We start from the raw sequence: 143,573 nt of genomic DNA on the forward strand, positions 1-143,573 counted from the left end.
CGCTTGATGATCCTAATATTATTAAAGCATTAACTTTGAATATATTGACTTCTGGTTATGATATGGATGACGATAGTAGACCTTTTACTCTTATTTACTGAATTTTTTATAGATTGCTTGATTCCTAGCTAACTCCTCGGTCTAGAGGACGTGATCCTGCTGGAAAAACTATGTTGATTCAATGTTCCACCCCTGATGCTAAAATCCAAGTCCCTAAAATGATTCAATGGCAAGATATTACTCTTTCCAAAGAATGGACTTTGGAACAAGTGGCACCTCCTGTTAAACCTGTTTTTAATGAACTTGATCTTACTAGAATTGCACAATATACTGATGGAACTGTTAAAATATTTTTTGATGATACCAAATGTTTTCCTACTAACAAACCTTAAAGAATCAATGAAGGAAGAAAGTCCTTTGCTGGATCTGAAAGCTTTGTTAAAAGAAATACTGATGTTGATGAGTTTTTAAAAAAGAATTTTGAACCACTTGATTTAAAGTTAAAAGGAGTTGCTAGCAACAATTCCCAGGTTAGCAATACTTATTATTCAACTAAACCTGAGTTTCTCTCAAAAGATGATCAAGACGAAGAAGAAGATGCAAAATCTGAGGCTCCTTCTGGATCTGATTTTCCACCTATTGAACCTCCTCCTCCTTTTAAACATCTGCGTGTGATAAATTTGATGGATATGGATTGTGAAACTCCTGCTTTTCAAATTGATATGGTTGCTTTAAGTAATGAATTATTTTCTAAAGCAAACCGTGATAAAAGAAAGTATTACCAAAGTACTTTTGCTCAGTCTGAAAAAGACAGAATCAAAAGGAAATGGAGAGAAAAAATGAATTTATTAAAACAACATATTTTGTTTTTTGACTATCTTGAGAATTATTATGTTTCAAGAAATGAGGTTCATACCAATTACTTGAACGTAATAAAAAAAATCTGTTTTTGTTAAATATGATAAAACTATTGTTAAATCCAGTCATCCACCCCTTGAAACTGTTTTGATTACCTGCAAAAATGATAAAGAAAGCACTGAGGTGAAAGCCTCCTCTTTCAAAATTGCTGATGATAAAACTCCTGTTTTTGCCATTATTGAACACAACAATTTTACTAATGAATCTTTGCATATTATTGGTCAACAACTTGACCGTATTGAAGAAAAAATTGTTGAAAAACCTGTTGTTTCAAAGCCTGAAAAGCCTTTGATTGATTTACCTAGTCAATGAAAAAATATTGATTTTAAAACTTCTTAAAGTAAGAATTTTGATTTAGTTAATTCCCAAGGATTAACTGTTGAAAAGATTGAAAAAATGCTTGCTGATTTAAAAGTTAAAACCGAGCAAACTTCTACTTCTAGAAGCGCTGCTTGTGCTATTTTAAGAAATGAGAAAGAAATTGTTTCTGATGAAGACACAAATTCTGACTCATTACCTTCTGATTCTTTAAAAGATGCTTTTGATGATGGTTTAAGTTTACCTGAAATTAAAAGATTTGTTGGAAAACCCAATCCTACTTCTTTTACAAAAAACTGGTATTCTAAACCTACTCCTCCTGATTTACAGTTTGAAGAAAGATCTTCTTCAAACTCAATTTTTTGTTTCTGCTGATAAACTTTATGAATGGAATATTGATGGTTTGTCTGAACAAGAAATTATTAACAAAATGGCTCACATGTCTATGGTTAGCATTGCATACATAAACAATCATGACAATCTTGATCATCCTGATATTGTTGATTTGCTTGCTTCTGGTTTTACTGGTTCCCTTCGAGGCTGGTGGGATTCACATCTCACAGAAGAATCCAGAGACTCTATTAAACATGCTATTAAAAGAGATATTGATGGTATGCCCATTTTTGATAAAAATATTAACCGTGGTGTTCCTGATGGTGTCAATAATTTGGTTTACACCATTCTTAAACATTTTGTTGGTACTCCATCTAATATTTCGTCTCGAATTTCTGACTATTTGAATAATTTGAGATGTCCTACTATGTCTGATTACAGATGGTACCAAGATGTATTTACTTCTAGATTCATGCTTAGAAAAGACTCTACGAAGCCTTATTGGAAAGAGAGGTTTATTGACGGACTACCTCCTATCTTTGCTCATAAGGTAAAAAATGAATTAATTGGTAAAAATGATTCTAGTGATTTTGATAATTTAACTTATGGTGATATTTTCAGCACTATTAAAAAACTTGGAATTAATATGTGCAATGGTGAAAAATGGTTAAAACAACAGTTAAAAGATAAAAAGAAAGCTAAATATGAAATGAGTAATTTCTGTGAACAATATGGTTTACCTCCTATTGCCCCTTCCAGGCAAAAAGGAAAAAGTAAACATGATAAAGTTTACAAAAGTTATTCCCATAAAAAGCATAAAAGATACAGGACCCACTTTGTTAAACCCAATGATTTTTATGCTAAAAACAAATCTACTTTTCGAAAACATGATAAACAGAGATCAGGTAAAGGTAAATGCTTTAACTGTGGCAAATTTGGTCATTTCAGTAAAGATTGTAACCAAAAGCCTGGTAAGTTAAAAAATAAGTTGAACATGTTAAACATTAATAATAATGAACAAAATGAACTATTTCAAATCCTTGAATCTGCTGCTTCAACTGATGCCTTCGAAGAGGATTTTTCCTCCTCATCTGATTCTGATTATCACTCCCGTAGTGATGTTTCTAAATCCCCTAATATTAAACTTGGCTGTAGAGATTCTTGTTATAACATGATTAAATCTGTCAAAATGTTAACCAAAAGTAAAGAGAATGATGATCTATTATTAACAATGATAAGTAAAATTGAAGACCCTAATTTACAGAAAGATTACCTTGACAAGTTTTTGAAAAACTTAACAAAAGAAAATAAGGTTAGAAGACCTAATTCTACGATAAGTTTTGAAGAAATTCTGAAAAGATTTAATAAAAATAAATCAAAAAATGTAACTGTTAATGATCTTCAACATGAAATAAAAACTGTTAAACAAGAGATAATTCAATTAAAAAATGATGTTAAAACTATTAAACATGATAATGATCATCTTAGACAAGAATTGTTAATTCTAAAGATTGATAAAACTATGGATAAACACCAATCTGATGATGATGAGCAAAAAGACGGAGATGAATCTGATCAACAAGCTTCTCCTTCTGGTAATATTTCTGATCGTACCTTGATTAATTTGATTGATAATCAATTGTCTCTTGTTAAACATATGCTGCCAAAATGGTACACTAAAGTCAAAATTGTTGTTGCTCATGATTATGCTTTTGATGTTGTTGCTATGATTGATTCTGGTGCCGATGTTAATTGTATTCAAGAAGGATTGATCCCTTCTAAATATTTTGAAAAATCTATTGAGAGGTTAGTCGCTGCTAATGGAACTAAAATGAAAATCAAGTATGAATTAAACAATGCTCATGTTTGCCATGATAATGTTTACTTCAAGATCCCCTCTGTACTTGTTGAAAACATGACTGCTAAAGTGATTCTTGGTTTGCCCTTTATTAATTCTTTGTATCTTTTCCTTACTGAAGATGATGGAATTACTACTGATCCTTTTGGACAGAAAGTAAAATTCAAATTTTGTCCAAAGCATGAAACTCGTGATGCTTTTAATCTGATCCATGCTAAAGTTAAACACCTTAACTTCCTTCAACAAGAAGTTAGGTAAAAGAAAATTGTTGAACAACTTTCTGATAAACTACTTCAATCCAAAATTATTAATTTCCAGAAAATATTAATGAGTGATGTTTGTTCTGAAATTCCTAATGCTTTTTGGCACAAAAAGAAACATATTGTTAATTTACCTTATGCTAAAGATTTTAATGAAAAGAATATTCCTACTAAAGCTCGTCCTATTCAAATGAATGCTGAAACTGTTGAATTTTATAAGAGTGAGATCAATGATTTGCTCAAGAAAAAACTTATTAGAAACAACAAGTCTCCTTGGTCTTGTGCTGCTTTCTATGTTCAGAAAAATGCTGAGCTTGAGAGAGGTACCCCTCACCTTGTGATTAACTACAAACCTTTGAACAAAGTCTTAGAGTGGATCAGGTACCCTATCCCCAATAAAAATGATCTTGTTCATAGGCTGAGTGATGCTGTCATATTCTCCAAATTTGATATGAAATCTGGATTTTGGCAAGTGCAGATTAGCGAGAAGGACAGGTATAAAACTGCTTTCACCACACCTTTTGGCCACTATGAGTGGAATGTTATGCCCTTTGGTCTAAAAAATGCTCCTAGCGAATTCCAAAACATTATGAATGATATCTTCAATTCTTTCAGCCATTTCACTATTGTCTACATTGATGATGTTTTGATCTTCTCCAAATCAATTAGTGAACACTGGAAACATTTGTACTCGTTTCTGGACACTATCAAAAGAAATGGTCTTGTTGTCTCTGCTAAGAAAATCAAACTATTTCAAACCAGAGTCAGATTCCTCGGATATGATATTTTCGAAGGACAGATCCGTCCTATTGATAGAGCCATTCAATTTGCTGATAAATTTCCTGATGAAATTATTGATAAAACTCAACTTCAAAGATTTCTTGGGTCCTTAAATTATGTTGCTGATTTTTACAAAAATCTGAGAAAACAATGTAAACCACTCTTTGATCGGTTACAAAGTAATCCTCCTCCTTGGACTGATATTCATACTTCTCTTGTTAAATAGATCAAATCCCATGTTAAAACTTTGCCCTGTCTTGGTATCCCAACTGTTAATGCCTTCAAAATTATTGAAACTGACGCCTTAGACATTGGTTATGGAGGCACTCTAAAACAAAGAGTTTCACCTGATTCTTCTGAGCAAATCGTTCACTTCTACTCTGGTGTCTGGAATGCGGCACAATTAAACTATAGCACTATAAAGAAAGAAATTTTAGCTATAGTACTATGCATTTCAAAATTCCAAAGTGATTTGTTAAACCAAAAATTTTTATTAAGAATTGATTGTAAAAGTGCTAAATACGTTATTGAAAAAGATGTTGAAAATATTGCTTCCAAACATATTTTTGCAAGATGGCAAGCTATTTTAAGTGTTTTTGATTTTGATATTGAATATATTAAAGGTTCTCAAAACTCTATTCCTGATTTTCTTACCCGTGAATTCCTGCAGTACCACAATGGCAAGTAGAGGATCCAAAGATAAAAGTCCTGCGGCCACACACGACCAAATTGTTAAATGAGAACCCGTCTCCCCAGGAGACATTGCTAACCGTTTTACCACATTAGGATCAATCCCTAAGCCTAATTATTCCTCTGTCTTGGTTTTTGCCTATGACCCTTATGCTTTAACCCCTGTTAACCAGCCTGTCCGAACTGTTTACCCAAGAAAACCCAATGCCTCCCAATATGTTAAAAAACAATACTCCCAAAACCTGTTTTTTGTTGAACCAAACCAGGCAGCAATTAAGAACCCTCTTCAGATTGCAAAAAGCTATTTTCCTCCTCTATGTCACTGGGTTCCCGAACATGGTGCTAAAAAGTTAGAATTTTATTCTGACATTTTACGCCAAGAAAATGCTACTGTTATTAAAACTATTTTTGATTTAGATGATAAAACCAAAATCATTTACCACAGTGTTTACCTAAAAAATATTCTACTGAAGCCAGTTGGGGACATTCCCCTACCTCTACTAAAAAACTCCCTACACACTCTGTTCCATATTCATACCATGATTATATTGACGCTCGGTTCAAATTTATGCTTCACCAAAATGAAACAATGACTCATTCATGGTTTATTAACTTTGATAAAGAGTTTGACAACAATGTTGATTTGCCTCTTTGGTTCATTTGTTGGTGGAATCAATTTGGTTCTGATATTGAGATCTTTCCCAAACCTCTTATTGACTGTTACAATTTTTGGAAGCAGGGTTTTAAGGTAAATGCTCATAATGCCAAATTTTCTACCATTCTCCACTTTGTTAAACGTTTCAGGGTCCCTTGGATTCTAAAGTGGCAATATGAGAAAGAATGTGATATTCATACTAGACATTGGTATGTTAAATGATGGGACAAGTTTGGATATGTTTCACAAATATTGGACAATGTTTACCGGAGACCACCTCCCAAGCATCTAATCTCTAGTGCCCAGTCTACTTCCAAGGCTCCCTCTACTTCACAGGCCTCGGATATTGATAATTTGAGTAAAGATGATTTATATGCCCTTCTCAAGAAAAAAATTAAAGAAGAGAAGGAGGCTGAGAACAGAAATTTTGAAGAAGAAGGATCTGTTGCCGAAAGCCCTGTTGCTGAAAGCCCTTGCTACCCTTACCCTCAACCTTATCCGAAAGATTGGTTTGGACATGATGAAGAATATGATGAAAATACTCCTGACCTAGGAGCTTGATTTGTCTAGCCTACACAAAGGCTACTGATGTTACAATATTCACTCGAGAGTAAAAGTATTTACTGAAGCTACCATGATTATATTGTTGACCACTTTTGGCACTACCAGCCAGACTACTTTCGGTCTCAAAAGCCGACTTGATTCCTTCCGGATATTAGGCTTCTAATGCCCTTCATGGGTCCTGATATGAATAGTAAAATGTCACTATTCACTTTGTACTATTCACTACTTTATATATATATATATATAAGTTCAAGTTACATTTCGTGTAACTCTTTGGAGTTACACCTTTTTTAAACCGTTGAATTTAAGTAGATCCAACAGTTAAAAAAAGATTCACATTATTACAAATATTCTTATTAGGATCTCATTAATTGCCCTCATTTATTACATTCTAAACCTATCTCTTTCTTTCTTTTTTTTTTTTCTTTTTTTTTTTTTATTTTTTTTATACAAGATAGAATTTCTACTCTAGCCTAATCTAAGTGTATATGTGTATGAAACTCTCTTTTGAAGACTTAAACCCCGGCTATTGCCCCCCACACCCCACAAACATTTATACTTGTAGAGTAACCACCATACCAAGGGTGCGCAGTGGTTAAACCTATCTCTAAACTCAAAAACGTTTGATGTTTGACTCTCTCTCTCTCTCTCTACGTTTCTCTCTTTGTCTCCTCCACCATTGCCCCTCCTCCATTGTTCCACCTCTACATGTTGCCAGCAAAAGAAGGAAAAAAAAAAAAAAAAAAAAAAAAACTAAGCCGAATACTTTATGAATAAGATATACAATCAAATAAGGAAATACCTTAAATGAAAAACTACTCAATTCGAATACAATTAAATTTCCCATCTTTGAGAGGAATTTAATCCTTTCAGCATTTCAGGAATGATAGCCGGAACCACATAAGTACTTAACTTCTAACAGATCCGAAGCATTCAATGAAATAGATATTGCCACATTGCTAATATTGCCATAATATTTTTTTTTTATGTTTTGAGAAGCAAAATTCAAAAATAGGAGAATCAACCAGGACTTCTACCATATTGTCACATGACGACAATCCCAATGATTTAAGATGATGATGATAACTTGAAAGCTTTATTCTTTTCAGCATATAACAAGAAGTTATCTCTAAGGTCTCAAGGACTGGAAGTCCAGAAAGATGGCCATGAAGCCACTTTTTCTGTTAAGTTTGGCATGTCTAGATTTAGCTTTTTCAGATTTTTTAAAGGAAGCAAGTTGAGCTCGGATATATGCTTCTCCGTTAACAAAGATAATGAAGATTTGATTCTTCCAATTCAAACCTCTCAAGGTCATTGTTGTGAACCTTAATTTCCATGAGTTTAGGAAGACTGAAGCTCCGTTTGGGTAAGCTACGTCCACGTCTGCCTTTTTTTTTTTTTTTTTATTTTAAGTCCAACGCTTGGTTCTATGAACAGTGCATCAAGGCAAATGCACAGTAAATTCATTAATGAACAGTAATCAAAAAATTTTTTTTTTATTGTTTTCAGTTTTCAACAAAATAATGGTGGAGACTTGAACCTCCCCCCTTCCTCCCACACCCTAAAAGCACTTAATACTTGTAGAGTAACTATCGCGCCAAGGGTGCGCGGTAGTGAGAAAGTTAATATATAAAGATTGATAAATATTGTCAAGATAATAGCAACAATCTTTTGTGTTAGTAAAGTAATTTCAATAACATTGCTCAAAGAACCAAAACTATTAAACATGGAATTACTACCATAATTTTTTTTCTATAAGATAATAAATGATAAATGACTATTGGGTTGTCTATTTTTCTATTGGGTGCTGATCCAGGTATTATTTTCAAAAATCTCACTACTAATTTTGGGTCACGTGAGAAGCATGAGAAAGTTAAGTCAAGTTCAACAAAAAAAGAAAAATACGTGGACCCGTTTGGCAAGATCAGACACGGGGTAATAATCAAAAGAACACAAAAAACATAGGAGGCAAACTGATTTTTTCACAGGTTGGTGATCTTTTTGAATTATCTTGCAAGAAGAAGCAGGTTTTGAGGGATGATGAAGTATTATCTTTTCCATTGGTGAAGGCTGGTAACCAGCCCTGTCAAGAATCATAAAGTTCTTAGTTTGTAACTGTTGTGGGTTTAGGAACCTATGTACAGGGAAAGAGCTTGGAGATATTATCCGGGTAAAAGATCCCTCTATTGTATTTATAGCCGAAACACGGACAAATGAAGCTAGGCTAGATAGAGTTTTACATAACATTGATTTTAATCACAAATGAGTGGTTCCTAGAGAAGGCCATGGAGGTGGGCTTGCTTTGATTGGAAGTCTTTGGTAAATTTTACCATTGAGGATTCGTGTAGGTACTTTATTGATACTTGTATTGATAAGAATTCTGATTATGCTTGGCATTTCACTGGTTTTTATGGGGAACCAGAGACTTTTTAGATGGATAGAGGCTTGAGATAGTCTTCGAAGGTTGAAGCGTGGTTCAGATATTCCATGGTTGTGTGCTGGGGATTTTAATGAGCTTATAAGAGGAGAAGAAAAATTGGGGGGAGCACTATGCAATTGTTGTGAAATTTTAAAGTACTCGCAAGTGTACGAACCGTACCAAAGTATAGTTTGACAAGAATGAGATCGAATTCATAGGGACTTGAATGAACGTAGGAAAATCAATTAAACCTGAACCAAATTGATCCTAATCAAGTTTAATAAAAATTGATTGTTTGCAATTAAATATACTAAGCAAATAATTAAACTAAGCAAAAATATAATATAAAGCAGTAAAGAGATGTAAACAATCTAGAGAAATGAATTAAGGATTTGGAATCCACTTATTTAATTTCATTCTCCTACAAAAGATAAATTCACGCAATAAAATTCAATAAAGCACAAAATTGATTATTCAGCATTATTCCAAAACCAAATATAAAATGCATGAATTAACTCAAAATAAGTATGATAATATACTTTCTAATAATAATATAAATGTGCAAAATTAAGCTAGGCTTTAATGAACTTGTAAGACGAGAAGAAAAATTGGGGGGAGCACAACACAATCACCAACAAATGTAGTTCTCTAGGGATACCATAGATGAATGTGGATTTATGGACCTAGGCTTTATCAAGCCAAGATTTACATGGAACAAACATTTTGAGAATGGGCATTCTATTTGGGAGAGTCTTGATAAGGGATTGGCTGCAAATAATTGGTTTCTTAAATTTCTAGGTACATGAGTTCATCATCTTTATTGTGACTCATCATATCATTCTCCCTTATTAATTAATATTTCAGGCCTTGATTCTTTGCCAAGGAAAAAAAATCTTTTGATTTGAAGAAATGTGGTTATCTGATTCTAGTTGTGCTGAGCTAGTTTAAGCTTCATGGAATTCGGGCCTACATGATTTGGGGCATAATGCTATTTTAAAAAGAGTGGAGAAATGTGGAAAATATCTTTCATGGTGGAATCAAAATGTTTTTGGGAACGTTAGAAAAGAGTTGGAGAAGAAAAAAAAATCTTTTGATCCAAGCCGAGAGAGAAGCCTTGATCAGTGGATCGAATTGCAAGATCAAAGAGTTGAAGACTGAGGTTAATATCCTCCTTGACAGAGAAGACCAATTGTGGAGCCAAAGATGTCAGGTGCGTTGGTTGAAGTACGGAGACATTAACACAAAATTATTTCATAGCAGGACTACCAAACGACAAAGGAAAAATATGATTGGAGGTATTTTTTATGAATCTATATCCTAGCAAGATCAACCTGAAGAAATTGTTGCATTCCTTTTGAACTACTATCAAGATCTTTTTTCAATAGTCCATCCGAAATCTTCAAATGCTATGCTCACCTATGTCTCCCATGTGATTTCCGAAGATATGAACAATATGTTGACAGGGAATTTTTTAGAGTGTGAAGTGGTCACAACCTTGAAGCAAATGGCACCACTAAAAGCCCCGGGACCCGATGGGATGCCTCTACTTTTTTATCAACATTTTTGGCAGGTAGTTGATCATGTAATTCTGTCATCTCTTGGCTTAACTTAGGTACTCTCCTCCATCCTATTAACCGCACTTTCATTACTCTCATTCCTGAAATCATAAATCCTGAATTATGAATATTGTCCTATTAGCTTGTGTAATGTTCTTTACAAAGTGTTCTCCAAAGTACTTGCCAATAGGTTGAAAAAAATCCTGCCAAATATTACTACAGAACATCAATTAGCCTATGCGAAAAATCGCCTTATTTTTGATAATATCCTCATTGCCTTTGAGACTCTTCATTGCATGCAATCACATAATTCAGGTGATACTGGGCATATGGCTCTAAAATTGGACATGAGCAAGGCTTATGATTAGGTGGAATGAGGTTTTTTGGAAGATCATAAGTGACAGATGGGGTTCAATTAGAAGTGGATATGGTTGATTATGGTTTGTGTTAAAACTGTTTCCTACCTATCCTTGTCAATGGTGAGCCAAAAGGGTTGATCCATCCTACCAGAGGGATCCAATAAGGGGACCTATTGTCTCCTTTCCTCTTCTTCCTTTGTACGAAAGGATTACATGGCCATATTTATAATGTTGCAAGTATGGATAACATCAAAGACTTTTCTTTGGGTAGGAGAGGCCCGAAACTAACCCATCTGTTATTTGCAAATAATAGTCTTTTATTTACCACTGATGAATGTGAAATTTTTTTTGAATATCTTGGAGATCTATGAGCGTGCTTCTAGCCAAAAGGTGAGCAAGAACAAGTACCTCGGCCTACCATCTTTGATTGGAAGGGGGAAAAAGAGAGTTTAATTACATCAAAGAAAGAAGATGGAGGAAATTACAAGGTTGTGAAGGGAAATTATTATCATAAGCTAGTCGTAAAGTTTTGATAAAATCAGTTATCCAAGCCATTCCAACTTTCATTATGGGATGCTTCAAATTACCCATTGGCTTGTGTAATGATATTGAGACTTTGATTAGAAAATTTTGGTGGGGAGAATATGGAGATAGTAGGAAGATTCATAGGCTTTGGAGGGATAAGTTGACAAAATCCAAGTCGGTAGCTGGTAGGGGGAATGTGTTTCCAAGATTTGGTAATATTTAATGATTCTTTATTGGTAAAACAAACTTGGAGATTGTTACACAACATGACTCTTTTGCAAAGTCTTCAAAGCATACTTTTTCCCTAATGGTTCTATTATGGAGGCTAAAGACTAATGGTTGGGATCATATGCATGGCGAAGTACTCTTGAAGGAAGGGATGTTATTCAAAGAGGTGCTCGCTGGTGGACTGAGAATGGAAAAAATGTAAAAATATGGCAGCTTCAGTGGCTTCCCAAGAAGCACCCTCCACTAGTTTGTTCTCCTATAGTTGCATCCTTGGAAGAAGCCACAATTGATCTTCTTATTGATGATACAACTAGGTAATGGAACAATGGCGTCATTGATGGGATATATGCACCAGAGGAAGTTGAGTTAGCCTCCATCTTCTCAAAAACCCTAACTCTTTTCCAAAACTCACACACAGCCCCTTAGCACATTTTTTACAAATTAAAAACCTCTCTTTAGTTAGTTCTAAGGCAGAAACTATTTTCCAAAATTGATTTCTCAAAACCTATTTCAATTAAAGTTTGTTCTTGAGTTGTGATTACCGAAATTATTGTGTTCTTTTGATTATTCTTGTCCTATCAATCTAATCTTTGAGTTGTAAGCACTGAGGGGTCGGTTAAACAAACTCTAAACTCATAATCTAAAGCAAGGTGAGTGTTCTTTCCATGAACTCTTCCTTTGTTTAGTAGGATTCACATGAGTTTCTTAACATAATTTTTATATTCGTTATATTTGTTTGTTTGATGTTCATGATTATGTTTGATATGTTTTAATCTGATTTTAGATTGTTTATAATATGTTTTAGTTGTTCTTTTTTTATTATTTTAGTTCTATGTAAAGTTTGACATGTTAATTGAGTTAACGTTAGCTTAATATAATTGTTTGTTTTGTTTCATGTTTATTTGTTTATATTGATGTTTGTTTTGTTTGCTTCATGTTAGTTTAAGCATTTAGGGCTCTAATATGCTTGTTTGATTTCTGTTTTAATATCTTTGAATGATTAAATCTATAAAAATGTAATTTTTTCAAATTTGTGCTAAAGGATGCGTACGAATCTTTGAGTATGCGTACGTATCCCAAACCTAGATTAGGGAAAAATCTTGTTTTTATTTATTTTAACCATTTTTAACATGTTATTTGATTCTTTTTTACTCTATTTTAGGTTAATTATTAATGTTGAATTATTTTCCATATTTGTTTTAATATTTTTTCCATGTTTAGTCTATTTGATATTCTTTCCTTGTGTGTTTTATTTAATTGTCAACTTACCGTGTTTATCTTTTTGCCATATTTAGTTTATTTAGTATATTTTCCTTGTATGTTTATATTTAATGGTCAACTTTCCATGTTTAATTTATTTTGTTTGATTATGTTTTATTTGTTTCATTTTATATTGTGATCTTTAATATGTTGTGTGTTTTATTTCCTTAAGTACGTGATGTATATTTAGGTTAAGGATTAATACTCTCTTAATAAACTCTTTAATTAGATATGGCCTAACAGCACATAAAGAAGGTCGGGCCTCAAGCCGGGCAATCTTGGGTGCCTAACACCTTTCTAAGTCATACCAAAACTTCGAATCCATAATCTGGTACATGGATCCATGTATGTAAGTGATTGGCCCAAAATGCCCAATATGGTTCCTAGACCTAAATTAGGTGGTGACTCCACTTTTCACCACCACGGTCCACTCGTCCAGGGCTTACTTGCACCCACATATCAAAAATGGTACTCCATGCTTTTTGGTCATGCCGAGAAGTTGATGCTGTTTGGTCCAATGTAGAGCTTTGGGGTTTGTGGTCAAGCATACAATTTGGAGAGTTCAAAGAGCTGGTAGCTTGGATTCTTTAGAAAAAAATAGCCCATAATATTTTGCAATGACCATATGGTCAATCTGGAACCAACGCAACCAGGTCAGATTACAACATCCCAGCCACGCTCTCTTTCTCATACCTCAGGTGTCCACCACCAAAGCCCACACTGATTATTCCTCGAGTTTGCTAGCGCCCCTTACCCCCTTATCTATTAAAATAAATTTCGACGAAGCAGTTTTTTACTAGGAAAATAAAGCTGGTGCTAGTATTGCCATTCGAAATAGAGAAGGCTTCTTGTTGGCGTCTCAATCCCGGCAACTAAATCAGGCTTACCGTCCAAGTGCTATTAAAGCTATAGTTGCGCTTAGAAGTCTTCAGTTAGCGATGAAACTCGGCTTTGCTTATGCTATCTTGGAGAGGGATTCTCTAACACTAATGTCATCTCTGCAAAATGAAAGTGAAATAATGTCACCTGATGGTCAGCTAATTGAAGATTTTCGTCGTTGTTCTAGTTCTTTTCATCAATTACGTTACTCTCATACTAAGAGAGAAGGTAATAAGGTTGTTCATTGTCTTGCTCGATATGCTTTAAATATCTCTGAATTTGTTGTGTGGGTGGAGTATATTCCACCACTAATTTCTTTTGTACTTCAGGCTAATTTAGCCAATTCTATTTAATAAAAGCTAAGCGGTCTTCTTTCTAAAAAAAATCTCTAACATTATTTTCACTGTTTGATCACTAAAATTTTGTTTGCTGTCACATAGGCCACACTTTTTAGCAAGTGTTCCTACTATATATATATTCGTCTACTTGGATGCTTTTCTTGACAATTCTACAATCAACAATGCATTACTCTTGCAGTATAATTTATAGTTTATTGCATTTATTATTAACACATCATAATTTATAATTCAAGATCTTTCTCTCTTCCTTCTTGCTAGGATGTGTTTGACAACTATTATCATATTGTACACCACAATATGAATTTGATATGCAATTAAATTTCTTTTGTTTAGGCTTGGTGCGCCACAGACAAGCCTGCTTTCTCCTACCCTTTTATGCTATAGTTTTGGTTGAATTTTGGTTTGGGTTAATTCTTTTTTTTTTTTGGAAATAGGAATTTGAATTTATATCAAAACACAATCTACATGGCTATGAATTTGAATAGGCCTACCAACTTTATGATTAATAAATTATTATAAAGCTTATCTTTTATTCTTTTGGTTTCATTTTAAAGATAACATTATAATTTTGTGATAAGTTTTTATTCTTATGATAATCTTGTCATTACTTAAGAGATGAGAAATTTGAATAAATAAATTTAAAACTTATAAAGCTTAGTTGTATATTAGGTAAAGATAATGCACTATAGTAGAAGTTAAAAAAAATATAGTTTGCCTTAAAAAAATATTAATCAAACATAAAAAAATAATAATAATAGTATGATATGTTTGTAGGCTTCCAAAAAAAAAAAAAGAAGAAGAAGCATAACTTACAAATACATTAGAGAGATATTAGGCAAAAATATAAATTTGCATTCTTTTCTGTTAAGTTTTAGACCCCTAAAAAACACAATATGTTTAACCTAATTTATTAGCCAAGTTGTTAATAAGGTTAATTATTCAGATCTAGGTAAAACATTCATCACAATCAACATGCACAGTAGAAATCTAAAAGACACATAATGTGATGACCCGAAAAAACCAATGAAACAATTCGTTTCAAGGAAAAAAATTTGGGGGGAACTATCCCAAAAGAACAATCCACTATATCAAATTGAGATTTATAGCCAAGAATACCAATTCGTAGTAAATCGTACACAATTACCAAATTGGGCTCTGAACTCCTCAAACTTCTTTGATCTAGATCTGTTCTCACATGAACCACCTATTGATGCCTTGATCTTCAATATACTTGATAGCTAAAGGCTTGACTGTAACTTTACTCCACTAGTACTAGCAATTTAGATTAGATCTCTGGTAGGTGATTGAAAGAGTTAGAAAGTACAAAATCTCACAAATTTCAAAGGAGTAACTCTCAAGACTTGAAAAACGTGTATTGGGGTTTCTTTTTATACCTAGTAGTGTTAGACTCAAACTCTAAACGTTTCGCAAGTTGTTGGGCTAGATTCGTAGTTCGATCAATCAAAGCTCTCTCTCATAATAGATGTATTGGGGTTTTTCAGTTAAACAAGTTTTGGTTCTCGGTTTGCCAACATACAACATATTTAAAACCTAAACATTTATGACTAAATATTTAGAACCTAACATTTTCCTAATAGGGGAAATTTTCTCCCATATGTTTTCTCTCCATTTCGAATAGCAAAAATGTTTTAGGCTTGTGATGAAAATACTCCACCTCTCTTTCTTTGGGTCGAGTTTTCTTCTTTAGCTTTCAAATAAAGAAAAATAGTAAACTCCCTAATATTTCCTATTCTTTCATTTTTCTTTTTATCCTCAAGTTATGCTAGTATGGATCAAGATGAACTAGAAAACTTTAAAACTTATTATATTCTCTGTGGACATAATTTACCATTGTTCCAAAAGATGAGAATGTTATGGCTTGAATCAAAACTGAACTTGAGAGCCCACAGCAGTCTCGCACTATGGTTGTGGTATCTATTATGAGAAATCCTATTATGAGATTGCCTTGATAAGTGCAACATGATTGACGTTGGGTTTTTAGGGCCTCAGTTCACCTGGATGAATAAAAGAGAAATCTAAGCTTTGATCCAAGAAAGGATAGATAGGTTCTTTGTCAATCATAGATGGTGTGTATTGTACCCCAAGGCAAAAGTCAACCACCTCACTAGATGCCACTCGAATCATTGTCTAGTGCTAATGGAGTTGTTGTCGAGAATAAATGGTGCCAGAAAGAGACCTTTCAAGTTCCAAACTTGCTAGTTATCAAACTTCAACTTTTCAAAGATTGTTTCTCAGGCGTGGAGACAATTGCCTAGACTAGAAGAAGCGATAAATTTTTTTTTTTCTTAAGACGGTACTGAATGGAACAGAACTCAATTTGGAAATGTGTTTACTCGAAAGAAGAATATAATGGCAAGATTGAATGAAATTCAACAAGCTATCTCTATCAAGCCATCTAGATTTTTGCTAAACCTTGAGAATGAGCTATTAAGGGATTTGGATGTAGTGCTAAACCAAGAGGAGGAGATATGGGTTCTAAAGTCCCGAGTTAATTGGATGATGCAAGGGGACTGGAACACTTCCTTCTATCATGTGTCAACACTAGTCAGGAGAAAGAGAAACTTGATCACGGCAATTAAAAACAATGCAGAGGATTGGATAAATGAGGAAAATGAGGTCAAGGAGCATATTAGGAAATAGTTTAGTGACATTTTCACGATTACTCTTGTCAGTGCATCAAGAGCCATTCCCATGAGCTCTTAGTGGCAGCTTAGACTCTCGGATGAGGAGAGAGACAGTATCAGTGGAGTAGCAACCGAAGAGGAGGTGAAATCAACTTTGCAGTTGTTCGGGACATATTTTTATGTAATTGGCATATCCTTTGACAAAACGCACTTTACTTGTATTTGGGTAAATCTAAGTAGGGTCAAGATGATTAGTACAAGTGGTTAAATTGAAGACATGAAGATTACTCAAGAACTACTCAAGAAAAGTGCAAACTGCAGGTCTCAATACCTCCTCGACAGAAGCTTGATCTGTCAAGATTCATTAAAGCTCGACAGATGTCCCGATCAATCGAGCTTACGAGTTTCATATTATAGCCAGCAACGTTTTTACTCTAAAAGGCTATTTGTTTATATAATTCTTATTGGACTAGGAAAACCCAAGGTTTGTGTAAATCTATTTAGAAAAGGAGAGCCCATTAAAGCTTCTATTTAAAAGGAAGTGGAAAAAGAAAAACCTAACCCTATAGAGCTTCGAAGATTTTCTTTTTGAAACCCTAGCCTTCTCCTACAGAAGAAAGAGTTCTTGCTGCGTTTCTTGTACACCTTTGGGTTTTGTGACCAAGCAAAGTCTCTTGCACCAACATTGAAGATCTTATTGGTGTGTCTATGTGAAGCTGCTGAAAATTAAAGGGTTGCTGTGGAGTTAGTCACGTACTGGAATTCGTGCAAAGGAGTAAGTCGCGAACTGGGATCCGCGCAATTGATTAGTCATGTGCTTGGGAGCCGTGCATTGAAAGGAGAAATTGTCACTACAGAACAAGTCCAATTGAGTATTGGGGTAAGGATTCAACTGTAGGTTGGTAAGGTACTTAGGATTCCTTTTACTTGTAACCGCTTGTTGTGATAATAGTGAAATTTTGGGAGTGGTGACCTTAAATTTACCCGGTGGGGTCTTTGCCGTGTAGGTTTTTCCTATTTGTAAACAAATCACCGTGTCAATTTGTTTTTCGCTACACTTTGGTGATTTGTTTGTGCTACCACACATTTGCATGTTAATTTGATTAATTAATAACTTGGCTAATTAATCAACTTAATTCATCACAAGGGGTCAATACGTTTTTGGCCTATCAGTAGTCTTTAAAGGTCTCTAAGGCTCTAGGGCTAGATGGCCTTCATGCGAAATTCTTCCAAAGATTTGGTTGACAGTGGGAAGGTCCTTAATAGAAGAAGTGCAAAGAGTTTTTGCTGAAAGGAAGATTCTAGAGTCTTTGAACAGAACTCATATAGCTTTGATTCCAAAGATTCAAGGCCCTAAGATATTGAGTAATTATAGGCCCATAAGTCTGTGTAACACGGTGTATAAGGTTGTGACTATTCCTGGAAAAAAAAAAAAAAAAAAGGTTGTGACTAAAATCATTGTGGACAGGTTAAGACCTTTTTGAGGACAACTGATTCTGCCCCTCCAAACAGCCTTTGTGCCAGGTAGAAAAAGGATAGATAATGCCATTATAGCTCAGGAGATAATCCATTTCCTAGGGAAGAAAAAAGGAAAAGTGGGGTATATGGCATTTAAAATTGATTTAGAGAAGGCCTATGACAAGATAAAGTGGAGTTTTATAAGGGAAATGCTCATTAGAGCGAATCTGCTAGTGGATCTTATTGACATAACTAAGAGCTACATCTCCACAGTGTCGACATCTATTTTTGTTAATGGGGAAGCCCTTGACCCAATCTTTCCTTCCAAAGGAATAAGGTAGGAGGACCTGTTGTCCCCATATTTGTTTATCTTGTGCATGGATTTTCTCAGTCAACTTATTGAAGATAAGTGTAATGCAAAGCTATGGCAGCCAGTAAAGGCTTCCCAAAGTGGACCTTCTTTTTCTCATCTCCTCTTTGCAAATGTCTTCGTGTTATTTGCGAAAGTGGATTATATTAATTGCTCCATCATCAAGGATGTCTTAGATGAGTTTTGCATCCTATCAAGCCAAATAGTAAGTGAAGCTAAGTCGAGAGTTTATTTTTCTCCCAATGTGGATTGGGATATCAAGAGTCTCTGTGTGATATTTTAGGTATTGCTTCAACCCTGTTCATTACAAAATATCTCGTCATTCCTCTTAAATAACCAGGAACATCATCTCAAGAATATAACTTCATATTGGATAGAGTAAAGCAAAAGTTAGTGGGCTGGAAAGGTAACATGCTCTCCCTAGCTAGCAGAATAGTGCTCATCCAAGCCTCTTCGGCAACAATCCCAGCCTATGTGATGTAGTGTGCCCAGTTACCTACCAAATTTTGAATGGTATTGATTAGGTTAACTGAAACTTCCTTTGGGGGTCTTCAGAGTCAGCCAAGAAAATACATTGGGTGGAATGACAAAAAGTTACCAAACCTAAGGAGGATGGGGGACTCGAATTGCAATCAGTGAGGGGGAGGAATTTAGCTCTTTTGGACAAACTAAATTGGAGGTTTCACACTGAAAAGGAGACTCCTTGGGCTCAAGTTCTATGGCGAAATGCAAACAAGCTTCCATGCTCTCCTATATAGAAGGCAATGAAAAAAAGAGTGGAAACTTTTGACAGAGGCAGTAGATGGTTGGTTGGCAAGGAGAGAAACTTAAAGGTTTGTTCTAGCTTTTGCAATTGGACAAACAAAGGGTCACTCCATCAACTGACTCAGGGGCCGTTGCCATTGGAAGCAAGTCAACTGGAAATTAAGGATTTTTGTCGAGAAGCTAGATGGGATTGGAGTTAAATACCCTTCAATCTGCCTTTAGAAATTAAAATGTTAATCCAGGCTACCCCAGTCTCACTGACAAGCAGAGGAAGAGATATTTTAGCTTGGTTTGAATCTCCAAATGGCAGTTTTAATCTCAAGAGTGCCTACATTCTGGCTTTGGGATTTGAGACAATGACTCAATTTTCAAGAAGCTGGATTTGGAAGGCAGACATTTTCCCTTGGATCAAAACTTTTTTGTGGATGTGTGTTCACAATAGCATTAGAGTTAAAACTTGTCTTGTAAGAAGAGGGGTAGTGGAGGAGGATAGGTGTCCCACTTGTCTCAGGGAGCCGGAGACCATAATCCATGCCCTTTGAGATTGCTTTCGTACCAGGCATATGTGGAGGTAGTTGGGTGTTATGGTGGAGGATCGAGATTTTTGGGAGAAAAATTTGCAAGATTGGTTGATTTATAATGGTAGTTTGGGAAGGAGGCACATCCCTTCAGATCTGTAATGGAAAGTTGTGTTTCCATTTGCAGTTTGGCTCATGTGGAAGAGTAGGAATCAAACGATCTTTAGAGGGAAGAACACAAACCCCAAGTTGGCATCTGAGATTCTGAGTCAAGGAATGGACTATGTGTTAGGATATGTGTCCTTAAATCCTATTGTATGATGCTATGTATGATATTATGTATGACATTATGTATGACTTAATATTGTGATTAATAGAGTTGTTTTATTATTATCTAAAATAATGGTAACATGAATATTTGGACATTATCGTGTAGTCCATGAGATGCATAGTATGTGATTTAGTCACAGAAGATATAAATCACAAGTTCTTTGTAAACTCAGAATTTATAGTTCGTAGTCAGTGATGAATTTGGACATTTCATTTGCGAAGACTATAACGTATTAACTAAGATGATTTGTCTTGATCATGGAAGTGGAGACTTCTAGTTGATTGTTGATATGTTTTATGAGTTAAGACATATTGAACTGGACTACTCTGAGATTTATTATTCTCCTAATGACTGTCAAATGAATAATAAATCTCACGACTTTTATTTGCATGAACTCTTAATCCTGAGAGAATAATGGACCTGATTATGAGGTGTAGGTTGCTTTGATATATCAGGATTGAAATCTAAAGTAACGGTCAATACCTCAGTATGTTGGGCAACCACATTTAGTGTTGATGGAACATATATTCTTAAGATGGAATTCATAATCTCTTAACGGAGATATAAAATATTCCCTTAAGATAAGTTTAATAGGTTTAGTTATTAAGAGTGTTAGGCCTAACCACTTTGGTAAGAAATTACTAAAGTATATATTTATGAAATTGGATTTCATAAATATATAATGAATAACTTTAAAGGATTAAACCGGGTACTCAAGGATAAGATGTAGTAATTTACAAGGTGGCAGTCTACGCTTATGACTTTGTGTTACTTCGAATATTTTATGAAGGGGTTGCATGTACAATAAATTCTTGAGATATAATTTATTAATAAGGCCTAGAGTGCAATTATATTTATATAATGGTATTAAATATAATTAATAGTAACTTTGGACTTGTCAAAAGTTGACGGAAAAGCCCAAAGCCCATTGGAGCTAGTGTCTTATTGGTCTCTTTTGGTCCCACTTCAAGCCACACACTAAAGCCCAATTGGAAAGGCCCAATAGGCCAACCCAATTAGATAATTAGTTAGTTATAAAGAGAGAAACATACAGAATTTTTTTTTTTTAAAGTAAAAAAATAAGAAACGGTGTGTATGTGAGTGGGTGACACATTTTCATTCTCCCCTTGAAAACTGATTGAGAGACCACACATCTTGGGCGTAAAGTAGAATTGGAGTGAAGATTAAAAGTGTTCCTAAGTGCTTCTAATCTTTGTTTTGAATTTATTTACACCAAGGTACGCTATTTTGTTCTTAAATTCTGAAATTTACATAGTGCATGTTATCAATCATGAATGAAATAGATCCTTGTTTGTTGTTTCCGTTGTGTGTTTTGTATGAGATACGAAACCAGTTTTGTATGAGATACGAAACCAGTTTTGTATGAGATACGAAACCAGTTTTTTCCTTCAATTGGTATCAGAGCCAGGTTTTCATATCATGATTGTATAGCGTGTGATTGGATTTTAGAATTTAAGAAAACCGTTATCATTGTCTTTCAATTTTCTGCATCAAGTTATGGTGCTGTGTCATGAGTTTTAATATTCATGAATTTTGATATGAAAAAAGTTGAATCCGTATGAAATCCTTTTCATGCTTTGATATATAAGGATTCAATGCACTATATCCATGTTATTGCATCAAGTCAATAACTACCTTTTGCGTGTGTTAACTGTTTGCACCGCTCGGCATTAATAAATCATTTAATAGTTTTGGCTTGATGGCCATATTGAATATGCGGATTCTTTATGGCCAAGAATGAACATCATTTCGATATAGCCATTGACTTTTGAATGTAACCATACTGTGCGTGGATGAAGTTTTACACCTCTTGGATGTTGATTGCATCACTTGGAATTTGTTGCACGGCTTGACTTCAATGCATGGCTTGGTTTGTAATTACATGTTAATTTCCTTGGATGCATACATGAGTTGATATGCTAAGGATTTTAATAATCTGAAGGTTATATATATATATATATATATATATATATATATATATATATATATATATATATATATATATATATATATAATGTAATAATTATATATTACATATTTTAATTTGTATATTATATTATATATAATATAATATGGATTTTTATATGTAATAAAGATTTTTATTACGTTATATATATTTATATATGTTAATGCTAGTTTAATGAAATTTATTCCTAATGAGATTAGGATTATGTTTTCAAAGTGTTTAGCATTATTATGGTTCTTCATCTTAAAAACATTTAATTTAAAATATTTAGTGGGAGAGAAATACAAGAGTTGGATCTCACGGCCTCCATTATTGGTTCATAGTAGTGTGAAATATATACTTTGTCTTTACCTCGAGCTTAGCATTCCATGCGGAGAGTATTCATTTCATGGTCCTACAAGATTGAATTTCCTGGTTTATAGTGGTTTGATAAATACCTTGTCTTAACTTCGAGCTTTGCATTCCATGCGGAGGGTGTTTTATCATGGTACTACAAAATAAGCCTGTTAAAGGGATGAAATGTGGTTACACATGATTCTAGACAATGGTATACACTAGACTAAGTATTATAGTATCATTTATGCTGAGTTCTTACTATTATTATTTAGAGGCTAAATGTAAGACATATTATTAATATTTTGATAAGAGTTATCATGATAGCACTAATAATGAGAATAGTTCTCAATAAATCATAGTATTTTATATTCACTCTATGCTGAGGGATATTAAATATGAGATTGGGTTGTCGTTGCATATATTATTTTATGGTTTTATTAAGGTTCCATATTATATGCTTATATGCTAAATTGATAATGCCCAGTTTACTTATTATATTCATGTTTATTATTTTCAGATTTTATCATGGCATCATTTAGCTCACTTGTTTCTATTCTTAACCAAAACAAACTGACTGAATCCAACTATGTTGATTGAAAAAGAAATTTTGACATTGTTCTTACTGCTGAAGAGCACAAATATGTGCTTACTCAACCATGTCCTAGCTTTCCTTCATTAAATGCTCATCTTGAGGAAAAACAGCGATATGATCGTTGGCAGAAATCTAATGAGATGGCCAAGTGCTATATCCTAGCATCTATCTCAAATGTTCTACAACATCAAATGCAGGATGTAGAACTTGCTTCGGACATAATGCATAGTCTGAAGGAGATGTTTGGTGAGCAAGGCCGTTCTGCAAGGCAAGAAACCATGAGGCAAATTTATAATACCAAAATGGCTGCAAGAAGTTCAGTGAGAGAGCATTGTCTTAGGATGGTTGCAAATCTGAACATATTAGAAGTTTTAGTTGCCGACATTAATTGAGAATCCTAAGTGGATATGATACTCCAGTCACTACCAGAATCATTCAAGGAATTCAGACTCAATTATAATATGAACAAAAAGATTTTATTCTTTGTCTAAATTAATGAATGAGTTAGTGGCGGCGGAAGGCATCCTTGGTACTTCTAGGGTTGAAGACATCCTTGGTACTTCTAGTGTTGAAGCCAATGTTGGCGAAGCTTCTACTTCTCAACCTAAGTCGAAAGGCAAGGGTAAGAAGAAGAAGAAGAAGAAGGACTTCATTAAGAAATATGGTAAACAAATTGCCTTAGGGGTTGTCGACAAAGGAAAGAAAAATAAAGGAAAATGTTTCCATTGTGGTGAGAAAGGACATTGGAAAAGGAATTGTCCAATATTCAAGGCTTCTAAGAATAAGGGTATGAAAAGTTCATTTCTTCTAGAAATATGTTTGGTACAGAATCCAACAGATTCCTGGTGTGTGGATTCAGGTTGTACTAATCATATCTGCAATTCTTTGCAGGGGTTCCAGGAGACCAGAAAGTTAAATGAGGGAGAACTATTTCTTACTTTGGCTGATGGGAGCAAGATTCTGGTTGTAGCTATTAGATTGTTTAATTTATGTTTTAAGTCTAGAGTTTTAATATTGGAAGACTATTTGTATGTACCTAATGTTCGTAGAAATATAATTTCTGCAACTTACTTAGGTAAATATGGATATTGTGTTATCCTGAAAGACAATGTTGTAATAAAGAAGGATAAAGTGTTTATTTGTTCTGGCAATATTGTGGATGGTCTTTATATTTTAACTCCTGATAAGCATAAATTATACAATTTTGAATTAGATAGTAGCTCTCATGTAAAATCATTAAAGAGAAAATTTCCTTCTACTAGTGATGCATATTTATGGCACTTGCATTTAGATCATATTAATTCAAGTAGAATTCAAAAACTAATCAAAGATGGACTTTTACAGCCCATGGACTTTGATGGTTTTCCAGTTTGCGAACCTTGTTTGAAAGGTAAGATGACATTTTAATGCAAAGGGTAGAAGAGCCCAAGATTTGCTAGAACTAGTACATTAAGATATATGTGGTCCAATGTCAATCCAAGCAAGAGGTGGCTATGAGTATTTCATTACTTTCACTAATGATTACTCTAGATTTGGTTATGTGTACCTAATGAAATGGAAGTCCGAAACCTTCGAAAAGTTCAAAGAGTTTAGTGCTGAAGTTGAGAATCAATTGGGTTAACACATAAAGGTCATTCAATCTGATCGAGGTGGCGAATACCTTCTTGGTGATTTCAAGGATTACTTGACTAAAAATGGGATTATATCCCAATTGACTGCACCTGGAACTCCACAACAAAATGGTGTAGCAGAAAGAAGGAATAAGACTCTTTTAGATATGGTTAGGTCCATGTTGAGTTATTTGACTCTACCAATTTCTTTTTGGGGATATACCTTAAATACTGCAATATATCTTCTGAATTTAGTACCTTCGAAATCTATTCCTAAAACACCTATAGAGTTGTGGAATGGGCGTAAGCCTAGTATGAGACATCTCCACATTTGGGGTTGTCCAGCACATATGTTGAAAGGAAAGTCTGACAAGCTACAATCTAAAATAAAAGTGGTATTTTTTGTAGGGTATCCAAAAGGAACAGTTGGAGGTTTATTCTATGGTCATAAGGATAATAAAGTGTTTGTTAGCACAAATGCCAAATTCTTGGAAAATGACTATATGAATAATTTTACTCCTAGAAGTAGAGTTGTCTTGGCTGAAATGAATGAACCTGTAGTTAAACAACCAATGGATGAAACTAGGGATAATGTGACTGTATTAGATACACCATAAGATACTACTCATGAGATGTCTAGTACATAAGTGCCTCGTCGTAGTGGGAGAATTGTTCGGTCTCCTATAAAATTCATAGGTTTGGGAGAAACTTATGAGGCTATCTCAGAAGAGGTTGAATAAGATCTTTACACTTATGATGAAGCAATGAATGATATAGATGCACATCATTGGGTCCAAGCTATAAAATCTGAATTGGATTCTATGAATTCCAATTATGCATGGGATCTTATAAAGGCGCCTAACGGTATTAAACCTGTTGGTTGCAAATGGATTTACAAGAGGAAGAGAGGGATAGATGGAAAGGTTGAAACCTTTAAAGCAAGACTAGTGGCGAAAAGGTATACACAAAAAGAAGGAATTGATTATGATGAAACTTTTTCGTCAATAGCCATACTTAAATCTATCAAAATTCTCTTATCCATTGCTGATCATTATGATTATGATATTTGACAAATGGATGTCAAGACTGCATTTCTTAATGATAATCTTGAAGAAGAAATATACATGTTGCAACCAGAAAGTTTCATAGCAAAGAACTAAGAGCATGTGGTATGCAAGTTGAATAGGTCCATTTATGGACTTAAACAAGCATCTAGGTCATGGAACATCAGATTTGATCAAGCAATCAAGTCATTTAGTTTTAAACAAAATCTTGATGAACCATTTGTGTACAAAAGATATCGAGACAAAATAGTAATGTTCCTGGTGCTTTATGTTGATGATATTCTACTCATTGGAAATGATGTAGGGGTAATGTCATTGATTAAAGTTTGGTTGTCAAGTCGATTTGATATGAAGGACTTGGGTGAGGCTAACTTTATTCTGGGGATCAAGTTTTGGCAAGATCGCAAGAATAAGATGTTAGGCTTATCACAAGCTGGATATATAGATAAGGTCCTAGAACGGTTTAGCATGCAAAACTCCAAGAAATGATTACTTCCTTTTAGACATAGAGTTCCTTTGTCTGATGACCAAAGGCCTAAGACTCAAGAGGAAGAAAATGATTATGATAATTATGATGAAAGGGTATACAAAAAAAGAAGGAATTGATTATGATGAAACTTTTTTGCCAGTAGCCATGCTTAAATCTATCAAAATTCTCTTATCCATTGCTGCTCATTATAATTATGAGATTTGACAAATGGATGTCAAGACTGCATTTCTTAATGATAATCTTGAAGAAGAAATATACATGTTGCAACCAGAAGGTTTCATAGCAAAAAACCAAGAGCATGTAGTATGCAAGTTGAATAGGTCCATTTATGGACTTAAACAAGCATCTAAGTCATGGAACATCAGATTTGATCAAGCAATCAAGTCATTTAGTTTTGAACAAAATCTTGATGAACCATGTGTGTACAAAAGACATCGAGACAAAGTAGTAATGTTCCTAGTGCTTTATATTGATGATATTCTACTCATTGGAAATGATGTAGGGGTAATGTCATCAATTAAAGTTTGGTTGTCAAGTCAATTTGATATGAAAGACTTGGGTGAGACTAACTTTATTTTGGGGATCAAGCTTTGGCGAGATCGCAAGAATAAGATGTTAGGCTTATCACAAGCTGGATATATAGATAAGGTCCTAGAACGGTTTAGCATGCAAAACTCCAAGAAATGATTACTTCCTTTTAGACATAGAGTTCCTTTGTCTGATGACCAAAGGCCTAAGACTCAAGAGGAAGTAAATATGATGAGACAAGTTCCTTATGTTTCTGCAGTAGGAAGTCTCATGTATGCCATGCTTTGTACTAGACTAGATATCTGTTATTCAGTTGGCATGGTCAGCCGATATCAATCAAATCCAGGACCAAAACATTAGCAAGCTGTAAAGCATATTCTTAAGTATTTACGAAGAACAAAAGATTATATGCTTGTTTACCATAGTGAGGATTTAATTCTCATTGGCTATACAGATTCAGACTTTTAGTCAAATCTAAATTTCAGAAAATCTACTTCAGGATGTGTTTTACCTTGGGAGGTGGAGCCATAAGTTGGAGGAGTGTTAAGCAATCTTGTATTGCGGACTTCACCATGGAAGCAAAATATGTTGCTGCTTGTGAAGCAGCAAAGGAAGCTGTTTGGCTCAAGAAATTCCTTTATGATCTTGGTGTTATGAGAATGAAGTAAGTTCCCATCACATTGTTTTGCAACAATAGTGGAGCGGTTGCATAATCCAAAGATCCAAGGAATCATAAGAAAGGAAAGCACATTGAGAAAAAGTATCATATCATTCGAGACATTGTTGCTCGTGGAGATGTTGTGGTAGTAAAGATTGAAAGTACAAATAATCTAACAGATCCCTTTACCAAAGTCTTTCCTTAAAGGACTTTCGAGTCACATTTGGTAGCAATGGGAGTTAGATTAGTGCACAATAGTCTTTAGGGCAAGTGGGAGATTGTTAGGATATGTGCCCTTAAATCCTATTGTATGATGCTATGTATGATATTATGTATGACATTATGTATGACTTAATATTGTGATTAATAGAGTTGTTTTATTATTATCTAAAATAATGGTAACATGAATATTTGGACATTATCATGTAGTCCATAAGATGCATAGTATGTGATTTATGTGATTTAATCATAGAAGATATAAATCACAAGTTCTTTGTAAACTCAGAATTTATAGTTTGTAGTTGGTGATGAAATTGGGCATTTCATCTGCGAAGACTATAACGTATCATCTAAGATGATTTGTCTTGATCATGGAAGTGGAGACTTCTAGTTGATATGTTGATATGTTTTAAGAGTTAAGACATATTGAAGTGGACCGTTGTGAGATTTATTATTCTCCTAACGACTGTCAAATGATTAATAAATATCACGACTTCTATTTGCATGAACTCTTAATCCTGAAAGAATAATGGATCTGATCATGAGATGTAGGTTGCTTTGATATATCAGGAGTGAGATCTAAAGTAACAGTCAAAATCTCAGTATGTTGGGCAGTCGCATTTAGTGTTGATGAAACATATATTCTTAAGATGAAATTCATAATCTCTTAATGGAGATATAAAATATTCATTTGAGATAAGTTTAATGGGTTTGGTTATTCAGAGTGTTAGACCTAACCACTTTTGTAAGAAATTACTAAAGTATATATTTATGAAATTGGATTTCATAGATATATAATGAATAACTTTAAAGGATTAAACTGGGTACTCAAGGATAAGATGTAGTAATTTACAAGGTGGCAGTTTACGTTTACGATTTTGTGTTACTACGAATATTTTATGAAGGGGTTGCATGTACAATAAAGTCTTGGGATATAATTTATTAATAAGGCCTAGAGTGCAATTATATTTATATAGTGATATTAAATATAATTAATGGTAACTTTGGACTTGTCAAGAGTTGACGGAAAAGCTCAAGACCCATTAGAGCTAGTGTCTTATTGGTCCCTTTTGGTCTCACTCCAAGCCACACACTAAAGCCCAATTGGAAAGGCCCAATAGGCCAACCCAATTAGATAATCAGTTAGTTATAAAGGGAGTAACATACATAATTTTTTTTAAAAAAAGTAAAAAAATAAGAAACGGTGTGTATGTGAGTGGGTGACACATTTTTATTCTCCCCTTGAAAACTAATTGAGAGGCCACACATCTTGGGCATATAGTAGAATTGGAGTGAAGATTAAAAGTGTTTCCAAGTGCTTTTAATTTTTGTTTTGAATTTCTTCACACCAAGGTATGCTATTTTGTTCTTAAATTCACATAGTGCACGTTATCAATCATGAATGAAATAGATCCTTATTTGTTACTTCCACCGTGTGTTTTGTATGAGATACGAAACCAGTTTTTCCCTTCACTATGCTCACTATGTGTTCATATTTGAGAGCTCCTTTCCATAAAAGCATCAAGAGAATCAGGTGGGAAAAGCCACCAAAGGGGTAGATGAAGCTGAACACAAATGGATCTTCCATTGATAATCCAAGCTCAGCGAGCTGTGGGGGTGTTGTAAGAGATGAAAATGGCAGATGGATAGTTGTTTCACGAGAAGCATTGGGATCTCTAGCAGCTTTGTAGCTGAGTTTTGGGGGCTCAGAGATGGCTTGATGCTGTGCTACAACTTGAACATTTCATCGCTAGTAGTGGAAATGGATGCAAAAGCTGTAGTGGATGTTTTTGATAACTCTGAGTATGTGAATAACGTTATTTCTCCCATTTTGGATGATTGCAAGCACTTGGCAGCTCGCTTCCATAGGATCCAGTTCAAGAACTATTACTGGCAAGCCAATTAGTTTGCGGACAGCCTCACTAGGATAAGCACTACTCAACATCTAGATCAAACTTATTTTAATAGTCCACCTGTGGACATTATTTCTGCTTTTTAGAATGACTTGAATGGCATGTATTTTAACAAGTATGTCCTAAACCTATTGTAGTTTCTTAGTTTTTTAATGCATCGTCTTTTACCAAAAAAAATATATGTACATATTATGTCTACAACATTTTTACAATATCTTCACAACATTTTTTATATAACAGGTTGTTACGGGTTATTATTGATGAGGTAGAAAAATAATTTCAATGGTAGGTTTAAATTAGAACTAATAACAACTAACCGCCTATAATTTATTATGAAAATGTTGTAGACGTACCACTTCTCATCTATTATAAGTGCATTATTAGCTGTGATTTTGTACAAAAAGCCTTTCCAGCACCACAATCAAATTGGGCCCTTGGTGGGATAAATCTGGACTTGAGAGCCCATAGCAGTCTCACCAAGTTTATTGGCACTATGGCATCTATTACTTGTGACTTTATACAAAGGCCTGGTCATAACAATTGTTTGATCGCTCAAACTCAATGGTTATTTTTCAAAATAACACCCAATATTCACACCTTTTGAGAGTGAGAACAAATAATAGTAACAATAATAATAATCGAAAATTTTCCCTTAATTGAGTTAATTGTGTAAAATTCTCTAATCAGGTGGTAGGCCATTTTTTATTATAATTTTAAAATAGAAGAAAATATTACTGCTTAGGAAAAATACATTATACAACAAGATCAATAAGATGCTTGGAGCAAGAGAGAAAAACTTCTCTAACCAGGAAAATATTTTTTGCAAACAAAGCAAGATTATAATACCAGATTCTCAGGCCTCTGAAACACAAGATGAGTGGTAGGCCATGTTTGATTGTATTGTATATTGTAATATTGGTTGTACAAAAGTTAAAGAAATACATGTGTTTTGTGTGGTTTATAAATTAATGCGTACTTATATTTTTTTTTTATTAAAAAAATGGAAAGATTAATGCTTACTGGCTGAACTTGACTGACACCCTAAAAATGACAATAAAAAACAAAATAAAAAAAGTAAAAATAGGTTCCACTGGTAAATTTGTATGAGTATGATTAAGATATACTTCAAAGGCCATCTCCACGTCTGTCACCCACCAATCATTGGGTTGTAATTTATAGATATAAAATATAATTACGTTAGAATGTCTTATCAAGATTCAAGAGTGACTTGAACAAGTAGATTCTATTTAGCTCAACTGATAAAATTTTTAATGGTTGAATAAGAGATTTGGGCTTCAATTCCCATCTACACTTAAAATTGATTAATGTCTTGGTCTGATGATAAAGAACAATCATCAAGAGAGAATGTCATAAGTTATGAAACTCTTAAAAAAAAAAAAAGTGACTCGGACTAAACAATTTTAGTTTCAATGAAAAAGTTTATTTATGCTTGTTAATTCAGTAAATAGAGTAATTGACTATACTAAATAATTCGGACTCAAACATAATAAATGTACTCATGAATAATTATAATCTTTAACAATAAAAGGTAGCAAAATATAATTTTTATAAGTTCATAAATGAAAATAATTACATATAACTAAATCGATAATATAATTTTAACAATAATTTTGCTATTCATTATTAGCATAGATTTGTGGAAGAATAAAAAAAATGTAGTGTTAGTGTTTATTATATTTGGGAAATAAATAAGTAAATCAAGTATATCATAAACAAAATCAACAATGTTCAAAAAGAAAATAAACTAAACTTGAACGTATAATTTAGTTTTGTGATAAGCTCAAGTTCTAGCTTTGTTTAAAATAAAATTAAATAAATAAGCTTTAACTTTTAATGCTCTTGCCTTTGAGATATAATAGCGTTAGCAGCGCTGCTTTAAAGAAAAAATGAAAGCAATTATTTCATTTCATCTAGTCATCTTCCATTTGAATGGTGTATGTACCAAATCAACACATACTCATAACCCAAAATAAAAGATGGACTTGACTGCACCATATGCTTCCATGTAACATGTTACTGGGCTAAGTTGAGACGTGTAGAGAATATAGCCAAGTTATCAATTGTAGGAATTCTCTACTCTTTTCTGTAGGGCCTTGTTTTTTATGTAATCATGGCAAGTTGAGAAGCTAGTAGTAGAAAGCCATAGCATACATGGACATCCAACATAAACTCATTCGAGGCTAGCTAGCAGGCTTTCAGTCATTTCAATGATCTCTACTTGATAAAAAATCATTATCAAACCACAATACTAGTTTCCTTATAACTAGCGTCACCTTTCACAGCATATTCCCTCCTATTCTATCCCACCTCTCCATTTTCATAGTGATGTCAAATTATCAAGAACTTAACCCATTTAAGCAAGTGGGATACGACTTTTTTCAATACTAACAATGTCTTGAGCAAAAGTAAATTGCAAGCGTAGTACTTTCTGATTTTGATGTAAATTTTCATTATCTTCAGACATGACATTGGCTAATCAGCTGCACTTAGTCTGTGAGCTCATGAAGACAAACCGTGGTGGAAAGATATAATTGTTCAAACTAAACCCAAAATCGAAACCCTAAACCTAAAATCAAAACCCTAAACCTAAAATCGAAACCCTACAATCACAAAATCGAAACCCTAAACCTAAAATCGAAACCCTAGAATCACAAAATCGAAACCCTAAACCTAAAATCAATACCCTAAACCAAAAATTGAAACCCAAAAACAAAAATGGAAACCCTAAAACATAAATCAAAAAAGCCCAATTTAAAATACTTACTGTTAGTTGGCCCTCTCAGTGTCTTGAGTGAGATTGAGAGTTCGAGAGAGAGAGGGAGAGACTTAGGGCAGCGCCGGTGTGTACGATCGATGGTGGAGATTCGGTTTTTTTAGGGGTTTTTTTTTTTTTTTTTTTTCAGGGTAAGGCTTTTTGCCGCCGCATCGAACTTCGGTGCGGGTGAGGGTGGAGGCGGTGCCGCAGCGCTTGGTTTGGAGGTCAGTGACGATGCTTTGATGAACGACGGCGCAGGCGGTGTCGGGTGGGGCGGATTGAGTTCGAGTTGGGTCTTGAGGAATCGTGTTCGAAGGGCTTTAGACAGAGCATCAATGTAGTTTGGGTAAGGAGATTTTTTCTAAACTATTTATAGTAGGGATTGTGGCCGCGTTTTTTAAAACGCAGCTTCAGGACGCGGCTGGAGAAAGAAAAAACGCAGCTATAGACTTGGGCTTGGGCTGCGTCCAACCCACGCGGCCATAATATAGGTGTTGTGGGTGCGTTTCTCAGAAACGCGGCCCAAGTCAGGTCTTAGGCCGCGTTTTTACAAACGCGGCTGAAAAAAACGCGGCCTAAGACCCGCGTGTTTTGTAGTGAGCTAGTGATGCAAAATACTTTTTATCCATTTTAGATTTTACTCTAGCACTAAATCCAAAATAAGACACCCACATTTGGTGAAAGGTTCTCTTTCTTTATCCTTTACTATCACCAAAATGTACAAAACTAGTTTCTCTTTTTTCTTTATTTGTTTTTTTGCTAGTGTATATAAAATATAATATTATTTTAATAAGATGAATTGCAAAATAAAGAATGGGATGTGAGGTGTATTATTAAAATGGTGATGTTAAATAGATAACCAAACAATACATCATAACATAAGTTAATTTTTCATTCTCTTATGCGCTCTCTTTGCTTTCCCTTGCCCTCTATTTTACTAAACATATTAATATAGTGTTAAGCATTTGGTAAAGTGAATTTCCATTCAACCCACACAACTTTAAATCCACCTCGTTTGGAAAGTGAAAAATGCTAAAACTAATAGTGAGATCAAAAGACAAAAGAATCATATTCAAATGGATTAAAGTCAAACAATATAGTTAAGAAAATCAAACTTAATGGACAAAATAAAAACTATGTCAAAATTAGAGGGTGTAATTCATAATTTAATAATAACCCTTAAAAAAAGAGCAATATAAAAATTGCTCCTAAGGTTTTAGCTAATGTCATGTACAACCAAATCTTTTCAAAATTATCCAATTTTCTTTCAATGCACAAACTTACTTAATACTGTTTGAAAATTCTCCTACTCTTTTTGCACATAGTTTTATTTCTTGTTGCTATTTATATACCATTAACTATCCAAAGATTTCCTCATGCATATAACTGCCATAATACAATCATTGTGAGACCTGCATAATCAACGCATGTTATTAGAAGAAAATAGAGGCCTTATTAAGAAAATCAAGAATCTTTTAAATGATATTAAACATTCTTTTTTTTTTTTTTTTTTGAGAAAAAATAAAGTGTAGAGGCCTTATTGAGAGGATCAAGAATCTTTTAAATGATATTAAGCATCTTTTTTTTTTTGGGCTGAGAAAGAAAAAGTGTAGAGGGGCCTCTATTTTCTTCTAATAACTTGTACTTGGGGAAGCAAATTCGATATTAAAAATAAAAAAATAAAAAACTTAGTGTAGTACATGATAATATGATATTAAGTTATTAAACCCACTAAGGTAGGAGGCTTTGACATTTTAACACCGTGCATGAACAGTAGCAGAGAGAGAGAGAGAGATATGAAGGGCTTAGGAGTAACAACAGCCATGGTGGCAGTCCAGTTCCTTGAGGTGGGCTTGAACACTATGCTAAAAGCAGCCATGAGTAAAGGGATGAGTAACTTTGTTTTTGTGGTTTACTCAAATGGCCTCGCCATCTTCGTTCTTCTTCTAGCTTCCTTCATCTTTTACAGGTTTTCATATTCATCTGCTCCAACTGTTCAATTCAACAACTACCTTGCCATACTTTCTACATAACAGCTTTTTTTTCTCATCACTTTGATTAATTTGCAGAAAAAGACGTCTTCCTCTACTGACAGTTTCATTAGTTTGTAGAATCTTTCTTCTTGGCCTGCTAAGGTTCTTTTCTTGTTTAATTCAGATTATAGTGATAAGATATAAATGGGTTTCCATTTTTGTTTCTGGTACTATAAATGGGTTTCTAATATATTTGCGTGTACAAGCTTACACTTATCTATAGTTTATCATGATTTTTGGTGGGTTTTATAGTTGCTGTGTGCAGAGCTTCATGTTTACCGGTATAGGGTACAGCTCTCCAACTTTGGCCTCAGCAATGGTTGATCTGACTCCAGCTTTTACTTTCATACTTGCCATCATCTCCAGGTGGGTCTCCTCCTCTCTGTTTAAAGTGCTCAATGACTAAAAAGCCACGCTCACCAGTGGCATTTACCAGTTAGAATATGCTACGTGAATGTGCTGGTTCATTTCCGTTATTAACCCAAAAAATGGGGGATACTTTTGTTTTTAGCATTAATAGATTTAGATACTTTCCCACAATTTTATATCTCATATGTGAAGGTGAATATTACTGGCTTTTGCCTGGTATTTTTCACCTCCAAAAAATTTTGGAAGACCCACAAAAAATCTTATGTCTCAATAAAATTGTACCACTTTATCCTGTATCAATTATAGTATGTCATATGTCTAATTAAAAAAGAAAAAAAAAAGAGAGACATGTCACATACCATGATTGGAGGATTATAGAACAATACACACATTAATTGGAACAAAGATTTTTATTTGACAAGTTGATACCAAGGTCAAAACTTTCCTTTGGATTTCCAATATGAATATTTAGGATTCTAAAATATACTCTTCTAAAGTTAATTATTGGTGTTTACAATTAGTGTTGAGATAGATGGTTTATATATATATATATATAAAAGTAAAAATAAGGAAGTGTAGTAACTTTCATATAACAGCGGTAATCCCACAAGTTAGTAAAGAAAAGGAGAAGTCATATAGGAATGGTAATCTCTCTAGGATCTATGTGAATAAGTGCGATAGAATAGTTTTTGATACTGCGTGAGAGTTGAAAGATAAAACTTTATGCTGTTGCAACTTGTAAGTTAATGTAAAAACACTACTGGTAACTGGATGTCCTGGGTAGTGTGTGTTAAGTTTGAAAGTTAGAGTTGAAATTTGTAATCCATATTATTGATGGTGATCTTGTTTGAACCTAAGTAATTTGGCCCCCAGACATTAAACTTTGTCATGTGGTGCTTGCTATTGTTAATCTTGCTTTCACATATGTTGATATAGAGATTAGTTTGATATTTACAGGACTTACGTTGAAGGTTCTGTTACAGTATATAATGATGTGGAATGAAAAGGTATGAGAATAGCTACCATAAAAATTAAGGTGTTTGATGAGTACTAGTCAAGACACCTGCCTAAGACGCTTATGAAGTAGAGATTTGTTAAGTCCTGCCTATGAGGAGTAATATTTCCAACATAAGATTGAAATCCCACATTGGTGTAAGAAGAAAATTAAAAAGATAAATCCATATTAATAAAAGGTGATAGTATAGTTTTTTATTGTGTCAGAATTGGAAGACAGCTTAATCATGTGTTTATGCTAGTTGTTCTTAAGATTGAGAGTTAAATTTGAGAATTTGCAATTTATATTATTGATAATGGATTTGTTGCAGACAAGGGCAATTTGGTTGAATCAAGTTAAACCTTGTGTTTTTGCGGTTCTTACTGTTGTTTAGTTTTGAGTGTTTTCCACAATATTTAGTATTGAGAATTGAATATAGAAAACATCACCGATATGTAGGCACAGGTAAACTCACTTTAACATGGAGATCAAAAGGCTGATATGGAGAATAACCTCTGTTCACTAAGATATATTACCATAGATGACGAACTAAAACGTTAAAACTCTTTCAAAAGGTGTGAATAACAAAGCTTGAATGAAATGGTTGTTGTAGGATGGAAAAGCTGGACTTGAGAACCCAAAGTAGTCTCGCTAAGTGTATTGGCACCGTGGTATCCATTATAGGTGCATTAATTGTGACTCTGTACAAAGGCCTGCCTATCATAAATGCTTTATCATCCAATGGTCAACCCAATGAGGTTCTTCTGTCACTGCAATCAAATTGGGTTCTTGGAGGCTTTCTCCTTGCCATTGGTAGCTTATGTCTTTCAATATTGTTTATTGTCCAGGTAAAATTGGTTTAAACATTCTAGTCCCCTCTTACTGTACTTGTTGCAGACATAATATCTCAGAAAATTGACTCAATTTTTTTTTTTAATCCTTTTTTTTCAAATGTACATATCTAGACCTGGATTATTAGGGAGTATCCTGCAGAGTTGATTGTAACACTTATTGCTTGCATTTTTACAACCATCCAATCTGCCTTGGTGGCTCTAGTTGCAGAGAATGACCCAAAAGTTTGGAGACTAAGGTCTAATATGGAGTTGATAGCTATAGGCTATTCGGTAAGCATGATGAAGGCAACGGGCTTTATTTTAGGATTGTCATTCTGTCACATAGATCCCAAAATTTTGGGACTAAGACTTGATAGTTGTTGTATCTTGACACTCATTATAGCTTGCCCTTTGGTTTTCCAATAACTTGTTTGTAGGCCATTTTCGTGGTAGCTGCACGAAGTGTTGTTGCTACATGGGCATGTCGCAAGAAGGGTCCTGTCTTTGTTGCATTATTTAGCCCTCTAGGGATGGTCATTGCACTTGTAATGGGTGTTACTTTTCTTGGGAATACTCTCTATCTTGGAAGGTATAATTCGTATATCTCAATATAATAATTCTGTGAAGCTATGCTACTGTCCTGGAATATTAAGGACTACTATGATTATGATTCAATTTTATTGCGGTGCAGTTTGATAGGAGCAACTGTAATAGCTCTCGGGTTTTATGCTGTGATATGGGGACAAGCACAAGAAGAGAAGACCATTGCAAACGGAGGAATTTGTAGCTTTGAGTCATCTTCTGCTAAAGTACCTCTTTTGGAAAACAAAGGCTTGGATATCTAGGGCACTTGCGCAAGAAATTAAAAACCAACTATAGCTTTGGTTTGATGCTTTTTCACTAAAGTTGTTGAAGTGTGGTGAAAGATACAATCGACAACCATGTATATATATTTATCTATAATGGAAAGTTTAAAACGAAATTTGATGAATTTCTTAAAATATCAAGAGCTTTGATTAGGGGTGTGCAAAAAACCGACGAACCGAACAAACCGCTTCAAACTGACTGAACCGATGCAAAATTTCGGTTCAATTTCGGTTTCGATTCGGTTTCGGTTTCATTATATAAAAAACCAAAAATGTCGGTTCTGTTTTCTGTGGCAAATTCTAATACATCGAACCAACCGAACCGAACCGAAATATATTAAATAATAATTTGTACAAATTATTTCAACAAAGTTCCAGGTATCCTAGCGGCAAGGACACACGTTTGTCTCCAATCAGCCCAGGTTTGACCCTTAGTAATAGCCTTTTTATTTTTCCTCTCCTTATTACCAAAACTACATCGTTTTGGGGTTTGCTTTATAACCCTATTAATCCTATTTTCAGCATTTGCCTCTCACTTTCTTCAACAACAGCCGCTCTTTTCCCCTTTCCTTCTCCAGTCATTCTCTTCCTCCCCATCTCTCTCTTTCTATCATTCAGATCGAATAGAACCCGACCAATGAAATCATCCTTGACAAGATCCTTATCTTTCACAGTAACTTCAAGCGCCGAAGACTGAAGCCGATCTTTCGAGAAAGCGAACACCTAGTTCCACTCGAGATTTGACTTCTTCTCAAAATGCCGAGTTGTACCTTTGTCGTTCCACTGCCGCCGCCTCCAAAAGAATTGGCCTCTGTCGCCACCTCCCCACGCCGGCTTGATCTTTTCATTCTCAGTTTGACATTTCTCAATAACCCTCTCTTTTTTGTATTTTGGGTTTTGTTTAGTACTGAATCAATGCTATTTTCTGTGAATTTGTGATTGTGATTTTGAGTTGTTATTTTCTTATTGAAAAATCGATAACCCCATATGATGTTGAGTTGTTTTTTTCTTTTTGTGACTGTGAATCTGTGATGTTGACTGAAACAGAAACACCAACCGAAAAACCGACCGAAACCGAAACAAATTGAAACCGACGGTGTTTCGACTATTTCGGTCGGTTTCAGTTGACAAATTTGGAAACCGAAAATTTCAGTTTCGGTTGACAAATTAAAAAAAAAAAAAAACCGACCGAAACCGAACCAAAACACCCCTAGCTTTGATAGTCTTTTGAGACGCCTGAAATGGCCTCCACAGCTTTATAAGTCGATTTAATAAATGCTTTTGGTAATGCCTTGTTTTGGAATGAGTTACCAATTTATAAATTTTGTCATAGTTCTTAACAAGTCTCAATTTCAGCCATATTTGGAAAGAGTATAACTTTACTGCTGGGAAAAGTAAAGAGTAATTATTGGTTAATATATCACAAATAAACAACATTAATGAAGTGAATCAACCTTATCTCACCAAATATGAGTTCAACAAAGTATTCAATTTCATATTTGATTGGTGCCTTCAATTCTGGTAGATGAAATGTCTTGTTCCTACCAAAGCCCAGAATGAGAAATGATTTCAATAAGACAAAGAAGTTAGGTTCATTGGAAGTGGGGCACTACAATGTGACATTGAAAACACAAAGATATTTATAACTTTCGGCTTTTTATGTATTAATGCAACATAAGCCGGACTGTTTTCCCTCACATGTCACCGGCACAACAGAAAAATAAAAGAAAAATACAAAAGCACATCCCACAAATTATCATAGCATATTACTATATATGTTAAAATTATTGCTTGACTTTTTTCTTCAACCTTGTTTCCTCTTATGGCTTCTGAACTTTTAAAAAACATTGATAATTGGATTTTTTTTTTTTTTTTTTTTATAAACGAAGCTTAATATATAAAAAAAATAAATATATTAGGGAAGGTCATATAAAAAAGAAAAAAATCAAATAAAGAAGGATCAAAGGCAAAGGCAATGTGGGAATTCTATCTTTTATCTCCAAAAAAAAAAAAAAAGGCTAGGTGGGAGGCTTCAAAAAAAAAAAAAAGTGAAAAAGACATTCTTTTCCTAATAGGGGAAATTTGCATTAGAGAGATATGAGGCAAAAATGTAAATTTGCATTCTTTTCCTAATAGGGGAAATTTTCTCCCATATGTTTTCTCTCCATTTTGAAGAGCAAAAATTTTGTAAGCTAGTCATGAAAATATTCCACCTCTCTTTCTTTGGGCTGAGTTTTCTTCTCTAACTATCAAATAGAGAAAAATAGTAAACTCCCCAATATTTCCTATTCTTTCATTTTTCTTTTCATCATCAGGTTATACTAGGATGGGTCAAGATGAATTAGTAAAAATATCTCTGTTTGGATACAGCTGAAAACTAAAAATACTGTAGCAAAATAATTTTTAAATGTATGAATAGTGCCATGAGACCTATTTTTTAATGAAAAAGTTGCTGAAATGTGAAGTTTGTAAGTTCCGTAAATAGTGCACGAGACCCACTGATGTGCTGAAAAGTGGCTGAAAAGTTAAATAGTGAAATTTGTCTCCTAAAACACGTGCCAAAAAAAAAACGCAAAACTCAAAACGCGATAATTCCTATCTAAATGCTCACTAAAACTCATTATATTATCTGTAGATATAATTCACCATCGTTCCAAAAGATGAGAATGCTAAGGCTTGAATCAAATCTGGACTTGAGAGACCAGAACAGTCTCTCGCCAAATGTTTTGGCATAATAGGTGTGGTGTTTACTATAGGTGCATTATGGATTGTGGATTTATACAAAGGCCTTTCCAATACCACAATCAAATTGGGCCCTTGGTGGGATAAATCTGGACTTGAGAGCCCATAACAGTCTCGCCTAGTTTATTGGCACTACGGTATCTATTATAGGTCCATTACTTATGACTTTATACGAAGGCCTGCTCATTACAATTGTTTGGTCACTCAAACTCAATGCTTATTTTTCAAAATAACACCCAATATCCACTCATTTTGAGAGTGAGAACAAATAATAATAATAATAATAATAACAACAGAAAATTGTCTGTTAATTGTGTTTAAGCATTAAATTTTTTTTTCTACAATCTACAATTATTTCATCAATTTGGTTGCCGAAATTATAAACCTCTCAAAACTTACTACATTGTAATGCATTGTATGGAAGTCTGCATTATAAATTTGCTATGTTTGGTGAATTTTCCTTCTTTTTTTCTTTTTTTTTTTGAGAGGTGAATTTTCCTCTATGTTAACATTGCGGGGACTCATAACAATGGAAAGAGATTTGGTTGTGTAAAATTCTCTAATCAGGTGGTAGACCATTTCTTCTCAAAACAAAAACAAAAAAAGGTGGTAGGCCATTTTTTATTATTATTATTTTAAAATAGAAGAAAATACTACTTAGGAAAGATATATTATACAACAAGAGCAAGAGGATGCTTGCAGCAAGGGAGAAAAAACTTCTGACATGTATTATACAACAAGACCAGGAAAATGTCTTTTGCAAACGAAGCAAGATCATAGTACCAGAATCTCAGGCCTGTGAAACACAAGATGAGAGGTAGGCATTGTTTGATTGGATATATTCATTATATTGTGTAAAATTGGTTGTACAAAAATTAAAGAAACACATGTGTTTTGTGTGGTTACTGGTTACTTATTTTTTTATTAAAAAAAATTGGAAAGATTAATGCTTACTTGGCAGAACGTGACTGATGATACCCTAAAAAGGACAATAAAAAAAAATAAAAAAGATTCCACGGATAAATCTGAATGATTAATATATGCTTTAATGCCATTTCCACGTCTTCACCCACCGATCGTTGGGTTATATATATATAGACATTCATATAATCTCTTATCAAGAGTGACTCCAAATGAACCAAGTAATTTTCAATTCAAAGAAAAAGCTTATTTTTGTATGCTAATTTAGTAAATAGAGTAATTGACTACTAAATAAGTCAAACTCAAATATAATAATATATACTAGTCTCATCACACATGCTTCGCGCATGTGATGAGGCTTTTTTTTTAGAGCAAAAGAAAATCCCTGTGTTTTTATTATATATATATAATTTCTATTTTGAAAATCTAATATATAAGTGGATAAAATAATTTGAAAATCAATAAAGAAAGTGACCATATTTTTTAGGTAATGTTTTAGTAGGAGTTAGAGTTGTATTTTTACCGGATTGTTCTTTACTTTTATCTCTACTTAAACATAGAGATGTAGGGACATTTTAAAACCATAAAAATGAGAAATCCAAATAAGGGAAGCCCCTTAAGTAGTAGAATAGATACTCATGAATAATTATAATTTTTAATAATAAAAGGTTAATAAATATAGTTTTTATATAAGCTCATAAGTGAAAATAATTACATACTAGACTCATTACACGTATTTCGCTTGTGCAATAATGCTCTTTTTTATTTATTTTGTTTAGTATTATAATGTTTAAAAGTGATATATAAATAACTGTGTGTATTTTTTTTTAAATGAGGTAATGTAACGTAGAATAATGTTTAAAATAAGATAGAGAACCATAAGAAATTTAAACCGAATGGGACATTTGAATTTCTTAATTGAGATAAGAATTGTCATAAGTAAAAAAATTTGAGATTTGAAAAAAAAAAATGATATACGTTAGTGTGGATGGGTGAGGATATGTGATAACTGTATAGAATTTAGATAACAATTTTGGAATGTTTTAAAGAATTTTTTTTTTTAAAAAAAAACCATAGAAATTTTAGGATAAAGATATTTGAAGTTTTTTTTTTTTTTTTGAGAATGAGATAATTGAAGTATTTGAATTCAAATAGATAACAAATATAGATAGGAATCAGACATTTGAATATAAATAGGTGGTAAGAATAACGTTTTTTTTTTTTCCTTTTGTACATGAAATAGTATTACTGTTTTAACATTTTTTGTTTTTTTGTCCAAAAAAAATTAAACTAAAAGGTATGTTATTTCAAAATTTGTATGAAATATTTTAGTACACTAGCAATTGAAGACGAAGCATGGAAATCCTCTTATTAATAGTATAGATAGATAACTAAATCAATAATATAATTTTAACAATAATTTTGTTATTCATTATTAGCATGGATTTGTGAAAGAATAATTTTTTTTTTAAAAGTAAATCAAGTATCTCATGAACAATATCGACAATGTTCAAAATGAAATAAGCTTGAATAGTTGTAAGTATAATTTAGTTTTGTAATATGTTCAAATTCTACTTATGATCAAAATAAAATTAAATGAATAATCTTAAACTTTCTACCGATTTACTATAGCATTAAATCCATAAAAGACTCCCACATTTTTTTTTAATAAGTAAACATAAACCAAAAGACTCCCATGTTTGGGGGGGTTCTCTTTCTCTCTCCTTTACAAAAAGCAAGGCTGTAAACGAGTCGAGCTTTGTTGAGTAATGCATGTTCAAGTTTGGCTCGTCAAGAAAAATTAAGGGCCTGTTTGGTTGGTTAGTTCTAATCAACATTTTTACATTTTAAACAACCTTACACACATTTCAACACACTTTTTCACCCACATGTATATCAAAAATACTTAAACAACATTACTCAAACTAACCAACCAAACAGACCCTAAAAATTCAAGCTTGGCTTGAGCTTGTGACAAGCCTAAAAATAATTTTTGAGCTTGACTTGGCTTGACTTAGCTTGATTAATTAGGTAAGTCAAGTTCAAACTTAATATTAAGCTCAAACTCAAGCTTAGGTTAAGCTTTTGAGCTTAAGATTTTTAAAAAAATTACATTTAAATATCTAAAATTATGAAGAAAAAAAAAATATATTCATTTTATCATGCATCTAACTTTACTTATAATTAGCCATTATTAAAATTAAAAATTTACATAATTAAATTCATTCATTCATCATTCCTTATCTACAACTTCAGTAGTTATTCAAAATACAATTTTTACATTTACGTTAGATGGTGAAGAACTAGAAAAATACTTGTTTGTAACTATTATAAATGAGAAAATACTAACATGTTTTATAACTTTACTTTAGATGATTGATAGGGAAGGATTATATGTGACCTACTTAATTAATTAATGTATTTTTAAATGTAACTATAAGTAGTGGTCCCATGTTGGTCATGTCAGTATTAAGATATGTGTAATGGTATATTTAATTAATACATATAAACTTATAAATGAGTCTATACTTGAATTGTTGTGTATCAAGTCTAATAGCTCACAATCTTGTTCGTGAACAAATTTTTTTGCTTGAGCTCGACTTGCTTATTAAACGAGTCTAAAACTAAGGCTTAAGTTTGGTTTATTTATAAACAAACAAACATGAACGAGATTTTTATCGAGCTGAGCTTGAGTTGTTCATGATCAATTTGGTTCATTTACAGCCCTACCAAAAAGTACAAAACTAGTTTGGTTACTTTGGTAAGGTATTGTTGGAAATAAAGGAGAGATAATACCTGAATTGTCTTTGAAAATTACACAATTTGATTTTACCAAAAGCAGTGGCAAAGATGAGGCGTGGACCAAGTCACTGTCTTGAGACAAATCGTGTTGTTTACGGTATATCCGATATAGTTAGACAAATAGATTTTGCACGTTGTCCCCAGGATATAATAGCCCAGCCACCTTTACTGATTATCCTTGCGAGCCTACACTGCTTGTAGGATATAAGCTCTCTATAATACTTTATTTTCCCAGAAAATTTTGTAAAAGATAAAATATTTTTGTGAGTAGTAAGAAGTAATAGATGACAAGTGTTTAAGAAAAAGAAAGTTGTTTTTGAAAAGTTTGTAGCTTTATAATTCAAAAATAAAAATGTGTTTCTGAAAATTTTATTTCTTTCCATATTTATAGAGCCAGACATGTTGTTTGTCCTTAGCCAAAAAATAAAAACGTTTGCTATCTTTAAAACTTTAAATGGTCATAAAATTATTGAGATTAACGTGTGATCAATAACTTTCTTTTTCTATATATATAAAAGCCAGATATCAAAACATATCTTCGCCAAATCTATTCGTTGAGAACAAGGGAAATATGGGAAAATTCTTAGGTACTCTCGAAGTATAGTAAAATGGTGCTCCCTTCTCTCACATTCATGGTGGACCCCAGCATGAATTTAATGAGCGGACCCTACCATGAATGTGAGAGGAGGGAGCACCATTCTTCGTGCTCTAGGAGTACCTAAGAATTACTCGAGAAATATGTCATAATGCTATGTATTTAATGGCCCATAGTTAACATGAAGAACTTTATTAGAATACCTTTTTGAAAATTTCAGAATATATATTACAAAAAATTGCTAGTTGTTTTGACCACTTTCCATAGAACCAAATAGTAAATACTTGTGTACTTGTGTGTGTGTATATATATAGTAACTTATTATAACATAAAATAATTCAGCAATAGGTGTACATTTAAGTGCTGAAAAATCTTCTATATATGACATTATTATGTCATATCCAAATAAGAACGTTTGAATACAAAAGGCTTAGAATGGAAAATATATATTTGTAATAAAACCAAATATGCTGGCAATTGTAGAATTAATCACATTAATTTTTAGAAAATTCCCTAATTAAAACTATTGATAATAGCTATTCAAATTTTAAATTATATTTGAATTTTAAAATTTAGCATTCAATATATCTAAAATTAAGGGATAATTAATTTCTTTAATTTACATAAATAAGTATTAAAATAAATATGATATTTTTATAAAAATATCCCATATGTATTTGATTAAGAGCGTTTAAGTTACTGTTTTCAATTTAAGGCGTTTCTAAATACTTTATTTTGAAAACACATCTAGACCAGTTCTTGTTTTTGAGTTACAATATTGGGTGACATTGTTGTAAATATATTGAAAATTGTGGGACCCACAAGTCTGGTATTTGACTGCACCTAACTGTGCATTTTTTCTCTCTCATTTACAGTCACAGCCTTCTCTTTCACCTCATCTCGCTCTCTTCACCTCCATTGTTTTTACTCTTTCACGTCATCTCGCTCTCTTCAACTCCATTATTTTTGCTCTTTCTCTCATATCAAATGAACCAACACCATTATTACCAACAACAACAAAAGAAAGCCAAATCCAAAAACTTACATCCACTTTTTTTTTAATTTTTTTATCATCAACAGCACAAACATTTTTTGAAGATAGAAAGAAATAGAAGAGGCAGTTCTCCAAGATCATCATATCAAAAGAAAAAAAAAACGTTTAGATTAGAAGTTCAAATCTATAAATAACAACATCAAAATGACCTGGGATGTGGGTACTCAGTTTTGGTTGAATGATTTTGGTGTAATTGTAGAGAGGGAAAATTCCCGACCTATCACAAGCTGACACATCATACTACCAAGTCCACAAAATACAGCCAATTACAAGGCGCCACGTACTGCTGCTAGGTTTTGCCATCACTATTCGGATTCCAATAGAAATTTGCCAAGTGTCATTGAAATAAAGGCATGAAACTGCATCAGCACGTGTAAGCGATGACACAAGCAGCCCTGCACGTGTAAGCGATGACACAAGCAGCCCTGCACGTGTAAGCGATGACATAAGCGGACCAATCAAGCTGTGACAAGTATTACCAATCAGACTTCGCCACGTGTCACTCACCTACCCCTAAACTCCTATAAATAGAAGCCTTCCTAAGACATTTAGGAGGACACACAGACACAGGACGGAGACAGAAGGAAGAAGATATCTTGAGTTCAGAAATCCAGAAGCTCTGCCGGAATCAAACCCCGAAGCCTCCAAGAACTTCAACCTCGAATACAGACAACATTCGAAGCAAAATCATCCAAACTACTCGTCCAAATCTCAAAGTTCACTGGAATCAAGCTCAAAAGCCTCCAGAAATCTCAACAAACCATAAATCAACGAAGCTCTACGGAATCAAGCCTCTAAAGCACCGAAGAACTTCCACCACAAACCTTCAAACACGAAGAACACACGAAGAACACGAAGAACAAAGAATTTTTAACAAGCTCATAGCCAGAGATTCATTGTAATTCCGTTTCAAAGATCTTCGATCCATTCCTCAGCCAAATTGAAAAATATCTTATGTTCAAATCAAAATCACATTACCACAATTCCAATCAATAAATCTTTCAAGGAGATCGAATCAGAGGATTACTCTTTTGTAATTACAGAGAATTGTACCACACATTTATCAATACAAATTCGTATTTGTGAAACTATTTTACTTGTTTGATTTATTTCGAACTAAGAAATTTAGTCGTCTACAAATTCTGGCACGCCCGGTGGGACCTCTCTGCCTCTCATCTCATTCTCCTTCAAAGAAAAAAAATCTTCATCATCTTGCTACCAACTTCAATGGCCTCTAGCAAGAACATTCAAGCTTCAACAATAGCTGCTTCAATTAAACTTGGTACGGCTACCACCAACAGTCGCATTGGAGCAATCAATTGTAGCCAACCTAAAGCTTACAATAAGCTTTAATCTCAATCAACCAAGGAAGCCAAGGTCCAGACAATCATCTCCTTAGACCCTCTTAAAAGAAACAAGGTCATCAACAAGGACATCTCCATCTTGGAACACCTCAAGTATGGGGGCAAATCCCCTTCTTCCTCCACAAGAAGCTAGTCGCATGATTTCTCTCTCATCAAAGGGAACCCAAAAGATGAGATTTCACGTGCTCACTTCAATTCACTTCCTTCTCCATCATCTGTGGAAGTTGTGTCAGTCATGATGATTAACACCTCTACCATGGAAGAAAAGATGGCTGAAATGGAACAAAGGGTCGTCCTTCTCACAAAAGCACTTGAAGATAAGGACCTCCAAATTGCAACTTTAATGAACAAACTCGAAGTACAAGATCTTGGTGAATCAAGCCATGGTCATAAATTCGCATCTGTAAAGGATGATGAAGGGAAAGAAATTGAAAACACTCCTCGACAAGAACAATCCACCTCAATGGCCTCAATATCTGTCCAACAACTGCAGGACATGATAACGAATACCATACGAGCACAATATGGAGGTTCTTCTACAAATTCTCTCATATATTCAAAACCCTATACAAAACGCATTGACAATATGAGAATGCCAAATGGGTATCAACCCCCCAAGTTCTTGCAATTCGATGGCAAGGGAAACCCTAAGCAACACGTTGCGCACTTTATAGAAACCTGTGAGAACGCAGGGACTCAAGGAGGCCTATTTGTAAAGTGCTTTGTTCGTTCTTGAAAGGGAATGCCTTTGATTGGTATACGCACTTAGAACCCGAGTCAATCGATAGTGTGGAACAACTTGAATGGGAGTTCCTCAACCGGTTCTACAGCACACGTCGTACGGTAAGCATGATGGAGCTTACCAATACTAAGCAGTGGAAAGACGAGCCTGTTGTTGACTATATCAATCGATGGCGTTCTTTGAGTCTAGACTGTAAGGATAGACTTTCTGAAATATCTGCTGTAGAAATGTGCATCCAAGGCATGCACTGGGGACTTCTGTACATCCTGCAAGGGATAAAACCCTGAACATTCGAAGAATTGGCAACTCGTGTGCACGACATGGAATTGAGTATCTCTTGCCATGAAAGTACAAAACCTCCCATACCTGAGGAAAGCAGAAAGGAAGTAAAGATGAATGACAGAAATGCAAAAGGCAATCTCAAAGACCCAATAACTGTTAACACTACCATAGTTAAGGTTCCAAGGAGAGGAGCAAAGACAAATGAAAAACAACTTGAAGGATGGCAAAAGAACGAAGTGCGTCGTCTGACCTTTAAGGAACGTGAGCAAAAATCATATCCGTTCCCCAATGAAGATGTGCCAAAAATCTTAGAACAACTATTGCAATTACAGCTGGTTGAATTGCCAGAATGCAAGCGACCAGAAGACATAGGGAAAGTTGATGACCCTAACTACTGCAAATATCATCGCATCATTGGCCACCCAATTCAAAAATGCTTCGTCTTCAAAGAACAAATCATGAAGCTTGCCAAAGAAAACAAGATTGATCTAGACCTTGATGAAGTTGTCGGGTCAAACCATGTGACCATTGCTTGTGATGTACTTCCAATCTCCTCTGGCGGGCAAACACCAATAAGGCTTACAAATTGATTGATCAGGAGGGTGTAAGGATCGGCCCCATCAATGGGAAGTTCCTCAAACACTTCTATGCTTGAAAATCAAGAATTGCTCCTCGGTAAGAGCTTAAACTACCCACTGCAGCACTACAAGGGTACATGATGTTTCCCATTACCTTTGAAAGTGCACAAATAAAGAGAAATTAATCCCACTCTATGTCACCATTTGTGAGTGTGGCGTAGTGGTTGGATGCCCATGTCACCCTTGAGGCCAAGGTCTCAGGTTCGATTAGAGGTGATACCCACTATTGCACAATTGGTACCCATGAAATGTCGTGGGGTGTAGGGCGAGGATTACACACGTGAGCCCTCCCTTTTTGTAAAAAGAAACAACAACAAAAAAATCAAAAAAAAAACAAAACAAAAGAAAAACAAAAAAAAAAGAAGCTCATCAAAACCATGAAAAAAAAAATCATCAAAACCAAAGAAAAAAAAATCATCAAAACCATGAAAAAAAAATCATCAAAACCAAAGAAAAAAAAATTCATCAAAACCATGAAAAAAAAAAATCATCAAAACCAAAGAAAAAAAAAATCATCAAAACCATGAAAAAAAAAAATCATCAAAACCAAAGAAAAAAAAATCATCAAAACCATGAAAAAAAATCATCAAAACCAAAAAAAAAAAAAAAAAATCATCAAAACCATGAAAAAAAAATCATAAAAAAAAAAAAAAATTTGTTGAACTACGTAATGACTTGATCCCTCTCCGGGGTACGTAGGCAGCTTAGTACTTTTCACTAAGTTCAGTCACATAAAAAGAAGAAGGACTGTCAGTCTAGCTTGAAGAGTTTGTCCAAAGGTCGTCAACATGCTTTCAAGAACCCTTTGATTGGCAAGGCGTCGCTTAAGATCAATCAATTGCTCACTATATGATGTTCAAAGATCATTGTGGTAGAAAGTGATAGCTGCAAAGAATTGGTGTTACTTAGCTTTCCTTGAAATAATGATAAGTTGATTCTCGGTTATGGAGTAAAAGAAAATCTTCAACCTCTGTTGCAAGGAATGGACTCTGCATGGCATTGCTCATCTTTTGTGGACATATTCCCACGTCTCTGAAGTATACTTTGCATCACTTATCTCCTGGGGGCATCTTTTTTGTACCTTTCAAGTCTAGGCTATATTGTCTCTCTTCTAGGTTGTGCCACTTCACAACTCTGAAATTTGAACCACATCATCTCCCTTTTGAGTGGTGTTGTTTCACATCATGTCTCTAAAATCTGGAAAACGTCACCTTCCTCCAACATCTGAAGTTGATGTTGCATCATCTCTCCTCTAAGGGCATGTTCGTGCAATGTCAAAATCAAGGCGGCATTCTTCTCACATCTTCAAGGTTTTATTGGCATCTCTTTGCATCCTCAAAGTCTTGATGGGAGCTTCTTGAAACTTCAAGCTTCATTATAAAGGCCAATACTAGTGCAACTTCGATTCAAATAAAGTGTTGACGTAGCTTCATGGCAAAAATGAATGTTGGCATGACTTCTGTGCAAATGAAGTGTTGACGTAACTTCATGGCAAAGATGACTGTTGGCATGGCTTCTGTGCAAATGGAGTGTTGACACGACTGCATGACAAAGATGGATGTCGGCACGACTTCAATATAGATGAATTGTTGGCCTAGCTTCAATGCAAATGAAGCGTTGACGCAACTTCATGGCAAAGATGAATATTGGCATGACTTCTGTGCAAATGAAGTGTTGACGTAGCTTCATGGCAAAGATGAATGTTGGCATGGCTTCTGTGCAAATGGAGTGTTGACACGACTGCATGACAAAGATGGATGTCGGCACGACTTCAATATAGATGAATTGTTGGCCCAGCTTCGATGCAAATGAAGTATTGACGTAGCTTTATGGCAAAGATGAATGTTGGCATGACTTTGGTGCAAATGAAGTGTTGACGTAGCTTTATGGCAAAGATGAATGTTGGCATGGCTTTTGTGCAAATGAAGTGTTGACGTAGCTTCATGGCAAAGATGAATGTTGGCATGGCTTTTGTGCAAATGAAGTGTTAACGTAGCTCTATGGAAAAGATGAATGTTGGCCCAGCTTCGATGCGAATGAAGTGTTGGCGCAACTTCATGGCAAAGATAAGTGGTGACGCGATTTCCATACAAAGAAAAATATGGATGCAGCTTTAATACAAGGACGAATACTGGCACGGCTTCATGGTAAAGACTTTTGATGTGGCTACATTGCAAAGATTCTTAATATGGCTGCGTTGCAAAGACAAGTGTTGATACAGCTTAAATTGCTAACACCAAAGCTAGTACGACTTCAAAGACGAGTACTGACGATAGCATTATTACCTAGCTGAATACCCTTATGGAAACGTCGTTGCAAAGACGAATATCACTAAAAGATTGTTAATGCAAGAAAAGAATGTAACAACATGAAGGCATACGTTCTTGCAACGTTGCTATCAATGAAATACAAAGTCACCAAATGAAGGCAAACACTTCTATGAGAACGTCAGCGTGAAGTTTGATGTCAAAACCCAAAGATCAAGGAAACTGAGCTGCAAAACAAAAACAAGCAAAAAGGAAAAAAAAATGTCAGAAGAAAATCTCATTGCATGTCTAAACAAAGGACAAAAAAAAAAAAAAATCTTAAAAGCTGGAGAAGAAGACTGAAGGCTAAGAATGCCCAAATGAACGAAGCCAACCTCACATCTTATATAGAGAATTTCTGCTAAACTAGCAGACAAAAAAAATGAAGAAAGTCAGCAAACCCAACTGACCAATAAAAAAAATTTACATTCACATTTCAGAAATGTGAAAACAACTGGAACTCAAAGTCAGATTTTGCAAACTCAAATGCACTTAAAATAAGAGAAGTCTGCGTTGAATTTTGAAATGAAAGAGCATCTTCAGCCATAGAGACAGAAGATAATGCAAGTCTGAATTCATGGCAAGTCACATGGCTAGTCTGAATTTTTACATCCTGTCAGGGCGGCCACCACAAAATTAGACCAAAAGGCCATAAGTCCAACAAAGACCCACGACTTTCTCATCTGAATTTGTGAAAATCCAGACCTTATTTCACAAATCTGACACCACAGGAGTCTTCTACAGCCTTCGATCCACCAAACCTGAAAATTTCAGGCCCAGATACCCGGCCACGCATCGCCACACATGGCCAAGAATTTTCAGCGACCCGCGAGTTTCTCATTCAAATCTGCGCAAATCTGAGAACAATTTTACAAAACTGATACCACCATTAGAGCTATCGGCCTTCTATCTACAAAACTCGAAATTTTTAGGTCTAAACGATGAGCCACGCGCCACCACGCGCCGCCACAAGCTCGCGATGACCACCGTTTAGTCCATCAAAACTGTGCAAATCTGTGCACAATTTCACAAAACCGACCATATAGCAGTCTTCTATGGCCATATAACTACAAACTGTGAAAATTTCAAGCCCAAACGATGAGCCACGCGCCACCACGCGCCGCCAGAAGCTCCGACGACGTGACACGCGCTCCCACGCGCCGCCAACAAGCTCCACGCGCCTACACGCGCCGGACCGACTTTCCCACGCGCCAGACGCGCGGCACGCGTCACACGCGCCAGGTGCAATCCGATGACGTCATCAAACCGATTCGACCCGGAAAACCGACCCGGATCCGGACCGCCTGAAAAAAAAAAAAAATAAAAAAAAAAAAAAAAAAAAAAAAACTTTAACAAATTAAGACTTTGACTTTGACCAAAAAGTCAAAATTTTCAAAACGGCCCTGTCCCACTCAATTTTTCGCGTACTTTCCAATTTTGGGGTCTGTTTCTTCAACTGAGGCTCGAAAACTGTACAACAGTCCAATTTCTAAAAAAATTGACTTTTGCACAAACTTTGACCAAAAGTCAAAATTTTTAAGATTGACCTGTCTTACTCAATTTTTCGCGTACTTTCTAATTTTGGGGTCTATTTATTCATTTGGGAATCCAAAATTGCTCAAAATAGTGTGATTCTGCCACTATGGGCTTTGATGTAAACTTTGACCGAAGATCAAGATGTTCAATGCAAAACTTGTCCTATCAGGTTGTCGCAAAGATTTTGATTTTAAAATCTAGGTATTTGTTTTGGACTTAGAGACTACATCTGCTTCTCCAAAGTACTAGTGATGTCCAAAATTTAAGCTCTCAAGATCATAATTTGAGATCCATCCATTTGGTCTGGATTCCCTCAAAATTATCTTCCAGACTTGATCAAGGCTCCCCTTTCAAAAACAGACGAACTCTCACAAGTATGTCTCAAAATTGAAATTACATTGGGTCACAACTTCAGCCAATTATTTCCGTCGGTGCCTACCAGTCTCCAACCTAACATTCCCATTCGGCGCCTACTGTTCCCATCCACCGTTCTCACCAAAAAATCTCATCCGCCATTCTTAAACCACCCAGCTACCATTCTTCATCTCTTCACTATAAATAGAAGGGCCGGATCCGCTAAATCCATCAAGAAAAAAAAAAACACATACACTGAGTCATGAAATGAAGATTTGCTTCTTTCAAATTTTCAAATCCTCATTCTCACGGCCAGTGCTCACTGTGGCCGCATCAGTCGCAACCCCTAGCAACCCAAATCGCTTCATAATCGGCTTGAAATCAACCCTCTCATGGTTCGGGAGAAACCCTTCTCACAACATTATCGTCGTTTTAGGATTCAAACAAATTTTGTTTCCCTACTTAACGACCTCATTTGTCCATAAAGTTACTCATAACACGGTCTCGCATCGTTGTTCCATGCTTTCTTGGATTTGGTTGGCAAATCCAAGTCCAAACAGAGACACCCGTTACTAAGATCAGGGCTTCCGTAGTCTCTCTCCAACTGCTTGGTCTCCCATTAGAAGTAGCAATTCGGAACAAACAGCAACCTAGTTGGTTTCTAAAACCAGGATCACAAGTTAGCTCTATCTTTCATCTTTTGTGCTTTTCCAACAAGTGGCATTAGGTGAAGGTTGTAAAACGTGTTGGGGTATCCTACAAATTGTTTCCCATCCAACACTTGTGATGACCTCCAAGGTACCAAATGTCATCAGAAATTAGCCTTTGGTGTCGGTGAAGGGTTACCAAAGCCTCATCCCATGTTTCCGCCATCATGGGGTCCAAAGGTCATCATTGCTGGTACCACAAAACACACTTTCTGGAATTACTCCAACTTAAGATCAGCTTGAAGAATTTCAGAAAATATACTTCTGAAATTACTTCAACTTAATGTCCGTCAGTATGGTCCAGTTACACAAGCACATTCAATGACTTGTCAGTTCGGACTTCATTCAAGATGCAAACAGCCTCAATCTCCGAAGATGTACTTACCAGAGACATCTATGCCAGAGAGTCCCCAACATGCAGGGTCAGTACCATGGTGTCATATGTTTCACTCATTCACTTCATTTTCATTTCTATTTTCTTCACCATCAACATCAACAAACCCAAAATACTCTTCTGAAATTACCTCAACTTAACTTGAGTGATGCAATAACACATGCACATTCAACCACACTCCCACATGTTCTCTCTGTGATCCGAAGTATACCCTTCAGATATAACTTCACCAGAAGTTCTTAAAAATAATAGGCTAACTCCAGAGTTCTGCATGCTGTACCTAGCCAACATCCTCACCTCTTCTCCATCTTCAACACCCTGTGATCGCCACCAACGATCCAAAATACTCTTCTGAAATTACTTTGACTTAACCTTTGCTGAGAAAGCTCGGTCACACGAGCACATTCAAATACTGGCAGACCCCTTCTCAGTCTCATCAAAGCCTTTCATATGGGTGGGTCTACTCTTCTGCAATTACTTCATCCTGTTAAAAGCTCCACCACCTTCAACTATTTCAGTAGAAGAGTCAAGTATAAAAAAGAAATCCACTTTCTTTCAAGACTCATTCATTCACCACACTCTAAAAACTGTGTGCATGAACGAGTCTCGAGGGGGCATTTGTAGAGAGGGAAAATTTCCGACCTATCACAAGCTGACACATCATACTACCAAGTCCACAAAATACAGCCAATTACAAGGCGCCACGTACTGCTGCTAGGTTTTGCCATCACTATTCGGATTCCAATAGAAATTTTCCAAGTGTCATTGAAATAAAGGCATGAAACTGCATCAGCACGTGTAAGCGATGACACAAGCAGCCCTGCACGTGTAAACGATGACACAAGCAGCCCTGCACGTGTAAGCGATGACATAAGCGGACCAATCAAGCTGTGACAAGTGTCACCAATCAGACTTCGCCACGTGTCACTCACCTACCCCTAAACTCCTATAAATAGAAGCCTTCCTAAGACATTTAGGAGGACACACAGACACAGGACGGAGACAGAAGGAAGAAGATATCTTGAGTTCAGAAATCCAGAAGCTCTGTCGGAATCAAACCCCGAAGCCTCCAAGAACTTCAACCTCGAATACAGACAACATTCGAAGCAAAATCATCCAAACTACTCGTCCAGATCTCAAAGTTCACTGGAATCAAGCTCAAAAGCCTCCAGAAATCTCAACAAACCATAAATTAACGAAGCTCTACGGAATCAAGCCTCTAAAGCACCGAAGAACTTCCACCACAAACCTTCAAACACGAAGAACACACGAAGAACACGAAGAACACACGAAGAACACGAAGAACACGAAGAACAAAGAATTTTTAACAAGCTCATAGCCAGAGATTCATTGTAATTCCGTTTCAAAGATCTTCGATCCATTCCTCAGCCAAATTGAAGAATATCTTATGTTCAAATCAAAATCACATTACCACAATTCCAATCAATAAATCTTTCAAGGAGATCGAATCAGAGGATTACTCTTTTGTAATTACAGAGAATTGTACCACACATTTATCAATACAAATTCGTATTTGTGAAACTATTTTACTTGTTTTATTTATTTCGAACTAAGAAATTTAGTCGTCTACAGTAATTTTATGACTTTTGCAGATGTAGGCCTTTGAAGCAAAGTGGGAGATGTGAAGAAGATGTGGGAAAAAGAGTAAGAACAAAAAGAAGAAGAGGAAAAAGGAGATATATGGCTTGCTGTGTGGTTGTGGGAATGGGTGGGACCATGGGAATCTCTCTCTCATTCTCGTCAAAGAAATTAAAAGCATTGTATTGTCAGAAAAAGTTGATAACTTTACCCACTAAAAAAAAGAACGTCTGCTACCGGATAATGGAGAAATTGTGCTCCCAAAACACGAAGAAGAAAAATTTTTAGGTGCTTCCGGGTATGGAAAAATGATCTTTTTTCTCTTACATTTATGGTGAAGTTTACTATAAATGTGAGAAGAGAGAACACTATTCTTTATACTTTGAAAATATCTAAGAATTACTCTAAATACAAAACACAACATTTTTTTCTCACATTTTGAAAATATGTTATTAGAAACATAGTACTAACATTATGAGTATTTTAAATATGTATTTTTACAACATTTTTTAAATTATATTTTTCATATTATTTTGAATAACAATACTTAAACATCACTACCAAATAATCTCATAGGGTATATTATTAAAGTGGTGATGCCAAATAATACATCATAACATATGAAAATTTTTCATTCTCTTGTGCCCACTCTCTTTTCTTTCTCTTGCCCTCTATCTTACTAAACATGTTAATATAGTCTTAAGCATTTGGTAAAGTGAATTTCCATTCAACCCATGACTTTAACTTTTCAAAATTATCCAATTTGCTTTCAATGAACAAAAATCACTTAATAGTGTTTGAAAATTCTCATGCTCCTTGTTTTATCTCTTGTTGCTATTTATATGGGGATTTTGGCATTTTACCCCTATTTTTTAAAATATTTGGCAATATGTCCCTGTTTCCAGACTATATAGGTTTATGCCTCTGTTTTGAAACTCGATTTCTTCAAAATTGAGTTTCAATGAAGAACTCGACTGGTTTAAAATCGAGTTATGCCCAATCAAACTTAAAAAAAAAAAAAAATTGCATGGAACACGAGTTCAATTGAAAACGCCGCTATAGGTGTTACCCAACGTTGCTATAAGTTTTGGGTTGATCAAACTTAAAAAAAAAAAATTGCATGGAACTCGAGTTTATGGAACTTGAGTTCTATTGAAAACGCTGCTATAGGTGTTACCAAACGCCGCTATAAGTTTTGGGCTGATCAAACTTAAAAAAAAAAAAAAAAAAATTGCATGGAACTCGAGTTCCATGCAATTATTATTAATTTTTTAAAAATTTTATTGCCCCGTACTCGATTTTCTACCAATCGAGTTTTTTAATTGAAACTTGATTTTAATAAAATCAAGTTTCGAAACAAGGGCATAAATCTATATAGTTTGAAAACATGGGCATATTGTCAAATTTTTTAAAAAATAGGGGTAAAATGCCAAAATTCCCCTATTTATATACCATTGACTATCCAAAAATTTCATCATGCATATAATTGCCGTAATACAATTATTGTGAGACCTGCATAGTCAATACAAGCTCTTAGAAGAAAATAGAGGCCTTATTAAGAGGATCAAAAATATTTTAAATTATGTTAAACCTCACTTGTTCTTGGGAAGCAACTTTGATATTTTTGAAAATTTTTGTAGTACATGATATTAACCCAAACCTTGTGGTTCATGTATTACCTACTTTTTTTTTTTTTTTTTCCTGCTAATAGGTTCTTGTATTACCTCATTTGTACTTGGGAATTAAATTTGATATTTTTTAAAAATTTACTATATGATATTAGGAGAAAATGAGCATTTACCTATAATTTACAAACTATACAATAAAATACTCCTGTTTTGAAACTATTTAACAAAATGCCCATATTTTTAAGCTCTATTTTAACAAAATCGAGTTACAAGTGAAACTCGACATTGTTAATGTCGAGTTCTATAAATAATTAAACATTTAAATTTTTTTTTTTGAAAATTTAAGTGGAACTCGACATTGGTAATGCCGAGTTCTACCTACAAACATACATATAACTCAATTGTGAAGATATCGAATTTTACATAAAACTTGATTTTGTTAAAATTAAGTTTTAAAAATAGAGACATTTTGCTAAATAATTTTTAAATAAAGATATTTTCTTAAATAGTTTGTAAATTAGAGGTAAAAAACTCATTTTACCCATGATTTTAACCTAAATCTCGTGTGGTTCATGTATTACCTCATTTGTACTTGGAAACAAATTTGATATTTTTTAAAAAGTTTAGTAGTACATGATATTAATCCAAACCTCGTGTGGTTCATGTATTTATCACCCAAAAAAAGAAAAAAGAAAAAAGAAAAAAAAAACACCCATTGGGGGAGGAGGCTTTGACCTTTAAACACCGTGCATGAACAGTAGCTCAAAGGGAGAGGGAGAGAGAGAGAGAGATGAAGGGTTTGGGAGTAACAGCAGCCATGGTGGCAGTCCAGTTCCTTGAGGTGGGCTTCAACACTATGCTAAAAGCAGCCATGAGTAAAGGGATGAGTAACTTTGTTTTTGTGGTTTACTCAAATGGCCTTGCCATCTTCGTTCTTCTTCTAGCTTCCTTCATCTTTTACAGGTTTTCATATTCATCTGCTCCAACTGTTCAATTCAACAACTACCTTGCCGTACTTTCTACATAACATCTTTTTTCTTATCACTTTGATTATTTTGCAGAAAAAGAAGTCTTCCTCCACTGACAGTTTCATTAGTCTGTAGAATCTTTCTTCTTGGCCTGCTAAGGTTCTTTTCTTGTTTAATTCAGATTGTAGTGATAAGATATAAATGGGTTTCCATTTTTGTTTTTGGTACTATAAATGGGTTTCTAATATGTGTACAAGCTTACACTTATCTATAATCTATCATGATTTTTGGTGGGTTTTATAGTTGCTGTGTGCAGAGCTTCATGTTTACTGGTATAGGGTACAGCTCTCCAACTTTGGCCTCAGCAATGGTTGATCTGACTCCAGCTTTTACTTTCATACTTGCCATCATCTCCAGGTGGGTCTCCTCTCTGTTCAAAGTGCTCAATGACTAAAAGCCACGCTCACCAGTGGCATTTACCATTTAGAATATGCCACGTGAGTTTGGGCTGGTTCATTTCTGTTATTAACCCAAAAAATAGGGGACACTTTTTGTTTTTAGCATTAATAGACTTAGATACTTTCCCACAATTTCATATCTCATGTGTGATGGTGAATATTACTGGATTTTGCCTGGTATTTTTCCCCTCCAAAATATTTTGGAAGACCAACAAAAAATCTTATGTCCCAATAAAATTGTTCCACTTTATATTGTATCAATTATAGTATGTGAGTCATATGTCTAATTTTAGAAAAAGAAAAAAAAGAAAAAGAAGAAGAGACATGTCACATACCGTGATTGGTGGATTATAGAACAATACACACATTGGAACAAAGATTTTTATTTGACAGTGTTGATGCCAAAGTCAAAACTATCCTTTGGATTTCCAATATGAATATTTAGGATTCTAAAATTTACTCTTCTAAAGTTAATTATTGGTGTTTACAATTAGTGTTGAGTTAGATGGTAAGTTTAAAAGTTTTTTTTTTTCCCTTTATTGATAAAAATAAAAAGAAGGTAGTGTAGTAATTTTCATATAACAGCGGTAATGGCACACATTAGTAAAGAAGAGAAGAAGTCATATAGGAAATTAGGAATGGTAATCTCAATAGTTTTTGATACTACGTGAGAGTTGAAAGATGAAATTTTGTGCTGTTGTAACTTGTAAGTTAATGTAAAAATACTACTGGATGTCCTGGGTAGTGTGTGTAAAGTTTGAAAGTTAGAGTTGAAATTTGTCATCCATATTATTGATGGTGATTTTGTTTGAACCTAAGTAATTTGGTCCCCAGACATTAAACTTTGTCATGTGGTGCTTGCTATTGTTAATCTCGCTTTCACTTTTGTTTAATACACCTGCACTGTTGGCCAAACAAGAGAGAATAATTTTGAACTTGGAGCATTTGTGTTAAAGACTTAAAGTCTAAATTAAATTATGATAGGAGTATGTCAAGTGTGAAGAATTTTAACAGAGGAAGTCTTATTCAAAGTCTAGATCAAGAAAGGATATCAATGACATGACAGGGAATGCCATTTCTATCATGAGATGAGAAATCGTCAATCATTCAAACATTTGAAGGAGTTGAAAACTAATTATGGTAGTTAGAACTCTGTGGATGCAGTGATTGTTGTAGCATGTGGAGAGGATAATGTTGACGGTGAAACTTTTTATGGTTACTAGATATTTGGTTTTGATTAAAACTTCATGGATTTGGATTTACCCCCTCATTTCACATATGCTGATATAGAGATTAGTTTAATATTTACAGGACTTATGTTGAAGGTTCTGTTACAGTATATAATGATGTGGAATGTAAAGGTATGAGAATAGCTACAATAAAAATTAAGGTGTTTGATGAGTACTAGTCAAGACACCTGCTTATGAAGTAGAGATTTGTTAAGTCCTGCCTGTGAGGCATAATAGTTCCTACATAAGATTGAAATCCCAGATTGGTGTAAGAAGAAAATTAAAAAGATAAATCCATATTAATAAAAGGTGATAGTATAGTTTTTTATTGCGTCAGAATTGGAAGACAGTTTAATCATGTGTTTATGCTAGTTGTTCTTAAGTTCGAGAGTTGAATTTGAAAATTTGTAATTTATTTTATTGATAATGGATTTGTTGCGGGCAATTTAGTTGAATTAAGTTAAACTTTGTGTTTTTGCGGTTCTTACTGTTGTTCAGTTTTGGGTGTTTTCCACAATTTTTAGTATTGAGAATTGAAATATAGAAAACGTCACTGATATGTAGGCACGGGTGAACTAACTTTAACATGGAGATCAAAAGGCTGATATGGAGAATAACCTCTGTACATTAAGATATATTACCATAGATGATGAACTAAAATGTTAAAACTCTTTCAAAAGATGTGAATAATAAAACTTGAATGAAATGGTGGTTGTAGGATGGAAAAGCTGGACTTGAGAACCCAAAGCAGTCTTGCTAAGTGTATTGGCACTATGGTATCCATTATAGGTGCATTAATTGTGACTTTGTACAAAGGCCTGCCTATCATAATTGCTTTATCATCCAATGGTCAACCCAGTGAGGTTCTTCTGTCACTGCAATCAATTTGGGTCCTTGGAGGCTTTCTCCTTGCCATTGGTAGCTTATGTCTTTCAATATTGTTTATTGTCCAGGTAAAACTGGTTTAAACATTCTAGTCCCCTCTTACTGTACATGTTGCAGACATTATATCTCAGAAAATTGACTCGAATTTTTTTTTCCCCCTTCTTTTCGAATGTACATATCTAGACCTGGATTATTAGAGAGTATCCTGCAGAGTTGATTGTAACACTTATTGCTAGCATTTTTGCGACCTTCCAATCTGCCTTGGTGGCTCTAGTTGCAGAGAAAGACCCAAAAGTTTGGAGATTAACGTCTAATATGGAGTTGATAGCTATAGGCTATTCGGTAAGCATGATGAAGGCGACATGCTCTACTTTAGGCTTGTCATTCTGTCACGTAGATCCCAAAATTTTGGGACTCAGAATTGGTAGTTGTTGTTGTATCTTGTCACTCATTATAGCTTACCCTTTGTTTTTCCAATAACTTGTTTGTAGGCCGTTTTCCTGGTAGCTGCACGAAATGTTGTTGCTGCATGGGCATGTCGCAAGAAGGGTCCTGTCTTTGTTGCATTATTTAGTCCTCTAGGGATGGTCATTGCACTTGTAATGGGTGTTACTTTTCTTGGGGATACTCTCTATCTTGGAAGGTATAATTCTTGTATCTCAATATAGTAATTCTGTGAAGCTATGCTACTGTCCTGCAATATTAAGGACTATTATGATTATGATTCAATTTTATTGCTGTGCAGTTTGATAGGAGCAACTGTAATAGCTCTTGGGTTTTATGCTGTGATATGGGGGCAAGCACAAGAAGAGAAGACCATTGAAAACAGAGGAGTTTGTAGCTTTGAGTCATCTTCTGCTAAAGTTCCTCTTTTGGAAAATAAAGGCTTGGATATCTAGGACACTTGCACAATAAATTAAAAACCAGCTATAGCTTTGGTTTGATGTTTTTTCACTGAAGTTGTTAAGTGTGGTGAAAGATACAATCAACAACCATGTGTATATATTTATCTATAATGGAAAGTTTAAAACGAAATTTGATGAATTTCTTAAAATATTAAGAGCTTTGATATAGTCTTTTTGAGACGCCTAAAATGGCCTGCGCAGCTTTACAAGTTTTGTCATTGGTCATAAAAAGTCTCAATTTCAGCCATATGTTGAAAGAGCATAACTTTATTGCTGGGTTATCTGTTTGAGGTGAATTTATTTTGATTTTATGGAACTTTCAAGATCTAAGTGTACAAGAACTAGAAATAGTAATCCATAGGAAAATTAAAGAGTAAAAATTATTGGTTAATATGTCACAAATAAGCAACATTAATTAAGGGAATCAACCTTATCTCACCAAATTTGAGTTCAAGAAAGTATTCAATTTCATATTTGATTGGTGCCTTCAAGTCTGGTAGATGCAATGTCTTGTTCCCATTAAAGCCCAGAATGAGAAATGATTTCAATAAGACCAAAGTTAGGTTCAATGGAAGTGGGGCACACTACAAATGTGACATTGAAAAAACAAAGATATTTATTACTTTTGGATGTTATTTATTAATGCAACATAAGCCGGAGGGCTTTCCTTCACACGTCACCCACTCAAAAGAAAAATCAAAGAAAAATACAAAAGCACATCCCACAGAATATCATAGTTTTCTCCAAATGTCATGTGATGGTGGAACAGTGGCCCCTGTTAGCATATATTATAAGTATTGAATGATTGCCGCGGGTGCTCTTTCCCTATCACCACTCATTATCCCAACCATCCTATTGAGTGTTTGTAAGTGTTACTGTTCATGAGAAAAACACACACACAGAGAAAAGAGAATGTGGAGTTTAGGTGTGACAGCAATAATGGTGGCAGTAGAGTTCTTTGAGGTGGGCTTAACAACTCTAAGCAAAGCAGCCATGAGAAAAGGGATGAGTAACTTTGTTTTCATTGTGTACTCTAACGCCCTCGCTATCTTGTTCCTTCTTTCATCATCTCTCATCTTTTACAGGTTCACTTATATATATAGTTAATCATCTTTTTTGTACTAATTCATCAATTCTAACAATTACCAAGGCTTTTTTGAGACCCTGAATCCTCTAGTTACTCCATTTGATTTACAGAAAAAGAACTTGTCCTCGACTTACATTCTCCATCTTTTGTAGAATGTTCCTCCTGGGTGTGCTCAGGTATACTCGTTTAATATGCTGAGGCTGGTGATATACTGATATGATAGGAACATATATGCACGTGTGCCTATGTGCGCATTTATGTGACTTTGAAATGTGTTCTTTTTTAGTTGCTGTGTGCAGTCGTTTATGTATTTTGGGATAGGGTACAGCTCTCCCACTTTAGCCTCAGCCATGACTGATCTAACTCCAGCATTTACTTTCATTCTTGCCATCTTATCCCGGTTAGTCTCCTATATTTTTATATATTAGAAAAATTATTAGATGTTCAAGAGTATTCATACCAATAAATGTAAGTAATTTAATATAAAAATATAACATAAGCTTATAAATTAATATGAGAAAGTTCATTCTAGTATTAGCTGTTTTGAATTTATTGGTGTGAACTGTGAAGTACCATGTTATCTATATTCCATGAGTATCTAATATTTACTCTTGTTTTTGGTGCTAAAATACTTGTAGGTTAGTTTTTAAGATTCACTTATCTAGGTACAATTATAAGAGCATCCACAGCAGTGGAGCTAAAAATTTAGTAATTTAGCTCTACTAAAAGTTACTTTATCTATTTTACCTACACACATACTGCAGCAGTTGATCTATTTTAGCTTTCAACACAATAAAATAATATAAACATCACAATAAAATAATATATCTACCACAATAAAATAATACATCTCACTACAATAAAATCACCACAATAAAAAGGTAATGTGAATACAAAATAAAAAATTAATTTTTTTTAGCTCTCATGAACAGTGCACATCTATCTATAGATGTGCCCTGTAGCAATGAGCTAAAAAAATATAGATTTAGCTCCACTGCTGCATGCTTCTTTTTAGTGTTTTGATGGAGCTAAAATAGCTATATAGCTATTTAGCTCCACTGCTACAAATGCTCTAATTCTGTTAACTTTTAGAATATAAACAAGCCAACTTTAAGCAAAAAGCTAATCCAAACTGACACAGCGACCAAGCTTAAAGCTTTGTAGTTGCTATATACCAAACTATGCAACAGATATCCAAATTAACTATAAAATGCTTCAAACATAAGATATAATATTGAAATTCTCAATTTTCTTTTGCAAACTTATTTAAGAATTGAATCAAATGTGCTTTTAGAATGGAAAAGCTAGACTTTAGACTCAGAAGCAGCCTGGCCAAGTCTATTGGTACCATGGTCTCAATTGCAGGGGCATTAATGGTGACATTGTACAAAGGACCGCCAATCACATTTGCTGCATCACCACATAATTTACATCATGAGCTTCATGCATCAGTTCAATCTCACTGGCTCATTGGAGGCCTTCTCCTAGTAGCTGCATGCTTTTGTTTTGCACTTTTGTTAATTGTTCAGGTATAATCCTTGCAGCCATTATGTGTCATTAAAAATAAACAAAAACCCTGAAAATTGAAACTTTTTTTTTTTGTTTTTTCATATACAAAGACCTGGATCATGAAGGACTACCCTGCAGTGCTGATGCAAACACTCATTTGTTGCATTATTGTGACCATCCAAATTACCACAGTCTCTTTGGTTGCGGAGAAAGACCTGAATGCTTGGCGACTAAGGACTGATATTGAGTTGATAGCTATAGGGTACTCGGTAAGAGCATAGAGAAGTCCCAAACTTTGCTCTAGGACTAAAGTTTTGCTCTTTCTTTATACTTCATTTCTAAGTTTGTAATGACCTTGCTTGTTCCTCTATCTCTAGGCACTCTTTGGTATAGCAATTCGAAGTGTTGTTCACACATGGGCATGTAACAATAAGGGGCCTGTTTATGTCTCATTGTTTAAGCCCCTTGGAATTGTCATTGCACTTGTCATGGGGGTTGCTTTTCTTGGGGATACTCTTTATCTTGGAAGGTACGTATTATACTCAAATCTGTTTGTCATTTCTTAGATGGGTATGTTTAGAATTGTCAGTTCTTCAAAGGACTTAACTTTTAGGCGTTTGGATCAATGATCATGAAATCCTTAAAAGCAAAATACACAAGCCCTATAAACTATTGTATTACCGGTCACAAAAAGGGTGTCCTTAAAAGCAAAATACGAAAGCCCTATAATCTCATGTATTACAATAATCACAAAAAGGTAATTCATTTTGAGATGAATAAAAATTATGACACTAACAAAAAAAAAAAAAATTGCATCACGCGTGCGATAAGGTTAGTATTTATTATGTTGCTAAAGTGGCACAAATTATATTTATGTCATGTCACTATATAAGTTTTTTATAAAAAAAATTGTTAGTAGTTTTAACAGTAGTTAGTAATGTACTGGATAATATATGTACGGTACAAGATGTTTATGTGTTTCATTCAACTCCAGATTTTTAAAAGTAAATTGCAAAAGTACGGGTAAAAAATTGAAATGAAAAAACTGCAAATAGAGAAAAAAATTTCAAGATTATAATAGAAACATGAAAACGTTGATGTTTAATATAAATAATAAAACAAAGAACTAAAATATTAATTTTGATAATTTAATTTTTATATATAATGATACATTTTAACAAAATAAGCGATATACTCTTAATAATAAAAAATTAAAGTTTAGTAAAGTTGAAGTATTTTTGTACAAGTATGATATGGGAAATGTTTCATATGTTTAATTATTGAAAAAGTGTATTTTTATGTAGCTGTATACCTAGTCTCACACCGGGAACATATTGAGTTGATTCAAATTTTTTAACAAATCTAGCTAGAATTTTTCCTTAGGTCATTAAACGTTACTATGGCTCTAACATTTTCTAAGAGAATAATTACATCATGATTCAATAACATGTAATGTTTGTTCTGCAGTGTGGTTGGAGCTGCTGTAATAGCTACTGGGTTTTATTCTGTGGTATGGGGAAAAGCCCAAGAAGAGAAGAGGGTGGAGGATACAAGAATTTCTGACCTTGGGTCATTCGCTTCTAAAGTCCCACTTCTTCAGAACAAAAGCATGAGAATTTAGAAGATATGCAACCAAAAAAAAGTGATTGGGAAAGTACTGTGAAGTCATTATTTGACATACCATGTCAATTTTGAGATCAGTTGTTTAAATTAAAGTGGAAGGAGGATATCATGCATGACTTCATAGCTTAAGATAAGATTGAATATGGACTCTCTAATATGAGATGCCAAATCGGTCTTGAAGATGATAAATCAATTCTGAAGAAGGGACAAAAGTCTCTTGATTACATCTCTAGCTTTTCTTTTAAAAAATGCTTAGAGGTTCAAACACAATGACAAAGAAAGAAATAATTTTTATATAAAATTTGTTTGTGTATACATAATCAATCTATATCAATCTAGTGAGTTTTAGTTACCTCAATTAGTAAAGTCTTTAACGATTGAATATGAGATCTAAGGTTCAATTTTTGCCTACTTAAAAAACTGATTAGTGTCTTAGTCTGATGATATAGAGTACAATAATAAAAAATAGGCGTCATAGATTGAAACTCTATAAAAAAAAAAAATTTATATCAATCTATAATTTATATATATCTAAAAGATGAAAGATAGCATTTATTGTTATTACACTTTTATTGTGCCACATCATTCACTATTTTTGACACTTTCTCTCACCTTATAATTACACTTCTTCCAACATTTTCCATTCATTTTTACATTTTTATATCCCCACTACTCTATACCTTACCCTAACAACTCTTTCATCCCTTCATCTTCCTTTTATTTGGACACTTCGTTTCCCAATTTTATTTACTATAATAATTTGCTATTTTCTTTTTTATTCGGTCCATATTTTGCCCACATAAAAATTAAATACCCTCTCTCTCTCTCTCTCTATATATATATTCTTTTGGTGGATTTTTATTTCTTTATTGTATCTTTGATGAATTTTTGTGTTGAACTTTAATTTGGTTTGATGCAATTTGGTTATGTTTTAATTTGTTACCTTTTTTCTTTTCTTCTCTTTAATTGGTAGATGAATTCCTATGGCATTATATAACATATAATGATATAATGTTATTCAATTATGTATCATGTCTTGGATAATTTTGGTGTTTACAACTATACATTTTTTAGTTATTTTTTAGATATTTTAGAAGTGAGAATTTGAGACTTTATATCAAAATACAATCTACACATCTATGACTATGTATTTGAATGTGTCTTTCAATTATTTGAGTAATATCAATTCTAAATTTGTGATGAGATTTAATTATTATGATAATTTCTTTAAGAGTGAAAAATTTGAACCATTATTTTGTAACTTAAAAAATTTTAGATGTACCCAAAAAATAGGAAAACATAACACACTATACCAAAAGTTTGAAGAATATAGACCACTTCCAAAAAGAATAATATCAATCAAACACACCCAAGTTTCTCAAAAAAAAAAAAAAAAAAACAGCCAACATAATAGAATGATATATTTGTAGAGATAGCGAAATGGAAAATACTTTTAGAAATAGTTTAATTTATAAGGACAACAAATTGTCTTCAGTAAATTTTAGAAAATAAAGTATACATTATTCCACATTACAAAATAATTATATATTTCCACGTATCGTGGGAGACTATGACTAGTATATTATAAAAGTTGGTTCCCCAAACTAGTAGATGCATTCTACGATGACATGTATTCATTTTCAAAGCATTTTGCAATAATATGTGGCAACTTCCTACATCTTTCTCTCACTCGTTATTTTACAATTTTTAGATTTAGGGATTTTACCTCAAGATCCGAAGTTGTAAAATAATCCCTATTCTCTCTCTTGTGGGTTTGGTGGCTGTTGGTGAGATTTTTCTTTATTATTGTTTACCCTCTATTATTTTTCTTCATTTGGAATGCCCAGTCATACTTTTTTCACATTATGTGATATGTCACCTAAGCATCCAATCATCCTTGACATTTCCATACGCTATTGGGAATCATTGCAATAAATTAGCATAGAATTCAATCATTTTAGTCCTCCTATGTGAGTCCAAATGCATTCAATTTCTAAGTTTTATTCGGTAAAAAAGGCACAAACTAGAGGTGGGTTAAGAATTCCAGCAACTTTGGTATTGCACTTTTGGAAAAAGAAAGATGGGTCACTGGGTGAAATCAGGGCGGTCGATATCGTACCGGTACCAATCATACCAACCAGTGCACCGGTATCGGTACACTTCTATTTTGTACCGGAAAAAATACCGGCCGTATCGGCCGCGTACCGGCCAATTTCGGGCAATACTGGTCAGTACAGAAATTTTTTTTTTTTTTTTTTTTTAGTTTTGTAATTTTTGAATTTTTGTAAAGGCATAATGGTAACTTATTTACATTAATTTATTAGTATTATTTATTTTCTTAGTATGCAATGAACAACTAAGCTTTCTATTTTTTATATTGTGTTTTTTTTTTTTCCCTTTTAATTGATACTAAAGTCTAAAACTATGAATAATTTGTTCTGAATTGAGGTAATGTTTTATGATAAACTTTTATATTTATTATAATATAAGTGAAATATTATATGCTTATAAACATGGTTCTAGAGATTTTGGTGTGTGTATATAATATATATATATATATATATATATATATATATATAAAATAGCGGTAAACCCGAAACGGTACACTGGTATTGACCGGTATCCAAAATATATTGTACCGGTGGCCAAACCGGTACAGCCTCTAGTACGGTATTGACTTCCTTGAGTGAAATACAGGTTTGTTCGAAGTAATGATGTCCGTCTCGCATGTGAATGTAAATATGGAAACTTCCTAATGCTTTTATATATATATATATATATATATATATATATATATATATATATATATATATATATTCTTTATATTTATTTTGGGTATTAATGATACTTTTTTTTTTTTAAGAAGAGTGAGACTTATTTTTTAAATTATAAAATATCATTATTTTGACAATTACAAACTTATAATTACATTTGTTTCAATTACTTAAACATACAATGTCTATTCCTCCTCCCCAACCTTTTCATCACCTTCATCACCCCCACCTTATTGGTAATAAGTTTTTTCCCTTCTTCATATTTTCATATTTAAATATGTTCTCTCTTTGTCACTCTTTAGCAGCTAGCCCAAAAATTGCATTAGGTTTCAGCTGTAAATTTATGTTTCTAATTTACACTATCTCCTCTTATTCTCTGATTTTTTTTTTTGATTCCATTTCATTCTACAGATTATTGTCTTTTCCCTTCTTCATATTTTCATATTTAAATATGTTCTCTCTTTGTCACTCTTTAGCAGCTAGCCCAAAAATTGCATTAGGTTTCAGCTGTAAATTTATGTTTCTAATTTACACTATCTCCTCTTATTCTCTGATTTTTTTTTTTGATTCCATTTCATTCTACAGATTATTGTCTTTATATATATATATATATATATATATATATATATATATATATATATATATATAATTTATACTAACTATTGGTTTTTCTTGAATTGCTTAAAAATGATTGTTAGTATTATTTTGAGATTAATGCCAATGTTTTATATTTGTTGCGTTGGGATTGGTATACTCCATATTAATCTTAATGTGTTTCGAATGTTTAGATTTTGATTTGTGGATGATATTCAGTTTCATCTCTATTAGAGGTACCTTTCTCTTCCTCTCTCTAATGTTATTCTCCTATTTATTTTACTGCTTTTCGTTTCACAAATTGCTCTCTATGTATATAGAATTTATGCCAAATATTGATTTTTTTTTTTTAAATTGCTTAAACATGGTTGTTATTATTTTAAGGTTGATTCCAATGTTTTTAAATTTTTGTGTTTGTATTGGCGTACTCCAAGTTAATCTTGATGCGTCAAAATTTTAATTAGTGGGTGTTATTCAATTTTATTATTCCATATAATTTATGCCCAGTGCAATTTAGAGTGTAAATAAAATTTTCTAAGGTTTGTGTTAAGGTCTTTATAATTGAGAATGTGGGGATAAGATACTCAGGATAAGGGTATTGGGCCATGAGCCACACCTGAGGATGCCAAAGAGCCCGAGGATAAACAAGTATTAATAAGGGCAAGTAGATTATTGGGTCGAGGACGAGAGCTAGTCACAACAAGTAGGTGATGCTGTTCGAGGATGCAAACTTCCTCGGGAAACAGAGTGGAAGCTTGAGGTCCGACCACCCAGCAAGTACCGGGTAGTGGGCAACCATGCTTGGGAGGATAAGCTTCATGGAGGTGAGTCAACAGAGAATTGAGAAATTTCTGGGAAGAAAGCTGCAACTACCACATTGAATACTCTGCACCTTACCAACTGGCCCCATTAATGTGGAAGTGATGCCTGACCAGTGACTTTTAACCTTACAGCTGCACACAAAGATTTCAAGAAGGTTCTAATGGGACAAGTATCAAGAAGATAAGTTATTTGATCAACAAGTGGAAGGCTAAGATGAAAAAAGGATAGGAAGTATAAAAGGGAAAAAGGATTCCTTTATATGGGATCATCTGGAAAAGAAGAGAAAAAAAGGAAAGAATTGAATGTAACTAAGAACTCTAAATATCTGTATAAGCTTGAAATATATACATAAGAACATACCTTTCTTGGACTTGACCGATGAGCGTTTTTCTCTTCGATTTGTATTTTTCAATCATTCCAACACTAAACCAACTCACTATGATTCATATGTAACTCACTAAGTCTTCATTAATTAGACCCACTCTCTAACAAATTTATTGTTATGGGCTTGTTAGGCCTTGGTTCATATCTTTGGGCTTTGGGTCAATTCCAGTCCCTACAGAGAAACAGGAGCGATTCCACTTGGAGCCCAAGGGGTTCAAATGAACCCCCTGAACTTGCCCCACCCCCCCCCCCCCAAAATATAAATTAAATTTTGTTTTTGTTTTTGTTTTGACACTCTAAAATAAATATTAGAACACCTTAACTTTAGATTTTTTTTTTTTATGCTCTGAACTAAGTTTGAATATGATCATAACAATATCTTAGACATTTTAATCATACAAAAAAAAAAGCTCATCAACAAACCAATTTGATCTAAAATCTAGAAAAAAAAATTTATATGCCCAACAACAAAAGTAGATATTTGTTAATTTTAAACTTTAGAAAAGGCCATTTAGATCTTAACAAATTTGAAATAAATCAATCAAATGAGAGATCAATGGATGAATAATTGTTTGGCCATGTACATTGAAAGAGATATAGTTTGTAGGATTGATAATGCAAAATATGAAACTTCATAGAAAGCAATTGTAAAAATTTATGTGTTTCAGTTTTTGTTTTTGTTTTTTTTTGTTGTTGTGATGTTGATATATTTAAGTTCTCTTTTGTTTTAAATTTTGTATAATTTATGTTTATTATTGACCACCCTAAACAATAATCCTGGAGCCGCCACTGCAGAGAAAGTTTTAACTTATAATGTCTGTTCCTAATTTGCATTATTTATGTTTACTAATTTGTCTTTATCCTTGATCACGAATGTTTGGGACAATTTATCTAAATCATCGGCCTTCAAATTTCTTATTGGTGCTGCAAATGACCTTTTTTTTATACCAAGGAAAGAGCAAAGCAAAGACTCATTGAGAAAGATAGAGAGAGAGAGAGAGAGAGTGTGTGTGTGTGTCAGATTTTTTTATTTTTATATATAGACACACGAAGGTTTTGCCCAAATGACCCTTAAATTGCTCTAATAATTTATTTTTACCAATTACTTCCTTTTTTTTTATTGCCTTAACCCTTGAGCACGGATGCTTGGGTCAATTTACCTAATTCATCGGCCTTTTAACTTTTTTATTTTTTATTTTTTTTTATATAAGGTAGAAATTCTACTCTAACCTAATCCAAGTGTATGTGTATGTGAAACTCCTTCCTAGAGACTTGAATCACGGTCCTTGCCATCCACATTCCACAGACACTTATACTTGTGGAGTGATCACTGCATCAAGGGTGCACGATGGTGGCCTTTAAACTTCTTATAGTTGCCATAGATGACATTGTTTCAATGTTATATATGTAGATAATCTCTCTTTAAATTATTATTCTCCAGCCTAATATTATAGTTGGATAAGTCTCTCTCTCTCTCTCTAGATTTAGCTTGCTCACTTCTTGATTTTCTTTTCTTTATATCAATTAATTGGAAAAGGAGTGTTCATTATGGAAAAATAGCCCAATATTATAGTTGGATCTCTCTCTCTCTCTCTCTCTTCTTGATTTTCTTTTGTTTATATCAATTAATTGGAAATGGGTGTTCATTATAGAAAAATTAAGGTTTAGATTAATCATTGTTTTTCTATTCAAAAATAAGAACTAAAAAAAGTAAAGCTTTTATGATTACAAAAGGAAACTAAAAAATAAATAAAACAAAGCAGTGAGAAAATTACAAATATAGCCAACTATATTCTTGCATTAAAAAAGCCAACTTATATCCAATTAGAATTGTCTTTTATGTTCAATCATAAGCTTAGAAAAACCAGAAAAAGAAAAAGAAAAAGAGAAGCACATAGAATAATAAAATATCATTTGAGTGATCAGGGTCCAAGCTATACAAGAAATCTTAAAAAGTTTCACATGAATAGGAATTTAATTTATTTATTTTTATGTAATTGTGTAGTGCTTTTTAAAAATACTAGAAAAATGGACCCATTATAGAATACCATTAATGTCTTATTATGGCAAATAGCAGTATAGTATTCTAGTGCTATGGAGGATCCACTAAAGGAGGTACCATTGAAGAAGGAGGGGGTAGGGAGGAGGTGGAGGCGGAGGCAGCAAAACCACTAGAGGAGGCACTGGCACAGAAGGGGGCAAGGGTGGAGTCAGAGTCGGAAGTGGAGGTAGATGCAGACGCAGCCTCACTGGCAGACCTTCCAAGCAATCATATAACCCATTTTACATTGTTCTGCATTATTTTTCGTTGGGCAGATCAACAAGCAACTGCTCTATTGACTTCATTTTGAAGTAGAGATTAATTTTTTCAAGTCTTCATTGATCCGCCAATGAATAGTTGATAATAATGGAGAATATGCAGTTTTGCTAGTATTTCTTCTTTTTAAAGAAATGATTTCTGTAAATGTGTACTTCCTAAATGGCATGTTTAACCTAAGGAAAGATGTTGATGTGCGCTGCACTTATTATTAATTTCCTCCAATATTTCAATAGTTTTCTAGCAAAAATTTGTAATCTTTAGCATTTTATTTAAAGAAAAAACTGAAAGACAACAAAAGTGTGATTTGAACAAACTATATGTGTTTAAAAAAATTTAAAAATCTATGCCATAGTGATTGATATATAAACATATTTCACACACTCAAGAATCCAAATATTGTTTCGTAACAGCTTGGTGTGCATGAAATGCACACTCTCATATGGTGCACACCCCCATTACGCCAAAAAAAAAAAATTTACATTTATTATAGTTGACAAAATAATAATAGAATGTGATATAATTTGAAATGAAAGGAAAAAAAAAAAAAAAGGAAACATATGACCTACTAATTTATGATATTTGATGGTATTAATGATATATATATATATATATATATATATATATATATATATATATATATATATATATTGTAAACTACATATTTGGTCCTTAACTTTTATGTTCTTTGTCAATTTGATCCCTAACGTTTCAAATATATTAATTTAGTCCCTAATCTTTTGATATTGTGTCAAAAAGATCCTTACCATTAAGTGGTAAATGAAAAAGATGCAGCTGATGGTCTTATTAAAATATTATTTTTTTGCCACATAGCCTGCCACGTGGGCTTCATTAAATATTAAAAAATTACACATCGAAAATTTGAGGAAATCTCTCTCCCCCCCTCTCTCTCTCTCTCTAAAGTAAAGACTCAAGGCTCAAGCCACTGCTCGTTGATGGTCACCAAATTTATTTATATTTCTGTTTCATTTACCCGTAGCATTTTTCTTTTCTTTCTCCATTTTCATTTCAAGCTCACAATCTTTGGTGAAACCTCTCTCTCTCACCTATGCTTTGTTTTTTGGGCCTTTTTGTTTCTTTGACCTTGAACCACAACAGAGCTTCACCATTTTTGACAACCAAAAGGACTCCACAATGTCTGAAGGATAAAACAAAGACTAATTAGTTGCCCACTACACTCCTAAGCAAAAGACCCGATAGAATCAAATTGAAAAAAAAATATATAAATACTGAAACTAACTTAACACTTCTAGCAAATCCCACAATATTTTTGTTATTCTTTTGTTAAGATATTCAGTTATATATCTTGACAAGAATAACATAAATATTTCAAGTTTTTTTTTTTTTTTTGGAGCAAATAAAATATTTCAAGTTTGGAACAATGAGTCGATGACAATGTGCCTCCTGTTAAGACTCAAACTATGGACAAACTTCACTCGCTATAGAAGAAGTCTGCACCCACCATATGAGAGTTTACAAAATCTTCTCAAAACTCAACGGTCTCCACCTCTCAATCTTCTTGCCGTTGATGCTAAGTTTGCCACTAGTCCGCTGTAGACTAAGTGGGTCACTATTAGTGTGAGACTGCCTACCTACCTCTTCGTGCTCTTATCGTGGGACTACGGATTTCAATCCCAAATGTGTCTAACAAATTTCATTTGTGAGTTAGGGATTTATTCCAAAAATTACTTACTGGTTTTTTATTTTATTTAAATTTTAGATTGTGCTGACATGTTAGTCTTGGCGGCAGTCAATGTGGTAATAAAATATTTTTTTATTTTGGCTGTTTGTCACATCAGCAATTTTTATTCAAGAGATAACGATAAATATTAAATTGACACAATACTAAAAGGTTAAGGACTAAATTGACACAATTGAAAAGCTAGAGCCTAAATTGAAATATGATGTAATGGATAAGAACAAAATATGTAATTTACCTCTATTTTTTTAATTTTTATTGTAAGTGCACAATTTGTACCCGGACCCATCTGCGTGATGAGTTTAGACCCAAAAAGCCTTATACAATCAAATTTGTAGAGCGTGGGCTTGAAACCTAAGTTGTAAGGATATTAGATAACAAGTATAGTGGGTTAGATTGCCAACACATGCATAATGAAATAGTTTTTCTAACGAAAACTCTCCTTGGACTACAGCCGAGAATGTCTTATATTGCTCTTTATCCTTTCTACAATAGATTACAGTTGAAGATAATATATCCAATGTTTTTCTCTTCCTTTTTTCCCCCCTCCTTATTGAATGCCTATCTTCTCCTTTTATATCTCCTTTCCGCTTCCCTCCATCTTCCACGTATGATACAGTTCACTAAATCAGATACTTGTCTTATCCACCACTCTCTTGAAATCTTCAAATAATAGCTGTAGGGCTGATCACTACTATTAAGAGGTTATTTCCCCATTAATGCGGCCAAAAAGGTAGATGTAGAGTCTTTAATGCAGTAGTATCAGCTTTTTCCTTGATATTTCTCATTTGTCCTTCCTCTATATAGTTTTGTAAAATGTATCTCCACCCAACAGACCTTCCAAAACTTCCTTCCAAACATCTTGATGCGTCATACAATCTTCACCTGACTTAACCGAGGAGATGTCCCTCCTTGGACGACCCCTATCAACTTTTCTAACAATAGTTTGCTTATGGGCTTCAAAGCTCTGTTCAGACAAGTAAATACCCCTAAATTAGGCCCAAGGCCCAAAAGTGTATTCTGACCATTCTGCCCCTACATTTATAAAGTGAGATCTATTTTTATAATTATAAAGCATCATTATTTTGACAAAAAAATTAAAATATGATGTAAAGAATAAGAACTAAATATGTAATTTACCTCATTTTTTAATTTTTATAAAGTGAGAGGTGTAGTTCCCCAATGCGGAATAAAACCATGAGGGTCTTCACTCAAAGCGAACAATGACTTTTAAGGGAGCTCACCCCTCCGCATAAACATTTTAAATATTTCATCTCCTATCTACGAATAATTAAAAAAGAAAAGAAAAAAAGAACACATACCATTCCTCTCTCTCTCTCTCTCTCTCTCTCTCTCTCTCTCTCTCTCTCTATATATATATATATATATATATATATTCACATTTTAAAAAAAACTATCAATTTACATATATGTACCCAAGGTTAATTAATGTAAGTAGGTAATCTCTCTCTCTCTCTCTCTCTCTCTCTCTCTCTCTCTCTCTCTATATATATATATATATATATATATATATATATATATATATTCACAACAACAACAAAAAAAAAACTATCAATTTACATATATGTACCCAAGGTTAATTAATGTAAGTAGGTCATATGTTACATCATTACATGAGGTATCACTTCAAGAAAAAGAGCATGAGAACACTTGCCTCCAAAAAACCAACGCAACCTACAAGCTACACCATCATTCCAGTACGTTTTACTTGAATCAATGATTCATTATAAAGTGTCAACAAAGGATAGAATTTAAAAAGACCAATTGTCCCAAAAAAATATATTTTATTCTAACTAAACAGCTAATTAAATCAGGGGTAAAGTAGTCATTCCACTAGCAAGTTATTTATTAATTAATGTAATGTCTCTCAAGTCACAATGACCTATTATTTTTCCTCTTTCTCACTCTCCAATATGAAGCTCCAAAAGATTGGAGAGTACGATGAAGGAAAGGAGAATGTGACTCAGAAGCTGCTATTCTAGCTATCCTTTTGTTCACTGGTTCTGGTTTAACACAAGTTATGGTTATTATTATTACATTCGAAAAGCTAGTATTGCCATATTTCACTTTCCTTAGTGGGAAAAGAAATGATTATCTAAGAATAAAGAAAAAGGGAATTACAACTAGCATCAATAATTTTTTGTCATTTGGAACTAAAAGTGAGGTATTAGATGCCAAACATATACTTAGCGTGAGAAGTGTTTATTTAGTTTTTTACTGAAAATCTTTTGCTTAAAGTGTACTAAAGTATATCTATACTTTGGTAAAGAAATAAAATAAAATAAAATAAAAATAAAGTTTTAAGAAGTTATACATAAAAGCTAAAAGCTAAAACCTAAAACCTAAAACCTAAAACCTAAAACCTGAACTTATAAATTGATTCCTGACAAACATGAAGTTATAAGCAATAAGTTGAACTTAATGTATCATATGATATTTCGCTTGTTTGGAATGTACTCATAAGCTAGCTTATTGTTTATTTTATTTTATACTATTTGCGAGTTCCAAATGATCATTTACTTATTTTATTTAATTTTTACTTATTTTTCCTACTATTTTTGGATTGCACGTGAATCATCTATTTATTTTTCGTTCATTTACTTTATACCTACAATACTTTTAATAAAATGCTAGATAAACTGTCCCCAACTAAAAACGATTATGAATGTCACAAACAAATTTAGCACGTGTCATTCATATTCAACTTCTACATGATTTTAAATTTCAAATAAAATAGTCTTTTGAAATGAAAATTGGCCAAGAGATTGTAGTACGGAATAGAAAATTTTATCTTTCAGAGATTATGGGGCTGTTTGGATTTATGTTTTCCATTCCCATAACTCTTTTTCCATCACCTATAACTCAAAATAAGTGGGACCCACAAAAAAAAAGTCTGTTTGGATTTGTTTCCTGTTTTTGTTTCCATCACTCAATTCTCTGATTTTTTAGCGATGAGTTATGGAAATTGAAAACACATTTTGGGTGTTTTCAGTTTCCAAAACTCTGTTTTCAATGGCAATTATGTAAATAAACCTACACTGAGGGACCACTAGTCTAGTCAGCCGCAACTTTTGACCATTTTTTTTTTCTCATTGGGTTCAGTGAGGTGTTCTTCTTCTTCTTCCTTTTTTTTTGGGTTCTTCATCACAGAATTTTTTGGTCTTCGCTGCACTCCATGACGCCCAGAAAACCCAGATTTTTTCAAGTCTCAAAAAACCCGGATTTAGCACCAAATAGAAACGAACAAAACCCACTAAAATTAAAATTAGAAATCTAAATATCTAAAGTCAAACCCACTTGAATTCAATCAAGATCAACATCAAAATTTAACATCAAAATCCGTAATCCAAACTCAAAGTTTATTATAGATTATTTGGGCACAGATCTTTGGCAGAAAATTTGCTTCATATGAAGTCAGACCCACTTAAATTTGCCTCTCACCTAGCAAAATCTTTGGCAGAAAATTCACGAGCTGAGCAAGGGAGAGATCCGAAGAGTGCCTCGGTTTTGGCTAGGCTTCTCGGTGTCTGATGGGTTTCGACTGGGCTGGGGTTCTTCGAATAGGACACCTTTTCTTCAGCTGTGAAGAAATGGAACTCCAAACGTACCACTTGAGAGATGATGAGGAAGAGAAAAAGTAATACAAATGGAGCAAATTTATTTTAGGTTAAGAGAGGTGGATGAGAGGAGTAAAGGAGGTTGCTGGAGTAATGGTTGAGAAGAGAGAAGAAGCACCGTTGTGAAGAGTTAGAAAGAAAGAAAGAAAGAAGAAAAAATTAGAAAAAATAAAAGGCTCTGACACTCAGCTTAGGTGTGGGACCTACAAAAAGGTCGAAATTTTTGAGTGATGTAAAGTGAAAACAAAAAACCAAACGGGTGTTATTGTGAAATTGGGGTATTTTAAGTGATGAGTGACGAAAATTGAGTGAGGAGTGATGAGTGATGAGTGATGGGAAAAAAAAAACCAAACAGCCCTATATTTTTTGTTGGCGTGATTCTTCTCGGTCCCATTTGTGCCATTATTGTTGGGAAAAAAATTTACACAAAGACTCTGGGCCTCATGGTGGAACCATGCTCATCCGTTTTGTGAAAGCTTAGAGTAGTGCTCCGTGACTACCTTAAGAGTTGTTTTTCTTGTTGTATGGAAGTTTTCTTCCTTTTTAGGTCCCCACTCCCCACTTCCAGTCAATGATACCATCCATCAAGGACATAACACATTTTTCTTTATGTTTTAATTTTTCGCAATCGATTGGTGAAAAATGGTACCCCTATCACATTCTACAGTACGAAGATGGTGAAAGTGAAACAGAATAACCTTAATTACAAAACTCACAATGTTTGCAAGAATCAAGACTCTGCCGAGATTTAATGGAGATTTCTCAAATAATTGTCCCTATCCTGCAAGAAATCTCTGCAATGTATAAGTATAGAATAACCACCAAACAGGGGCGGCCAACAAATTTTGAAGCGGAAGGCGATATATTTAAATAAGGCTTTTTTGTTATCACTTAAATAATATTTAACTAGTATTTAATACCATAATTTTTTATAACAAAAATCTATTCCTCTTATTTTGTAATATGCCTTTTTTTTTTTTTAATGCTAAAGCTATAACAAATTTTACTAAAAAAAATACTTTCAAACGATGTAGAAATGAATGCGATTAGCAACATTTCAAGAAGATAATAAACAAGCATTTGAATGAATGATGTTAGGGATATTATAAATTTTATAACGTAAGGCTTACAAAGATGTATCATTAATCACAAAAAATAATTCAAAATTGCATTTAATAGGTTATTGACGCCCACATATCATATTAATTGTAAAGTTTGCAAGTAAAATTAATAATGTTTCTAGCATTTTTATATCTGAATTATTTCTTGTGATTAGTGACACATATATTTGTAAGGGAAAATGCTAGAGATACAAATTCTTTTACAAAAACTTTTATAAATTGATGATGTGGTGAATGATTATTGATAAATAAAAAAGTGATGTTATCAGGTGGGTCCAGATGAGAACCAGTAAGAAGTTAGCTACAACAACAGTTTTTAAAAATGTTGTAAAATAGTTTGTAAAACTATAGCATTACTCTATTTTTAAGACTCATGTATTTAAAGTTGTATTATCTCTAGTATTATTCAATACTTTGGGACTTCTTAAAACTAGAGGAAAATTATAAAACTAATTTTTTTCCCAATATCTCCAAATTTTTTTTAAATATATCAATTTTTGACTTAAAATTTGTGGCCTTCTTATAGTAGGGGCCCTAGGCGGTGGCCTAAGTGGCCTAGGGCCAACCTTGCCACCAAATGGTACGAGTATCAATGTCACCATAAAGGAGATAAGATAAAGACGAGTACGACAATCTTTACGATGGCTATCCAGAGAATATCACAGATATTTTGAATTTATATTAACCTTTCCATGCTATATTCCTATTCCTTGAAGTTAATTTTTTTTTTTTTTGATAATCTGCAAATCCATTAAACAGAAAAGGAACAAACAGAGGAGTCTCCCTTACAAACCGCCTCAAGGGAGGGAGGGAGACATCCATCATTAAAACAAAAATCAAAATTGGAGTCCAAGGCAAATTTAGCAGTTTCATGGGCTGCTGAATTGCCAAGTCTTTGAACCCAACTGAACTTCACATCAGTAAAATGAGAAACAAGACTATGAACATTACAGATAGAGGTGGCTGAATGCCAATCAGGGATAAGCTCAGGATCAGACACTGCATCTATACAACTTTTAGCATCCCCCTCGACTATGACAGTTCTCCATTGCTCTTGGATTGCTAGCTTTACTGCCCATAGGAGTGCTTCGGCTTCTGCTTGTGCTGGACTGCATAAGTGATGTCCTATACCCCTCAAGAACAGGACCTCACCACGATGGTCCCTAGCCACAACCGCTAATGCAGACCTGGAGCTATTTAGTGCAGCATCCACATTAACTTTTATCCAACCTTGAGGAGGAGGGGTCCATCTTACCGAAACTTGTTCTGTTGGAGGTTGGGAGGCCGATGATAACACCTTTAACATCCCAAGGAATTTTGTTTGGACATTTTGCTTGGCCTTGAGGACATCGGCTTTTCCATCTTGGAACTGTATAAGGTTCCTCGTCTGCCATATCTCGTCTACAATGAGTGCCATGTTAAGGGAGATCTGCCACTGTTCATGAGCTGGAATCGGGGACTTAGGAGGTGTCAAGATGATTTTGATAATATCCTCATTTGAATTAATAGAAGCAGCATCTATTCTGAGACCCCAGCAAGCTGCTGCCCATAGAGCTCTTGCAAAATTGCATTCAAAGAACAGATGTGTGCTAGTCTCTTCCCCTAAATTACACAGCGAGCAGGTTGGGTCAATATGCGGAATTCTCCTTTGTAGATTGGCTTTAGTAGAATTGCGTTAGCTCCAATTCTCCAAATAAGCAATTTGAGGCGCTTAGGGAACTTGGCCTTCCACAACTTTGACCAATGTGTTTGGGATTGATCATTGCTAGTGGAATGATTGAAGGCAACATTGTAGACGGATTTGACAGAAAAGACACCTTTGGAGTCAAGTAGCCAAATAAGCCTATCTTGCTTTGGAGTAGCAGGTATAGGAATGGTGAGAATTGCATTGGCATCAATATGGTTGAAAAGTTCTCTTACCATTCCTACTTTTCATGATCTGGAGGTGGAGTCAATGAGCTGAGCAGCTTTGATGTGGAAGTGTTTGTATTCCTCTACTCTTGGATGAGGCTTGAAGTTAGCAATCCATGGTACGCATGGATCAGTCCATATATCAATAGACTTTCCATCACCAAGCAAGAAGCATGCGCCTTTCTCTATCAGATTTTTTGCAGCTTCTATCGCTCTCCAAGTGGGGGAAGCTGACTTAACAGGTTCTTCCGAGACCCAGTTATTGCTTACCTTGTACTTGGTTCGCAAGATTTCCATGCATAAGTTCTGTTTCCCAGAAACCACCATCCATGCCAGCTTAGCTAGTAATGCTGAATTAACCTCCTTTGCCTTTTTAAAACCGAGTCCACCTTGCCTCTTAGGACGACATAACCTGTCCCAGGCATTCCATGCAATAAACCTGCTATCCTTGTCTTTGGGTTTCCACCAAAATCTCCTCGATAGGGCATCTAGCTTGTCACAGTTTTTAGAAGGCACATTGAAAGAGGATAGCGTGTAGTTAGGGATGGCTTGTGCAACCGAAATAATTAGAGTGCATCTACCAGCCCAGGAAAGACATCGGCTTCTCCAGCCGAACAACTTAGCTTCTAGCTTATCTTCAAGAAATTTGAAGTCTTTAGATGGAGATCTGGATAGGAATAAAGGTGCGCCAAGATACACCGCGTCTTTTTTCAGTTTTTTCATTTGGAGCTGCTGCTTTATGGCTCGTCTAACACTATCTGTAGTGTGTTTGGAAAAGAAAATTCCAGACTTACATCTGCTAATGCTTTGGCCAGACCATATGCAGTACTTGTCTAGGCAACTGGATAGTATCCTAGCATCGTTCCTAGTTGCCTTAGAGAACAGCACGATGTCATCCGCATACATCACGTGCGTTACTGCTGGACTCCTTGTACTTGCTTTGGTACTGCTAATGTTCCCAGTGACAAGCTCCCTATTAAGCATTCTAGACAGCACTTCCTGGCCCCAAATAAAGGGATACGGAGAGAGTGGATCGCCTTGCCTCAGACCTCTGCTAGGTTTGAACTGCTCAGACTTACCTCCATTAACAAGCACCTCAAAGGAGACAGAAGAGATACATGCAACAACCCAGTTGACAAAAGTATCATTAAAGCCCAAGTTCAAAAGCACAGTTTGGATAAACCTCCAATTTATTCTGTCATAGGCTTTTTGAAGATCAATCTTGACAGCCATGAAACCTGATTTAACTTTTCTGACCTTGAAGCTATGCAGCAACTCATGAACCACAACTTGGTTTTCTGCAATCCATCTCCCCGGGATGAAAGCAGATTGGCAAGGGGAAATGATCTTGTGTAAAAGCGGTCTAAGTTTTGCCACAAGTAACTTGGATATGATCTTATAAACTACGTTGCAGAGACTTATGGGCCGGAAGTTGTTAACCGAGGAAGGGTTTGGGGTTTTTGGGATTAGGATGATGAGGGAGCTATTAACCTGATGAGACATTCTACCATTTTCAAAGAAGGAAGTAACTGCTCGGATAACTGTTTCACCAACAATGGGCCAAAATTCTTTGTAGAAGAGCGCTGGGAATCCATCAGGGCCAGGAGCTTTTATGTCATGCATCTGGAATAAGGTATCCTTTATTTCCTCTGGAGAAGGTATACTTTTGAGAGTAGTATTTTCCTCCTCAGATATGCAATTCGGCATAAGGTTATCTAGCTACTCAGGGAATGCTACATCCTCTTCCGTAAACATTTTCTTGAAGGAGGAGTAAAATAGCTTCCTGATCTGATTTGAACTTATACCCACTGACCCTCCTCCGACTTAATCGCATCAATGCTATTACGCCTTCTTCTGATTATGGTAGAGAGATGGAAGAATTTTGTATTTTTGTCCCCTTCCTTCAGCCACAACTCCCTTGATTTCTGCTTCCATAGGATTTCACTTCTCATTAACCACTCAGATAGCTCTAATTGCAGTGCTTCCTCAATTCTGCCATTTTCCTCCGAAGGGGACTTTCTTTGGACCTCATTAATATTCTTCATGAGTCGATTGATCCTATCCTGACAATTCCCAAACACTTCGTTGTTCCATTTGCGAAGCGCTTCCCTAGTTGCATCTTGCTTTTTATACAACTTAGAGAAAGCAGAGTTACTTGAAACACTCGCCCATGCCTTTTCCACAACCGAGTTACATCCATTATCTCTAATCCAGGCAGCTTCAAACCGAAAAGGGCGATGGGCGAAGCTGTCATCTGGGTTTACGTTAAGCAGGATAGGTGTATGATCAGACTTAATCGCACCCAAATGAGATATAGTAGCTTTAGGGAAGGCTAGCCTCCACGATATGCTGGCAATGCCTCTGTCCAATCTTCTTTTAATAGCAGAGCTTCCCCATCTTCCTCTAGCCCACGTGAATGAATTGCCCGAATAGTCCCAGATCAACTGCTCCAAATTCAAAAATAAGTTCTTTCAAGTAATTGGTGGCTGAGGAACCAGCTCCACCTTTCTTTCCTCCAAGAATTTCCTCATCATTTGTGGTGAAATTAAAATCACCTAAGCATACCCAAGGGAGTTCGCACGACTCCAAAAACGCCATAAGATTCCCCTAAGCCTTTTGCTTTTTTGACGGGTAAGGAGGACCATAGAAACCTACCAGGAGCCAACTGCAGACAGCATCAGAGACCTTGATAGCTATCAGATTTTTATTGAACTCCACCTGATGACACATGAGTCCGGACTTCCACATAACACACATACCACCTGCAGTGCCCTTAGCATCTACCATACACATATCAGAAAATTTTATTGAATTCATAACATGGACCATCCTAGAGGCCAATGCCTTAGTTTCACAGAGAAATATAACATCAGGGCTATTCCCTTTTATTTGAGCCTTAAGGGCTCTGACTGTCGCGGCATTGCAGATGCCGTGACAGTTCCAGCCAAGGACCTTCATGGAGCTGTTGGGGGCTTGATAAGGCCCGCCTCCTCGGCCACAGTAGAAACAATAGAGCATGAAGCATCATAGTTGGGAACAATTGGGGAAAAAGTAACATCCCTGAAAATGGGGTTGGATGATTCAACATACTCACCTTGAAAGTCGGTGGTCTCTATACCCGAAGCAACTTGCCTTTCCTTAAGGACGAGAAGCTCAACGTCAGCTTTGGGATTGAATTTCACCGATTCTGGATCAAGGGCATCAGCTATTTTGATTCTTTTGGAGTGTAGAACAGGTTCTTGCCGAGACTCCTTCCTTTTCAAAGATGGGTTGGTAGAGGTATGATCATCTTAACATGGTTGAGGCGGTGTGATCAGACGTTGGAGATGGGATTTTAGGTTTGGTAGTGTGTGTAGTTGATTTGGTGTGACTGAGTTAGGGTCAAGATTATTTATGTGGCTTGGCTTTACCGGTTGGACATTAGGGCTTGAAAGGCTGTTTATTTTTAGGCCTAAAAAGGGTGGGTCAAATCCAGGTGGGAAAGGTGACTCGGTGTCCTCAGGGGTCACTGTGAGGGAACAAAGGTTTTGGGCTCGTGATGGGAGTTGGGCTTTAGGCAATATATGGGCTTTTGGAGAGGCTTGGCAAATATTCTCAGTGTTTGGGTTGACATTGCTGATGTGTTTGGATGAGCTTGCATGATTGTTGGTCCCCACCACAGTACCATTGCCTCTGGAGGCTGCGTTGTAGTGCGCTGTCACGTTGGTGTCGTACTCCTGAGGTGCGCGTCCATCCCTTGGAGCGTGATTTTTGTCCTGGCTCGCTGACGTGGCCTTGCTAGCTGGTGCCACCAGGATAGGGTCGGTTATGTTTGAATTTGCTCCGGTGGGAGAGATTGGTGGTGAAAGGCGGCTGATATTAAGGAAAATTTCTGGAGGCGTCGAGCTGTTCTCCGCTTTCAACCAAGATCCAGATGCAATGAAATCATGCCCAAACGGATTACGGATGAGGAAGGGCTTTCCTTGGCAAACATGCGTCTCATGACCAATAATACCGCATCGATAACAGACATTTGCTAGCTTCTCATACCTCAAGCTAATCCACAGATGGGGAAGGTTGTCCCTTGGGAGGAAGATGCCAGGCATAAGGGGTTGTAGGAGTTCGACCTCAACTTGAATACGAGTAAACCGTTTCCACGCGCCGCCATTTTCGCCAGCAAGGTCTATCTCTATAACTTTACCAGCCTTTTCCCCCTATCTTCCGGAGATTACTAGGTGACCTCCATAGCATAGGTAGACCATGAACCTGTACCCAGAAAGTTGAAGTTGCAAAAGGAACTTCTTGCCAATCTAGAGCCGGGTCCCACTGTTTTAACACTAGGTGACCACCTCTAACCGACCACGGCCTTCTGCGAAAGGCATTGGCCATATCTGCTTCATGGTTGAAGTGAAACATGAAGGTATTGGAGACCAGCCTTTCATATCCGGGTTAGTCGTCTGGATTGAAGTTAATTAATTATAGTTGAAAAGATAATACTATTTCTATTACATTAACTGTTACAATTATATGATGAATTGATGATGATTGAATTTAATTGAAAAACTTAGAATATAGTGAACTATATTCGTGTGTCCTATCTTTTACAAAAAGGTCCGAGAAAATATAATTTAAAGTTAATATTATAAAAATCCATAATGTAATGTAGTAATTCAAAGTGTCGTGATAAAAGGTTATTTACCAACAAAAAAAAACAAAAACAAAAGGTTAAAATCATGTGCAATATGATCTAACTAATATATATTTTTATTAATGGATGATTATTGTTAGAGAGAGAGAGAGATTACGTTGTTCAACACAACACCTACGTCCACAACAAAATATACTTGGACTTGGTGTTACATCTTTAACAATCTTACATTTGGTTTAACTTGAACCCAATTATATATATATATATATATATATATATATATATATATATATAAACTTTATTCTTGCTTGAGGGAGTTTATTTTCGTTAATTTATTAGGCTTTAAAAATGTAACTGTACCTAAAAAAAAAAGTAAAATATTATAAAAACTGTTCATAAACTAAATAAGAATTTATTCTTGAAATTGTTTGAATTTTTTTAGGTAACGTGTTGGGACAAGTGGAAATGGTGATTGATGTTATGCTCCAATAGAATGGATATGGGGATAGATTAAAGTTAAGACTATCTCACACTCCATAGTCCTCACTCCCCCCACTTTTATCTTTAGGATTGTAAATTTGCCATTACCCAAACTAGGTGTAGGAATAGGATAGTTATCATCTTGCTATCAATATTTGTTTTCATTCATCAATAAAGCATGTTATCAAAGAAAAAAAATGCATGTCAGTATACAACGTGAGACTTAAAAGGAGGTAGAGAACCATTAGTTTTATGCCTTCCTCTTCCTCCCATTACTGAAATGAGTTTTAGGCTTTAGCTGATGTGATTCAGATTTCCATTCCTTCAAGTTATAGCACCTCAAGATTAAGCAGAATGTTCCAGGGTAAGGGCGTAACACTGATCACGGTCACTGTGGAGTGCTTGGATGTGGGCTTAAACACTATTAGCAAAGCTGCTATGACTGGAGGGATGAGTGATTTCATCTTTGTTACATATTCTAATGCCATAGCTATCTTTTTTCTTCTCTCATCTTGCCTCATCTTTTACAGGTGAACTTAACTGTTTCAAGTTTCAACTCTCTTCCAACAATTAGCCCTTGGTTTTGTCCCTGTTAAGGTACTTACTATAATTTTGTTCACTGACAGAAAAAGGTCTCTCCCTCCACTCACATGGGGCATAGTCGGTGGAGTGTTTCTTGTTGCCTTGTTAAGGTAGCCATTTTTTCTTTCAACTTAAGTATTAGTATTAAGTATGTCGATTAAGAAATTAACAAAGAATATGATTTTAGTTGAATTGAACGAGGGAAAAAAAATACATGTGACACACCCTGAGTGTTTGTTGAGAATTCATAACTGACCCTAAAATGATAAAAGGACTAAAGTTTGGTTGTTGTTGTTGTTGTTGTTGTTGTTGTATGTCTTTGTGGGAATAATGAACTGGTTATTTGTGTTTTTGTGTTTTTCAAATTTTAATTTTGATGTATGATGAGGAGAATGGTTGCAATTCTACTGTACAGATGCTTAAAGCTTTTGGGATAGGTTATAGCTCTCCCACTATGTCCTCAATTATGTCTGATTTACTCCCAGCTTTTACTTTTGTTCTTGCCGTCATCTGCAGGTGCACTTCTTAATTCCCTTGCCTTCAGCTCTGGAATTCTTGTTTTGGTTTTGTTTCTGTTTAAAAATGGCAATTGATAAGCCTAAAATCAAATGGGTGTTATAGGGTTGAAAAACTAGACTTAAAACTTAGAGGTAGTCAGGCCAGGAGTATTGGCACCATTGTATCAATCACAGGAGCTTTAATTGTCACTCTCTACGAAGGCCTACCAATTTCAATTGCTTCATTGCCTGAAAAAGTGGTCAGTGGTGAGCTTCTTTCACCCATCCACTCAAACTGGATCCTAGGGGGTTTTTGCTCTGCATCTGCTTACTTTTTGCTTGCAGTGACATATATTGTACAGGTAAAAGTAAAACATACACAAACAAATCCATACCAAAAGAAAGACCATATGCCTTTTTCACACCATTGTATACTATATCTCAAGATATTAACTGGTTTTTTTGGTTTTTTCAAGACATGGGTTGTTAGGGACTACCCTGCAGAGCTTATGCTTTCACTCATTCGTTGTACCTTTGTGACCATCCTTTCTGCCATCATCTCTCTTATTTTAGAGAATGATCCAAATGCTTGGAAATTGAACTTAGATATGGAATTGATAGCTGTAGTGTACTCGGTAAGCAAAAATTAGACCTAGTTAATTTTGAGGCAAGGTTTTGTTGTTGTTGTTGTTGTTGTTGCAATCCTGTCCATCATTGTAGCTTATAGCTAATAACTTACCAATTGCGGAATTGCCGTTATGGCTTTATCTCCAGGCACTGTTTGCAATTACAATTCGAACCAGTGTTCATATATGGGCATGTCACAAGAAGGGTCCTGTCTATGTTGCCATATTTAAGCCACTTGGTATAGTCATTGCAGTTGTGATGGGGGTTACTTACCTTGGGTATACTCTTTATCTTGGAAGGCATAATTCATAATATAGATAATAGATGTATGCTTAAAGTATGACCAGAATTTTGGACATTTGGATAATAAATTAAGAGTATTTAGGCTAGTTAAACGTATAAGCTAGCTAAAACTGATTCTTCGCCGATCATAAAAAGAAAATATCAAGAGGTGTAAAGTAATTGAGTTGCTTTCAAGCATGTCATTCTGGATTGATATAAAGTCAACTTCAAAGAAAAAAGAGTTCTCTACAAGTTTACAACCACCGAATTCTTCATTGACGAAGAATTCACACCCCTCTCACATGGAAATTTCACTTGGCCCCACTGCAACACAAAAATAAAAAGGGTGTAAAAATTTCCAATAATGCCACTACTACGCACAATCATAAACTTCATCACAACTGTCCTATGTGATAGACTGCTAGTCACTGCATTTTTTCCCCACTGTTCATAGTCTGTAAAGTAGGACAGCTGTGAGCCTGTGACAAAGTATGTGTTACTAGCAAACTATGTTGCGAAAAAGAAACCATATGAAGAAAAGTAAGTCGCAAAGGTCTTGATGGAAAATGCAATACCATCATAGATACAGAGTTGATATATCTACTTCATACACCATTTCTGTTTTTCCAAGACATGGAATTTGATATATAATTGTTCGACTAAATGATGTGCAGTGTGGTTGGAGCGGCTATTATAGTACTTGGGTTTTATGCCGTGATATGGGGGCAAGCCCAAGAAGAGGTTGTGGTTGAACACCATCCAATTACTAGTAGCTATGAGTCATCCTCTCCTAATGCCCCTCTTTTGCAGAACAAAGGCACTGAAGTGTAGAAACCTTGCAAAAAATGTGAAGTTAGATTAAAGCCTTGCTGTGTTAGAAACTAAATACATCATTTTTTTTTTTGTCAGCAGCATCAATTTTAGGAAGATACGTATTTGTTAAAATAACATTTGTTGGGTAAAGTAGAAGACAATTGTTCCATAAATACAGGCATGTAATTCTCTAAAGGAGAAATTATGATAGAATGTTGCTTCATTAAAGTTGATGGGGTCACAAAACAAGATTCCCTCCATATTATTTGAAATAGAGAGTATCTATTTTACTGTAATGATTTATTTTTTCTTTTCTAATTTGACAATGGATAGAGTATCACTTTATTTAAAATTTTAGATAACATGACATTTGATATATCTTTAGATATGTAATATTTAATATGAATCATAAAATTGATTTATTCAAAAGACAATTAAGACTCCTTAGTTGATTTTATAGCTAAATAAACAAATTATTAAATTAACCAATTATCAAGTATCGATTAGCACGAGTTAATCACCATAGATTAACAATCACCATATGAAAAGCAATAAAAATAAAGTAAAGAACTCAAACATATGGTGACGAGTTGGAAAATCTAAAGATGCTTCAAAGGAAAAAAACCACTCTGAGGGTTCCTAAACCCTAAGAAGAAATTCAATAATAGAATTGAAGTTCACATACTAAAATAAACTCTTTATTATATACTTTAGCATGTAGAAACCTTATTGATGTGACCCAATGGTCAGCTCCTAGCTGCTTGAACTCTTTTACTAAATTTTTTTTCGTGAACTGCATCCATGACTCAAAGAACCATCTTGAGGATTTGACCTCCACAACAAACATGTATTGGGATGCTTTATGGCTTCAACCTTGATCACCAATCAAAGACTTTATCTTTAGAGTTACTAAAAGCATCCGTTAGCATATTATTAATAGCAAATGGCATAAGTACTTCTACACCTATTTAAGGCTCCGTTTCGTTGACCATTATTTGCTCTTATATAGGGTCCGTTTGGATAAAATTTATTACTGAAAACATTGTAGTAAAATAATTTTTAAATATGTGAATAGTATTGCGGGACCCATTTTTAATAAAAAGTTGTTGAAAAAGTGCGTGACAGTGCGCGTTTTGTCTCCTGCAGCAGAAAAAAAAAAAAAAAAAAAAAAAAAAGGAGAAAACGCAAATAAGCAAAACACAACCACAATAGTCCGGATCCAAAAGGATACACAGTCTTTCATGGAAGGCACATTTTCCAAGTCATCAGCTAACGTAATTAATTATTTCATAATTAAAGAATCCCATTTGTCGAGAGTTTTGCTTTAGTTGATCGAGATTCAATCAAAGGTGAGTCAGGAGTCCAGAAACTTCCTTCTCTTGAGTTAGTTCTTGGACACTTGGTGTGCGTTTGGGAACAAATTAAAAAATCAGCTTATTTTATTGCTACTATTTATGGGCTTTATTGCACTTTTTGGTACTATTCATGAGTCATATTGTATTATTTCAGCTAACTTTTACCTTTATCTACACTTTCAGCACAAAATTTTCAGTTTTAGCAAAATAAACGGATCTTAAATAGACCCTTGATCTTACTCTTTATGATGATTACAACTTGTGAGGGTCCTTTTTTGGACAGTATCCAAGCCCAAGTAGAAACAAGGATCCTGAGCCCTTTACTTGTTGTTTGGTGGACTAGGTTTAGTTCACTGCAGCTAAATGGGGGTTGATTACGAATCAAGTTGTATGCAAGTCACATAAATCTCCTCAAGGCAAAAATGTGATTCCTCCTAAGTAATAAAATATCATTATAAGTGTTTTAGTGTCATAAAATGACTATTTACTCTTACAAAATAAGTAAACTAAGTATTCATAATATTCACAATGAGAAGGAGATTGAAATAGAGTATTTGGGGCTTATCTTTTATTATGTGAACATTTAAGAGAACTCCTTCACTTGGTACCTTGAGCATAATATTGTGGTACCCCGGACGTGATGTGGTGGTCCTAGGAGTACTAGGCCTGTAAGAACCCAGAATGCTGATTCTCTGAACTATACGATATTTCTCCATGCTTATTATGCAATAGAGTTTTGTCATTTCCCTGTACCTCTATAGGTCTTGCATAAGAACACACTATACAATACACATATCTTCAAATAATTGTTATTTTCTTAGATTAGGATATATATTTTAATACATATACATATATGCAAATGAATTTCATGAGAATGATTTAGCTACGAGGATCTTGGTCCCAATTCTCACAGACTTAGTGGTTTTGCACAAGACTTGTGGAATTTAGAACTCAAGTCTAAGTGGCTTTGCTTGGGCATTGCCTTCCAAGATAGTTAGGTGAGGAGGATTTTTGTGGAAGAGAGTGATATCTGATGTGTGCATGTTTTGGCATATGTTTCTTTGGAGGCTAAGTGATATTTTGAATGATCTCAAGGATATGGGACAAATTCCTCCACCTTGGCTCTCTTATTTTGTTTCTTTATTTCTCTTCCTTGCTGGGCTGTTAATGCTCTAAGAATATATCTTTTGAAATCCTGAACTATCTCTCTGAATCCCCATTTTTCTCCCTTTCCCATTTGTTGTGCCTTAGTGTTCCTTTTATAATTGGCATAGTCTGGTACCCTGGGCGAGGACGTCCTTGGTCTGCTGGGTAAAACCATGTCCTATGGAACCTAAAAATGTGCATTGGGCAGATGTTTAACTTATTTAGGCAATTATAACTCAAAAGGGGTATTTGACTTTAGCTATAAATGAAAGATTCCTTCTTGGAAAGTCTAATGAGTGGGTGGGCTACTCAATATACTTGATGAGAGCTTTAGTTGAAAATGACAATTGAGAGGAAATTGTGGAGAGGTGTCATGCACATGAGGAAATTGAGTTTTTCATTAGTTCATGCATTCCAAGCAAATATATGAACCAAGGGAAAGCTTCTAGATCCTCATTTCACCAGAAATCACTCCCCTACCGACCAAACCACTTCTCCATTACTATTCACTCAGGATCCCACGGACTTGGACCATGGGTCACAAAGAAAATACCTATTTTGCTGGATTTTTAATGGCTTTTTTGCTGGAAATCTGAACATATATCTTGGTTTTCCCACATGCTAGCCAAGGTCCTCTTCTCAAGATTCAAAAGAACACATCAAGGTCCTAGGGCCTTGATGCTCTTTTTGCTACATATCCTCTAACCGAGATCCTTGCTGCATGTCCTCTAACCGAGATCCTCTTCTTTTTTCTTTATTATTATTATTATTTCTTTCTTTTTTCTTCTTTTTGGGATTTTGGGCCTTCATGGTCCTTCTTAACTTCATGAATTGAGTATTCTTTTGTTAAGGTCCATGGTCTTTCCTTACTTTTTATGAAATGGACTTTCTTGTGAAATTTTGGTCCTCAACACAACTTGAACAATTATAAAAGTTATGGAACTTGCCAACTCTAATCCTAACAACCTCTCCCTTTAGGAAGGTAAGTGGAGTGTTTGTAAATATTGCTCAGGTAATTTAGGTAATAAAGATTTTGTGAGTCATTGATTGTATTTAACTTTTCCTTGTTTTTAGTGGTTTTTCTTTGAGACTATTTGTATCCGAATACAACAAATAGTGGTTATTCCATTGAAAAGATTTTCCTTCTTTTTTTTTCTTTTTTTTTTTTCACTTCATAACCAAATCATTGTGCGACTATCTTTATTGCCTTGATTGATTTAGTTTACTGTATAAACTATAAATTGTAGTTATTTATGTTAATATGCAAGATTAATAATAAATTATTGTGATTAATTGATTAATTTCTTATTTATGAAAGGTTAATTATGTAAGGGTCTTGATGAATTTTTTTAACAATTAATATAACATCTATATATCCACGGTCGGTTCAGTAACCACAAGTTCCAATGATGGAGCCAATATCATTGTTGTTGTTATTGTTGTTGTTGTTTTTTTCTAAAAATCCTACTAATAACTGTTGTCTTTTTTGCTGAGATACTAATAACTATTGTCAGCCACGATCAACAATCAACAATCAACAAATTATAGAAAAATCTAATATACTATATCTAAGAAATTGTATTTATTCCTGTATAAAAAAGGAGGTTTGCATTTTACACGTTAATATATACTTACAAAATTTTTAAAATTACATTGTACTAGCAATGTAAAATTTACATTATAAACTTATCGTACACATTTTTTTATGGATTATTTTACACATTTATTTAGTTTATAATATAGCTTCTCAAAAAAAAAGAAAAGTTTATAATATAAATTTTTTATAATTAGTACAATGTAAACCTAAAATTGTCTCTATATAATCTCTATATATTAAGATGATTCAGAAAGTTATTTATGTCTTTAGAAATGTCAAAAATATCCCTAAACTAATTAATTAATCCTTATTCTTAAAAAATAAAAAATAAGATTAAAATTGTAATTCAACAAAATTAAAAAAAAAACTACAAGAAAAACTTTTTTCCCTAAAAATTAACACACTCTCTATTTAAATATATCTTACGCACGTTTAATACATTTTTTCCTAGAAACTAGTATACACTAAACCCATCTATTTACTATATTTCAAATCCTAAATTTTAGTTTCTTAAAAATCTCTTCATGTGTCATCTCACTAACAATTGATAAATTCAAATTGAAAAATTACATTAAACTCAAAATAAAATAAAAGGCATCTTTGCACATGCGAAGCGTGTGTAATGCAACTAATGTGTGTGTGTGTGTATATATATATATATATATATAATAATACTGTTAACTTTTATTACGAACAAAATAAATTCAACAAATCTCAAGAGACTTAAGATTGAAATTTTCCTTATTTTTTAGAGTAATGCTAGTATCACAAAAAATAACACAATTTTGTACTACAACTCACCACATGATGAGTTGTGACTGGCAAATGTATGTCCCTATATGACCCACTAACACTCTTTCACCAATTACAACACATAGAACAAAATTGTGTCAATTTTGGTGGTACTAGCATTACTCCATTTTCTAAGTTACATTTCTGCCTATCCTTTGGTAATAAATTATCAAATGCCCCTCTCAATCTCATTATTCCAAAAGAGATGCCTCAATCGTTGAAGGCGTTGGGCGGTTTATTATTATACAATATTTTGTTTGATTGGTGAGCGCAGCCAAGAGCCAACCAACGCGGAGGCTTAAGTTAAGGGGGCGAACATGACACAAATAAGTGAGGAGTTTGGAGACTTTGACATTGGTCTCTGAACTGTTTCTATCTCTCTCTCTCTCTCTCTCACACACACACACAGAAAATGGGAATGGGAAAGGTAGCTCTGCCATTTGTGGGCATGGTGATGGCAGAGTTTGCCCAAGTTGGTCTAATGATAGTTGGCAAAGAAGCCATGTCTAAGGGTATGAGCAACTTGGTCTTCATCTTCTACTCCAACGCCTTTGCCTCTCTCATCCTTCTCCCCTCTGCCCTTCTCTTCCACAGGTTCTCTCTCTCTCTCTCTCTCTCTCTGAAACACCCTCTACCGCTTTTTCTTTATATGTATGTAAAAAAAAACCAATTCTTTTGCTTTTGTTTTCAATCTTAGCAGATCACAACCACAGCGTCCTCAGCTTTCTTTCCACATTCTTTGTGGGTTCTTCTTGCTTGGCCTTATTGGGTGAGTTATTACTTATAATTCCTGCTTCACTGTGAAAATTACTTCGTGGGTTTGTTTATGTTTGATTCAATTTCTGTTGCTTTGTGTTTTTTAATCCATGTCACGTAATGGGTGGATTTGTTATTTGGGGTTTGATTGGTTTTAGCATTAATTTTTTTTACAGTTTTCTTGTGCAGGCTTTTGGGTATGCTGGGATTTTGTATAGCTCTCCTACGCTTGCAACGGCCATTCTCAACCTTATCCCAGCTTTTACCTTCATTCTGGCCATTACTTTCAGGTCAATCTTATTGCACACTTTGAATTCTGACCACATTCTATTGTGAATTATACCCCACATACGTTTCCATTGTTTACTGATGAGAATCAGTTTAGATAATTATTGAGACTAATGACTAATAAGTCTGATTTGAAAAAGTAGGTCTATACTTAATGGTAAAATATTCACTTATTCAGTAAAGAGATTGAACCCTGTAATTATTAGATTGAGTATAACAAGTTTGGAGTGGTAATGAACTTTCTGGTGATTTTAATCATCATGTTTAACAAAATTATTGGTCTTAATTTTTCCTCTCCGCTTGTTGATGCTTGAGAATTTTATTTTTTTAATTTTTAATTTCTTTTTCCCATGAAGTGATAATTAATAAAGAGTGGATAAAATGTGGTTGCTGAATTTTTGTTTCCTGTTTGTTTCGGCATAATTTTAATACGCAAAAAAGAGGACCACAGGTCCACAGTCTAATTAGATATAAACAACATTTTCTTTTATTGGTAAGTTATAAAACTAGTGGGTCTTGAATCCATGACTTCACCCTCCACCTTGCTCTAACAAAGAGAGGAGGTGCTAATTGAGACTTTGAGCTGAAGCCCACTTTACCTTCACCCTTCTGTCTCCCTCTTGGATTCCTTGGGATTAATTGTGACATTTCCCTTTTGGCTCAAGATGGTAAGGTTGGTCTTGGAGTTGTTACTGACCATTGTAACTGTGTTATTGGTGGTAGTGACATGAATACTGTATCTAGCTCTTTGTCTACGTTGACTTTTCAGTAGAGAGACTGAGAGAGTCATTACGATTTGCTTATTTTGTTAATGGCTCTTCACCTGTGTTTCTTATGATATCAATGGCAATTTGATATTTGTTTTGCCTTGTTCCCTGCTAAATGAAATATGTGTTATGGAGATTGAGGTAACACCTTTCTTTTTTAATCTGTCATTGAAATAATGCTATATTCCAAGGTTCTCCAGTAAAGAACCAGTTTTACAAATTGTGTAGCTCAATCTTGTGGGCAAAGAAAATGTTAGCAGAGTGGGTTTCTCTCAATCCATCTTTTTCACTTTCGGGTTGTCTTGGCATTGTTCCTCTCCCCTCTCTCACCCCCCCCCCCCCACCGGGCGCCCCCTGCGCTCCCCAGACTAGGCAAAACAGTTTTATTTCACATCTTTACCTAATTTGTATAAATGTGCTTAGTTTAAGGCTGAAAAGTAGAGTTTTGAAACACTAGTAGACTGAAAAATGCTGCTTGGAATAAGATATTTATTTTTATAAGTGTTTCTTATTATTGATTCAACTGGGTTGTTTCAGGATGGAGAAACTAGATTGGAGAAGCTCCAATAGCCAAGCTAAAATCATTGGAACCATTATCTCAATTTCAGGGGCATTTGTTGTGACTTTATACAAGGGCCTTCCCCTGCTGATGACACCCTTACATTCAAACTCATCTCATAAACTTCTTGTGCAAATGTCAAACTGGGTCATTGGAGGATTACTCCTGGCAGCTGATGCTATGATGGCTTCAGCATGGCTTATTTTGCAGGTGAAGTCCCAAAAAAGCGCCAAGATACTTGGAAACCATTAGAAAATGAGAACAAGTTACAATGCTCCGTTTTCTATGTTTCAGGCATGGATGCTTAAGAAATATCCAGCAGAGCTGATTGTAGTCTTTTTCTACTGCTTCTTTGTGGCCATTCAATCTGCAGTGGTCTCTTTGGTTGTGGAAAGAGACATAAGTTCTTGGAGTCTACAACCTAATACGAGGTTGATTGCTGTTCTATATTCGGTAATTAGATAAAAATTCCCATCATGATTTACCTACTGAATCTGCATGATTTTTGTTTTTTTTTTTCTTATGCTGGAAGAATCTACTTGATTTTTTAAATTTAACATAAGTAACTTTCATTTTAAGTGTAGGCAGTATTTGGTTCAGCATTCCAAGTTGGCATTTCTGCATGGTGCCTGCACAAGACAGGGCCCCTTTTTGTTGCTATGTTCAAGCCTGTGGGGATTGTCATTTCAGTTTTTATAGGTGTTATCTTCTTAGGAGATACTTTCTATCTTGGAAGGTGGGAAGTATATCATTCCTTCTTTCTTTTTTCTGTATGCTACCTTTTGACTGATCATGCAATTGAGTATCATCGTTCCTACCTTGTTTCTAATTATTATTTGTAATGGAATGCCAAATTACTTATTAGTCCCACCTTATTTTAAATTTTCTGCAGTCTGATTGGAGCAATTCTGATTGTCGTCGGATTTTATTGTGTGATGTGGGGAAAGGCCAAAGAACAGAGGATGGGTGAGGAAACTAGGATAAGTGGCTTGGAGTCAAGCAAAGAAAAGGTTCCTCTCTTGCAAAACAGTAATGAAGAAATATAGAAGTTTTGTCAATCAAATCAAAGCAAAAGGTCCCTCCTGCCTACCAAAACAGGTAATCTCAACTGCCATTGTCTTGGAAGATTATGAAAATATATCTAAAAAGTTATTGTTGGAAGCTGCTCTTTCATTGATTCTATTTCCCCGCTCACCCTTGCATTAATTTCAAACATGGCGTTTTGAGGTTAATATGAGCATCATTTTTGCTCCAGGACAGTATACATCACCCTAAGTGATGCAGGAAACAATGGGCCTAAGGCCAGCCCTTGATCTTGAGCCTTGGCTCAGCTGCCATGATTTAGGTAAAACTAAATTGACCTTTTTCTTTATAGAACAAGATAAACTCAAGGCTGCTTGGTTTTTCGAAAGATATTGAATAGAAACATTGTATTTCGTTTGACATTTGGAGTTTGGTATAGACATTTAGTGTGCTAAAGAAAAATTTAGCCATCAAGTTCATCTTAATTCAACATTTCCACCCCTTTTTTTCCTGACTTAGTTTGACAGTTATAGTATCAAGAAAACCTAAAAACTATTCTCAAATGTGAATTTTGGAGGGGTGATAATCCTGCTTCTATTTAGATGGCCAGTGCTTCTATTTCTGATTCAAGATAATATTCATAAACACAGTCATATGAATAAATGGTTTGAACATAGCTGCAAATTGAAAGTGTTGAACTGCATCTCTAGGGGAAGAATTTTTTTTTTTGTGCCCCTTGCAACCGTTAAAAGCCAGTGCATCATTTTTTTCATTTGATTGAACCTCAATTAATGACCAAGAGACGACATACATCTTAGCTTCTCTGTGAATGAAGAGGCCACTTTAATACTTGACTTTTATCCTATAAAACTGCTTCAATATTCAGACCAAAAAGAAAAAAAATAGAAGACTACTGATATATTTATCATATGATTAGTCGTACTCTTTTCATTAACTTTTCCCATGTCAATGCATCAATATTGTATTCTAGTTTTCTTTTCTTCTTTTATTTTTAAATGAAATAATCAAAGGCAATCATATGGAGGTTTTTATTTGGTAGTATGCTTAAATTGTTTTATAAGTAATATAGTCTTGCCTAAACCTGAAGGGAGGAAGAAGTCCATGGAGCCTATGTGATGTGCAATAACAGTTTGTTGTCAATGTGATGTGGAGTCATAAACATGGAAGGCACAACCATAGACATGAGCATGGGCTGAAAGTTGAGTTTGTGGGGTCAGAACTAATTCCTAGATCCACATCTTATGGAAACTGCAGCATCACCTTACAAAGCCAATGGTTAATGTGCGTGCTTCTTCCCTGTATAATAATATAGTGAAATCAGACTTTTGGCCTTTGGTCGCAGTAGTTTATGCCCTCTCTTTGTTAGGGAGATCAAAAATCTCAGGCCTTAGTTGGTGCAGCTATATTGTACTGTTGACTTAGCTTTTATTTATGGCTTTTGTTCATAAATGTCCCAAGGGCAAGTTAATGCACATTTTGAGAAGCACAAACAACCTCCTTGAATTTTGAATTATTGACATATCCTACCTTAAAAATGTCCTAAAAGTTTTTTTTTTTTTTTTCAATTTGATAATTACAATAAGGGAGAGAGATTTAAACCATACAAACTGTCCTTAAAATTTCATTTACAATTTTTGGGCCATAGGGGTTGATTTATTATTAAATTATATTTAGTTTAACTAATAAAATTTCTTATCGTCAAATAAGAGACTTAGGGTTCAAACTCCATCTATACCAAAAACCAATTAATATCTTAACATTATGGAGCGAACATCATTGGTTAAAATTGTATTGTTTATATAAAAAATACTTAAGCAAATAATAATAAACTCTAAAACAAAATAATTAGACAAAGGGACAAACGAAACTTGAACATGTGCCCAAGTTTTTCTCAGTAAAACTTTTTTTCTTTTTTTTTTGGATTTAAAAAATCTACTCCACGTCTTTTTCCCTCCATATTTTAGAGGTTGAGAGACTAGAGACATCCGAGTAGCTTTTTCACAACAAAAGTAGCTTCACCACTTTGTGAAGGGCTAATCAACCCCTCACCCCTAGGTCTCTATCCCTATCCCCACATTATAGAAGTCACCATAAATATGTGTGTGAGAGAGAGAGAGAGAGAGAGAGAGAGAGAGAGAGAGAGCCATTCCAAGACGTGGGTGAGGGCTGTACTACTTGAGGAAGTAGTGCCTTTCATAAAGATGGTTACTATGGAAGGTTGCACCATAGGATTGACAATTTTGGCTAAAACAGCCATGACAAATGGGATGAGCCCTTTCGTATTTGTTGTCTATACCAATGCTTTTTCCTCCATCGTTCTCCTCTTCCCTTATTCCTTCATATTTCACTGCTGGGATAGGTTTTGTTCTCTCTTCTTTATTATCTTCTTCTTATTCTTGACATAATACCAAGACTTCCTTTTCATCTTGCTCATCTTTTATTTCTCTTAACAGAACAGAACAACAATAACTCTTCACCTTTCCTCTACTCTTGCGACTCTTCTTCCTCGGTTTAACAGGGTTTGTATTCACTCTCTCTCTCTCTCTCTCTCTCTCTCTCTCATGCACATACACACACGGGCCTGACACAGTGCAGCCCAAAGGTATTAATGGCTGATGGACCTAACCTACTGAGTTGCATCTGTTTTTGAGTAGCCTATAGAATCATTTTAGGACACTCTTTAGGGTGGTGCCTAGCTGTAGAAAGTTAGTGTGACTCATTAGACATGCAAGTCTAAGGGTCCGTTTGGATAGAACTTATTGCTGAAAACTGAAAATTGAAAACACTGTAGCAAAATAATTTTTAAATGTGTAAATAGTACTGCGGGACCCATTTTTAATAAAAAATTGTTAAAAACGTACATGAACAGTGCGTGCGCACTGCGCGCACAGTGCGCGCTGTCCCCCCGCAGCAGAAGAAAAAAAAAAAAAAAAAAACAAAACGCAGACGCAAAACGCATAAGCTGGATCCAAACTCCACCTAAGAGTTGTGAATTTAAGTAGTGACAAATCTTTTAGTGCCCGAATGATCCCATACTATAACGCAATACGAGAGTTTAAGTGATATAGGGGCAGTGATCACACCTGCGAACTCCTTCTTTAGATTTTTTAAAAAAAAACAAAGAATCATTTTCTGGTTAACAACTTAACATATATTATATAATAAATTTGGAGATTAAAAAAAATAAATGGTTTCAAAAATAATTGTTAACTTAACTAGTAAATTTTTTATTAACAAATATAATCTTGCTATACTATAATTTTTTTTAGACTATAATTTTTTATATGCTAAAATGCAAAATTCATCATTTTAAGTTTCATTTTTTTGTCATTTCAATTTTTTAAGTTTCAATTATATTCAATTCACTCCTCCATTTACTCTCCGTTAAATTACACCGTTAAATTAGCCAAAACACTTTAGTTAATATTTAATTTTAATTTCTGAATTTGATAAAAAAACTTTTCTTTAAATAAATTATAAAAAAAAAAAATACTAAATAAACCCAGACGGCAGAGATAGAGAGGAAGAGGGAACGAGAGGGAGAAAGAGGGATCGAGAGGAAGACGGCGGCTGTGCTCTGTCCAGTGGTGTCCTCGGCTTCACTCCGATGCTTCAGGAGGCGGCTCCGGCCACTACCACTTGCTGCCTTCTTGTCATCAGAATCCATTCCTAGTGCCTTAGCTATCAAATACGTGCTCCCAGTTCTACTAGTTTTGCCTTTGCCAACTTTGCTTCTGAAACGTGAGGCTGGTCGAAAGGTTCTTGGTTCAAATCAAGAATGATTACATCTTCCCTCAGGTTGCTCCCCATAAAAAATTATTTAAAAAAAAAAAAAAAAGTATAGCAGCAATATGCTTACTCTTTTTGGTCAAAATTCAGACTATTGAGATATCCAAGATAATTGCAACTGTGATCCTTCCATGCCAATACAATTATCTTCATTCACGAGAATAAAGCTTCCTCAAACCAAAATTTCAAACACGAGAAAATTATATCAAGGCTTTTTCTTAAAACTGAATCTATCGGAAATATAACAAGTAAGGGTTAGCAGAGTGAAAAATTTGTGGTTTACTGGGGTTTAATTTCTGAAACATCTAATTACCAGATATAAAAAATGTTCAGGAAATAAACAAGAAGTAATAGGGGGAACCTAAGTCTACTCTTTTTTATTGAACCCCAGACACAATTAATGACGGGAGCTGCCTACTGAAGGTAAAATTTAGAGGATGAATTTTATATTTTGGCTTTTTTTTTTTTTTTTAACAATGTATGGTTAAGATAACATGTTGTGATGGTGAATAATAAAAGTTGATGTCAACATTTGAATTCATAAAAAATTGATGTTGTAATTTTGAAATAATTACAATTGGTCATCTCAGAAATTGTTAAACTTTTTGAAGAAGGATTACCTTATATTAAGGTCAAGTAATAACAATAATAATAATAAAAATAATCCTCAGTGGGCTTAAGTTTTACTGTTTGATTTTCAAAAAGGAAAAAAAGTGTTGCTGTTTGGACTATCAGGCTTGGTCCCAACTTTTAATGATGTTCACCATACAAACTACAAAGCCTCAATTAGATGGTTTAATATTAGACAATGAAAGAAATTTCCATTATTTCTGGTTGATGTTTTTGTAGGATAACTGTAGCTCAGAACTTTGCATCCCTTGGCCTAAGTTACAGTTGCCAATTCTAGTCTGTGCAATGGGCCTTTTGATCCCTTCTTTTTCATTCATGCTCTCTCTCATGCTCAGGTTTTCCCTAAACTTCACCTCTGTTTCCTTTCATATCAATAGTCGAACTGAAAAACTTTATTGGGCTTGGGCCTCAATTTAACTTCAAAGTGTTTACTATTTTAGGAGGACAAAATTAGAGTGGAGAAGCTCAAGCTTCCAAGCTAAAGTAATAGGCAGCTTGATATCAATCATGGGGGCAATAATGGTGGATATTTATAAAGGCACAGAAATGCTTAAAACATCTGTTTCTTCTCCATACATTCTTCAATTCAAACAGAAACTTTTCATCTTCTCCTCAACCCCAGAACATTGGGTTCTTGGTGGCATCTTGCTTGCTGCTACTTCCTTGTCTGTTTCAACATGGAACATTATTCGGGTACAACTTTTTGAACCGTGAATTTTTTTTTGTACACTTGAAATAATAGTTAAATGATTATATTCGCTCTTTTTCTTAAAATGATTTGATTTTTTGGGTGATTTATTATGGTATTAGAGTATACCACAATTTGATCATTGTTTGGGAACTGATTATAAATTAGTTTTTTGTTTTTTAGCTTTTATGTACAGCTTTTTAAAACTTCACTTTTTTTTTTCTCTTTTTCTCACTTTTTCAAAATAAAAGTATATTTTAGTACATTTTCAGCAAAAAGGTAAATAAGTTGGTCCCAAATGGACACGACCTATTTAACCTTTCCTAAATTTTTGGGATCAAGTGCTAGTTTTTCAAATTCGTTAGAGAATTCCTTTCTTTTTTTCACTCTTTCTTAAAAGGTAGTAAATATTTTTTGGGTGGTTTATTGTGGTAAAAGTAAACCACAGTTTGATCATTAATGTTTCTACTCTATCTCCCACTTAACATTGTTTAAACTTTAGGGATCAAGTGCTAGTTTGTCGATTTCATTACAGAATTCCTTCTTTTTTCCTTTTGAACTCTCAAACTAACATTTTAATTTGATTTGCTCAGTTGGGAACCGTGAAACAATATCCAGAACTAGAAGTGATGAAAGTGGTCTCTTTCTATAGCTTAATGGGGACAATCCAAAGTACAATATTCACTTTAATTGTAGAAAAAAACCTAAGTGCTTGGAAATTACAGATTAACATGGAGCTCCTTCTGGGAAACCAAAAAACTATAACTTGTTCTGTTGTTCATTTGTTCTATCACAAAATCAAAATTACTAAAGACTTAAGCGACTATACTTACTGTGTTGCAGGCAGTCTCTGGGGGTGTAGTCCGTACTCGTGTCCATGTATGGTGCATGCAAATAAAGGGCCCTTATTATGTTCCAATGTTCAAGCCAGTTGGGATTGTTTTTGCAACCATTATGGAAGGTAGGAAAATTCCTTCTTTTTTCACATTATTATAACCATTACTTGGTATAAATATAATGGCTGTTGATGCATACTTTTTTGCAAAGCCAATCCGAATCCAAATACCTACAAAAAGGAGAGAAGGGATCGAAGGAACCATTAGTGCAAACCCCGGTGGGGAACCTCCAATGCCTAAGTTAGTCCTATATGGAGATAATATTTGTCTAGGTTTTGTCTCATGCTTTTGTAGTCTCACTTTATCAATATATAGGAGTGGTGTTGTAGTTATTTTTCTTAATTTTAGTAATTTCTTTCGTTACAGCCATGATGGCCTATTATAAGGGTCGCATAATTGCTTCCATCATGGTCTGATTTCAGATTTCTTTAATTTTGGGTAAGGTCTTAGGTATTTAACCATTATCCCTAATTATGAGAAACTGATTAGATTTTCTCATGCACATCAATGACATTATTCTTTTTGGTTTGCTTGGATCTTGTGTGACAAAAAAGAAAAAAGAAAAAAGAAAAAAGAAAAAAGAAAAAAGAAATGAAATTGATGCATTTGGGTTGGCTTTCTTCCTGGTGGAGCTTATTATAGTTTATTAGCTTATATTCAAATTTTTTAAAATTTTATTTTGGCGAGGTATATTCTTATCCACTTTAAGCAAATAAGTTAATCCAAACGCATAGTCCACCCTGATCTTGTGACCCAAAAACACCAACAACAACAAAAAAAAACTTGCATAAAATTATGTACCTATCAATTCTCCCATGTCTCTTCAATTTGTTCAACCTTAAATGTTGGGTTTTTCTATGCAGTCTGATGGGAGCAATAATAATCGGAATCGGATATTATACTGTGATGTGGGGAAAAATTAGAGAAGAGGAAGAACATGAAGATCATGGTGTTGAGAGTGCGAATTTCATTGAAAAGAAGGCCCCTCTCTTGCAAGAAGAGATGCAAGTCTAGAAATGTTGTGACAACCAAAAAGCTCAAGGAGAAAAATGAATCCTAAAATAGAATCTTTCACTAATTGTAATCCGATCTTTTATTTAGTACTAGTTTTTATAGCTTGGTCCATGGAATTCCTTCACAGGCCATAAGTTACACGATAGCATAATGCCACACTCAGTTTTCTTTGAGGGCTTCAATTGCACACCATTGATATCAGGTGCAACTCTCAATTATGCTGCTTTAAATATGACTAAAGAGATTTTGACTGTGCTAAACTTAATCCTTCTTGTTGCCACAGGGCTGCAGAGTACAGATTCATCAAGCTTTGCATTGATACTGAGGAAACAAGCAAGTCTTATGAATCAAGTGATAATATTAGGGAAATTGGTTTGGTTCTGTTGTATATATTTGCACTTGGTGGTATGGGCCTGAATGTTCGAACAGTTTTTTCCAAGGGTCCGGTTTTCTTATGTTTTGCTGAGTCCTTGCCTCCATGGCCAAGTGCGTAATCTCCGCATTTCTTGACAAATCAGGATAAAGCGCACAATTTTTTCCACAACTATTGAAATGACTTGCCGTGACACATTGTGAAAAAATTATGTCTTTATTAAATTTATTAATGTTTAGTTTTAGTGGTAGTTTAATTTAGGAATTTTTTTTAAGGTGGTCACTAAGAAACTTAAATTATACAAAATTTAATAAAGAGACAATTTAAATATATCAACGTCACAAAAAAAATGTAAATACATAAAATATTACAATTTTTTTATACTAATAAAGAGAATAAGAAAAAAATAAACTAATAAAAGATAAAGTACAAATTAAAAATGCTGATATGAGAATAATAAAGTGATCACAACAATTTCATAACAAATCTTATGCAACAAGTTATTAGCTTGTTATTGGTGGATAAAACATGTCAATATTAAACCCAAATTAGAATTAGTAACAGCTTACCACATAAGAATTATTGTGAAATTATTGTAAAAATGTTGTGGATGTAGCATTACTCTTATATTTATTGAACTCAAATTCTTATGATTCTCAAGTAAAGGTGTTCAATATTTTTATTAGGGGTTAAAATAGATTAATTTAGTATATAATATATTTTTTAAAATTATATATATACATTTTTTTCCAAGTCAAGATGATCACATAATATATTAATTTAAAACAATTTTTTATATAATTTTTTTTTTGCATATATAAAATGTTCGCTATAAAAATATTATCCCAATTATAAATTTTGCCCACAAGAGGAAAATATTTAAGTCTTTATGTGCTAAAAATTTTTAAAAAAAATAATAATAATGGAATACCTTACCTACTACATTTTTTTTTTGAATTAAAATAAATTTGAAATGAGACTAAGGGGAATCGGCCCGCCCATCCATCTTCTCAGTGAAAACCAACAAAGCGGGGGAGGAGCCCAAAGTGCAACAGTATGGGCTAAAATCTTTAAAGAACTAGAATATCTTTTATGGCCAGTTTGTATCGCTTTCAAACAGAAGATATTGGGACCACGGCCAGCCCATGATAGTTTGAGGCTTAAAAGTAGCATTTTTATATCTAAATATTATTTAAATAATATTTAGTTTATTTTTTATATTATAATTTGTTATTTCAAATCTATTATTAATTCTTACTTGTTCATATGACTAATTCATCCAAAGTGAGTTAGTGATATTTACTATATAGATTTTACAAAGCTTGTTACCAATAAAAAAAAAAAGTTATTTAAACATTCATTCAGTATATTTTTTAAGTGACATCAATTATATTTCTATCACATCGGTTAGTAAGTTTTTTGTCGTAAAATGTGTATTAGTTTTAGCATTTTTTATTCATTTAGTAGTAATTGGGTTGTATTTTTATTAATTCATAAGAATAAAAATATTACAAATGAGTTCTGAGAAAATTCTAAAGCTATTACAAATTTAATTGTTAAAAGCTTACAAACTGGTGTGATAATGTAGTGACACTTTCACAAGAGAACAAATGAGTATTGAATAACTTTTTGTGATTGGTGACAAGTCAATTAATAAGACTTATGTAATAAAATTTTTAATATACTAACATAACTCTAATATTTTAGGCATTCTTAAGAGTGGAAAAAAAACATGTGCACATCACTCACCAAAAAAAAAAAAAAACACCTTATTTTCCCCATATTTGGGGGCCTATATGTTAAGTGGCCTAAATGGTCTAAGCCTGTGGCTGGCCCTAATTGCGACCTAGAAGCTTGGGACCTAAATAGAAGCTTCTTTGACACCAGCAATATAACATCAAAATTATGTTTGTTGGGAGGAGAAAAATCAACCTAGAGAATTCATGTGATTCGACAGTTCACGGGAATGAGCTGCTAATAAACTACTATATAAGAAAATTAGGATTACAAATTTACAATAGTATATTTACATATATAAGAATTCTACTTGGTGCAAATTCCCAAAATACCCAGATATAGTACCGTTTTATTTTCCTTGATGCGATCCACTCTACACTCTACACCCATAAGGCCCTCAACTCAATGGCCCAATAACAAATATATATTTTTTGATAATCTGCCCAATAACAAATATAAACCAACTCTAACAATGGACTATCATAAATGGTTTAAAACAAACTAGGGATAGTGATTATTGGAAACTAATAGTAGAAAGTAGAAATAAATTCTTTATTACCTACTTTATGATTAACAAAGCTGACAAAGTTTCCATGGCTAATTTTGAATCTTGTGTACGATTGTGGGAAGCTCCTAGGAAGATAATGACAGGTGCTCTACGACAATTGTCCCAAAAAAATTTGCCTCAATGTTATTACTGGGATAATAAGGGAATCCCTATGTTAAGAACAATTCAAATATTTTGCACTTGGTGTGGTTTATACCTTATTTGAAACTATTTTAGTTAATATAATCACTTGTGACAAAAAAAAATAAACACCTAAGCTTGTCATCCTCTCAATATGCAATAAATTTCCAAAAAGACAAAAGCATACCAAGTATCCTATAATTACATCCAATCTCACGCCTTGTTGAGTTGTCAATTTTTAGGAGTAATATCACTTTCACGTGGTTTCACCATTAACATTATTTTTATTATGCATCAATCACAACTTAACACATTAATTGGTACGAAAATTGAATATATCTCTAGAGTCTAGACTTATTAAAAGCCAATACATGACTTAATCTTTCACCATTTGTAAAACAAGTAGTAGAAGAGAAACACATGCAAGGCACACTTCAATTAGACTTCCAAAGGCCAAAGCTGGTGATCAATCTCAACAAATAATTTGGCCAAGCATTTGGCAATTACATCTAGACCTTTATTTAATCAGGTACCCTGCTCCTCACTTTCTATAACTGGCAAAATTAAATCTTTAACATTTAAGATAAATGTGAAAAGGTTTTTTATATATTATTATCTCTCTCTCTCTCTCTCTCTCTCTCTCTCTCTCTTCCTTAATTACCCACAAGTTAGGGGAGCAATATTTTCTTAAAAAGATCTAAATTCCAAACCAACCCACTCTACTTCTTCAAGTTATCCTATTGAAAATGAAGAATAGGCCACTTGAACTTTGTTGGGTAAGACTTGCACAGTTTTCTTAATTTTTTACCATAAAAGTGCAGCCCTACATGTGAGGCATTTAGTAAGGAATATTTAGATGATTTAGTATAATAATCCACAGTCAATAAATAAGGAGAGACATTCTTAGCAAAAATGAATAAGGAAAAAGTGAAAAACACATATGGTTTACCAACCAATAACAACTACTACTAAAAGAGATGTGAGATGGGATCCTATTTATTTACAGAATTCATATCAGCTCAACAATTCCCCTCCACCTCTCCTTTACCAAATTTTCTCAACCCCAAAGGCAGTTTGGTCTTTATTGCTTGACAATATAAGCATCCAGCTTTGCAATTTTATTTCTTCTTTATTATTTTTTTATGCTCGTGTCGTGTGTGTGCAACCGCAGAGGTTACAGAAAGTTTTTAAGAGAACTGCAATTCTCAATTTCAAACTTGCTGATCTCTCCCATTGCCATGGAAAAAAAAAACTAGTATGAGATGGCCTCATAAAACTTATCTCCCACAGCATGTGTAAATTTCATGTGTATAGGTCCCACATACAATAAGAGATCATGAGACCATCTCCTGAAATACCCTTTCTACCATGGAGTGAGAGGTGGAACTATGGAAGTTATTGAGTTAAAACTTAAGAGGCTCGATTATTTTGTCTTTTTAATTTTAACTAGAAGTTAGTTGATGAGGTTTGAAACAAGAATGTCTATGCTAGCTTTAATAATAATAACTCACTGGACTATTATTTTATATTTTTGGTGACATACACTTTTAGTCTTTGAAATTTGTGATAAGTTTTGTTTTGGTCTCTCAAATTTAATTCGGTTTTGGGCTCTCATAAAAAGGGAACAATTTAAGTCTTTTCATCCCTTTTTTTTTTCCATGTACATGACTAACATATATATGCTAAAACACTCAGATATCCAAGGGACCAAAATGTAACCAATCCCATATTTTAAGAATCAAAATTGAATCAGCCTCATATTTACGAGACTAAAATTGAACTGATCTCATATTTATATACCCAAAAATGCAAATAAGAAATAAATTGAAACTAAGAAATGGGAAAAGAAAGATAGATGAACACATGAAACTTTTCATTTTTCTAAGATTTAAATGACTGAATTATAACTTTTTAATTTTGAAGGAAAAAAATCTAATCTATCCCAAATTTTATGGACCAAAGTGTAGTTTAGCAAATTTTAACTCAAATTAATTATCTATTTTAACTTTGGATATGTAATTGAACATATAGGATACATCCTTTCTGCAGTGAATACTTCAATGAACGAAGCCAAAAGTTTTTGGAACACGTTGCAGCTTCTGGTTGGTATCTCATGAGACCATTTTATTAGATAATTTTCCGCTTCTCAGGATTTAGATTGGTAGGTTACCTAATATATCCACCTTTGTAAATTTATGATTATTGCATACTTGATTGTTTGTCTTGCACTTCCTATTTGTATGATGGTAATGCTATGTGATTAATTAAAATACCGATAGTTTCGGTGCAGATCTGATTTTTTTAATTAAGACAAAGTCACGGGATTTTATGTATTGTTACGAGTACAACCAATGAATAATTTTCAATGCAGTTGGTGCGAAGGTTGGTTTCGAATGATAGCCACTGGAGGAGGGTCCCAGGAATTGAATGTAATGGGCCGTGCTGATCAATTAGCTTCATCCTTCAGTTTTAAAAGTGGAGACTGCTTGTGTTTTGATTTTCTTTAATTAGTATCCTTTTCCGATTTAAGGAGCCTTATTAATACTAGGTTTATTAGTTGAATGATTGAGAACAATAATAAGTTTATTTATGCCCACTATTTGTTTGCCAAGATGATCATATGGGAGCACTTTTGGCATAATGATCACTTCACAAATATAAGTTTTTCTAAGGTTTGAGGGGGCAAGAACTGAAATTCATGTCTCTAAGAGAGTTTCACAAATATAAAATAGATTATGTTAAAGTAAGATTTCTACAGATAAAAAATAAATTTAAAAAAAGGAATTTAAAATTTTCGTTTCCAAATGAAAATTTTACTGTGCATAACTTCTGATGATTTCTTTTTCCAATTGGAATTTTAATATATATATATATATATATATATATATATATATATATATATATATATATATATTGTTTCCACAGCATCTTTGAAGAGGGGGAGAAATTATTCAATACACCGAACCAATAAAAAGTGTTATTATTTATCAAATTTTAATTTTAAGAAATTCACGTAATCATTGAAACCCACAATGATTTACTTATATTAATTAAAAAGACCAATGAGAGAACGAAATAATTTCTATTTAATAATGGTAATCTGATTGATTCCATAATATTGACATCATCTCACAGCATAATTATATTTAAACTTAAGTTGAGCAAGGCAAACAAGCTTATTTACCACTCAAGTATGGTAAATAAAATAGGGCAAATTTTTCTTTCAAACTAGCTTAGAAGAATCTCTTTAAAGCTCTAACTCATTATATAATAATTTATAAAACCATCAATGTGTATTATTTAAACAAGTCACATGACTTATTAAATGAGTAACTAAAAGTATATATGTATGGTTTTATCAATCGTCACTCAGTGGGTTAAAGGTAAACTTTTTCCAACAATTTTGTTTCGATAAAATAGGACATGACTAACCACACTAGATACAAGAAATTAAAATTTGTTGGTAATGCAATCTCTTATATCCCATGGTTACCAAATTAATCTACATTTCGATCATTTTAATATTTTAAGTGTGATAAATTACCAATTATCTTAAAAGTTTAAGCTATTAGGATATATTATGTTTAATCATTTAACCACCTTTTAATAGGTGAGGCCCAACATATGAGAATTTAAATAAGAGGTAAAGTAAAAGAGACAATGGTCGAACTTAAAATATTATGCTCTGATATAATGTTAAATTATCGATTGTCTCAAAAGTTTAAGCAATTTGGATATAGTAAATTTAATCATTTAACTACATATTTCTAACAAACTATATAAGTAAAAATAGAGGAGACCAACAGGAGGAAAATAGAGGAGAACATCATCATCCATTACATTACCTAACAAAGAAAGGAACATGTTGCCCAAAGTAGACTACTAAGAACTGAAAACAGTGCAGTACTCCAGACACAATTTTATTGTTTATTGATAATTTCTTCATTTCACCAGAAACATTCCAAACGGAAATGGGAGTGCCCTCTAATATGCCTTAAGAACATAGTCATCCAGCTCCTTGAAGTTCTTGGCAGCAAAGTCCTTAATGAGGTGTGGGTCAGGAATCTCTTCACTAGCCTTTTCAAACTCACAGGACCATTTCACAAGGCTCCCAGCTCCCTTTGGTATTACAGTAATGTTGCTCTTGAAATTCTTGTAGAATTTCAGCAGATCCCCATCAATCACACAATACACAAATGTCTTGTTTGCTTCATCCATTATGTCCACCTTTTCCTTCGATACTTTCACAAGAGGAGAACCTGAAAAGAGAGAACAATTTCTTAGATGAATTTCGTTGATTTGCTTTTTTGCTGAAAATACTATAAAAAATAAGAAACAATTTTTTTATAGGCTTGCTAAACGCCCTCTTACATTACTTATTGGATACACACGTGTAAATGGAAGTCCGACATATATATCTTAGATTGAACCTTTTTACAAAAGAGTGACCAAAATTACCTTCCCCATAATGTATAAGGCGAACAGAACCAGTGGACTTCCCATCACCTTCAAGAACTTCAATGCTCTTGTAATCATTAGGGAAGGCCTTAGGGAGGACATTGGCAGAGTCCCTAAGGGCTTCAAAGAACTTGTCTGCATGAGACTTCACCTCAATTTCTACATCCATCTTACCAGTGGAAGCCATTTTTTAATGTAATAGAAGAAGAATCAAAATTAGAGAGAACTTGTATGTATGTTGTAGTGATGCATATTTGGGACTAGCTTAGGGGTGTATATATACTCTATAGTAGTAGTGGAGCTTTGGTTTTTCAGACAATGGCCTTAAATTCAACATTAACAAGTTCAACTGCCACTTTACTTGTGAGTAGTCACTATTATTGAAATATATCGTGAAAATTAGAAGGATCACGTGGCTCACAAGCAAAAGGGGCCCAATCATTTAAGGGCATTCAGTGAGTTGGTAATGGATGGTGGGGGCCGACCGGCCTTGCAATAACTATGGACCCATACAATCAAAATCAAAATCAAAATCAAATTCGGTAATGTATTGAAGTTTTACTTTGCTCCCCAAAAAATAAAAAGAACAAGAAGAAGAAGAAGAAAAAACTAAGAAAAGAAAAAAGTGTTTGTCATTGCAATGGATGATGGTGATTATTCATGATTATTTGTTTCTTTGATTGTTTCATCATCATAGGTTTTAATACTACTTTATAGCATGAATTGTTAAAATTCTGAATCATAGCATAGGATCTTCATAAAGTTGCTAAACAATATGGATGGCACTAAAATCTTTAATTAGTATCATTGTGATAGGATATAAATTTAAATTATAGCTTTGATCCCAACAGATCTTAAATTTTGACATATTTATTGTGTTTGATTGGACATTTGAGTTCAATTTTAAAAATATAAAAACTTTTATAAGACATTTTGTAACAAATCCGCCATTTATCCGAGATAAATACTCAGCTTTACATATTAGAATTTTCTACTTAACTCTAATTGTCAACATCTATTAAATCAGTCATTAATCTTCTCTCTCCATTGATTAATGTTTTCTGTAACTTAAAACTTATCATTTATGATATATACTTCTATGTCTTTAAAATTTATTTGATTTAGTCAAGAGTATTATAACTTAACAAGCAATTTAACACTATCATCTTTTTTTTTTTTTCTAATGAAAATATCCAAAATTTAAATCCTCACACTTCTAGCTACTTACGTATTCAAAAAATGATATTTATTTTATTTATTGTAGAATACTATTCTTATTTTTTATTATAGAATATTTTATCATAAGTCTTGAACACGTCATTATCACTGGTATTTTTATGAAAATTAAAATTTTACAATCCTTGATTTGATCTTAAAAACCTTCCTACCTATCCGTCCTAAAAATTTTGGTATTAAAATTTTTTTAAGGTCTCAATTTTTTCTTCACGTTATACGTATATCCAATAGATTTGGCACATGAGGGTTACCATTACTTGACTAAAATTGCGTTGTAAATGAAATTGTCCTCTTGTGAGAGATTAAAATGTGCTGGCATATAGAAAATGAGAAGTAGAAATTATATTAGAATTAGCCAAGGCAACCAAATAGACTCACCAAGTACATGCTACCTACCTAAGGTCCTAAACATCCTTATAGCCCATACCCTATAGGCTTCCCAAATACATAAATTCTCATGAAAAAGTTTAGTTCCTTTTGTGCTTTAAAAAATAATAATAATAATAATAATAATAACTAGCCTCATCACATGCGCTTTGCGCGTGCGATGAGGTTTTTTTTTAAGTGGTCTTATTTTGTAGAAAAAAAAACTGTATTTTTTTATTTTATTTTATATATATATATATATATATACTTTTTATTTTGAAAATCTAATTTATAAGTGAATAAATCAATTTAAAAATTTGTAGGAGAGGGGTCCTATTTTTTAGACAATGTTTTAGTGGAAGTTAGAGTTGCATTTTTACCGAATTGTCTTTTAATTTTGTCTCAACTTAAACATAGGGGTGTATGGGCATTTTTGAACTAAAACATTAGGAATCCAAATAGAGGAAGCCTCTTTAATAATAGTATAGATAATAATAATTGTGGGGGCAGAAGGGTCAGAATATGTTCTTGGGCCTTGGGCTTGATCCGAGGGTATTAACTTGTCCGAGGAGGGTTTAGGGGTAATAACTATACCGAATTTAAAAACCCACAAGCAAACTATTGCGAATAAGGTTGGTGGAAATAGTCCGAGGAGGGAGACCTCCTCGGCTATATGAAGTGAAGACTATACTATACACCATGATGTTTATAAGAAAATTCTAGAAAGTCTGGTGGATGAGGATGTGTTCCACAAGAACGCAAAGAGAAGGTGTGAATAAGAAATATCTTAGAGAAAGCTGCTACCATTACATTAAAGACTTTGCACCTACCTCTCTGGCCACATTAATGAGAAAATGACACCTGAACAGTAGTGATCGGTCTTACAGCTATTGTTTGAAAACTTCAAGAGGGTGGTGGATGAGACAAGTATCTAGATTGGTGATCTATGCCATACGTGGAAGATGGAGGGAAGAAGAAGGATGATATAAAAGAAAGAGAAAGGCATTAGAGTAGGGAGATCGGGAAAAAAGGGGAGAATACTGTACACACTACCTTCAAGTGTAATATATTTTTAAAAGAAGGAAAAGCAATACAAGTCATCCTCAGCTTACGTTCGAGGAGAGTTTCTATCATATAATCAGTTCGTCGCATAAAAATTGGGAATCTAGCCCATTATATTTGTTATCCAACATCCATAGAACCTAGGTTTCAAGCCCACACTCTACAAATTTCATTGTATAAGACTTTTTGGGCTTGCACCCTCCATACGGTTGGGTTTAGGTGTGAATTGTGACCTTACAATTGTCGCTATCTGTGGGGAATCTTGTGTTTTAGGAAGGGTAACGTAATGGCAGGCTCAGGTACACACCATGTAGAGTCTTTGGGGTCCCAACATGAAGACCATTTCCAACATCTTAAGCGGGAAAGAGATCAGGAAGGTAGTGTGCATACAGGGCACACCACTAGGAGTCATACACGGGGTGGAAGTAGAATTCCTCACGAGGACGATGCTAAGGCCATGCAGAAGGAGATTGACTATCTGAAGAAAAAGCTGCGCCGTGCAAGACGGAGACGAATGCCTTCTTTTTCTGATCCTTCTTCCAAAGACTCCCAAGGTAGTAGTTATAGGCCCAGGTCAAGAACTCCTCCTAGTAAATCTTTCTCGTATGAGGAGGATGATCTTTATGGTCATAAGGACAAGAAGTCTTCCTCTAGGGGCTTGGGAAATGATGCTATGAGTAGGGCACTGCACCAACTTTCCAAGTCACCTTTCAAGCGCAGGGGGGAGAAAGGAAAGCTTCCTTGGCATTTCACCCAACCAAATTTCACTATCTATAATGGCCGAACAGACCCTGTGGAACACATGAGTCATTTCAATTAGAGAATGGCGGTGCACTCTAAAAATGAAACTTTAATGTGCAAAGTTTTCCTTTCTAGCTTGGGACTTGTTGCAATGAGATGGTTGAATGGCCTGAGGGCAGGTTTTATCGATTCCTTCATGGAACTCACTAGGGCCTTTGGATCTCGTTTCATCACCTGCAGTAGAGTTCCTCGGCCTCTAGATTTATTGTTGTCCATAGCCATGAGGGAAGGGGAAACCCTGAAGACATACTCTGATAGATATTGAGAGATGTTTAATGAGATCGATGGTGACTTTGACGAAGTGGCGATCAATACTTTTAAGGTTGGTCTGCCAAGTGAGCATGACTTAAGAAAATCTCTGACCAAGAAGCCTGTAAGAAGTGTACGTTAGCTCATGGATTGCATTAATAAGTACAAACGGGTTGAGGAAGATTAACAACAAGGTAAGGGGAAAGCAAAGGTTATCTCTCAGGAGAGGATTGATTTCAGGTCGGACAGATACAATAACAACAGGCCCCGGAGAGATTTTGCTGGGCAATTTGGTCCAGCCCCTTCTCAGGTAGTTAATACTGTGTTTCGTGAACCTGTGCAACAAGTGTTGGAGAAAATTCGTCATGAACCATACTTTAAGTGGCCCAACAAGATGGCAGGGGACCCTATGAAGCGTAATTAGAACCTTTATTCCATTATCATCAAGAGAAGGGTCATACCATTGAGAATTGTAGGACCCTATGGAATCATTTGGAGCAGTTAGTTAAGGAGGGTAGGTTAAAGCAGCTTCTATATCGGCCCAATGGGCAAAGAGATCATTCAGGTTCGGTGAATCAGGGTAAAAATGCTTCAAGGCCTCCCTTGGGTACGATCAATGTTATTTTTGCTGCTCTAGGTAGAACTGGTTCTCGTCCTTTCAGGGTGATGTCTGTGGCACGAACCTTTGCCGAGAAGTCTAACTTTGAGCCGAAGAGGATTAAAAGGAATGTCCCACCTACTCTGAGCTTCTCGGAAGAAGATAAGATCGGAACTATTCAATCCCATGATAATGCTTTGGTGGTCACGCTGAGGATAGGGGGCTACGATGTGAAGAGGGTAATTGTGGACTAGGGCAGTGGTGCGGATATTATGTATTTCAACCTCTACAAGGGGCTGAAGTTAAAGCTTAAGGATTTGACGACTTATGATTCACCACTGATAAGCTTTGAAGGGAAGGCTGTTGTACCAATAGGCTAGATTAGATTGCCTATGCAGTCAAGTTCTGAGGTTGTGGAAGTGGACTTCATTGTGGTGGACGCCTATTCTCCCTATACAGCCATTGTTGCAAGACCTTGGCTTCATGCTTTAGGTGCGGTCTCTTCAACTTTGCATTTGAAGGTAAAGTTCCCTTGTGATCAAATTGAAGAATTAGTTGAGAGTCAGTCTATAGCCAGACAATGCATGGCGGCTACAATTTTACATCAGCCTAGGCAAGAGTCATCCGCCTCGGCTGAGGGGGGCTCATAGCAATCAATGTCTTCTGCCACACCCAAGGTGGCAAAGGTTGAAGAACCTGCGTGTGAGGAGTTGGAGAAGGTTCTTATTGACGACAATCTTGAAAAATTCTTTCAGGTGGGAATTCAGCTGCCACTTCAGGAGAAGGCGGAATTGGTTATGTTTTTGAAAAAGAATGTGAATGTATTTGCATGGAATGCTTATGAGGCTTCGGGGGTTGATCTGAATTTCATTTGTCACCACTTGAATGTCAATCCGGCTGTGGTGCTGAAGAAGCTACCACCTCGGCGCTAATTTAAAGAGCATGCTAAAGCTGTCAAGGAAGAAGTACTTAAGCTCAAAAAGGCTGGTGCTATCAAAGAAGTGTTTTGTCTAGAATGGTTGGCCCATACAGTGGTAGTGAAAAAGAAGAATGAGAAGTGGAGAGTATGCATGGACTTCACAGATTTGAACAAGGCTTGTCCTAAAGATTCATTCTCAATGCCTCGTATTGATCAGTTGGTGGATGCTACTGTTGGGCATCCTCGGATAAGTTTTTTGGATGCTTTTCAGGATTACCATCAAATACCCTTGGCTTTGGATGATCAGGAGAAAACAACCTTTGTCACCCCTACAAGGAACTATCATTATAAGGTGATGCCTTTTAGTTTGAAGAATGCAGGGGCTACCTATCAACGGATGATGACCAGGATGTTTGAGCTGCAATGAGGAAAGACTATTGAAGTGTATGTGGATGACATGGTGGTGAAAAGTAAATCGGTTTTCGTGCATGTAGCAGACTTGAATGATACTTTTCAGACGCTACGAAGGTACAAATTGTGCCTTAATACTTCTAAGTGCTCGTTTGGTGTGGGATCTGGAAAGTTCCTGGGTTATATGGTAACACATAGGAGAATTGAAGTTAACCCTGCGCAGGTTAAGGCAATTAATAGCTTACAGCCTCCTCGGAATCCTAAAGAAGTTCAAAGGTTGACAGGGATGACTACTGCCCTCAACCGGTTTATTTCTCGTTCCTCAGATAGGTGCAAGCCTTTCTTCCAGTTGCTGAATAAGTGGAAGGGGTTTGAATGGACTAAAGAGTGTGCTTTAGCTTTTCAACAGCTTAAGGAGTATCTTTTACGACCACCCATTATGTCTCGGCCAGAAATTGATAAAGTTTTGTTCGCATATATTGTTGTGGCTGACCATGCTGTTAGCTTGGTTTTGATATGGGTTGATAATAATGTACAGAGACCAGTTTATTACGTGAGAAAATCTTTACATGAGGTCGAGGTACATTATTTGCCGTTGGAAAAGGCGATCCTAGCGGTAGTGCACGCTACGCGTAAGCTTCCCCACTATTTTCAATCTCATACAGTTGTTGTTTTAACTCAACTTCCTCTTAAGTCTATACTTCGAAGTGCTGACTACATGGGAATGATTGCTAAATGGGGCACCATCTTGGGGGCTTTTGATATCAATTATATGCCTCGCACCTCTATGAAATGTCAAATCCTTGCTGATTTGATCACGGAATTTGCCGAACCCTCATTAGAAGAAAATGCCAAAAAGTTGGACATGGATGAAAAATCAGTTGGCATGATCACGTGCAAGGAACCTTTGACATGGAAGGTGTATGTTGATGGAGCAACAAATCAAAGAGGATCTGGTGTGGGACTAGTCTTAGTGTCCCCTAAGGGACTTAGTTTGGAGAAATCCTTGAGATTAGGATTCTCGGCTACAAATAATGAGGCAGAATATGAAACTCTACTGGTGGGAATGGATATGGTTCAGAAAATGGGTGGAAAGACGGTGCAAATATTCTCGGATTCACAATTAGTCGTGGGCCAAGTGGAAGGGACATTAGAAGCTAGAGATCCGAGAATACAAGAATATCTAATTCGGGCCAGGTATTTACAATCAAAGTTTGACTCTTTTACCTTGTTGCATGTCTCTAGGAGTATGAACACTCATGCTGACTCCCTAGCCACCCTTGCAATATCCTCGGCACAAGGTCTACCACAGTTCATTCTTATTGAAGATATATGTAAACCTACTGGAATGAATAATGACACCCTTCGAATTCATCAAATTAGGGTGGGACCTAGTTGGATGGATCCTATAGTATCATTCCTTAAAAATGATATCTTGCCCGAAGAGAAGTCTGAGGCCAACAAAATACGTAGAAAAGCACATCGATTTTGGCTGTCCGAGGATGAGAAATTGTATAAGTGCTCTTTTTCAGGACCATTTTGTTGTGTGAACACCCTGAAGCAACGGATTTACTTTTGGAAGAGTTACATGAAGGGATCTATGGAAGTCACATAAGAGGAAGGTCTTTATCTCATAAAACTCTTACACAAGGGTATTGGTGGCCCAACATGCAGAGAGAAGCACAAGATTATGCAAAAAAGTGTGACTAGTGTCAGAGGTATGCTCCCAACATTCATCAACCAAGGGGTGTCCTTAATCCTTTATCTAGTCCATGGTCATTTGCTCAATGGGGCTTGGACATTGTAGAGTCTTTCCTGAAAGCAGCAGGGAATAGGAGATGGTTGCTCGTTGGAACAGATTATTTCACTAAATGGGTTGAAGCTGAGCCATTGTTAAACATTAGGGACGTAGATGTGAAGAAGTTTGTATGGAAAAACATTGTTACAAGGTTTGGAATTTTACATACTCTAATTTCGAACAACGGCCTACAATTTGATAGTAAGGCATTCAGAAGGTATTGTTGTGATCTAAGTATCACGAATAGATATTCCACTCTAGCTTATCCGCAAGGAAATGGGCAGGCCGAGGCAGTAAACAAAGTTATAGTTAGTGGGCTAAAAAAAAAGCTAGATGATGCTAAAGGAGTTAGGTGGAAGAATTGCCACATGTTTTGTGGACGTATTGGACTACACCTCGAAGATCCACTAGAGAAACACCATTTTCTATGACTTACGAAGCTAAGGCTGTAACCCCTCTGGAAACTGGATTTTCGACATAGAGAACGAGCTCCTTCATTCCCAGCAGTAATGACAACTTACAGGAAAAAAACATAGACCTAGTTGAGGAAGGCGAGAGAATGCTATGGTTCAGCTAGCTTATTATTGCAAAAACTCAAACAGGGATATGATTTTCATGTGAAGTTAAGGCCACTAGCCCCTGGTGATTTGGTGTTAAGGAAGGTCTTGCGTACTGCCAAGAACCCAGCATGGGGAAAATTGGAACCTAACTGGGAAGGACCTTATTGTATCACTTCAGTAGTTGGTATAGGGGCATATTATCTTGCAAACTTAGATGAAAAATTTGTACAACGTTCCTAAAATGTAAATAACCTATGAATGTACTATTATTAATGAAAGGCACTTCTGCCATCTTAGTTCTGTTATCATAGTGTTGCGTTGATTATTAGTTTTGTAAGTATCAAACAGAAACTTGGTCATGCCTGACTCCTCGGACCACATACCTTGTAAAAATTGATATTTTTATTAGGTGTTAAATAGAATCTCAGTTACGTCTGGTCCTCTAATCATCTACTTTGGGAAAATTAACACTTCAATTCATTTTTCTAAGTATCAAATAGAAAATTGGTCATGTCTGGCTCCTTGGACCATATACCTTGTAGAAATTGATATTTTTATTAGGTGTTAAACAGAACATCAGTTATGTCTGGTCCTCGGATCATCTACTTTGGGAAAATTAAAACTTCAGTTCATTTTTCTAAGTATCAAACAAAAACTTGGTCATGCCTGGCTCCTCGGACCACATACCTTGTAGAAATTGATATTTTTATTAGGTGTTAAACAGAACCTCAGTTACGTCTGATCCTCGGATCATCTACTTTGGAGAAATTAACACTTCATTTCATTTGTCTAAGTATCAAACAAAAACTTGGTCATGCTAGGCTCCTCGGATCATATACCTTGTAGAAATTGATATTTTTATTAGGTGTTAAACAGAACCTTAGTTACGTCTGGTCCTCGAATCATCTACTTTGGGAAAATTAACACTTCAGTTCATTTTTCTAAGTATCAAATAGAAACTTGGTCATGTCTAGCTCCTTGGACCACATACCTTGTAGAAATTGATATCTTTATTAAGTGCTAAACAAAATATTAGTTGTATCTGGTCCTCAGACCATCTATTTCGGAGAAATTAACACTTCTGTCCATCTTTCTAAAGATCAAACAGAGCTTTGGCTACATTTAGCTCTCAGACCACATACTTTGGTAAGATTGATGATTTACTTTGTGCTTAAGTTTCACATAAGGTCTTATTTCAGGCCATATTCCTCTCGTTTTGGGTTCATGTATATTTTTATGTACCTTAACTACTTGCTATTGCATGATAAATAATATAATTCCAACATACAAATTATTTATTGAAGGCATAAGTCCATAAAATAAAATTATCTCCATGACAAATTGTTACTATTACCTAATGCATTATTGTGACCTATCCTGTTCATTAGTGCACCAAGTAATTCATGTTACATATACAAATTGTACTAAGATAAAGGGTAAAACATTGCCAGTAAGTGAAATCTGTAAGAAATTAAAACTCAAAATCGAACTTGTCATTACAATTGTATGTGGTTACATTGGAAATAAAAACATAGGACAAACAGTAGTAGTGAACTTATAAAAACAAAACTATCTTGAAGTCAGGCAAAAAGTGGAGAAAGAGTCCTAGGCTGTTTATGCCTTGGTTTTCACTAGAAGGTCTTCTGTGGACTTTACTTCAACTGCCTTTTTTTTGTCCTCCTCCCTTTTTGTCTGGGCTCAGTCTCTTGGGATTTGGGGGCCACTTCTTTGATGACGAGGGGAGCATTTGTAGATTTAGTCTTAGGCAGGGTTACAATTTGTTTTCCTTTGTCTCTCGCCCCTAGTGGAGGATCACCCTGGTCAATTTTCTTGCTCAGACCCTAATCAGTTTTCTCACCCTGGACCGTGGCCTGGTCTAAACCTATGGATGCTTTAGCAAATGAAAGAGAGCCTTGGACAATTGAGGGTAGGGTAGAAGGCACTAACTCGGAGGCATTTGGAGGAAGAGATATGGCTTCAATCACGAGGATGTCTGGGGGAATCCACATGTTTTCGGCCTTTTACCATTATGAGGTAGCAGGGACCCCTGCAACATTAAGGGCTTCTGCCCACACCTACTAACAATAGTCCCTACACACCTCAGCCAATTCTTCGGCCAGTTGAGTCTCGGTCTCTTCAACCCTCTTATTGAAGGAAGCCAGTGAAGTAGCATCCATAGTCTCCTTCATAGTGCGGGCCACTTCTTGGGCCTGAGCTAACTCACCGTTCAAGCGCAGAATTTCTTTTTGGGCAATGGCTAGCTCTTGTCCTTTGTCAAGAAGCTGTTTGCGTTGCTCCTCTACCTGTGTCTCAGCTATTTTAAGCCCAGCCTCAGCACTCCTCCTTAACTTCCCCTCTTCTATCAGCTTGTCAGCAACCTCTTTCTTCTTCTGCTCGGCTAGGCCCAAAGCTTTTTCAGTCTCGAACCTGACCTTGATCTCGGCATCAGCCTTGTTCCGAGCATCTTCTACCCATATCTCGGCCACAAAAACTTCCTGAATAGCCTATGAAGAGGTGGTGAACAAGTACATTGTGACGGGAATAATAGGAAAGTATATATGAAAAAGTTTATACAAAGAGGATAGTAAAAATAACAAGAAATAGTTGAACGACATATACCAATGCTAAATCCCTTTTTAGGGAAAGGAAGAGTTATGGTTGCCTCATGTTCTCCAAGGCTTCCATGTCCTTTGGTAAAAGGAGGAGCTGTTCCAAGGCTTCAGCTAGGTAGTGAGCGTGCCCTTTTTGGAATTCTCTTATAGAAGAGTGGCGGGAGATGGGAGCCCCATCCAACTCCAATGAAGGTAACCAATGGGATTAAGCTTGGCGCACCTCAGCCAATTCATGGCTGTCCCTACTCTCCACGAAGGAGGCTCGAACTTGGCCCTTTCCCACTTTTTGTTGCTTTTACCTCTTTTTCTGAGCCAACTCCCCTTCTTCAACCTCATCTGCTCTTTTCTTCTTGAGGTTGGGTGCAGGAAGAAGGGGGCCTGGAGGAGGGGGAGGGGGTGGGAGATTGGCCGGAGGTTGAGACCCCAAAGTGCCCTTCACAACGGCTTGCTTACTCCTCCTACCAAGAAGATCCTTCAAACTTGTCCCTATTTTTTGAGGCATTTTTTCTTCTTCCTCCTCGTCACTACTATCAACACGTGCAACTATGAAACCCTAGATACTAGAGCCTTCGGCGGATTCGTTTTCTTCGTTCGAGAGGTTGACAATGTGGCCCTTTGAAGGTTTCTCTGCTTCCTCAAGTCGAAATTAGTCTATTTCCTCCTCAAGGGATAAGCGAGGAGATGTGGGCTCTTCTTGGATGGCTTTTGCCTTAGGTCACGCTGAAAGAGGGATTGCTTTCATTGGGCGTACGTATAGGATGATGGAAGGGTCGTCCGGTAAATTGTGTGGAGCAAGGAAATCTGGTTTCGAGACGTCTATCCTTCTACGTCTCCGGTCACCCGCGATGATCGCGTTGCCGATATCTTGAAAGGTGTTCGATAGAGGTTCGTATCCCAAGATGAGATAGGCTGCCCTCACCTATAGGTCTTTACTCATGAATACCTCGGATCTCAGAACTCTATTAAGGTCCGTGATGCTGGATAGGCTTAGACGAGGCGACACGTGCTGTTTATCTGAAAAAATGTCCGAGGAACCAAATACAGTTAAATCAACAATAAACGTCAAATAAAGAAGAAAATAAAATACAATATCGATCTAAATGATAAGGTTAGAAGGACTAAACCCCAGGCCAGGGGACCTAAATCCTATGGAATCACACCTAGTTTTCCCTCTTCGACTGGACAATGGGGATCGTTGTACTATTCCCCAAAGGCGATTAAATAATCATCCTTCATGCCTTTGTTAGATTTGAGAAGGCACGATATAAGCCTAACGATGCTAGACCTAGACTTGAGGTAGTACCCTACGCCCTTAAGTTTGTGACACTCATACATGTGGGCAACGTCATGCCATGTGAGACTTAAACCCATTTGCTCATTGAGAGCATCGACACAACCTAAAATTCTAAACATGTTAGGTGTACACTGGTATGGACATAATTTATGATTACGTAAGTATTCACTGGTTACATTCTTCATGGGAAATGTCATCCCACCCTCCAAAAAGGCAATGATGGGAATGACAACTTCCCCTTCTTTCCTATCGTCAGCTATGGCTTCTTGAGGGCAATATCTTAAACCCACTTCTTGAGTGATGCGGTATGTGGCTCGGAAACCCTCCATACCGGCGTTGGTATCTACTAGACATTTGAATCTACTCATTTGGTTGGAGTGAAAATGGAGATTTAGAAAGGGAAATGATACAATTAATAGCCGAGGACTATAGCCCAGGAGAAAAAGAATTTAAAGGAGGTAAACTTACGGGAATTGAATAGACAATTCTTCGCGAGCTTCTTGTGAAGAGAGAAAAGGAAGGAGCCTTAGGATTTGATTGATTTCTGGAGTAATGAATTGAGTCGTGATTTTCTAGGCGTTTTGATATACGGGAGGCAGCATTGAATGGGAGTTATCCCGCTCAAATTTTGAAGAAAAATCCGAACCGTTGGATATGCATCTCACCGTTGGACGTGGAGGACAGGGCGTTACTTGGAGCAGTTAATGTAGGTGTTATGGATTTCGAAACGTCAGGGGCAGTTTCAAAAGGAATGAAATGACATTCTCACGTGTAATAGTTTGAGAAGCGTGCGAGGGCTGTGGTGTTGAGTCAAAACTTCATTTTTTCTCCTTGGATGGGAAAAAAATGAATTTTTGAAGGGCTATTGTGGCGGCAGAAGGGTCAGAATATGTTCTTAGGCCATGGGCTTGATCCGAGGGTATTAACTTGTCCAAGGAGAATTTAGGGGTAATAACTATACCGAATTTAAAAGCCTACAACCAAACTATTGTGAAGAAAGTTGGTGGAAATAGTCCGAGGAGGGAGATCTCCTCGGCTATATGAAGTGAAGACTATACTATACACCATGATGTTTATAAGAAAATTCTAGGAGGTCTGGTGGATGAGGATGTGTTCCACAAGAATGCAGAGAGAATGCATGAATAAGAAATATCTTAAAGAAAGCTGCTACCACCGCATTAAAGTCTCTGCACCTACCTCTCTGGCCACATTAATAAGAAAATGACCTCTAAACAGTAGTGATCAGCCTTACAACTATTGTTTGAAGACTTCAAGAGGGTGGTGGATGAGACAAGTATCTAAATTGGTGATATGTGCCATACGTGGAAGATGGAGGGAAGAAGAAGGATGATATAAATGGAAGAGAAAAGCATTAGAGCAGGGGGATCGGGAAAAAAGGGGAGAATATTGTACACACTACCTTCAATTATAATATATTTTTAAAAGAAGGAAAAACAATACAAGTCATCCTCGGCTTACGTCCGAGGAGAGTTTCTATCATATAATCAGTTTGTCGCATAAAAATTGGGGATCTAGCCCATCACATTTGTTATCCAACATCCATAGAACCTAAGTTTCAAACCCACACTCTACAAATTTCATTGTATAAGGCTTTTCGGGCCTGCACCCTCCATACGGTTAGGTTCAGGTGCGAATTGTGACCTTACAATAACCAATGACTATATTTTTTCAGCTCTCTAGCATTTAAGTAAAGCAATTTAGGCCCCATTTGGTAAAGCATCTTAAACACACATTTTTTGTTTTTAAACAATATTACACATATTTCTACACATTTTTTCACCCACACGTATTTTAAAAAATTACAAACAACATTACTCAAACTCTTCTACCAAACGGACCTTTAAAAGCTAATAAATGCTATTTTTAGTGACTCATTTCACAAAAAACATACTACAACAATTATGCTATTTAAAAAAAAATGGCAAATGAGCTACAATAAACTGCCATTTATGGCAATCTAATGTAGCTCAATACTTATAAAAAATTAATTTTATATTCCTTACTTCTTTTCTTCAATTAAAAAAAATCTCTCTCTCTCTCTCTCTCTCTCTCTCTCTCTCTCTCTTCAATATTCTTTCTCTTTTCTTTTTTCTTCTCACCAGTTCTCTCTCTTTCTTCCTCTCTCCAACCCTCTTGCCCTTGCCCTCTCTTGCTTGTCCCTCTCTCTTTCACTATGGTTTGTTGTTTATCCCTCTTTCTCTCACCAGTTTCCCGTGGGTTCCAATCTAGTGGTCCGATTTGGGTCATTGGGTCGTGGGTCACGGTGTTAATATGGTGGTGATTGGTGAATGATGCATTTGGATCATGATTTTATTTTGCGGTGGTTGGTTATTTTTGTGGGATGGGTGAGTGTGTGGCTAAGATTTGGTGGTGGCTGAGATTTTGTGATGGTGGTAGAATGGGAAGGTGGCTGGGTTTTGTGATTGCGATGATGGTTGTTTTGTGATTTGGAAGAGGAAGGTGGTGGCTAGGTTGTGGTTTTATTATTTATCCCTACAATGGGTTGTGGTTGCCACAGTGGTGGTTGTAGTTGGGGGAGCAGTGGTAGAGTAGGTTGTGGTTGATTACTATTGGTTTTTATGAAGGTTATTTTTTTTAACGAATTGTTTATATTATTTTAAATAAATTGGTAAAAAAATAGATCTTTTTATTTAAAGTATATTATAAAGTAAGTTGTTAAAATAGATCGAGTAAGTTTTTAAATTGTTAAAAGCTAAAATTTTTAGCTCTTTTAATGTGAATGCTCAAGTTGATGAAAAGAATTACAAATGCAAATATTTTGTTCACTTTCGTAGAAAGAGATGGTATGTACTATGAACAGATGGATCTCCTTGTCGTTTGATGTAACTATTTAAAAGCTGAACCGCTGAATCTGTTAAGCAGAGAATATGATGCAAAAGTCAATGGGCAAATTTAATGAGACCAAGGACAGAGCCACCCTCACCGATTTTGGAAAATGGAGACAATTTAATACGAACTAGCATTATAGCAAGAATCAACCACTAAGTTTGATCACAGAGAAAATTTACCATATTTCTAAATAAAAATATTTCCAATATTTATCTTTCACTCTTTAAGTAAGAAATCTGCAAGACAGAAAGTAGTTTGTTACGGATATTTTTCTCTCAAAATGCACTGATGATGATTTTTTTTTTTTTTTAATTATTACTAGATGACATCTTTCTTCTGTTATTATTTTGCATTAGGAGGTTAAAAAAAAAAAAAAAAAAACCTAGGGTAGACTTCTTCATTTCATCATAATAAGTCTACAACGTCTAATCTTAATATCAAAATTGTAATTGTCACTATCATTTAATATGCAATGCAAACTCCCTTTCTTAGTTGTAATCAACTCATATGGATTAGGGTTAGATGGGACAACAATGTTGTAGTTAAGTAGGTGTAGTCGAAAGATTGAAGTTAATAATATCATCTTTGGTCTGTGTGTATTTGACATGTGATGACATGAAGGGCTATGTATATATAAAGAAATAGAAGTACAAGATGTGAAAATGATGAATTGAAATGCAAAGAGTTTTATGTGTATGTATGAGAAATGAAATTTTTTGAAACATTGAATCAAAAGAAATAAAAAAATATTTACTTTTTAATTAGAAAAGCTTTGAAACATTGAACTAAATGAAACAAAAAGTCAATATTTAATTTGTTCTTTGGCACTTAAAAATATTACAATTCTCTTTGTAATAAATGTGTCACTTGACAGAACTTCATGTTTTCCCATGTAAAGCCTTTGCTTTTATATATATATAGTATCAATTATTCTTTCTTTTTACCAAAAATAATATATTTACTCTTACTATTCATTTGCCAAAAACTTTGTAGATCAATTACTTCTTACTAGTGTTTTCAGATCAGATATTCAAGATTTAAATCTCCTCCTATAATTATTGAATTATCAACAAACAAACAAACAAACAAAAAATCACAAACATTTTAAAAAAAAATTCATATAAATTACCCCTATTAGTTATTAGTAAATCTTAATGGAAATGACTTTAAAAAAAAATTGAGTTGAGTTGAGTTGTATTTATTTATTTATAGACGTCTGTGTCATCTTTTTCTAGCATTCGGCTGAGGCCCATCATTATTTCAAAGGCCCAAATAGAGTTGGGCAAATCTTCTGCTCATTGCAGTCTTGATCTCGTGGACCTTAATTACCCAAGGCCCATAATTTTCACATACTACGATTTTCCAGTATATGTATAGCCCAGTAATCAAGCAAAATTCCAGTACTAGAGTCCTATGCTAATGATTTTTTTTCTAAGTAAACAGTGGAGTAGGTGAGAGGTGAAGTTGGAACCAAATACATAAGATGCAATAAAAAAATCTCATTACTACTAAACTATCGCTTGAATTATTATTGAAACGATTTTCACACGAACTAAAATTCAAATCTCAAATAAAAAATTTGGTATATTATGTTCAAATTTAGTATTTGCCCATAGCAACTAGACCTAACATCAAATTATTCAGCATAACAACAAATCAAATTTAGTACTTCCTTTTGTTTTACTCAGTTATGTTTGTTAGTTTAATCATTATTAGCTAGTTTAATAATTTAAGTACAACTTATTTTAAAGTCAATTGTTTTTCAATGCTTACATTGTACAGCTTATTAAGAATTTAAAACATCACATATTAAACAAACCTATAAAATTAATGACAAAGGTTGGGTACAAACTTAATTATAGCTAATGATTTTTGGAAAATCATTATAGCTATTGGGTATGAATTTTGAAAAATCTATTATTGGGTATGAATTTCTTCTTATATCCTTCATGCTTGCAAAATTTTTGAAAAATAAAAAAATGAATAGCTATATCATTAATCAAATGTTTAAATTTCAAGTTGTTGTAGTCTAAAATTATGCATAAAAAATAATTTTATGAATCGAATAGTAAATAACATCTTAGAGCATCCGTAGCAGACATTGTAAATGTGCCAAATGCCAAATATTTGGCATATTTGGCACACCAAACACAAAAATGGAGCATTATCAGATGTGTCAAATGTGCCATATTTATGCAACAGTGAATAGTAATGTTGCATTTTTTCCACTGTACGGACAGAGGTGGCAAATGTGTTTATTATTATTTTTATTCGAGTTATCTCTCTCCTCTCCCTTCTTTAATTGATTTTTTTTCTCTCTCCTCACAATCTGTCTCTCACTCTCTCTCTCCCTCTTCAGATCAGATCAAACCCAAAAATCTCTCTCTCCCTTTTTGCACCTCAAATCAAACCCAAAAATCTTCCCTGCCGATCTCGATCCCGTCGATCTCGGTCTCGATCCCTGCCAATCTCGATCTCGATCTTGCCTCATCAGCTCCTCCCTGCCGATCTCAATCTCGTCGCCTCACTTTCCAATCCTCGCCGCTGCTCTTACTGCCTCATTCTCCATAGCTCACCGCCGATCTCGCCGCCTCATTCTCCACAGCTCGCCGCCGATCTCGCCGCCTCATGCTCCAATGCTCGCCATCGACATCCACAGCTCTCACCACCGTCCTTCAAATCGTTATTTGAGTTTAGGCCGATCGTTGTTTGAGTTTGAATCTGTTTGAGTTTTTTTCCTTTTTTTTTTTTTAGGTTTTTGGATTTGGAATTTGTTGGTGTTGTTGGTGTTGTTGTTGTTGATATTGTTGGTTTGTTGGTGTTGTTGCTGTTGATGTTGTTGCTATTGTTGATCGGCGTTGATGTAGTTGCCGTCATTGATGATAATAAGTAGAGATAATATATTATTTTATTGTGTAGCAAATATTAATTTAATGTATAGAATTGAATTTTACAACATCTGATAAATGGGATGTTGTAAAATGATGTGGTAAAATAATAATGTAGGGTTTTGGTGTTGCAAAATGGCATTTTTTTTGCAACATCTGCTGTGGATGCTCTTATTGGTATAAAATTTGACATGCGTGTTAAGAACATAAAGAGCATGTAATCCAACGGTTACATTTTAAATTATATAGTCATGTTAACTTTTTTAATAGAAGTTATAGATATTGCCTACAACTAAGTTTGTAGCCAAGTTTTGTCTAAAAATTAATTTGGCCAAAATAAGCTTTGTCAAAGAACACTAAATACTCTTTGTCAAAATTATTTGACAAGATAATGTAAATAAAATCCTTAAATTTCATAAATAAATAAAAAATGAAAAATGAGATGGAAGAAAAAGTTGATTGAGAAAAGGAAAAATAAAAAAATCATTAGTGGTATTACATTACCCTTGTTTTAGCGCCACTCTATGAAACATGAGAAACGGTATAAAAAATAGATTATTGAACTTTTTTATCTCCTATTTAATTTTTATTTTTTTATTACTTTTATACAATAATTTCACAACATTCTCAAACTAGCCTATCATTGCACACATGGGTATGTAAATATTTTTAGCATCTGTGAACAGTAAGGTTTATATACAACCCTACTGTTCATGGGTTGTAAAAATAAAAACTAATATTTTAATGGAGCGAAAGAGGAAGAGAGCGATGGGAGAGAAGAGAGAGAATTGATTGTTTTTATTGTTTGTTGGAATAACTTATATTATTTTAATGAGTTGTATATAAAAATAGAAACTGGATATTTGGTGAGTTGTAAAATGAGATGGTAAAATAGATAAAGTAGATTTTGAAAATTTATAATAGACACTTTTTTGTATCCCTAGATGCTAATTGTGGGGGGTAAAAACTCCTGAATAAAAATTTGAGTTTTGGGCCTGATTGGCTGGTACCAGTTTGTTTTTTATCAGGGCCTCCAGACCCACAAGTCAGTCTGCACTGTAAAGGTCCGAGGAGTTATCCGAGGAGGAATGTCTCCTCGGACAGGCCCGACAATGACCCTAGGACTTGCTAAACGGGTTAATGGCAGAATTTTGGAAAAACTGATGGATAAGAGGGTAATCTAAGCACCCTCTAGAAGCAAGGATGTGAGAGAAATATATAAGGAAAAGGCTGCTACATCCACATTAAAGATCCTGCATCTACCTCCCTAACCGCATTAATGGGGAAGTGACCTATGAACAGTAGGATTCAGCCTCCCTGCTATGATTTGAAGACCTCAAGAAGGTGGTGGATGGGACAAGGATCCAATGGGAAGATTTGTATGACACGTGGATGAACCAGTGAAGGAGAAGTATATGAGGAAATGAGAGAGGAAAGAGAAAGGGGATCAACACTTTCTGCTGAGAGAAAACAGGAACCAAGAGTTGTAAATTTTGTCATAGAAAGAGAATATATATACACAAATCGTCCGAGGAGGTTTCTTTGTTGTATTCGTTCACTATTTGCATAGATTATGACACTCTAGCCTGCTAATCAAACTTCCAACATTCTGAACCTAAATTTCAAATCCACACTTTACAAATCTTATTTGCATAAGGCTCATTGGGCTTGAGCCCAACACTTGTTTTTGGGTCTGGGTACAATTGTGCACTTACATTGGCACCGTCTGTGGGAAATTTAGCGTTGAAGGAATTGGAACATCATGGCAGGTTTAGGTTCACACCATGCAGAATCTCAGGGATCGCAGCTCGAAGATCTTTTTGAACATCTTGAGCGCCGGAGGGATCGAGAGGGAAGCGTTCATACCGTATATCCTAGTGCGAGTCATACGCGCGGTGGAGGTAGTGCCACCCATGAGGATGATGCTAAGGCCATGCAGAGGGAGATTAACCACCTCAAGAAGAAGCTGCGCCGTGTCAGACGAAGGCGGGCTTCACCCTCATCCAATCCTTCTTCAGGGGAATCCCAGGGAAGCAGTTACAGTTCAAGGTCCAGGACCCCCTAGCGAAACCTTCTCTTGCGAAGAGGATGACCTACCGGGTCGTAAGCATAGGAGGCTTCCTTCCAGGGGCTTGGGGAACGACGCTATGAGTCGAGCATTACACCAACTCTCCAAATCGCCATTCTCACACAAGATTGAGAATGAAAGGCTCCCCAAGCGGTTCACCTAGCCCACCTTCACAATTTATAATGGCCGGACAGACCCGGTGGAACATGTGAGTCACTTTAATCAGAGGATGGCGGTGCATTCTCACAATGAAACCTTGATGTGCAAAGTCTTTCCTTCTAGCTTGGGACCTGTTGCTATGAGATGGTTCAATGGACTAAAGTCGGGGTCTATTGGTTCGTTCAAGGAACTTACTAGGGCATTCGCGTCTTGGTTCATTACATGTAGCAGAGTTCCTCGACCGTTGGACTCGCTATTATCTATGGCCATGAGGGAGGGTGAGACGTTGAAAGCATACTCCGACAGGTATTGGGAGATGTTCAACGAGATAGATGGAGATTTTGACAAGGTGATGATTAATACTTTTAAAGTGGGCCTTCCCACTGACCATGACTTGAGGAAATCCTTGACCAAAAAGCCCGTACGGAGTGTACGTCGCCTCATGGACCGTATTGACAAGTACAAAAAGGGTTGAGGAAGATCAACAGCAGGGTAAGGGTAAGGCGAAGGTTATCCCGCAGGATAGGAGGGATTTCAGGTCGAACAGGTATCACAACAATAAGCCGAGCAGAGATTACTCTGGGCAGTCTGGCTCAGCCACTCCTCAAGCAGTTAATATTATATTCCGAGAACCAGTGCATCAACTATTAGAGAAAGTCCGTAAAGAATCCTACTTCAAATGGCCTAGTAAGATGGCGGGGGACCCTACGAAGCGGAATCAGAATCTTTTTTGCCAATACCATCAAGATGTGGGTCATACTACCGAGAATTGTCGGACCCTCTGGAACCATCTGGAACAACTTGTTAGCGAGGGGAAATTGAAGCAGCACCTGTACCAACCTAACGGGCAAGGCAGTTAGTCCGGCTCAAATAATCAGAAGAACAACTCATCTCGACCGCCCTTGGGAACGATTAACGTTATCTTCGCTGCACCTGGTAGGACCGGTTTCTGTCCTACCAGGGTGATGACAGTTTCACACTCCTAGGCCGAAAAGTCAGGCTCGAAGCCGAAGAGGATTAAAGGGAATGTGCCTGTCTTGGGATTCTCGGAGGAGGATAAGATTGGGACCATCCAACCCCATAATGACGCTCTGGTGGTCATTTTGAGGATAAGGAATTACGACGTCAAAAGGGTGATGATCGATCAAGGCAGCGGCACGGATATTATGTATCCCAACTTATTCAAGGGGCTAAGGTTAAAACTGGAGGATCTCACCCCTTATGACTCCTCACTGATAAGTTTCGAAGGGAATGCTGTCATACCAAAGGGACAAAATCAATTGCCTGTACAGTCGGGCTCGGAAACGGTAAAGGTGGATTTTATTGTGGTTGACGCATATTCCCCATACACAGCCATCCTTGCCAGGCTTTGGTTACACGCTTTGGGTGCTGTCTCCTCAACTTTGCATGTCAAAGTAAAATTCCCCTCGGGGGGATTCATCGAAGAAATTCTTGGCAGCCAAGCAGTGGCAAGGCAATGCATATCAGCTGCAGTACTGCATCGAGCCAAATCAAAGTCCTCGGCCTCGGTTATGAAGGACTTATAGCAATTAACGACTTTGGATGTGCCCGATGCGGTGACAGCAGAGGAAGCCATGTGTGAAGATTTGGAAAGGTTTCTGATAGCCGATGACCCCGAAAGGTTCTTTCAAGTTGGTATACGCTTACCACACCAAGAGAAGATGGAATTGGTGGAGTTTTTGAAGGACAATATCGATGTCTTTGCCTGGGATCCCTATGAGGCTTCGGGGGTTGACCTAAGCTTCATTTGTTATCATTTGAACGTCAACCCTGTCGTTGTTCCTAGGAGGCAGCCACCTCGGCGTTCCTCCAAAGAGCATTCCGAGGCTGTTAAAGAAGAAGTGCTCAAACTCAAAAAGGCTGGGACTATTAAAGAAGTTTTCCACCCGGAGTGGTTGGCACATACAGTTGTGGTGAAAAAGAAGAACGAAAAGTGGAGAGTATGTGTGGACTTTACAAATCTAAACAAAGCCTGCCCAAAGGACTCGTTCCCGATGCCACGCATCGATCAGCTTGTGGATGCCACGGTTGGACATCCTCGGATGAGCTTTTTAGATGCTTTTCAAGGTTATCAACACATTTCATTGGCGGCAAATGATCAGGAGAAGACTACTTTCATTACTTCAATAGGGAACTATCACTATAAAGTGATGCCATTCGGATTGAAGAATGCAGGGGCTACTTACCAAAGGATGATGACCAGAATATTTGAGTCGCAACTTGGAAAGACCATTGAGGTATATATGGACGATATGGTAGTGAAGAGTAAGGCAAAACCCACGTATGTGAAAGATCTGGACGACACCTTTCAAATACTTAGAAAGTATAAGCTGCGTCTTAACGCCTCAAAGTGTTCTTTTGGGGTGGGTTCCGAAAAGTTTCTAGGCTACATGGTGACTCATAGAGGAATAGAGGTGAATCAGGCGTAGGTTAGAGCCATCCAAGGCTTACAACCACCTCGGAATCCAAAGGAAGTTCAGAAATTGACCGGGATGACCGCCGCCCTCAATAGGTTTATCTCTCACTCAGCTGAAAGGTGCAGACCTTTTTTCCAACTGTTGAATCAATGGAAAGGATTCCAGTGGACCGAGGAGTGTGCTTTAGCTTTCTAGCAACTTAAGGAATATCTTTCTCGGCCACCCATTATGTCTCGGCCAGAGGTTGATGAAATCTTGTTTGCATATCTAGCTGTGGCCGTCCATGCAGTCAGCTTGGTCCTTATAAGGGACGACGACGGGGTACAGAGACTGGTCTATTATATCAGCAAATCCTTGAATGAAACTGAAGAGCGTTATTTGCCTTTAAAAAAGGCAATTCTGGCTGTAATCCATGCCACGCGGAAGCTTCCTCACTATTTCCAGTCCCACACTGTGGTGGTTTTGACCCAACTGCCTCTCAAGTCAGTATTGCGAAGTGCTGACTACTCGGGAAGGGTAGCTAAGTGGGGGACTATTTTGGGAGCTTTTGATGTCAAATACATGCCACGCACCTTGGTGAAGGGTCGGGTTCTCGCGAATTTGGTGGCAGAGTTCGCTGAACCATCATTAGGAGAAACTGCGAAGGAATTACACATGGATGAAAAATCAGTTGGGATGATCACAAGCAAAGGACCACCGACTTGGAATGTGTATGTTGATGGGGCAGCCAACCAAAGGGGGTCTGGGGTTGAACTTGTTTTGGTGTCCCCTGAGGGGATTTTCTTTGAAAAATCGTTAAGATTAGCGTTCTCGACCACTAATAATGAGGTCGAGTATGAAGCGGTCTGGGTTGGTATGAATATGGTACGAAAAATGGGCGGAAAGGACATTCATATGTTCTCTGATTCTCAGTTAGTTGTGGGCCAAGTAACGGGGACCATAAAGGCTAGAGTTCCAAAAATGCAAGAGTACCTGACCAAGGTCAAGTGTTTACGATCCGAATTTGATTCTTTTATCCTTTCTCACATTTCTAGAAGTGGAAACACACATGCGGACTCGTTGGCCACTTTGGCGACATCCTCGGCTCAGTTTTATCCAAGGATTATCCTCGTCAAAGACTTGCTAGAACCAACTCTGACCACTGCAAGTGCCGTCCATATCCATCTAATAAGGCCCGGACCTAGTTGGATCGACCCTATGATATCTTTTCTAAAAAATGACATTCTTCCCGAGGACAAGTCTGAAGCAGATAAGATTCGTCTAAAGGCGCCCTTTCTGGCTGTCCGAGGATCAGAAATTGTATAAACGCTCCTTCTCCGAACCATACTTATTATGTGTACACCCTGAGTCAACGGAGGTACTTTTGGAAGAATTGCATGAGGGAATTTGTGGAAGCTTCCTTAGCCCATAGGGCTCTGACTCAGGGATATTGGTGGCCCAATATGTAGAGGGAAGCTCAAGACTACGCGAAAAAGTGTGACCAATGCCAAAGGTTTGCTCCCAGCATTCATCAACCTGGGGGATTCCTTAATCCCTTGTCCAGTCCTTGGCCTTTCGCTCAATGGGGATTGGATATAGTAGGGCCTTTTCCGAGGGCTATGGGAAACAAAAGGTGGCTACTCGTGGGAACCGACTACTTCACCAAGTGGGTCGAAGCTGGGCCCTTAGCAAATATTAGGGATATTGACTCCAAGAAGTTTATCTGGAAGAATATTATCACTAGATTTGGGGTACCCCACACACTGATTTCAGATAATGGCGTTCAATTTGATAGTAGAGCTTTTAGGAAGTATTGTAGTAACATGGGCATTACAAACAGATACTCCACCCCAGCTTATCCTCAGGGAAATGGGCAGGCTGAGGCCGTTAACAAAGTCATAGTTAGTGAACTCAAGAAGAGGCTGGATGACGTGAAGGGTAGATGGGTAGAGGAGCTACCATATGTTTTATGGACGTATCGGACTACGCCGCATAGATTCACTGGAGAAACATCATTCTCTATGACTTATGGGGCCGAAGTAGTGATACCTTTAGAATCTGGTTTCCCCACGCTAAGGACGAGTTCTTTTAGTCCAGAAAATAACGATGGTCTCCTGGAGAAAAGCCTGGATTTGGTTGAGGAACGGCGAGAGGCCGCTATGGTCCAAATGGCTTATTATCAGCAAAAGCTTAAACGAGGGTATGACGCCCATGTGAAGTTAAGGCCACTAGCGCCTAGAGATCTAGTGTTGAGAAAAGTTGTGGGTACTGCCAAAAACCCAGCATGGGGAATGCTAGGACCAAATTGGGAAGGATCCTATCGAATCATCTCCGTAGTAGGCATATGATCATATCAACTAGCTGATCTAGATGAAAAAATCGTACAACGCCCCTGGAATGTAAACAACCTACGAAGGTATTATTATTAATAAAAAGCACTTTTATCGTTCGTGGTTCAAATTATTAATATGTGTTTGGGCTTGTTTCTTACTATTTCTAAGTATCAAACAGAAACTTGGTCATGGATGGTCCTCGGACCGCATACCTTTGTGGAAATTGATATCTTATCATTTGTTAAACAGAACCTTAGTTATGTCTGGTCCACAGACCTTCTACTTTGGGGAAATTAACATCTTAAGTTACTATTTCTAAGTATCAAACAGACACTTGGTCATGGATGGTCCTCGGACCACATACCTTGTGGAAATTGATATCTTATCATTTGTTAAACAGAACCTTAGTTATGTCGGGTTCACAGACCATCTACTTTGGAAATTAACATCTTAAGTTACTATTTTTAAGTATTAAACAGAAACTTGGTCATGGATGGTCCTCAGACCACATACCTTGTGAAAATTGATATCTTATTATTTGTTAAACAGAACTTTAGTTATGTTGGGTCCACAAACCTTCTACTTTGGGGAAATTAACATCTTAAGTTACTATTTCTAAGTATCAAACAGAAACTTGGTCATGGATGGTCCTCGGACCACATACCTTGTGGAAATTGATATCTTATCATTTGTTAAACAGAACCTTAGTTATATCGGATCCACAAGCTTTCTACTTTGGAGAAATTAACATCTCAAGTTGCAATTTCTAAGTATTAGATAAAAACTGGGACATGCATGGTCCTCGGACCACATGCCTTGTAAAAATTGGCATTCTACTTATTCTAGAAAGGAAATTGGGTTATATCGGGTCTTTGAATCCTTCACTTTGAGAACATTAGCAAAAAAAAAAAAAAAAAACATTTGACATTAGTGCTGAGGAGTTGGTGAAACACTTTGATTGCTTTATGTCCCAAGTTAAATTCTAAGTTAAGTTTTTGATTGTATATTGTTGTTTCACATAAGTTTTGTTCGTGGGTCCTGATTTGCAAAATATAAGCTAAGTATGTGTGCTTTTATTTAAAGTCATGACAAATTAAAATATTGCAAGTGGTGTTAATTGTTCCATTCATTCATTTTTGTGCTGATGAGCATTATTATACTAAAAATTGCAAGGTAAATGAAAATCAAACCAAATAGTTTATCATTAATTTTTGTCAATGTACATACAAAGCAAAAATTCAAAAATTTGTTACACGATAAAAAGAGAAATCCTAAATAACCTAAACCCTAAGCCTTAGAAGGGGGGTTCTGCTCGGAAGTGTTGGCAGCTTTTGTGCTTTTTAGCTCCATTTTAAAAGAGGACTGGACTTGTTTTCCCTTGTCAGTTGCCACTAATGGGGGGGCATTAGGCTCGGTACTTTGACTTGTAGCCACCTCGACGCCTTCACCCTGTTCCGTTTCTTTGTTGGAACTCATTGGTTCTGTGGGAGTAGGAATAGGCTCTGAAATCTTAGGAGGGAGTATGAAAGGTGCTGTCTCAGGGGCAGGGGTGACAGGAGGAAGTTCTTCTATCTCTTGGATGTCTAGGAGAAGCCAAACGTTTTTGGGCTTCCTCAACTCGGAAGTTGAGGGAATCCCTGCCACATTTAAGGCTTCCTCCTAAACTTACTAGCAATATTCTCGGCATAGCCCCACGAACTCCTCTGTTAGCTAGTTTTCTGTCGCCGCTACCCCTTCCTTGAAAGCAGCCTTCTTCGTGGCCTCCATGGAGTCCTTGAAGGTACGAGCCTCATCCTTCATTCTGGCAAGCTCCTTCTTCAAGTCGAAGTACTCCTGTTGAGCTTTGGATAACTCTTTATCCCTTTGACGAAGAAGCTTGTGTTGCCCCTCCACCTGGATCCTCATTATCCTCAGGCTGGCCTCGGCACCATCCTTTTCCCTTTTTAGCTCCGCCAGCTGCGTGGTTAGCTTTTCATTCTGCGCAAGGGCCTGGCCTAAGGAATTTTCGGTCTAGAGCCTAAGCTCCAGTTCAAGTTCAGCCTTCTTCCGAGAATCCTCCACCCAATTCTCGGCAGCAAAGACTTCCTGGATGGCCTGTGGTGAAATATCAAAACATCAAACGCATAAAAATGTCTCCTACAATAAGGTGTGATGAAAAAATAAGGTGAAGATAAGACTTAAATACTTACCAAGGCCAAGTCCCTTTTTAGCGAAAGGAACAGATGGAGCTGGTTCATCTTGTCCAAGGCTTCCATGTCCTTGGGCAGAAAAAGGGGACGTTCCAAGGCATCGACCAAATGGAGAGCATGGCCTTGTTGGAACGCCCTAATATTAGACTGGGAAGAGATTGGTTCCCCGTCCAGCATAAGCTCGGGAGACCAGTTAGCTGATGCACGGCGCACCTCGGCAAGGTCCCTGTTCTCCCCGCTTTCTACCGAAGAGGCACGTCTCTTGCCCTTGTTGGGTTTTTGTTGCTGGGGTTGTTGTTGTTGTTGTTTTAGCTTCTTCTACCTCTCCCTATTTGCCTCCTCGGCCTCACCCTTCCTTTTCTTCTTAGGCTCCGCAACGGGAGGCTTAGGATCGGAGGGAGGAGGGGGTGGAGGCAAGGACGGAGGGACTTGCGACCCACCTGCTCCCTTTTTAGAGACTCTCGCGCCCCTCTTGTGCATCAATTGCTTTAGCGCATCCATTTCTTCTTCTTCTTCTTCGGAACTGGAGTCAAGCTGGGCAATCACCAGACCTTGTATCCCCGAAGTCTCGGTGGGCACGTGCTCGTCGTCCGAGAGAATAACAAATGGATTTCCTCGAGGCCTGTCGACGTTATCGAGTTGAAAATTGTCTATCTCTTTGTCCAACGAGTAGTGCGAGGACGCTTGCTCTTCTCGAACGGCGGTTGTCTGGGATTATGCCGAGAGAGGAATTGCTGCGATAGGACGCGTGTATAGAATGGTGGTGGGATCGTCAGGAATTTCGCGGTCGAAAAGGAAGCCTAGTCTTGCCACGTCTATACTTCTGCGTTGCTTATCTCCCGCAATGATGGCGTTTTCAATTTCTTAGAAGTCCACTGATATGGGGTCGTATCCCAGTATCAGGTGGGCAGCTCTCAATTGTAGGTCCTCGCTGACGAATACTTCGGAGCGAAGGACACGGTTCAGGTCGGCAACGTTGCTGAGGCTGAGGCGTGCACGTACGTGTTGTTTATTTGTGAGGAGAAACATCCGAGAAGAAGAATATGGTCAAACTAATGATAAACATCAAGAAAAAGAGGAACAATATGCAATAAAAGTTAAAAATAGTAAAGGTAACGTGGTTGAATCATGGACTAGTAAATCTAACTCCTAAGGATTCACACCTGGTTCTCCCCATTCGACTGGGCAGTGAGGACCGTCAAACCAGTTTCCTGAGGCGATGAGGTAGTCGTTCTTCATGCCTTTGTTGGATTTAGGAAGACAGGAGATCAGTCTAACTATGCTAGATCGGGATTTAATGTAATATCCTACATTTTTGAGTTTGTGGCACTTGTACATGAAGGCAATGTCGTGCCATGTGAGGTTTAAACTTATTTGCTCGTTCAAAGCGTCAACACTACCTAAGACCCTAAACACGTTTGGTGCGCACTGCTCTGGGCATAATCTATGGTTACGAAGGTATTCACTAGTCACATTTCTCATGGGGAGAGTCATCCCACCTTCTATGAAGGCAATCATGGGAATAATGACTTCTTCGTCTCTCCTAGCACTACCTACGGCTTCTACTGGACAGTATCACAAGCCTATGTCATTAGGAATATGGTACTTGGCCCTAAAACCCTCCATACCGGCGTCAGAATCCACCAAACACTTAAATCTACCCATTTGGTGAGAACGAAAATGAAAGTTAAAGGAAGAAAAGGAATTTAAATGGTGGCCGAGGACAAAAGCCGAGAAGGAATGAACAAAGAAGAGCGAAAACTTATGGGTGTTGGTTATACGATTCTTCACGAGCTTCTTGAGAGAAAAGGTGATGATTGACACTTTAATACGATTGATTTATGAAGAAATGAATGAAGGCGTGGGTTTCCAGGCGTTTTGACGTGCGGGAGGCGGCCTCGAAATTAATGTGGGGAATCTGGACCGTTGGATGTTCATCTTATCGTTGAACGTAGGGAACAGAATGTAACTTGCGGTCATAAATGCGCGCGTTCTGGGTTTCGAAGTGTCAGAAGCGTTTTCAGGGATCGAAAGGACCCCTACACGCGTGGCGGTTTACAAAGCGTGTAGGAGGTACTCTAGTAAGATCAAAACTCTATTTCTCTCCTCGGATGGGTGGGAAAAATAAAGTTTTGAGGGGCTATTGTGGGGGGTAAAAACTCTTGAATAAACATTTGGGTTTTGGGCTTGATTGGCTGGTACCAGTTTGTTTTTGATCAGGGCCTCCAGACCCACAAGTCACTCTGCACTGTAAAGGTCCGAGGAGTTGTCCGAGGAGGAATGTCTCCTCGGACAGGCCCAACAATGACCCTAGGACTTGCTAAACGGGTTAAAGGCAGAATTCTGGAAAAAACTGATGGATAAGAGGGTGATCCAAGCACCTTCTAGAAGCAAGGATGTGAGAGAAATATCTAAGGAAAAGGCTGCTACCTCCACATTAAAGACCCTGCATCTACCTCCCTAGCCGCATTAATGGGGAAGTGACCTAGGAACAGTAGGATTCAGCCTCCCTGCTATGATTTGAAGACCTCAAGAAGGTGGTGGATGAGATAAGGATCCAAGGGGAAGATTTGTATGATAAGTGGATGAACCAGTGAATGAGAAGTATATATGGAAACGAGAAAGGAAAGAGAAAGGGAATCAACACTTTCTGCTGAGAGAAAATAGGAACCAAGAGTTGTAAACTTTGGCATAGAAAGAGAATATATATATATATATATATATATATATATATATATATATATATATATATATACACACAAATCGTCCTCGGCTAACGTCCGAGGAGGTTTCTTTGTTGTATTCGTTCACCATTTGCATAGGTTATGACACTCTAGCCTACTAATCAAACTTCCAACATCCCGAACCTAGATTTCAAATCCACACTCTACAAATCTTATTGCATAAGGCTCATTGGGCCTGAGCCCAACACTTATTTTTGGGTCCGGGTACAATTGTGCACTTACACTAATTCTCTAATATTGGTGAGATTTTTAGGCCAAAATAGTATTTTGTTCACTACACATTTTTGAATGGACAAAGTTTACAAACTTTGTTATACTTCCATTCAAAAAAATTAACATGACTATATATTTTGAAAATCTAACTGTTAGATTACATGTTGTTTACATTTTTAACATAAATTTCAAATTTAATGTCAATTAGATGTTATTTATTATTCGATCCATAAACTTATTTTTTATATATAATTTTATATTACAAAAACTTGAATTTAAACATATTGACATACCTATTAATCTTTAATCCTCTTGAAATTTGGCAATCACAGAGAATATACTAAGAAAATTTTAATCCAATGTTGGATTAGTTAAAATTCACATCTAATAAAAAAAATATTAAGTGAAATTGTAACCTTAAGTTACAACCAAGTTTGTTACCAAATTTTGTCCTCTTAGAATTAAAATGTAGAACAGTAGAAGAGACATGGACTTGGGCCACTTGGCTCATACTTCAAAGAGCATGTGAATCTATTTCCTATAGCTGTTAAGTAAAATATATTTTCTAATTTTTTTGATGTATTTTATAAGATTTTTTTCTTCCAAATCTGTAAAATATATATTCTTTTGAAGATATATTTTTGCATTTCCTCTTCTTTTAAGCCATATATTTTCACTCTATACTTTGCTACAAATTACGGTATCCATTATTGTGAATATCATGACTCATGAGGCAAGCGATTATATACTTGAGCTGTTTTGTTTTTTAAATTCTTATTACTGGCTCTCTTACATTTCATTTATCTTCTCTTTGTTGCGGATCTTTGAGTTGTTCCTTCCTATGATGTGGGTCCTTAGGCCATTTTTTTATTTCCTATTATTGGTTCTCTTACATTTCATTCTTCTTCTCTTTGTTGCTGATCTTCGAGTTGTTCCTTCCTATGTGTGGGTCTTCGAGATCTTCGACAAATGCAAGAATTTGTATTATTTGATTATGAATTATGAATTATTTTTTATTCTATTTTTAATCCAAATAATTATTATTATTTATTTTAGAGCTCGTTTATTTTTATTTTTATTTTTATTTTTAGAAATATAGTTGTAAACACAAAATTTCCTAATTGCAGAAAATCAAACAATTGAAAAGAAATATAGTTTGCAAATATAAATTTGTATTGATGAATAATGAGTACAATCTCTATTCAATTCTTTTACAAAAGAATACCCTCTGATTCTATCTTCTTTGAACTTGACTCAAACAAGAGATCTTCTTGACTTTGGTTGGAAGATGGATTGAACGGTCTTCACAACAAATCTCTAGCTTTGAGCTTGTTAGTGATTTATTGTTCTTCAAGTTTTTGAATGTGAAGGCTCTTAGATTGAAGTTCTTCGGAGCTTTAGAGGCTTGATCTGTTGAGCTTCAAAGAGGTTTATGGAGGCTTTTTAGCTTGATTCCAATAGAACTTCAAAGAACTCGAACAAGAGATCTTCTTGACTTTGGTTGGAAGATGGATTGAATGGTCTTCACAACGAATCTCTAGCCTTCTTTAGCCTTGAGCTTGTTAGAGATTTGTTGTCCTTCAAGTTCTTTAAGCCCTTTGAATGTTCTTCAAATATGCTTCAAGTTCTTCAAAGATTCTTGAGACATAATTTTGAGAGGGGAAGTCCTCTATTTATAGTGATTTCAGAGGATAAGCTCCACTTTGAATTGATATGCTTGAAAATATGTAGTAGACTTTTGATTGGCCCAAATTTTTCTTAGAGATAATTATCTCTATTTATCTATATCATATATTGATAAAGATAATAATCAACAAAGATAAATAATTATCTCTATTTAATTTATTTTAATAAAGATAATTATCTATCAATTTTGAATATAAAATTTATCTTTATTATATTTATTTATTTTAATAAAGAAAATTATCCATAAATTTTGAATAAGAAATTTATTTTTATCTTGTGGGTCAAATGACACGTGGCAAATTTTTATATGCCAATATGATATCAATTTGAATGACACATGTCATCATTTAATTTAATGACATTAATTTAGAATTTGCTACTAAATTTTGATGTGGCATTTTATGATTGGCTTAAAAATTTTGCCTCCTACAATAGTGACTTTGATCATCTTTTTTTTTTTTAATTTTTTTTTATATATATTTTTTAAACTCTTAAAGCAAGGAGACACCTTTCTTTTTTCTTTTTCTTTTTAGTTCTTCAACAATGGATTCAAAAAATGAAAGTTGTTTTTGGATCAAAATTTGTTTATGTAATTCAAATTTGTGACGAATTCGAGTTCGAATTGTGTTCAAAATAAAATAAAATATAACTAATTTTGAACTTTTAATACTTGTATCAATAATATTCGT

The 143,573-nt window shown here is 35.3% G+C and overlaps 11 protein-coding genes across 18 annotated transcripts; 9 read left to right on the plus strand and 2 right to left on the minus strand.

Moving 5' to 3' along the window:
- Window positions 1–13,188: 13,188 nt before the first annotated feature.
- Window positions 13,189–13,955, plus strand: LOC142629096 (uncharacterized). The gene is made up of 2 exons (XM_075803084.1): window positions 13,189–13,296; window positions 13,524–13,955. Exons 1-2 carry the CDS (start codon window positions 13,189–13,191, stop codon window positions 13,953–13,955), a joined length of 540 nt encoding a protein of 179 aa, XP_075659199.1.
- A 20,014-nt stretch (window positions 13,956–33,969) lies between these two features.
- Window positions 33,970–37,451, plus strand: LOC142627354 (WAT1-related protein At3g28050-like). Its single transcript, XM_075801199.1, has 7 exons — window positions 33,970–34,190; window positions 34,291–34,356; window positions 34,507–34,620; window positions 36,231–36,465; window positions 36,583–36,741; window positions 36,888–37,039; window positions 37,142–37,451. Exons 1-7 carry the CDS (start codon window positions 33,988–33,990, stop codon window positions 37,293–37,295), a joined length of 1,083 nt encoding a protein of 360 aa, XP_075657314.1. The 5' UTR covers window positions 33,970–33,987; the 3' UTR covers window positions 37,296–37,451.
- Window positions 37,452–57,649: 20,198 nt separating this feature from the next.
- Window positions 57,650–61,564, plus strand: LOC142627043 (WAT1-related protein At3g28050-like). The gene is made up of 7 exons (XM_075800827.1): window positions 57,650–57,943; window positions 58,042–58,107; window positions 58,252–58,365; window positions 60,354–60,588; window positions 60,704–60,862; window positions 61,012–61,163; window positions 61,266–61,564. The coding sequence occupies exons 1-7, from the start codon at window positions 57,771–57,773 to the stop codon at window positions 61,417–61,419; spliced, it is 1,053 nt and encodes a 350-aa protein (XP_075656942.1). The 5' UTR covers window positions 57,650–57,770; the 3' UTR covers window positions 61,420–61,564.
- A 698-nt stretch (window positions 61,565–62,262) lies between these two features.
- On the plus strand, window positions 62,263–65,971 carry LOC142629463 (WAT1-related protein At3g28050-like). The gene is made up of 7 exons (XM_075803456.1): window positions 62,263–62,510; window positions 62,623–62,688; window positions 62,799–62,912; window positions 63,807–64,041; window positions 64,132–64,290; window positions 64,399–64,550; window positions 65,489–65,971. The coding sequence occupies exons 1-7, from the start codon at window positions 62,338–62,340 to the stop codon at window positions 65,640–65,642; spliced, it is 1,053 nt and encodes a 350-aa protein (XP_075659571.1). The 5' UTR covers window positions 62,263–62,337; the 3' UTR covers window positions 65,643–65,971.
- Window positions 65,972–82,724: 16,753 nt separating this feature from the next.
- LOC142629097 (uncharacterized) lies at window positions 82,725–85,293 on the minus strand. The gene is made up of 5 exons (XM_075803085.1): window positions 85,171–85,293; window positions 84,336–85,118; window positions 84,020–84,176; window positions 83,581–83,705; window positions 82,725–83,369 (listed from the first exon to the last, which is right to left on the minus strand). Exons 1-5 carry the CDS (start codon window positions 85,291–85,293, stop codon window positions 82,725–82,727), a joined length of 1,833 nt encoding a protein of 610 aa, XP_075659200.1.
- Window positions 85,253–89,086, plus strand: LOC142627055 (WAT1-related protein At5g40210-like). Its single transcript, XM_075800853.1, has 7 exons — window positions 85,253–85,352; window positions 86,345–86,562; window positions 86,659–86,724; window positions 87,017–87,130; window positions 87,236–87,746; window positions 87,886–88,016; window positions 88,695–89,086. Exons 2-7 carry the CDS (start codon window positions 86,387–86,389, stop codon window positions 88,849–88,851), a joined length of 1,155 nt encoding a protein of 384 aa, XP_075656968.1. The 5' UTR covers window positions 85,253–85,352; window positions 86,345–86,386; the 3' UTR covers window positions 88,852–89,086.
- A 4,913-nt stretch (window positions 89,087–93,999) lies between these two features.
- On the plus strand, window positions 94,000–98,586 carry LOC142627054 (WAT1-related protein At5g40240-like). Of its 7 annotated transcripts, none has more exons than XM_075800849.1 (9): window positions 94,007–94,317; window positions 94,421–94,492; window positions 94,656–94,769; window positions 96,072–96,303; window positions 96,388–96,546; window positions 96,678–96,829; window positions 96,986–97,191; window positions 97,349–97,438; window positions 98,207–98,586. In XM_075800849.1, exons 1-7 carry the CDS (start codon window positions 94,136–94,138, stop codon window positions 97,137–97,139), a joined length of 1,065 nt encoding a protein of 354 aa, XP_075656964.1. In that variant the 5' UTR covers window positions 94,007–94,135; the 3' UTR covers window positions 97,140–97,191; window positions 97,349–97,438; window positions 98,207–98,586. The 7 variants fall into 7 exon arrangements, with proteins under 7 accessions (XP_075656967.1, XP_075656964.1, XP_075656961.1 ...); XM_075800846.1 differs by having other exon boundaries at window positions 98,225–98,586; XM_075800848.1 differs by having other exon boundaries at window positions 97,354–97,438; window positions 98,225–98,586.
- Window positions 98,587–101,519: 2,933 nt separating this feature from the next.
- Window positions 101,520–104,126, plus strand: LOC142629898 (WAT1-related protein At1g70260-like). 2 transcript variants are annotated; one of them, XM_075803948.1, is made up of 5 exons: window positions 101,520–101,891; window positions 101,997–102,249; window positions 102,838–102,882; window positions 103,088–103,205; window positions 104,004–104,126. In XM_075803948.1, the coding sequence occupies exons 1-5, from the start codon at window positions 101,842–101,844 to the stop codon at window positions 104,006–104,008; spliced, it is 471 nt and encodes a 156-aa protein (XP_075660063.1). In that variant the 5' UTR covers window positions 101,520–101,841; the 3' UTR covers window positions 104,009–104,126. The 2 variants fall into 2 exon arrangements, with proteins under 2 accessions (XP_075660063.1, XP_075660064.1); XM_075803949.1 differs by lacking the exon at window positions 102,838–102,882.
- Window positions 104,127–110,766: 6,640 nt separating this feature from the next.
- Window positions 110,767–111,758, minus strand: LOC142628229 (MLP-like protein 423). Its single transcript, XM_075802286.1, has 2 exons — window positions 111,411–111,758; window positions 110,767–111,211 (listed from the first exon to the last, which is right to left on the minus strand). Exons 1-2 carry the CDS (start codon window positions 111,595–111,597, stop codon window positions 110,937–110,939), a joined length of 462 nt encoding a protein of 153 aa, XP_075658401.1. The 5' UTR covers window positions 111,598–111,758; the 3' UTR covers window positions 110,767–110,936.
- Window positions 111,759–115,143: 3,385 nt separating this feature from the next.
- On the plus strand, window positions 115,144–116,372 carry LOC142629098 (uncharacterized). Its single transcript, XM_075803086.1, has 3 exons — window positions 115,144–115,248; window positions 115,626–115,961; window positions 116,121–116,372. The coding sequence occupies exons 1-3, from the start codon at window positions 115,144–115,146 to the stop codon at window positions 116,370–116,372; spliced, it is 693 nt and encodes a 230-aa protein (XP_075659201.1).
- A 6-nt stretch (window positions 116,373–116,378) lies between these two features.
- LOC142629099 (uncharacterized) lies at window positions 116,379–118,667 on the plus strand. The gene is made up of 3 exons (XM_075803087.1): window positions 116,379–116,516; window positions 117,159–117,632; window positions 117,972–118,667. Exons 1-3 carry the CDS (start codon window positions 116,379–116,381, stop codon window positions 118,665–118,667), a joined length of 1,308 nt encoding a protein of 435 aa, XP_075659202.1.
- Window positions 118,668–143,573: the final 24,906 nt, after the last annotated feature.

This window comes from Castanea sativa, chromosome 3 (genome assembly GCF_040712315.1).
Source record: "Castanea sativa cultivar Marrone di Chiusa Pesio chromosome 3, ASM4071231v1".
NCBI lineage: Eukaryota > Viridiplantae > Streptophyta > Magnoliopsida > Fagales > Fagaceae > Castanea > Castanea sativa.

Bases quoted from the DNA above. Each gene is read 5' to 3' on its own strand.
- LOC142627043 (XM_075800827.1), top strand. From the start codon at position 57,771: ATGAAGGGTTTGGGAGTAACAGCAGCCATGGTGGCAGTCCAGTTCCTT. The intron at 58,366-60,353 runs GTGGGTCTCCTC...TGGTGGTTGTAG, and splicing joins ATACTTGCCATCATCTCCAG to GATGGAAAAGCTGGACTTGA. The intron at 61,164-61,265 runs GTATAATTCTTG...ATTGCTGTGCAG, and splicing joins GATACTCTCTATCTTGGAAG to TTTGATAGGAGCAACTGTAA.
- LOC142629097 (XM_075803085.1), bottom strand. From the start codon at position 85,293: ATGGCCAATGCCTTTCGCAGAAGGCCGTGGTCGGTTAGAGGTGGTCAC. The intron at 84,177-84,335 runs GTAAAGCCAAGC...TTGAAAAGGAAG, and splicing joins CAAGCCCTAATGTCCAACCG to GAGTCTCGGCAAGAACCTGT. The intron at 83,706-84,019 runs GTGAGTATGTTG...TGTGTATGGTAG, and splicing joins AGAGACCACCGACTTTCAAG to ATGCTAAGGGCACTGCAGGT.
- LOC142629099 (XM_075803087.1), top strand. From the start codon at position 116,379: ATGTCTTCTGCCACACCCAAGGTGGCAAAGGTTGAAGAACCTGCGTGT. The intron at 116,517-117,158 runs GTTATGTTTTTG...GATACTTTTCAG, and splicing joins TTCAGGAGAAGGCGGAATTG to ACGCTACGAAGGTACAAATT. The intron at 117,633-117,971 runs GTACATTATTTG...TTGACATGGAAG, and splicing joins AATCTTTACATGAGGTCGAG to GTGTATGTTGATGGAGCAAC.
- LOC142627055 (XM_075800853.1), top strand. From the start codon at position 86,387: ATGTTCCAGGGTAAGGGCGTAACACTGATCACGGTCACTGTGGAGTGC. The intron at 87,131-87,235 runs GTGCACTTCTTA...TGGGTGTTATAG, and splicing joins GTTCTTGCCGTCATCTGCAG to GGTTGAAAAACTAGACTTAA. The intron at 87,747-87,885 runs GTAAGCAAAAAT...CTTTATCTCCAG, and splicing joins TGATAGCTGTAGTGTACTCG to GCACTGTTTGCAATTACAAT.
- LOC142629898 (XM_075803948.1), top strand. From the start codon at position 101,842: ATGGGCCTTTTGATCCCTTCTTTTTCATTCATGCTCTCTCTCATGCTC. The intron at 102,250-102,837 runs GTACAACTTTTT...TGATTTGCTCAG, and splicing joins CAACATGGAACATTATTCGG to TTGGGAACCGTGAAACAATA. The intron at 102,883-103,087 runs GTCTCTTTCTAT...ACTGTGTTGCAG, and splicing joins AACTAGAAGTGATGAAAGTG to GCAGTCTCTGGGGGTGTAGT.
- LOC142627354 (XM_075801199.1), top strand. From the start codon at position 33,988: ATGAACAGTAGCAGAGAGAGAGAGAGAGATATGAAGGGCTTAGGAGTA. The intron at 36,466-36,582 runs GTAAAATTGGTT...GTACATATCTAG, and splicing joins CAATATTGTTTATTGTCCAG to ACCTGGATTATTAGGGAGTA. The intron at 37,040-37,141 runs GTATAATTCGTA...ATTGCGGTGCAG, and splicing joins AATACTCTCTATCTTGGAAG to TTTGATAGGAGCAACTGTAA.
- LOC142627054 (XM_075800849.1), top strand. From the start codon at position 94,136: ATGGGAATGGGAAAGGTAGCTCTGCCATTTGTGGGCATGGTGATGGCA. The intron at 96,547-96,677 runs GTAATTAGATAA...TTTTAAGTGTAG, and splicing joins TGATTGCTGTTCTATATTCG to GCAGTATTTGGTTCAGCATT. The intron at 96,830-96,985 runs GTGGGAAGTATA...AATTTTCTGCAG, and splicing joins GATACTTTCTATCTTGGAAG to TCTGATTGGAGCAATTCTGA.
- LOC142629098 (XM_075803086.1), top strand. From the start codon at position 115,144: ATGTTTAATGAGATCGATGGTGACTTTGACGAAGTGGCGATCAATACT. The intron at 115,249-115,625 runs GTAAGAAGTGTA...CATTTGGAGCAG, and splicing joins AATCTCTGACCAAGAAGCCT to TTAGTTAAGGAGGGTAGGTT. The intron at 115,962-116,120 runs GTAATTGTGGAC...TTGCCTATGCAG, and splicing joins GGGGCTACGATGTGAAGAGG to TCAAGTTCTGAGGTTGTGGA.
- LOC142629096 (XM_075803084.1), top strand. From the start codon at position 13,189: ATGGTACTCCATGCTTTTTGGTCATGCCGAGAAGTTGATGCTGTTTGG. The intron at 13,297-13,523 runs GTAGCTTGGATT...GTTTTTTACTAG, and splicing joins TTGGAGAGTTCAAAGAGCTG to GAAAATAAAGCTGGTGCTAG.
- LOC142629463 (XM_075803456.1), top strand. From the start codon at position 62,338: ATGTGGAGTTTAGGTGTGACAGCAATAATGGTGGCAGTAGAGTTCTTT. The intron at 62,913-63,806 runs GTTAGTCTCCTA...ATGTGCTTTTAG, and splicing joins ATTCTTGCCATCTTATCCCG to AATGGAAAAGCTAGACTTTA. The intron at 64,551-65,488 runs GTACGTATTATA...TTTGTTCTGCAG, and splicing joins GATACTCTTTATCTTGGAAG to TGTGGTTGGAGCTGCTGTAA.
- LOC142628229 (XM_075802286.1), bottom strand. From the start codon at position 111,597: ATGGCTTCCACTGGTAAGATGGATGTAGAAATTGAGGTGAAGTCTCAT. The intron at 111,212-111,410 runs GTAATTTTGGTC...CTCTCTTTTCAG, and splicing joins CCTTATACATTATGGGGAAG to GTTCTCCTCTTGTGAAAGTA.